This window comes from Convolutriloba macropyga, chromosome 9 (assembly GCF_964194025.1).
Source record: "Convolutriloba macropyga chromosome 9, txConMacr16.3, whole genome shotgun sequence".
In the NCBI taxonomy this organism is placed as follows: Eukaryota; Metazoa; Xenacoelomorpha; order Acoela; family Convolutidae; genus Convolutriloba; species Convolutriloba macropyga.
The window spans coordinates 2,713,383-2,857,561 of record NC_134476.1 but is presented as its reverse complement, the minus strand read 5'-3'; the positions used below and the strand labels follow the sequence as shown (position 1 = coordinate 2,857,561).

Genomic DNA, 144,179 nt, shown 5'->3' with positions numbered 1-144,179 from the left:
TTCAATATCCCTTGTTGTATTTTTCTCAGATTAGTTATTTAGCATATTTGGAATCATTTTAAAGTTTGGCATCGCACAGCGAATCCAATTTTGTATTTTCAAAAAAATGTTTGCTCCGCGTTGGCTGTTGCATGATTCTACTACCTCACGACACGGAGCAGCCAGCAATTCGCATTTCTGACAAATCACCACCCTTTGGAAAAAATTTTTTCGGGAAATAGTCAACAGTAGAACCAAGTGCGCGATAGGAGCAATAAAAAGTGCATTTGAAAATGTCAATTTTCGGTAAAGAGGGACTTCTGATTGACACCCTACTTGCAACACCACCTTTTGGAGTAACCTTATTTTATGAAGCAGCATACGAAGAAGATATTGAAAAAGTGAGAGCCCCACTTGAACAAGAACGTCAGCTTCGGAATGAGCATTTGGTTATGGCTTGGAAGAACAAGGGTCCACAGATTGAAGCGCAAAGCTTATTGTGTGACAATAAGCTATGGAAACTTGGCGACCTGCGACCCGAAAGATGCTTAATAATCCTTTTTCAGCAAAGGTCTGAAAGGGCGCGTCGTTTTCAAAACTAAGGAACTTCGAGGAAATGTTTACAAGGTGACACCAAAACAACTGTGCCATAAAATGGTCAAGGCTTTTACAGAAACTCGAAACATCGCATTTGACTACTACCAATTTATAACGAGAAAACAACTGAAAAGTACATCAATCGAAAATTTTTCCGATAGTTTTATAGAACTTGCAGATAATTGTGATCTTAGACACGAGGAAGGTTCTATTATTAGAAACAGTTTGATTGCTAAAAATATTGGGTCGAGAAATCCAGAGCCATTTAAATCATAAAATTGTGGAGTCGCCCAAAAGTTTTAGAACTGGTTACTACGAGATGAACTTGTGGCATCGAAATAGAAAGTCAACTAACCTCACAATAGCTTTTAACCACTCGCACGGACGAACTACCAAGTTCATTAACTGGACCCCCGTTGCAAATACACAAAATTTCAATATTATGAATATTGACAATCAGAAACCAACCGAAAAAACTTGTAATTTTTGTGAAAACTGGAATTTAAACCACATGAAAACATGATTAAACATGATTCGCGAAAGGAATAAAAAACTTTGCTATCTACTCAAATACACCGACTCAAACGGTTGACAAAGTACAATCTTGTGGCGGTGTCAACAATCAAGCATCGAATTGTGATTTCAGTTGGTCAATAACCACTTCTATAGATGTTTTCAGTAGACTGAGATTTTCAATACATCCAACTGCTCTATTTGTCATTAACGAACTAATTGTCGAGTGTTCATTGAAAAAGAAATTTCCTGTAGAACGCAATATTTGGTCTCGCAAACTGTAATTGTTAGTGCAGAAATTTTACATTTATACAAAACTTTACAAACACTTCAAGCCTGCTCATCCCAAAGGCTAAAGATTAGAAAATATTTTACTAACAAAACTTAATCTGTGTATTGAAAAAAAAATTAATCATTCAAGTTCACGCACAAAATTTGGAAAGCTGTCCAACTCAAAGTTTTATATCACCAATTGTTATTACAGTTAAACGTGATCACTATGTGAAGTTAGCTATGAACTCTAAAGTTCATATTGAATCTACACAAAAAAAACAAATATCAGCATCTACAAGTTTATGATTAAAAATAGGATTAAATATCTGAATCGACTATTCAGATTCATGTGCATTGTCTGCAGATAAAGAATGCTTTCCTGGAAGTGAGGAAACCTTCCAACATATGTTTTTTGTATGTCAATGTAGGAAAGATGATCAAGCATACGAACACACAAAGGCGAAAAGTGGACAGGACACTATGTTGGTTGCTGAAGCTCAAAAAACTAGAAAAGAAGTCAAGATGGCAATTAAGAATGATCGTTTTGTTTTTGATAGAATAGTCTTCAACAGCGAACAGTTTTCCTTGGACAAAAAATTTAAAAAGCGGCGCACGCGCACGCGACAGTAAGAAGTATGAAAAGTTCAACACATTAAATGCAATAGCCATCACGAAAATCACCAGTTTATGACAAAAACACAAAACAACACTGCCTAATCAAATTGAATACTCGTAGAATCTCCCGAAACGATGTCAGATCTGTCGTTATCGCCCTAGACGTAACACCTGTCAACCGACGTGATACAAACACACACCGCTGTGGAAGACCCAGCGGCTGTGGAGGAAATGCGTTGCCAGTTAAATCTTCGAAGGCTAAAACCTGACGTTGAACAATAATGACCAATCAGCATGCTGCGCAACATATCCAAACTTATGAAAGAGTTGTGTTCAACAAATTTACCATTTTCTTTTCAGGAAATTAAACGACTCACAATTTGGTCTCAGAATGAACGGATCGGCAGTACTACAGCTCCTCATTTTTGTTGAAGTACTCCATTACAACAATCAATCTCAAAAAATGACGATTGACATGTCCATCTTCTTGATTTCCAGAGGTTTTTCGACTTTGTTCTACATCAAAAAAATTGTCGGTAAATTATCTAAAGGAGGATTTTAACATTACTTACTCAACAAGATTTGTAGCTAATTGTTTTAAAGATTTCAAGGCGTGACATTTAGTGGCTCCCTACCCTCACATAATCATGTTACAAGAGGTCTTCCAGAAGTGTCTAATTATAATTATAAACTAATTATGTTGATCAAATGAGTGATTGGAGAAGATAAAATGGCATGAATCTCTTTTCAAAAAGTGTGATAGCCTGGTTCTCAGAGGTGGTTAGCCGGGGCCTCAGCCAAAAAACAACGCAATCGCGGTTCCTTATTGAATGAAAAACCTGACCTGGAGTATGAACTGTACTCAAACAAGACTGGCGAGATTTTTTGTTTTAGAATGCAACATCACAAAAATCGCAAAAAGCTGAAAAACCGAATTGATCGCCCACTCTGGCTGAGTTCCACCTAAAGCAGCCTACGCGTCTCAATTTGAGTACAGAGGCAAGGAATATATTAAAACACCAGAAAAGCCTTATAGAAAATTTACCATCTCAACTATGAATTACCCATCAATCAAAACGTACAAAGCAAACTAGACCGCCTTGATTTAGTGCTCTTGTAATTCTACTTCAAATTACATGATCTTCATTCGTTGCGGATTAATATTTGGAATGTTACCCGATAAACTGAAGCGCATGGATTCCCCGGACGGAAAGAACTTTGTAGAACTTTTTGGCATAACACATTGTTTTGAAAGGGACAGACTCAACATCGAAATAATAGATCGAAAGTAAAATTTGTTCAAGGCTTGAAAAATAAATGGATATTTCGTAATTCGAAATTTTGGCAATTTTGTAGGCTCAAAGTTAACAAAAAAAGTTTTCAGGGCAAAAACTTATGTTCAGGAAGATAGATTGAATTACTTGAAATACTCGAAGCATCCGAAATATAGGTTTTGTTATGGTGGGCGTCTCAATTGTCGACAAACATTGTTATAAACAAAAAACAAACTGTAAAGAAATTTAAAAAGATGATGTTACTTTATTCCAAATCCTGGATTTAGAGATATAAGTCCAAGACAATAGTAATTACATTGTATTATGTTTTATTTGATTGTGCAGGTTGACTTGACGAAGAGCACGAAATCGGAAACAGTATGTTTTTAGCAATCAAAAACTTTTTTAAGTGAAGTCTTCTAATCTTTTAATTGACATACTCGCAAAGTACCACCTGAATTTCTCCAAACGAAAACGGGGAATTGTAGCAAATACGAGAAGGGGCACCAACAATGAGTTTAAAGTCCAAAATCGAGGAGTAAAGAAGGCTGAATACTCTACAGCTTTGAACATTTTGCGTTGTACTCGACAATCCAATCCAGAAGAAAACCAAAAAAACTATCGCAAAAAAAGAAAATGACTCCTGCGCATGCCTCGTTTTATGACTCTGTGGAAACAGCAGCCCAATGTTGGAACTCAAAATTTCTTTGTTAAGACTTGTGCTAAATTTAAATGAGAATGGTGCAAAACCCGTAAAAATTTTGTACATTCTGGATTCTTTGATGCTTTGTACATTTAAGACATTGTTTTTAGGAGTACAAAACATCATGAAATCCAGAAAGATATCGATGCTGAAGCATTGCTTTCAATATACAGTTTGATACTTACAGCTAATGACCTACCTATCCTATCTAAATTTCTGCTTTCTGTTTTTAAGGTTGTCAAGAAAGAGCCAAGATTTTTTTCATTGGTATTAAAAACTAAAAGAAATGGGATAACTCTGATTCTTCAGAGCTGTGCACCGCATCAGCAAAAGAAAAGCGTGGTTAAAAACTTGGTTCAGAGGATTTTCAACGCAGCAACAAATTGACTGCTCTTCATTCGGATGCTTGAGAAGAACAAGGCACGCTTGAATAAAAATCAGTATCCAATTGAAGGGCCTTTCAATAATAATGAACAGGACTTTAGAGAAGATAAAAACTTGCAATAGAGATCAATTGGAAAAACATAAAAAAGCAATAAACAACTGGCCTAGATCCTATGAAAACCAAACTTTTTTTAGGTTACAGAGGCAAGCTTAAAAATAATTTCATGTCAAAATGAGAAAACTATGTGAATTACAAAATGTACTCACCATGCAAAAATTAAATTCATGATTCCGAACACTGGAATCATCTTGACAAAAACATGAAAACTCAGGTGGTATATGAAAAAAAAGCAATTGATTCTGATCCGTCATAGGATCATTTAACTACAAGGATATCAGAACATCTAAAGGCGAATAGAGGTGGGTTTACACCCTGCTGAATATTTTGACTCCATGAGTAGCATTGGATTGAAAGTTACGGATGCCTGTTGCAGAGTAGAAAAACTGATGAATAGCGAAACTATATACATCAGCGAGTTAAAGCCAGTGCTGGAAAGGACCAAACAACAAGGGCGGGAACTCATGCTAAAATAGTAGTTGAATTCATGTTTTACTAAAAAATTTAAAATAGGCTAAAAAATTTAAAATAGGCTAAAAAATTTAAAATAGGCTAAAAAATTTTGTGCATGGCAAAAGAAAATTTGCAAATCTTCCACATGAGGTATGCTTTATGGTTTGAGAAATGTTCAGAATTACGCTGGAGACATGGTTTAATGAGGACATCTTGTTGTCTGAAATACTGCTGTCAGACTAAAAAAAACTACAGATCTAATGAAAAGCTGGAAACGAATACAAAGGTCCACGGTGGAAGTTAGAGTATTGTGTGGGACATAATTATATGAACTTGAAGTGAAAATTATAGCCTTCTACAGCACACCGATGTGAAGCAGATTTAGATAGGAAGAAAGGGATTTGAATTTGATTGTCAACGAAGAGTCGGACATCAGTCCGATAATCTTATGCGGTCACCTTAAATTCCTAGATGCATTTTGTGACACTTATAGCAGTGGCAATGAAGAAACTTTAAAATTGGAGAAAGGATGACGTAACAGGCTATAGGTTTCCAATTTTACTCAAGCAACCTGTTGGATGTTGCTTTCTACTGAAATTTTAGTGTCCACGCTGAGACAAATGATATGTTTTCGAAATTTTATGGTTGCTCAGACTATGAAGCAATCAAGCTCCCCTGGGAGTGGAAAATGTCATTTTAGAAACTTTTTGCTGCTTTGGAAAAACTGATTCCGATAGCATGAACGAGACCATAGAAGAAAACCTTTCAAGCCTATTAACTATACGAATATCAACCAAAAGAAGGGTGATCTGTATCAACATATTGAAGTGATCACCGACGAAGGAAATCCATGTCGAACGCACCATCAACAAATTCTCCCACTCTGGATCAACCCCAGCACGTGTAACTTCCTGAAGAGACTAGAGCCGCAGAAGCAACTACTGAAAGAGAAACCAACCAAGGGTAGAAAAGAGAAGAAAGATTCAGTGGTTGAAAAACGTTGCAGACGAAGCATTTATGGCTTGGAAAGAATATGAAGAAGGGCTCGTGTCATTAAGATATATTGGTAGTAAATTCAAACACCTGAAGAACCTGACCAAGGAGAAAAATTTGCCGAAGATAATGACCATTGGCAATAGGATCAGTGAATTAGAAAGAGGCAAAGCAAACAAGTTGAGTGATTTAATTCTTTCAATTCTCCTCCACAAAGATAGTTTTCTATAAAGACTTCAAAGACGAACCCCCGACATTAGCGAACTTCAGTGTCTTAACAAGCAAACTTCCTGAGATCATGTTTTCGTTAGATTCCTTCAGTATCCCTCCAGTATTCCTTCAAAAACAGCGTGAATTACCAGTGGAACTCTACATAATTTGTTGAGCATCACCGGGAGACTGAGAAAAAATCCGAGCAGCTGAATTGTAGCTACAGTAATGTCGATCAAAAAGAAAAGAGATAGGGAACGAATGGAGAAATTTAGGCCTGTGTCTTTAATAATTATAGACATCAAAGACTTTTAGAGGTGTATATCCGAGCCTATGTAAGATCACTTTTCCGGAATCTAGCTGCATATTAGCAGCTTTCTGTACTCAAAAACTCGGTAAGCACAAACATGTTCAGAAACAAAAATGTATAAGGCGTTATACAAAAAATTATTACAGACGAGACTATGGCCTTTTAGTCAAGTTCCTCCAAAGCAGTTCATCGTGTGCCTCACTTGGAACCCAAGACGACAGTGAATCAAACTGTTGTTGGCGAACGCCTTCTTGTTGCTGACGCAATTGCGTGTAAGCGTAAATGAAAGAGCATATTACTTGTGCGTTCGCAGATTGTTGCAACTGGGATATAGCCAAATGGTTAGGACCTAGAGCCCTTAATCTAGAGGTTGCGGTTCGAACCCCGGTGGGACAAAATCTCTTTTTTTATATATATATATGTAATCAAGAGGTCAAATTAGTAGCATTTTTGACCTATTCCGACCTTGAAAAGAGCATCAATTACGTTTGGCCGACAACCTTGCTAGTTGTCTGATGTAAATCTTACATACGTTATGAGTGTTGAGTCTTATATAGTGTTGAGTCTTATACGTTTAGTCTTACACATTGATTCTTATACGTTGTGAAATACAAAATTTCTTGTGCCGAAACAAGATTTTGCTTGCTATATCGACTTTGTACCGATACATTGCTGATCTCAAGAAATTAATTCTTGAATTCTTATTAGTTTATTCTATAAAGACTTCGATTATTGATCCTTTTTGAAAGTTATCGCAACGAGAGCGGACATTTTGATCCACCGAGAGACAAAATCAGGGAGCATAACAACAACTGGACTTGTGAACACTTGTGAAGAGTCGACTTCCCAGCCCAAAAAGTGAGAGAGGTGGTTTCAGTCATCATTTTTACATGCAAATTGGGTGACTTGATTATCCTGACGTGGTTTTCAGGGCAGTGCAACCGAGCATCACAAAAAACTGTAAGACCGAGACAATTTGGGTTAGAAAAAGACGGATTTCACCAGAAAAGCGATTGTGACCGAAAATTGACGAAAAACACGAAAAAACTTAGAAAAAACTGGTTATATTCGAAAAAATTAAACTCACTCGTAACTGATAAATTGATATTGGTCGAACGTAATGAAGGTGTAAGAACTTGAAACAACCAGCTTTCAAAAAAATTCGATAAATTTATCGAATTTTTTTGCTATTTTTAGGTCGAAAATTTGAAAAATCAAAAATTTGGTCAAATTTTTGATAAACTGGTAAATTATTGTTCAGTGTAGTTGGGGTAACAGTATAATACAGGTATTCAACAAAAAATTTGAATTTTGACCAAATTTTTGAAAATTGTCAATTTTAACGATTTTTGAGAAAAAATCTAAAAAAAACATCAAAAAACAAGAAAGGTTCGTAGTTTTCGTCGCGATACGGTAAATACACGTTGATGTGAGCTTGTGGTATTCATTTTGGGTGCTAATTCGTTGTTCCAAGCCATCAATAGTCTACCAAAAAGCACCCGAAATTGGTATAAAAGCACTGTATTTTCACTTCCGGGATTAAGCTTGAATCCTTTTGCTGTGAACGAAAGAAAAACGGTACAATATCAGTTGGATAACGTCTTCCGGCACAAAACTGATGTCATAATCTGGCACGACGCTATAAACAATTCGTTGACTTATCACCGAACGAATAATTTTCGAGCACTAGCGTTTTCCGAACTTTCTAAAGTGCTAGAAATTTACCAAACTCGTTTGAAGGCTATAGTTTATTGCCCACGAAACGGAGCACCAAATATCTTTGGTTTTCTTAAGCAAACAGACGTTTTGACTATACATGTACTGATTGACCTGGTGTCAAAGCGGAAACATAGAGATCCAAAATTAGTAAAAGAGTACTATCAATTGCACCAGAAAGTTCATTTGGAACTTAAATCGTTAACATTAATTTTAACGCATCAGAAATCACTTCGCCGTTTGCTTAAGAAAACTCGTCGTAGCAAACTCAACAAACGACGCCGTAGAGTCAAAAAGAATAAGAAACTCGCCGCTGAAGTGGCGTTAACTTCGAGTCTCCACTGAGTCCTATTTCTTTCCGGCTCGGTGACCTCAGTTTAACTACAGGGGTTATAGAGCTTGTTAGTTGTAGGACTCAGTCGCTCCATCGTGTCCTGCTTTCGTTCCGTGGTTATTGTAGTGTCGTTTGATTGGCACCACTCACTTTGTCAAGGTTTTCAACTATCGCATCCGCCGCTCCACCGTTTTTCCCGTTTCGTCGCTCGCTCGCTGCGTGACCGGTTCCGGTCCTCATCTTGCGCGCGAATATTATATTCCTATTACGCTCTGGGGTTTTGCTCTATGAGTCTCAAAAGAATATGTGTTCTGTGTCCCCAGTTTAAACTACAGGGGTTATAGAAACTCTAGTAATTGAGACTCGGTCATTCTCCCCTCCCAATCTCCCATTCCTCGAGTTACGTCCCACCTTCTATTTCGCCTATCACGAGAATTGTCCAGTTATTGATCACTTTGTTCTATCTAATTTGTTCTATCTCCCAATTTGTTCTATCTCCTAAATTGTTGTCCTAAAATCCCAATTTTGCAGACCAAGTTAAATATTGTTTCATCTTTCCTTTCTGTTTGTACACCAAATCTGTAAGTTAATCTATTGTTGTATTCTTTCTCCCATTATGTCAAATCCCTTTACAAGCAAAATTTGATGGGTGTATGATGAGGTGTATGATGCAAGGGCCAAGATTGAGAAAGAGTTGTGCAATCTTTACGAAAGCATTGACGACGCTATCCACGAAAAAGCGAGGCGAGTGAGAGTAGAAAGTTTGGTTACCAAATGCAAAGACCTACTCGAAACTTGTATAGCAAAAAATGAAAACCTGATAGGCCTTGCAGCTAAGACTGAACAAGCAGAGAAACTGCAGTCAGAATTAGAAGAATGGCTGGCAGTTGTGAATAAAAGAAACGATGAGTATATGGAAAATGCCCGAGACTATATAGACTCCATTCAGGGCAACGAAAATTCAAAAAAGAGCTCTCAAAAATCCCACAAATCCTTATCTGCTAGTACGTCTTTGAAGGCTTCAACCGCTCGCAGGAAAGACTTTATATTAGGAAAAATTAGACGAGAAGAAGTGGAGGAAGAAAACAAAGCGGCTGCTCGAATAGCTGAAAGAGAGTATGAAATTGAGATGGCAGAGAGAGAACCTGAAATGGGTGAGAGAAGGCATGAGATAGAATTGTTTTCTAAGAAACGTCAAATAGACCTCGAGAAAATGCATGAGGAAAATCGAAAACGTCTCGTTGAAGCTAAAATGCAGGAAATCAACTTAATGGACGATGAATCTTTGCTTTTAGAGACCGCAACTAATAGTTCCTCAAAACATGGCAGTATCTACTCAACAAAGAGCGAAAATCGCGTCAAAGATTGGGTTGAGTCAGTTGGTAGCCAAAAAACAGTCATCTTGACGTGCAAACAGAAAAAATCCAGCGCTTGTTTTGATCAAGCTATTTCTTCCGCGGCAGCAGACGGACAAAATAGTAACTCTATTGCCCGAGAACAGGGTAATACTGTCGAGAATCATATTTTTGAGAACCATTGATCAGAAATGAACAATCAAAACCAACAGCATTTACCACAATTGATTTCTCAATCGTCAGATCTGATTTAATAAGATAATCTTATCCAGCAAATCAATCAGGGCAGCGAAGAGCCTGAACTCAATAATCCTATCTCCGAAGTAAACAATCAAAACGAATACCTGCCGAACAATACACTGCAGTTCTGGCAGTCTCTGGCTGATCAAGAGTCTGCTTACTACCTTGGTTTGTTTTTTTAAACAAATCAACCTAGCTCATCTCTGAAAGGCAATGCATACGTGAACCAGCCACAAAACACCGGAAATTTACAAACTTCATTTCCAGCTCATGATTTTTCGACAGCAGCGTACACCCCTCAACATAATCAAGATAATGCTTTCCCGGCCGACGCTCAACTCAACCACTTGGCAGCGCAATTAGAAGCAAAATTGCCTGCAGCTTCGGCAAGCCCACTCCACCACCATGCTTTATCGATACCACACAGTCACTACAGGCCTAACTTGAATACATGGACCCTCGCTAATGTTCCAATTAACACCAATCAAATTCTTTCCCGATCGCTCCGCAAAGGCCCACTGTTAATGTCACGGCAAGCGTACCTGTGTCAGTAAGCACCGTTGGTGGTACAACGCACTACCATAATCCAATTTCCAGTGCAATAGTAGATAACCAGGCGTTGCAAACAGCACCACTCCTACCGGGATATCCACCCGTTTCATCCTCGCTGCATTACACTCAAAATCCACTACCCATGCAACATCCTTGTTTGCCGCACTCTTCAGCATCTCAACAAGTAACAGTAAGAGATCTTGCCGAGTTACTTAGCTTCAGCAAGAGAGATCCCCTACCCGAGTGGAAACTTTCCCAATACAACAGCGACCCCCTTCAATGGCACGAATGGTAAGGCCAATTTAGTAGTGCGGTTGATTCGCAGACATTGAGTGATGACGTTAAGCTAACGTACCTAAAAACATTGGTAACAGGGAAAGCTGCAATTGCGGAATTTGGTTATTGTGGGTCAAAGTACAGAGATGCATTGAAAACGCTCGAGCGTAAGTTCGGACAGCCACCGGCAGTGGTAACTGCGCATCTTGATAAATTGTCAAGCTATCCACCGGTAAAAATTCACAACTCGGACAGTATAATCCGCTTTGCTACTGTAGTCTCAAATCTCGTTGGCGGATTCAGGTCATTGTCATATGACACAGATCTTCGTAGCTCGTCCCTCTTACACCAGGCAGTTCAAAAGCTTCCACCTAATTTAAAAGAATCTTGGTCAATGCACACCGTGAAGAAAGAGTGTTTGAGGCCAACCATATTAGATTTTAACGATTGGCCGAAAGAGAAAGCAGAAGCTCGAGAGCGAATGAAAGCAATCTCTTTCAAGGGAAAAAAAGAGGATAATGTTAACATAAGTGTAACAAAAACAAAAGTCTCCTCACAAGTCTTTACTGCTAATGCAAATGCAAAACAACATATCTCCAGTAAAGCTTCCCAGAGTGCAAAAAATGATCAATTGCCCTGCGCCTTTTGCAAATGTCAACATCCCATTTGGCGATGCCAATCTTTCAAGGAAAAGAACCCTATGCAGCGTGCAAAGATTGCTGCAGAAAACCAACTTTGTTTCTCGTGCTTGAACGGCAAGCAATCATTCCGAACATGTCCACGTCAACGAAAATGCACTATTGAGGGCTGTCGAAGCACTCATAACACATTACTTCACGGGGCAGAACGCGTTTTTCCCGTAAGCACTGAGAAAAAAAGCAACGTTGCCACGCTGACTAAAGTAAACTCCACAAAAACGTCAGCAAATACAGTTGAAAATGCAAAGTCTATGGGAACGGCTAGTTCCTCGGGACTCACTTCAATAACTGATGTAAAAGGGCTTCTTCAGGTTCTTGAAGTCGATCTTTTAAGTCCCTCAGATGTACGCACAAGAGCACTTGTTCTCTGTGACACAGCTTGAAGTCACTCTTGGATATCCAGTGAGCTCGCTGGTCGTCTTCAATTGAAGGGTACCCCAATAAAGCTGACCGTGAATGGCATAAATACTCAAGAAACTATAGCAACGGAATCTGTAAAGGTTACTGTCCAACCAATAGGCGAAAATACTTGCTCTCCGTTTGATCTACTCCCTTATGTAAAAACAAATTTACGAGTAGGTTCCGACATTATTGATAAAACTGCCATTCAGGAAAAATATCCTCACTTAAGCGTATTACTGAACAAGACGTATGACTACGCAAACGTCGAGATGATACTAGGCCAAGACGCTTACCACGCCATCCGCCCGATTGAGTATTTTGAAACCGAATCAAAATCCTCACCCGTTGCCGTTCCCTTACCGTTGGGATGGGTTTTAAGCGGTCTGTTGCCTTCTTCATCTGGTCTGATTTCTACTTGTTTCAATGCAGTAGCATAACAAGAATCCGAGTTAGCATCCGAAATCAAAACCTGGTATGACATGGAGTCATATGGGGCTGTCAAGCAGGTCGATCCCCGTTCAGCCTCTGACCATCGAGCAACTGAGATCCTCGAACAATCCACTGTACACAATGAGGGCCGATATCATGTAGGCATGCTTTGGTCTTCAGACGAAGTAAAACTCCCCAACAATTTTTTTTCAGCAATGGTGCAGATCAAATCCTTGGAAAAGAGATTAAGTAAGGATTCCGTTTTGTACAAGCGTTATGCACACACAATTCAAGACAATCCCGATAAGGGATATGTTATCAAAGTGGAAAGCCGAGACGACAAGCACTGCGCCGGAAGAGAATGGTACCTACCTCATCACCCGGTTGTAAACCCTAACAAGCCGGAAAAAGTTCGTAGTTTGTTGAATGGTCCTTCAAAGTTTCAGGGTGTATCTTTGAACAGTGTATTACTCACCGATCCAGATCTGATGCAGAGACTAATCCAAACTCTGATGCGCTTTCGTCAGCATCAATTCGCTGTTTCCGCTAATATTGAGGGTATGTTCTTGCAAGTAGGTGTTTTGCCAGCGGAACAGTCGGTTTTGCGTTTCCTTTGGCGGGAAGATCCCTCAAGGAACATTGAGGTATACCAGTACACAAGACAAATATTCGGCGCAAAAGATTCACCAACTTGCGCTAATTATGCGTTATTGCGTACCGCGAGAGACAATAATTCACATTTTCCCGAGGCGGCGCAAGCCGTTAGCCAGAAATTTTATATGGATGATTACCTTGACTCAACGGAGTCACCCAGCATAGTACAAAAAACATCGCGCGATTTGATCGAACTACTGAACAGGGGAGGTTTCAAGCTGACTAAGTTCATCAGCAATGTCCCTGGCCTCCTCGAGGAGCTGGAGGACAAATCAGTTGAACAGGCTCCAAAATAAATAGGCGCCTCAAAAGAGGAGTCATCATCCCACGTCCTAGGTTCGAAGTGGGATCATGTAAATGACACACTAGTTGTAAGCCGCGGAACAATATGTGATGCCTCGAAAGCTGTTACACAAAGGCTGGTATTGAGTCTTGTATCAAAAAATATTTGACCCAATTGGTCTTGTTTCCCCCTTTTTACTGTGAAAGCGCGGCTCTTCCTCAAAGATGTCTGGCGACTTCACGGTCAGAGCTGGGATGATGTACTCCCAAAGGAAATGATTGAGCGTTTCGGGTCCTGGAGCTCAGAATTACCAAAACTAGGGCTAATGAAAATACCTAGGAGCTACTTCTCCGGTTCGTTCGAGCAATTGGAATTACATGTCTTTGTTGACAGTTCACAGGAGGTGTTCAGCGCAGCTATTTTGCGTGCTCTCGTGAATTCTTCAGACCACGGAAAAAGAACAGAACTAGCCTTCGTCATTGGAAAGGCACGAGTAGCTCCGATGAAAGTGCTCACTGTTTCTAAACTCGAACTCCAAGCGGCTTTGCTGGCATCCCGCCTCAGAGAAGAGATATGCGAGGCGCTCACCATTCAGATTCAACGCACGTTTATGTGGACAGACAGTACCACAGTCCTACAATGGTTGAATTCCCTAGAGAAACAGCGTATATTTGTCGCGAATTGTGTCTCCGAGATTCTAGAGGGAACAACAGTCGATCAATGGCATCATGTGGCAACGCAGAACAACCCGGCCGACGCCGGCACGAGGGGTTGTCCTCGGAGGCGTTGCAGAACAGCGCTTGGTTACGTGGTCCTGATTTTCCTCGTACATCTGACTTTCCGTTTCGCCCGGGCACCGAAGTGGTGTCAAACATCAAGTTGAAACGTCAAGCAGCTGATCCCAACCCTTTGGACAACTGTTCAGCCCTACAGTCCAACTCTTTAAATTCTGATTTCAGCATTCATCTGCGCAAATACAGTTCGTATCCAAAACTTCTTTGAATCGTTGCGTATGTCCTACGTATTCTTCCACGGCACGCCACCTACCGATCTGTAGATGGAAACATAGTAGATCCTGAGGAGGTTACCGCAGCAGAAAAGAAACTGCAGCTTCTTGCACAAGCAGAGTCTTTCCCAACTGAGTTTATGCAACTCCACAGTTCAAATAAAATCAGTAAAAGAAGCCTTATTTCCGCTTATTTGCCGTTTGTCGGGCCCTGTGGCCTGCTCCGTTCCAGTGGCCGAACTAAGCGCTTCACCGACCTCGAGTTCAATTTGAAGCACCCCATAATCCTCGACGGTCGACACCCACTGTTGTACGTTTTCTTACGCCATATGCACCTCAAAAATCATCATGAAGGTAACGATTATCTTCGCGCACTTGTCCAACAGCAGTATGCTGTTCTGAAGCTTCGTTCTATCCTCCGTTCGATTCGTTTTAATTGTGTCCTTTGCAGAGAAGCACTAAGCCTGTTCAACCTATGATGGCTGATATTCCGTCCGAACGTCTTGCCTTCCAGTGTCCGCCCTTTACGAATGTCGGTCTTGACTACTTTGGTCCGTTTCACGTCACGATCCGTCGCTCCTCTGAGAAAAGGTGGGGTTTCCTGCTCACGTGTCTCACGACCAGAGCCATTCATGTTGAAATTGCACATTCGGTGGATACAAATTCGTGTGTTATGGGTATTGAACGCTTCATTGCTCGTCGTGGAATGCCGTTGGTCATTTGTTTCGACAACGGCACTAACTTTGTTGGTACAGAGAAAGAACTGTTGCTATGTTTCCTAAACTTGGACAAACAGAAAATTGCTTCGGAGCTGGCACAAGAGGGAGTCAAGTGGAAGTTTAATCCACCTGCTGCACCGCACCACGGAGGTGTGTGGGGAAAGGCTAGAGCGGAGTTTCAAGCGAACATTTTACGCAATCCTTGGCAATCGTCGGCTTACAGACAAAATACTCCTCACAGCTTTCTGTCTGGTGGAACAGCCACTAAACAACCGCCCATTGACTTCCGTAAGTTCCGATGCCAACGATTTAGTTGCATTAACGCCAAACCATTTTCTTTTGGGGAATCGCAGTACTTGCCTTCCTTCACTCACCCCTGTCGATGACTTCAATCACCGAAAGCCTTACGCCAGAGCGCAAGCGAAATGCCATTTGGAGACGATGGTTAAAAGAACACCTTCCCCCATTGAATCGTCGTTGCAAATGGAATACTCCGTCAGATGAAATCTTGAAAACCGGTGACCTAGTTTGGATAATCGATAGCGAAAGCCCAAGAGGCTATTATCCACTGGCTCGCATTTTAAGTCTACGTTATGGCAACGACGGCATCGCACGGTCCGCTCAAATTCAAACAAAATCAGGCTCATTGATTCGTCCTATTGTTAATTTGATACCAGTTTTCGAATCATCAGTTTTGGGGCCTGAAGATGTTGTTGACGCAATTGCGTGTAAGCGTAAATGAAAGAGCATATTACTTGTGCGTTCGCACAGATTGTTCCAACTGGGATTCAGCCAAATGGTTAGGACCTAGGGCCCTTAATCTAGAGATTGCGGTTCGAACCCCGGTGGGACCAAATCTCTTTTTTTGATATAGATGTAATCCAGAGGTCAAATTAATAGCGTTTTTGACCTATTCCGACCTTGAAAAGAGCATCAATTACGTTTGGCCGACAACCTTGCTAGTTGTCTGATTTAAATCTTACATACGTTATGAGTGTTGAGTCTTATATAGTGTTGAGTCTTATACGTTTAGTCTTACACATTGATTCTTATACGTTGTGAAATACAAAATTTCCTGTGCTGAAACAGGATTTTGCTTGCTGTATCGACTTTGTACCGATACATTGCTGATCTCAAGAAATTAAGTCTTGAATTCTTATTAGTTTTTTTTTAAAAAAAAGACTTCGATTATTGATGCTTTTTGAAAGTTATCGCAACGAGAGCGGACACTTCTAGAAGCACTAGTTGACTATTTGTAAAATTGGAGGCATTTTATGAGAGTGGATAACGTCAGGTCGGTGAAAAAGGAAATTGCAAGTAGTGTACCTCAGAAATTTTTCCTGGTTCCTATTGTGTTTTGCATGTTTAACAACGACTTTCAAGACGTGCTGCAGTCCTCGGAGCTCTTCAATTTTGGGGACGACACTGCAGTCTACAGAAATGCAAAAAAGAACCAAGCTCAACCGCAGTCAATGGAAAAGGGGTTCTAGTAGAAGAAAACAGACCTGGCGTTAGAAAAATGCTTAAAAACAGCATTCAGAGGTTTGAAAGAAGAATTTCAATAAAAGGTAAGATTTTTGATATTGGTAAAGAAGTCCGGGTTTTGGCGTCCACTTCAATGGAGACCGAAAATGCCAAAGTCACGTAAATCGCAGATTAGGAGAAGCGAATGAAGTTCTGTATATTTTGTTTGAAAGTGGTTTTCAAAATTAGCAGAGCAGTGATGCTCAGAATGTTTAAATATCTGTTTCTTTAAGGGCTTCTGTATGCATTGATGTGTCAAAATTACAAAAAGTGTCATCAAGAATTTTGATCCAATTTTAAAAGAGAAGCTTAAGTTGGGGAGAAGAATCCCAACTATGCCACGCAACTGAAAAGGCCAAACCTGCCGCCACGAACAATTTTGTACTCTGAACTGTACTCAGACAAAAAATCAAATGGTCTGCCAGAAGTTAAAGAGAGCAAAAGGATGATGTATTTACCTTGAAGAGGAGATCAGAAAAAACGAGGGTTTCATTTGTAAAAGGTACATGTGGGGTTCTGAAGAAAGTGGGTTATGAAATGATAATGAATGTTTTACGCCATTAGCTTGGTTTTTTGCTTATTTACTGCAGTAATTATTTGTAAAACATTCGTACAACCCGACTCACATGTCAGGCTAATACTTGGAGCCAGATCCAGCACGGTATTCGTCACGCGTGTAAATTTACGGTTTTCGGTGCCTTATGTGGAATGCCTCTATGGTGCTCAATTTTTTAGTGTCGCTGCACTGGTCGATGATACGCCAATTGACAGCCGTTGACTAACCACAGTAGTCGCTAACATGCAGCCCAACCGTTTAGTCAGGTATCTGGTGCTCTGTCATCCTCGTGGTATCATTACCGCCAGTTTGGGCTACATAGGTTGTTGTTCTTGTTGTTGATTGGGATTTACAGTCTGCGCTTAAGGAAATTGATCCCAGATTGTTAGCCACACATAGTGATTCCAGTTTTGGCGTCAGTTGCTGCAGTCGCATTGTAGTACCCATGTGCGCACCACTTTCAGTGGCAGAATCTGGCTTCAAACTCTTTGTTGTTGTTGTTGTTGTGAATTTACGACTGCTTGTCGAGGGGTCGTTCTGACACTTGAGTCTTGCTATTAGAGAATTGTCCGTAAGTTTCTCCATCGGTGACAATCGCGACACAGTTGCCACGTGCAGAAATTTTGAGGGTTGAACGATTTGATAACCAACTTCCATATCAAAATTACTATTCGGTTTTTCAGTCCTCGTGGTTCCATAAAATTTATTTCATTGTCGATTCGGTTTGCTAGTGTGCAATTTTTGAAAACGAATTCATTTCGCGTCTTTTTGAGCCTTACTTTTCTGAGCGTGTACAATTCTGTGGATCTTTCTTGAACTTTGTTTATTTCAGTTATTTCAATATCGTCTCTTCATTATTGAGTAAGCTTTGAGAGAGTGAGGAGATCGTTCATCTGCATGTATATTGGTAATGGCAAGATGTTCAAAAGCCACAGTTGATTCTCTTCGTCCTGTTATCCACCTCACTGCTTTCCGCTGTAGTTTTTCAAGAATGCCTAAATCAGATTTTGAGGGCGTGGTACAGTTGATTCCATATAGCAAGACTGGCAGAACCAGCGATTCGTATAATCCCAGTTTTATGAAGGTTTTACGGCATAGGTGACGTTCCTCCTAATCAAATAAAGGACTCTGTTTGCTTTAGTGAGTCTAGCTAGCATTTATATGAGCCAACCAAGTCAGTTTCTTACTGACGTTTCTACCAAGGTCCTTGACTGCTTGCAGAGAATTCAAATTTTGATTTAAGAGTTCAAAATCTTTTTCTGGCCCTCTTATGTTTAGCATTGCACACTTGTCGACTGCAAGTTCCATTTTGTTTGTCGCTACCCAGTTTTGTACCGCATTTATGTCCTCCTGGAATTCGGCGCTTTATGTTCTTAGAGACTAGGTATAAGACATCAGTCATTGGTTTTGCTGTTTTTGGTAGAAGATAGGGGGGTACCCGTTTGGGCCTCCAGTCTCAGTGATGTCCAGGTCCGATTGTATTCGATTAAATTTTGTTTTGATATACAGAAGTTTATTAAAGTAGGGTTCAAAGAATTGATGTCTTATATGCTAAAGGAATGTTTGGGAGTGTACACAGAATGAAAGAATTCGTTTAGTAGGTTTGCCTTCAATGTTGGATGCTGATCTTCGACCATTGATTAAAACTTTTGGGAGGTTTGGTGACTTATTAAGACTTTTTAGATGTTTGAAGATCACATTGGTGTCTCTGGTGCTCATTATTTTCTCTTGATAATTACACCGATCTGTTCTTGCGGCCTCTGTCACAACGTTTTGAAATTTCCTTACGATATCTTTGCGATATGACGTTGGTTTGTTCGCTACTAGTTTACGCTGAGTGTTCAACTTTTTCATCAAATTGGACGTACTTGGTGTAATCCAAGGTGGTAGAGATGGCCTATGCCTGGTCTTTTTGGGAATCGTTGCTTGTGCTACCTTGTCGAAAAAGTCGTGCATCTCTTCGCACATGTTGTTTATGTTTGTGTAACACACTGGTTAGAAGTCAGCAATTTTGATCATTTCGCTTACTTTTGAGTAATTGGCTCTTCCAAAACTTCGAAAAGTTCTCAAAGTTGTTTTGATTTCTGTATGAGGTCACTCAACTAGAAGACTGATTGCCTTGTGATCTGAGCAGTTAAATGTTTTTTTGTGAATTCTTCGTCAAGAGTGGAGTGCATGTAACAATTTCGATAGAAGGTTACGTCCAGTATGTTGTTTTCGCGGGTGTTAAAACCAACACTTTTAAGAAAACTTTTGTTTCAAAGAGTTCTAGTACTTCCTGTTCGTCAGTGTCCTCACTTGAGAAGTTGTGCCAGTTTGTGTTCGGAAAGTTAAGATCTCCACAGATTATTGCTGCGCTGTTTTTTGGTAGGGCTGACAGAAGTGTTCCAAAGTCCTCTTGTGTATATCTGTACCCACGTCCTTTCGGGGGGTTGTAGAACACAGAAATAAAAAAAGCTGAGCTTGTTAATTTCTAGTCTGCAGGGGAGTGAACAGTCGGGTTGGTCAGTAATAAGTTTTTCAGATGCTAGGCTGTTTTTGATGGCAATCATTGCCCCTCCGTGAGTGTTGTTTTCCGCATCTTGTTTTCTCTCTGATCTATATATATACATATATATATATATATATATATATATATATATATATATGTATATATATATAAATATATATATATATATATACATATATATATATATATATATATATATATATAAATATATATATATATATATAAATATATATATATATATATGGTGTAAATGTCTAAGAGTAGTTCAGATGATGAAACGTTGTCGTTTAACCATGTTTTGCAAGCACAAATAATGTTATAGTCATTGAGCATTACTGCATTAGCAAATTTCGATCTTCTTTCCAAGCTTGCTAGGCTTCTTGTATTGATTAGAAGAATATTGATGAAACCTAGTCACCATTCTTCATGGTTATCTCCTAAATATTCTTTCTTGCCATCATTGAACAACTCGAGGTTTCGAATTTTCAGTTTATCGCGGGGTAGGTCTCTTCTTTTTTTAAGACACAATATTATTTTAAGTTGCGTCTTCTTTTGACAAGGCTGGTAAAATGAACACACCTTTCTCAGTTAGAACGGTTTTTTTTCGTGGGTTTTCGCTAAAACTAATCTGGCATGATGTTTAGAGGGAAGCGTCAGAAGTAGTGTCCGTGGTTTTTTCCTGGTGTTGCTGAATTTACCCAGTCGTTTTAGCTCCGTTATTTGGGTTATGACTCCTATTCGATTTAACAAATCGTTCACTTCATTTGTAGTGGGGACAAAATTCTAGGCTTTGGATTTGTCGGGGTCTTCTGGAACCCCTTGTATTTGAATGGTTTTTCTGATATTGTGATGCAAGTCAGGCGGCTCTTTGGAGTGTGCTTTGGATCTAGCACCTACATTTCTTGGCTGGACGGCAACAGCCTCCGCATAGCTCTTATCTACTTTTTCGCATGTAATTTTAATGGCATTATCCACTCTTGTATCAACGACTGCTGTTATTCTCTCTTCCACTGTCTGCAATTTTTTGTTGATCTCCTGCGTTTCTGTTTCAATCTTTTCATTCACCTTGTCAATCGTTCGACATTTTAAGAAATTGTCTCTTTCATTAATATTCAGACATTTTACACAGAGAAGCATTGCCAGTTGACCCGCTTCTTTGAGACCATTAACTGCAACTTGCGTAAGTCCAGTACACCTTGGCTCGAAGTGCATGTGAACATTACAGGCGAGGCATATGTATCATGCCGATGTTTCATTAAACTTGGCGATGTTTCCACATAAAGCTCAAGAGACGGCGCTTCAGGCCCAATGGAGAGAAGAAGTCCACGTACGGGGCAAGCAAAATTGTGACGCGTGATGCAATAAACAGCAGAAACCGGCACGACTTTTCATCACGATTTTTTATCGCTTATTCTAGATTTGTTCTTTTCGCAAACTTCTATTTTGCAGTCGGTTACGTTGTTATTTCGTAGCATCTTTGACAAATACAGAAGATCGTTGAAATGTAGGAACAGGTTCAAAAGCAAGACCTGGAAAAACTTCAACAGCTTGGGATAAAAATTACTAAAGTCAGCAGCAGCCCATTTTAGAACTCTGTACTGGAGATTTTCTAGACTTTTATATAGGCTCTATTCGCTGACCAACATTGCGAATCAAACGAGAGAAATGGCAGAACTACTGACTTGTACATGTCAATCTTTACTGTTGATTTTACTCCAAAGGCCAGGTTTCTTTTGATGAAGAGAATTACTTGGTTTGCTTTAGAAATCCGGCATTTAAAGTGCAGAGAAAAGCTCATGTCACATTGAATAGTTAATCCCATGTCCTTCATTGAGTTAGTTCGTTGGATTTCTTCACTCAGACAGAAATTTTGGCCTTGACCACGAAAAAGCAATTGCTTACACTTGTCAGCAGCAAAAACTATTTTGTTCGTTTCGGCCCAATTCAAGACATTCTCCAGATTGTTTGAGATGTTGGTATGAGTATTGCCTACAGAGAGTATCGTCAGATCATCTGCGTACAGAAAAGTTGTGCTAAATGTCCACGTCAAGCAAGTCGTTAATGAAAATACGGAAAAGCAAGGGACCAGATGGAACCCTTGGTTACACCACTTGCTACTGGCTTCAATGAGGACCGATGGTGATCTGCTCTAACGTATTGTTTTCTGGTTTTGAGATAATTGATTAGGAAATCTAAAGGACAGCCACCTACTCCAATTTTTGCCAAATTTTTTATCAGTTCATAATAGGGTACGGTGCCAAAAGCTTTAGAAGTGTAAAAGACAAAAATTTTGAAACCTGGTGTTCTGTCAAAAGCTTTTTAAAATTTCTTCAGGAAGGACTTGACGTTAGCGACCACTCACTTGTTTTTCATGAAACAATGCTGCCGTTTTGAAATGCAATTAGACAAATATTCAGAGAATGCCAGAAAATACATCTTTCAAGGTTTTTGCTAATTATGTTTAGTAGCGTTATAGGTCTGTATTTTGAGACAAACTTTCAAGAGCCTTTTTTTAAAATACTGGAGAGACGGCACCTGTTTTCCAGGCAGCAGGAAATTTTTTAAATTGCTTAATATTACGGAAGAATTTGGATAATATTTTCGATTTTTGGCAAGTTTTCTGTATAGAACAGGTGGCAGACCATCTGTTCGTCGCGATTTACTAATATCCACATCAGAGAGAATCTTCTCGATAAAAGTTGCTGATAGTCAATTTCAGTAAAATTTGTGTCTATGTCTGCTACCGAGAATTCAATTTTCGGCGCAAATACAGAAAATAATTATTCAGTAACTCCACTCGTTCAGGGCCACTTTGAAACAATGCTTGAAAGCTGTAGTTCGCTCGTCAGACTATTTTGCTTTACCAGACTTTTGAAATCTTTGAATTTTACTTGAGTGTCTCGTGAGCTGAGGAGTTTTTCTTGATATTCGCAGCGATTTCCCTCCATTTTACTAATCACTTGATTTTCTAACTTGCGTACATTAGATAATCTTTGTTCAGTAGATTTAGGTTTTATCAGTTGCTCTTTCGTATGCAGTCGTTTCATCAAATTAGATGTCTCAGGAGTTATCCACGGTGGTAGACTTTGCCTATGAAAAGTCCGTTGGGGCACAAATTCAAGCAGCAATTTATCCACCTTTCGTAAAACTCGAGACAAATTTTATTAATATTGGAGAAACAAGTAAACTCTAGTGATTGGTTTAAAATTTTTTTACCGATACCGTCAAAGTCGGCTCTGGAAAAGCTAAAATAGTTTTCGATAGGGCGCTTGGTTTCGTATATGGTTAAATCAAAAGATATTGAGACAGCTTTGTGATCATTGACATCCATATGAGCAGTGCCTTGAACTTCTTTTTTTGTTTCAATGGGGCACAACTACGAAAATTTAATATTGTGGATTATCGGTAGGATCCATTTGCATAATGTTTTTTTCCTTGCTAACACATATTCATGTCAAGCTAAGCCAGCTCGCCGTTTGCATCTACATTTCTAATGTAAACTGAAGATTTTTATGCAGTGCGTTGACTAATTCTTCGGTAGTTGATTTCGTCAACATATCGCGCAAAAAACTTTCGCTCTAACTTTAGTTTTGTTTTGGGTGAATTGTTGCAGTTACAAACAGAGCCATATAGTCCCCATTATTTCGTATTCTTCATTCACTTCGCATGAAACCATTTTCCGCATCGTTCTCGTTTGACTACTTTACTATTCCAAGCGCATTTTCAAAACAGAAGTTTGAAAATGCGGAGTTCATTGAAGTCACCTTCTATTCCCACTCTCCATGTACATGGAAATGCACGATGTCCTCTATCTCCTCTCAATCCTAGAAGGTAATTACTACGTCCCCGAAGACAAACTGCCAAAGCGAAAAGAAAACGAAACAAGACAAAAGCAGGAATTTGAACTCCCCAAACACCGACTACATAAATCAGACGAAAACTTCTTCAGAGCCGCAAAGCTATACAACATCATCAGTAGAACAACGGAGAAGATAATGACGAAGAAACTTCTGACAGAGATGTACCAAAACTATTTCCACAGAAGCTACAACGAACTCGACAGCTGCACCTGGAGACTTCTATGCAACTGTGGAAACTGCAATCCAATGAAAAAACTCGTGCCAAATGAAAACTGAAGGGTTCTACACCCGAGGGCTCCGACCCTAAAGACTCTCCTACTACTACTACTACTACTACTACTACTACTACTACTACTATTGTCATTTAACTCGTGTGTGAGAAATTCTGACATCTTCCGGTGATTCAAGCTGATTTTATTTTAAAACTAGCGTGTTTGCTTTTTATGGTTCTCAGTCCGTCATGTTGATTTTGCTTCAGATTGTTACTTGATTTCCCCATAGTTTTTGCTTTTCGCAAAATTTATCTCAGTGAGAGAGTGAGCGATCAAGTTTTGCTTGGTTGTCTCTGGAAGCTTGAAATGGAAACGAAATCATGTGATACTTTTCTGGGGCCCGATCGCCTGTGTGTGAATGACCCAATTCAATTCTCCACATCAGCTGCTCAAAATTTGTTGAGGAACAAGCGAGTTGTTATAATGGGTTGCAGCGTACAGAGAGATTTGTATAAAGATCTTGTCTTACTGCTACAGGAGGAGAGATATCTGTCCAAATACGAGAATCGTGTTAAGGTATTGTTTGGATTTGATTTAAAAATATATCGACTATTATGTACCTAAGTCATTAATTTAAAACTATGCGTACTTTTTGACGGTTAATATAGCAATACAGGCTGGTAGCAAGTGAGGTACCTCAAAGATCTTTGTTGGGTCGACTTATGTTCATCATCATTGTTAACGATTTACCCATGCGAGGGTCGAAAAGTAAACCTTTTGGTTATACGGAACCTTTTTGTCATGATTCTATTAAAATTTTTTCTTATTCTTTTTAATTCATCTTAATACATAAAGAAAGGGCCGTGTACACCATCCGGCATCGATGGATGTAGGTCGAAAAATAGGGCATGATGAGTAGCACTTAGTAGCCGGATGCTGCACTCCAAGCTGTTCCCCTCCAGACAGTGTAAAGACGGCCCAGTCACAAAAATAACTAACAAGTGGAGAGGAAAGCACCTATATATATATATAGCACACATAGGGAACTGGAATGGATGGATTAAAATAAAGATGGAACATCAAGGAATAAGCAAAGGAATAAAGATGAGCAGACAAACACTCAGTGCAGCCTTCCCTCCTCCACGACGGCGCTAATCGAAGTCTCACTGAGAACACGAGGCTTGAGGGCACGACATCCCCTCAAGCAGATTCTATTAAAAAGACTATAAGCTTCAAAGGCGCTGAAACAACTGGCATCGAAGCTCTCTGCGCGAAAAGAGGGCACCTACGCTGACATAATGTCATATCTAAGGAAATAAATCAGCTTCGCTCTCCTAAGGAGCTAAAAGAAAACTGGCCCTCCATGCCAATGTTCCGCCTGAAAATGTTTATAATTTGTTCGCTTCATCGTTGTAGCATAAATTGACCTTCGTAGCTCGTACAACCCCTAAAATCGGAGACCTGTTAAAAGAGTGTGAGAAATTAATCAACGATGAGCTATTACCGAATCTAGCAAAGAATCCCGCCTCCAATAAAAAGGATTTTCTTTTCATATTTGATAAGGGAGGGTTGCCTAAACATCTTTTAACCTTTTAAAGAGCTTTTAAAGAGCTTTCTAAAGAATCCGAATGAGTCATTGACATCCTGTATTCATATCACTGCACGAAGCCGGACTAAAGCACCAGCAACTTGTATACGAAATCCAAAAGCACAACTAGCTTGATAGCAAATGGAAAGGACGACAATTAAGTGCGAATTGAATAAAAACAAGTTACTGTTGTCAAAAGTTCGCCCTTAAGTAGTAGCGAAGCCTACAAGTATCACAAATCTTCAAAAAAAAATCTGATATGAAGAAAGTATAGGAGATGTTTAGAAAGCAACGTTTTGTCGGCTTCCTTTGCATGCGTTCGTGGAGCTGACCCATCAGCTTCAAAAGCGGTAAAAAACGGCATTATTGCCCTCTGATCGAAAAAGGACAACTACGCTGACATCATGTCATATCTAAGGACCAAAATCAGCCTCTTTCTCCTAAGGAGTTCCATCTGCATTCGAGGTCCTAGGGACATAGCTGGTTAGAAATAATGATGCTTCAATATGAGCTGTTATTAAAGAAGAGGCTGTAATAACAGCTCATAATAATCAGTTCGAGTCATCTACTTTTGTCATCAGTTCTTCGTTTTGAGTTGCCTATCTTTTGTCTCGCAATTTTTCTCAATTGATGTTTGTGTCAAACTTTTATTTTATTGATATATTTGAAAAACGCAAAATGCTTTGAATATTTAGTTCTGGGAGTTCCGCAAACCATCCAATGTTCTTCCAGTGTTGGGCAGGGGCATTTCGTAATTTTTTGCGTTGTAACAAGCCTAAAAACTGAATTACGAAATGCCCCTGCCCAACCTAAACCAAATTGTGAATTGGTGCTTCAACAATAAAATAAAGCTAAGCTAATTTAGTTTCTGTCTATTCCCAATCAAAAGTGAGAAAATTTAAATTTGAACAACGAAGTTTTACAGCACCAGAGCGATCAGAAGGAGCTATGCATTACAATAGTACCCAATTCAAACCGGAAACCTAATGTGGAATAAAGATGCTCTCAGGCTTTAAAGGCGTCCTTTTTCTCGATGAGAGAAGCATCGGTGTCTAAAAAGTTAATTGATAAATTTACTGCGTACTCTGGATATATGGTACCAACTGTAACATATGCAACTAAAGTCTTGTTCCATAACAAAACAGAAACAAAGGAGATTGAGATACCCCTTGAAGCTACATCTTGGATTCTCAGTAACTGGGAATTGAGGTACAGGAAAAAGCTGGTTAATCTCAACTCGCTACCTCTCTCACTAAATAGAGAGATAATCGATTCACTGTTTCTGATTGCTGTTCGCACAGGAAAATATGATATCGGCTTCTCAATCAGTAAAAACCAAAAATGTGGTTACTAAACAATTACCAGACAATGTGAGCTAATATTTAAACCAAACGAGAACTATAACAGAAGGAGAGAATTTCTGGTGAATTTGCGGACAACTGTTGAATGTTATATTTAGATGTGCAAATACCACATTAGAAATTTTAAACCTGAAATGTTCACCTGAATCGTACTGAAATTACTTTCTTGGCCCTTTTCTGAAGCAAGCGCTTGTTGTTAGACCATTTTGTGGAACTGCAGCTGCATTTGGCAACGTTATAATTGGTTTTTCTTCACTTTAGATTTGCAAGAGATAACAATTGTTTTCTTTTAGCTTCGTTTGTTCAGGCACCAATTCTCATTGTGGTTTGTCGTGCTGCTTTTTTGTTGGTTTCAACAAGCTTTAGTTCGTCAACATAACCAAAGGGGTTCAACACTATCGAATGCTTTTTTTTGTAATCCAGTTATAGTACTAAGAGCTCGTCGTCATTACCAAATATCTTGTACAGATGATTTAAAACAACAGCATCTGCGTGTCTTCTCGAACCATGCTGTGCGATGTGTAGCGTCGCTTTTATTATACATACAGTTCATCAAAAAGAATTCAAAAAATTCTGATGCATCGCAGAGTAGCGCTAGGAGGAAACCGTACCCATTTTTTAATTGCGCCTGTTCCTCCCCCTTCCCCCGCAGCCCCACTTTAACCGCCAATCCCTACGCTCAACCCCTTTACATCTCCACTCCACGCATTCGCCTGACTCTGCCTCACACCAATCGCAACGCCTATCTAGCCCCTAATGCACCCCAACTTCAACCTCTCTCGTTAAGCTTAAGCCAGCCTCCATTAACTCAAGCTACCTTATACTGAAGTCAACTGCTCCTGAGTTGTTCGCGCCACGTTATAAATTTTAGGAATGCCTTTTTCGACGCTTTTTTGATATCGTGATTTTCGTTTAAGGGCTCAAGAACAGTTGTAAATGACAACCTACTTAAAGGAGGAATCTTAGAAGAGCTCAAAAACGACCCCTCCTATCGAGAAGTACGAGAATATCGCAAGGGAGAATTCCATATCAGATTTTATTTCATCACTCGAGCTTATAATCCAATTGTTCTGGGTTTTGTCAGAAATATTTACGCTGAATTTGATCCGGATATATTCATGTTCAACTCTGCTATCTGGGATGTTAACAGAAACGGGCCCCCGTTTGATCACGCTGCTTATGAACAAAACGTGCGATATATCTGCCAAGTTTTGGTTCTGCTATTTTCTCACAACTGTAAATTGATTTGGTTGCACCAACCACCCGTGACACCGAAGTGTGCGTCTGGCCGAATAGTTTTAGCTGTCAATCAAGATGTTTTGAAAATGAATGTGCTGAGATGGATGTACGAGGCCGTGTGTATTGCAGAGAATATCACTAAACAGTATGGATTCGAGACTATTGACTTGTACCATTTGATGAAACACAGATCTAGTTGGATTGGTGAGTCTTGTTTTAACGACTTAAATTTCTGATTGAAGCAAAAAAACAGTTTTGTTCAAACTACTTAATTTTTTTTTCACGCGTTTTATTTCCTGCATTAAATTTACACAGTTAAAATAGAATAAAAAGACACCTTAAAAAAGATATTTCGAGTCGTAAATGAAGAGAACTATTAAAATAAAACGGGGGTATTGTTTCGAGGTTTTTAACGGCGTGTTCAGGCGGCGTTTTACCCGAAAGTGAAAGTGAGTAAAATTGTTGTGTGAATTATCGCTGAACGAGGGAAACTTTTTGTAGTTGCGTTTTGTTTGCTTGAATGACTTTTTGACTTGACAAGGTTTTTGTCAGAATAGTGCAACTAGGTAACCGTTCTTAGCCGTTTTTTCGTCCATTTAGATCATTTTCTTGGTTGTAGATAGGTTCCTTGTGGAATGTTTTCGATCGTACCTGCTGTATTATGTCACCCCTTATAGACGACAGTTCAGTTTTTTTGAGGGCACAATAATGCCCAGATTTCTCAATTTTTAATTAATTTTTTAAAGTTACTTTTTTTTGCTATTTGAAGGGACATTTTTTCTAATCGATTTTAAATGGTAGCAAACTCTTTTTAAAGTACTTCCTTGCGTTATTTACTTTTTGACACGCAGTGTTATTTTTTACTAAAACTTTATTAATCAGATTTTGGTAATTTTTATTGCAATTTTTCCAAGTTTTGTTTCTTTGTATTTTGGCTTGGGTTTTTGTTGTGAGCTTTTTTATGAAACGGTCAGGATTTCAAGTCCAAATTTTTGGTTTTTAAATTTTTTCGGAAGTAGAAGTTCGAAGTTCAATGGAAAGTTGTTTCATAATTTCTGTTTTAACATCTTTTTTTATATTATTTTGCTAACATTTCAATGGTTTGAATCTGTAATTTTGTTTTTATGCGTTTTCGTTTGGCTGAGAGATCCATTTTTAGTGACCCGTGAAGTCCGAATAATGAAAGTGACAAATTTGCGTGTTCTATTATTCTCACAATTTTCAAAATTGAGGTTCAAATTTGTTTTTAATAGCCGCACAGCGATAGCTGGAGCTATTATTGGCCTTCTCTTGTTTTTTACAATTCAAAGAATTTGAATTGTATTGGTGCGCTGTGTTTTTTTAAGATGTGTTCACACATTTTTCAATGACTTTGATCGTTCAAAACGGGATAAACAGGTAAAGCCCAGCGGGAATTAAGTTTCATTAGAGGCCCAAAGTGGGCTTTAGTTGTCCTTCAACTGCTAATAGTGGTTGAGCTGCTGGGATGGCCTTATTTTAATGTTAAAAGGTCATTTTTAGGTTGAACTTTTTAAAAGTTCATTAAGGTCGTTTGCGACACAAAATTGCTTGTTATGACCATTTTATGAGCTATAAGTTTTGGTACTACAAACACAAACTCGCGAAAGGATACTAATTTTTTCAGGTTTTTGAAAATTTTCGTCATTTTGTCAGTTTTTCCAGCTTCAAGGACCAGGCAATCTCGTTTGAGGTTTGTTAATAGGGCACTTCATAGTTTCTAGTAACAATGGAATGGTTTTTAACATTTTAGCGTCTCGAAGTTTAGCATTTTTTTGATAAAATCTGCAATTTTTTTTAAGGTTTCAAGTTTTTCAGTTTTTGATATTCGTCCATTCTCAAGTGCGAGAAAACCTATTCCACGTTCTGATAAAAAAAAGTTACTGCATGGTTTTTAGTTTCAATGGATTTGTGTTCAACAATTTAACCTTTCGACTTCATGAAGTTTTTTGATAAAATTTGCTATTTTTTTCAAGTTTGTTCAAAATATTTGTATTTTTATTTTTTGTCTCAGTAGATAGGTAACCTCATCCAGTGTTTGATAGTATGTTATTAAATATATATTAAAGGTTAGGGGGCAATTGAATGGCTTTCAACATTTTAATAGAACCAATTTCTATTTTTTGAAGTTTGAAGCTTGGAATTGGGTTACTGGATAGCCTCTAGAGACATAGAAATGATTCTGAAGATATTTATATCACGATTTTCAGCAATATTTTCTGATAATTTGCAGTTGATTTCTTTTTTTTCTAAAATTTTTTTGGTCATTTTTGAGTTAATCATTGATCTTCAAGGGCCAATGAATATTATTCAGGTCTTGCAGATATAATACTGGACGGATTTCAGAAACAAAAATTGATTTTGAACATATTTTTGAAATAGGTATTTTTAAAGGAAAAAATTTTGCCTTAGGTTTGAAAGCTTCGAGTTTTAGCAATGAGTATATTTTGTTTAGTTTTGATTCATTTAGTTTCTCAATTTTTTGATGATTTTGTTTGTTCTGGCTGGAATTGTTCAATTGATCTGCTGGTCAGGTAGAGTACGTCTGAGTTTTTCTTTCAATTCTTTGAATTGTATTTCAGGACTTGTCCTGCTATGTTTTTTTTATTTCGTCGGCGCGATTTTAGTTAAGACCATATGACGTCACAACCACTTCAAATCTGCTTTTTGTTCATTCGTTCATGCAATTTCAACTGAAGTGCGTTCGTGACGTCATTGTTTGCTCTTAGTGGAGCGAGTTTTTTTGTTCATTCGCGTGATTAAATTCTTGGTCACTCGTGACTTACCTCTCTCTCAGAGAGAGCACCTAATAGAGGCAGCAATAACTTTGTCAGATTCTTAATCAAAATATAATATCTCAGCCTTCAATGAAAAGATATTTTTTGTTGTCTTTTTTTACTGTTTTTTGAGACTGCAGATCTACGAAGCTATTGTGGCTGTTTTCTGACAATCTGTCACTATATTTTTTTATTTTCTACATTGCATTTGTAGCCTTAACTTTCTGTTTTTGGCACGATTTTGTTCCTCCTAATTATATATTATAGTTGGTGACCTTAATGTATAGCCTTTTTGCCCTGCATTTATATATTCAAAATGTTTTCCAGAACTTTTTGGTTTTTGATTTTAAGTGTTAGTTTTTATGCTTTTAAATTGCCTTCTTCAGGATCTGCTAGAATTGCCATTACCAGTTGATTTAGATTTATTTTCTAAAATGTTCTTAAGAGCTAGGATTTGTTGTTGAAATATTTTATACTTTTTCAATCTGTCTCCAATATCTTCTGATAATTTAAGTTTTTGCAAGAAGACAGCAGATGCAACAAAGATTTCTCATCTCGATATATCTTGAAGTAAAGTTATTCAATCGTTTTAGCACCAAAATTGAACTTTTTTGTGTTCTCTATTATGCCATCTTTTGCAATTTGGCATCCAAAATTTTGTATCAATTATTTTAATGCAGTTCAACTAGGATTTTTGTGCCCTATGCTTGCTCTTAAACAAAGTTTTAGCAATTATATTAGTCCTGTAGTCGTTCCTATGCGATTTTTTTGCTTGACCGGTTTTTCCTCTGACCCATTTGTTTTTTCGTCCTCAAGAACGGTATAAGCAGGTAGCGCCTGGAGGGCATTAAGTTCTCTTAGATCCTTTCGGCTTGCTGGACTCTAAGTATGCGACACCCGCCCATCCCTCGGTCTAAGTTTTTTAAATATGTTCACACCTTTTCAAGATTCAGAGTTAAATTGGAGTTATGGTTTTTGTCATGCAAATGCTGGAAGTTAAGCGAGTAGTTTGTCTGCGTGAAATCGTTTCCTCTAATTTTAATTCGGAGTGAAAAAGGGAGTTTGAGCGAAAATTCATTTTCTCGAATGTGATTTTTTGCTCACGTGCGGAAATCTGAATTCTGTTTCTAATGTTTTTCGAGTTTTTCTATAAGTTTTTTGATGAAATCAAAAATTCATTCCAATTCATTCCTAGGTCTGTTTTTTGTTTAGTCAATGAAAATGCCTTGAATTGTAGTTCACAACTTGTCCTGCTATGTTTTTCGTCAAGATTTATGTTACGACCATTTTATGTCACGATCCTTCACGCCTGCTTTTTGTTTACTCGCAGCGAAACATAATTATATCACAGCAGCCTGTTCTCAGCTGCCCTTTTTACTATTATTCCCCACATTGCAGACTGTGGCCAGTTTTTTTGCTTCTGAAACTTTCGCGTGATGCCAGCATTGATGCGGCTGTGGTCAACCCGCAGCTACGGTTAAACAAGATCTCATCCTTAACATAGACAACTTCACGGAAACAGGGGATTGAACTCTCATTTGCATGTGAACCACAAATCTTGCCTCTATCACGCCACAAGTTTATCCTGAAAAGATTTTCAAATCGATCTTTGCATACTTTGATTTAAGTTGTTAAGGTCAACTGAGGATATCTCACTCTAACTGAAGATTATTTAAAGGCAGCTATTAGAAACAACACATAAGTAATATAGATTTTCATTTTTTTTTCATTCTTGTCGAGACTGCAGTTTAGGAAGCTATCCCGGCTATTTTTTGGCAGTTTGCCAGCTGTGTTTGTATAGTTTACTTTAAATAGTTTTTAATTTAAAGTTTAAAATTTAATTGTTTTCAGCCAAAGACGGTGTGCACTGGGCCTCGGAGGGCTACAGATGTATGTCTCTGTTGATAATGCACAAGTTGAGTGTGTTGTATGGTGTACCAGTTCCATCCCAGGGAGTCGAGTACTCGTACCCTTCTGAGCTGAGTCAGGAGGAACTCAACAAAGTTTTCGACGAGGATGACAACGATGTTCGGTTAGAAATATTCTAACGTAAGAAATATTCGTAAGAAATATTTTCTTTAAATCAATATAAACCTTTCCACCTTTTTTCTGCAGACTCTCTGTAATAAAACACCCGTTAAAGTAGCTCGCCACTACTTATAAAATCATTTTCCGTTGTGATTCTCGGCAAGGAACTATCGAATCCTAATCCTCTGTGATTACTCAATTTTTTTTACTTCTTGCATCTCTTAATTATGCGCCTAAGCTTTACATCAGGCATCTATCAAACCAACATCGTCTCTATAGGATTTCACTGAAACGATAGTCAAAATGCTTTGCGAAACATGTGGACGGATGGCCATCTCTTCAAGCAGCGAAATCAGAAAGCAGATACGAGCATAAAACGCCGGATATCATCAAGCGACAATAACTTCGAAATTGGGAGCATTAATAGATGCCATCAGTCTCTCAATGGCTTTTTTCGTTTGAGTTTGAATTGTATTGGGGCGCTGTCTCTTTTAAGATCTGTTCACACATTTTCATGGTTTTTGAAGTTAAATTGGAGAACTGATTTTGGGCTAGCCGAAAAAGACAATGGAGAGAAAAAGCTAGTAGTCAAAGGCGCGAAACTATTTCACCCTGAAGTAAAGAAGAGTGAGAAAACGGTGTTTGAACAACAATTCTCTTTCTTGATTGTGGTTTTTTTTGTGAGGTAATTTGACATTGACTTTTACTTTTTTTTCAAAGTTTTTGATCGTTTTTTTAATAGCCGCGTCAGCAATTTCAGGCGGGAACTTATGGACTTTATGGAACTTTAAGTTTTATGAACATTTGAGTCTTGAGTTTTAATATCGAATATTAATTTTGAAAAATCTCCAATAGGGCTTTCTCCTTGCAGAGCAAATGTGTCTCATAACAATGACGATCCGAATCTAACCCAAAAATTTTACTGATCTATCAAAAATAATCTGTTGGTCGATCTGTCAATCTGATTTCTTTAGTCGTTTCAATTCAGGGTAGGCCACAAGCGTCTATCGCGGCTATTTTCCGGCAATATACCGGCTATGTTATTTCTGTATTTTTCTAAATCCACTCCATTAAATTTCTTGAACTGTTTAATGGCCGCCGTCAGCCTCTCAAACAGCTATTATTTAGGCGCTCTCCTTCTAAATTCGCTTTACCTTTTGATCACGTTTTTCGTTCTATATAAGTCACGACTTTCACGTTTGACTTCTGACGTACCTCACTTATTGTTTCAACTAAATTGTTTTTAAATCCTTTCACTCAGTCAAGGTGTGAATACAGTCAAGGTCAAAACAGCAAAATCAAAAGAGACGGGATAAACCGATAATGCCCGATCATTAAGTCATTGCGAATTAGGTTATCAAAGTTCATTAGTGTTTGATAGCTGATATGAGTATTAAGCTTATTAGCGTTCAGTTTAGAAGCTGAATTAAGTATGGTTTTAGAATCTAACTGAAGCTGCACGCCAAATTATAAACTTTTTTGACAATAAAAAAAACGAAAAAAAAAAATTCGTTCAATTTATCTCTTCTTTTTTCTTCTTTCTGTTTCAATCCCGATGTACATCAACCGATGTTGCATCAAGCTGAAAGCTACTAAATGAATTATTATCTCCATTGTTGTATGTACATAAGCATATAAGGATCTATGAGACCTATTTAGTAGGAAATATTGTTTAAAGTTTCTATATAACAGTACCGGTGATCATATTAGCGGGCGACAATACTAATAAATACGCGCTAGTAAGTACGCTATATTCTAATAGTACCATAGAATTCTTCAAGTACTTATACAACGGAAAGAACATATTTTGGTGAACTATTATTCAAATAAATAAATACAATGGTGCCCGAAAAATTAAATTCCATCTAAATTAGGTTAAAATGGTATCAACGGTACCATCATAATGGTTTGATATGGTTGCACTTAACATTTTTTCTGGTACCATCACTACTGCTTCCTGAATCATCACTTTTCACTATTATTCTCCCCATACTGCCGCGGCCAATACGATTTCCAATGGTACCAATTTTCTGTAGCTCTAGTTTTAATAAGATCAGATTATATTTTACTGCTTTAGTGAGTGGTAGAATGATAGTGAAAGGATAGTGAAAAGGCTTTGCAACATTTGGACGGATGCACATCTCTTCAAGCAGCGAAATCAGAAAGCAGATACGAGCATAAAACGCCGGATATCATCAAGCGACAATAGCTTCGAAATTGGGAGCATTAATAGATGCCATCAGTCTCTCAATGGCTTTTTTCGTTTGAGTTTGAATTGTATTGGGGCGCTGTCTCTTTTAAGATCTGTTCACACATTTTCATGGTTTTTGAAGTTAAATTGGAGAACTGATTTTGGGCACGCCGAAAACGACAATGGAGAGAAAAAACTAGTAGTCACATGGCGCTAAACTATTCCACCCTGAAGTAAAGAAGAGTGAGAAAACTGTGTTTGAACAACAATTCTCTTTCTCGATTGTGGTCTTTTGTTTGTGAGGTAATTTGGCATTGACTTTTACTGTTTTTTTGATCGTTTTTTTTTTCAGTAGCCGCGTCAGCAATTTCAGGCGGGAACTTATGGACTTTATGGAACTTTAAGTTTTATGAGCATTTGCTAATTAAAGGTCAATAGTGTCCATCTAAGTAGTGCCAGAATTATATGCCCTAATTCCTGAGTGATAGAGTCTTGAGTTTTAATATCGAACATTAATTTTGAAAATCTCCAATAGGGCTTTCTCCTTGTACAGCAAATGTGTCTCTTAAAAATGACGATCCGAATCTAACCAAAAAAGTCTAGTGGTCTATCAAAAATCTGTTGGTCGATCTGTCAATCTGATTTCTCTAGTGGTTTCAATTCAGGGTAGGCCACAAGCGTTTATCGCGGCTATTTTCGGGCAATATACCGGCTATGTTATTTCTGTATTTTTCTAAATCCACTCCATTAAATTTCTTGAACTGTTTAATGGCCGCCGTCAGCCTCTCAAACAGCTATTATTTAGGCGCTCTCCTTTTTTCTAAATTCGCTTTACCTTTTGATCACGTTTTTCGTTCTATATAAGTCACGACTTTCACGTTTGACTTCTGACGTACCTCACTTATTGTTTCAACTAAATTGTTTTTAAATCCTTTCACTCAGTCAAGGTGTGAATACAGTCAAGGTCAAAACAGCAAAATCAAAAGAGACGGGATAAACCGATAATGCCCGATCATTAAGTCATTGCGAATTAGGTTATCAAAGTTCATTAGTGTTCGATAGCTGATATGAGTATTAAGCTTATTAGCGTTCAGTTTAGAAGCTGAATTAAGTATGGTTTTAGAATCTAACTGAAGCTGCACGCCAAATTAGAACCTTTTTTGACAAAAAAAACGAAAAAAAAATTCGTTCAATTTATCTCTTCTTTTTTCTTCTTTCTGTTTCAATCCCGATGTACATCAACCGATGTTGCATCAAGCTGAAAGCTACTAAATGAATTATTATCTCCATTGTTGTATGTACATAAGCATATAAGGATCTAAGAGACCTATTTAGTAGGAAATATTGTTTAAAGTTTCTATATAACAGTACCGGTGATCATATTAGCGGGCGACAATACTAATAAATACGCGCTAGTAAGTACGCTATATTCTAATAGCACCATAGAATTCTTCAAGTACTTATACAACTGAAAGAACCATTTTTGTGAACTATTACTCAAATAAATAAATACAAGGGTGCCCGAAAAATTAATAAAATCCATCTAAATTGGTTTAAAATGGAGTCAATGGTACCATCATAATGCTTTGATATGGTAGCACTTCTAATATTTCTCTTGGTACCATCACGTCTACTTCCTGAGTCATCACTTTTCACTATTATTCTCCCCGATTTATACTGCCGTGACAGATACAATTTCCAGTGGTGCCAATTTTCTGTAGCTCTAGATATATATATATAATAAGATCTGATTATATTGTACTGCTTTAATGGTTAGCAGAATGATGTTTAAGCTATCTGTATGCCTCGAAAGTGGAATCATTAACTGTGTTCGGGGACTCTACTAAGGGCGGGGAAGAGAGTGATGGCGCGAAACCACTGCCTCAACTTCTTGACCAGCACAATTTCAAACGAGTGATCGAGAGGAACAATCTGAGCGAGACTGTTGTTAATGAGGAGGAAATCGATGGATCTTTCAGAACAGCTGACGAAGTGAGTTTTAGTCTTTAAAAAATAGTAATCGACCTGAAGATGGAAATTAACCTTTATGTCTTGCAAAGCGGTAAGTATTAAAAAGCTGTAAGTATTGCAAAGCTGGTGCATTGATAAGATTTCATTCCCGTCTGTAACGGTTATGCCTGAGTGTGACTTTAACAATGGATTGCATGATTAATTTTTTATTAATAGCCGCGAAGCGATAGCGGCAGTAGTAGTGAAAATGCCTGGTTTGTAACGGGGGGGGACCTGTCCCCCCCCCCCCCCCCCCCCCCCGTTACAATACAGGCATGGTCTTTTTTAGGTATCCTCTTAGAATTTCTCTGACTTAGAGTGGAATAAAACTTAGGTGTTTCATTTAGTTCTTCGAACAGTTTCATGCTTTGACTTGAAATTTGTTTTCCCCTTTCTAACCGGGAAAGTTGGTTGGTGTTTGTATAAACAATTTCTACTTTCTTGTCTCAGCAAAAATTTAGAGAAATCAAATTTAAGATAAAATTTTTTGATATAAATTTATAATGTAACTAACCTGGTACATCCGGAACATTGAAGACGGGGTCGAGAAAGTAATCGATAATAAAATGTAGAAATAAGGTAATAACTATGAAACAAATGAGCTTCCTCTTATGAATTAACATTACTCGTTCAATAAAAAAAACGAAAACTGGCAAAACTAGAAACATTGAAGTTAAAAACCAATACAAGGTACCAAAAAAGAAACAAAAACAAACCTACATCAAACAGTTTCAAACTCTAAACAGTTTTTGAGTTTCTCATTTTCTAATCAGTTGACTCCAATTTTTTTGTTAAATGCATTTTAACCACCCAACTGTTGCTAGCAAAGATTTACCCATTATTCACAAAAACTATTTAACAGTAGCGCAAAAATTCCCACAAAACTCAATTCGCCTAAATTACTTTTTATCAGCATGTGAGTTCTTTAACGATCAAGAAAATTTTGATCACGATATTGCGCTTAAACTTAGACCGTACGGTGGTCTTATTGGAATTGACAACTCGTCTTTAGATCATCAACTTAAAAGTTTTAAAGTCCTTCGGTTGCATGCAGTTTTGCACGACGCTGGGGGTTTTATATACGAAAGATACAAACAAGGACCTGGTTACTCTTATATGCTTCCGTGGAAAAGCAGCAACTGTTTTAGTGGTCATTTGTCGGGAATATTCTTTTGCCTATATATAAAGATTTTTCATCCGTCAATTTTTCATTTATTGGAATGCTGAGCAGCAAAACAGTTGTGTTAGACATTGAAGGGTTCCGTCACAGAAAAGAAAAATTTATTGTTAAAGAACTTGGTGTTTGCACCGAGGACTATCTCGACTGCGTGTCATTTTTACCTCCAACAAGTTATAGTGAGTTAACAACTCAACAAAAGCAATCTTTCAGTTGGTTGACTAGAAATTTGCACGGCATTGAGTGGGAAACAGGAAACTATCCCTATATTTATCTCACACAAATAATTCAAAGCGTTCGTTTGAGGAATCCGGGTTCAATATTCTACGCTAAGGGAGGGGAAAAAGTAAAATTTTTGTCAGATTTGCTTGAGTGCTCTATTATTGATCTGAATTCACTCGCGTGTCCTTCAATATCTGTGAACTATTTTACCCAAAACTGTCAAAATCATTCGAAGGGCAAAAACAATTTCAACAAACATTGTGCAAAAGAAAAAGCCATTTTCTATTTCAACTGGTTAACAAATGAGAGAGGAATTGACGAAAGTGGAAGCACCCTTGTCACCGAGTTCAACAATTTGCGCCTTGATTACGGGGGACGGGAATCTGAGTCTTTCAATTTCCAAAGACGAAACCATAAAAACCGGAAACCAGTTTTTACAGAGAAAAGTTAAATTGTTGCTGACTGAGGACGAAATTCGCTCATTTACTCATTTAGTTTATTATATTGAACCTTTTCTTCAGTGGAGATAGCAAAATGTCAAAAACTCAACCCAGAGTCTGTCCTCCGAGACTCTTACTGATGTCGAAACACCCGGTTGGTGAAGAAGTAGACAAGAACGATCCTTCACTGCCGAAGGAGATTCAACACTTGGTGAGGGAAGAAAGAGTACACAAAATTGTTCATTATGACAAAACTGAGAGACTCCCGGAGTGCTTTATGGTTCATATGAAAGACTTTCTAACTGAGTTCAATTGCTATGAATTGTTTTATGTAGAGTGACTTTTTCTCAATACATTTTTTTAAAAAAATTATTTTTGTCTCGAGATGGAGGGGGTAACAGTTGATCAAGTTGACGCTGTTGTTGAAGAAAGTTTCTTTGAAAAAGAAAGTAGCAGCAAATCTTCATGGAAATTTTGTAATCAAACAACGTTGCCACGGTCAGAAGTTGTATTTTTTGTTCAAATGTTTGTTATTTTACTGCTGATATCACTTTGTATTGTTAAATTAACCATTTTAAAACCAAATTGTGAAGAAACTTCAGTTTGGATATCAATATTGTCAAGTTTAGTTGGATACATTTTACCAAATCCGAGACTATGAATAAAATTATATCTACGCAAGATAGGGTCTTCATGGCCGTTGTAGGGCCTTCAGGTTGTGGCAAAACAGAGTTAATTTTCAAAATGTTGATTGGAAACACATTTTACCCAAAATTTAACAACATTATTTTTTTATACCGAGAAATGCAACAAATATGCATCAAAATGGAGAAAACACTTGGTGTTACGTTTAAAAAGTACGCCAATTTAGAATTTTTGAATAGTCTTGCAAACTGTCTTCTGATAATAGACGACTCGTGCGAAGAAATTTACAATGACAAAGAATTTGTTAAATTGGCCACTGCAGGGCGTCACAAAAACATTAATGTTATTTATATCAAGCACAACCTTTACCAACAGAGCAAGTGGTCTCGTACAATAGACTTGAACACGACACACATCATTTTGTTCAAATCAGCCCGTGATATACAACAAGTCGAATTTTTAGGTAAACAATTGAACCTCGTTAAATTTTTAAAATACTGCTATCAATTGGCAACGAAAGAACCGTTTGGGCATTTGCTTATCGATCTTGATCCAAAAACTTCTGATTGTTTACGATACTGTTCAAATATTACTGAGCCAGGTCCATCAATTTTCTATCTTCCATCTGATAAAGCAGAAACAACTCCACTAAACAATGAAAGAGAAAAAATTATCTATACTGAAACAAATGGTGCTTTTGCAGCCAAAACAGTTAAGGAAATATTTGCGTAGTTGTGATAGTGATGCTATACTGGTTTTGTGTGAATGTCTTCACAATGTTTTACTGGGCCATGTTAGAGTGAAAGTAAGAGACTTAGAAAATTACAGACACATATTTGAAGGTGTTCTCAAGAAAAAGTCATCAATGGATAAACGGCGAGCACTATTACTAACAAAAGCCGGTTTCGAACTCATTCAACTCATTATTAAATTTTGTTTCATCCATTTGAGTTAAGCAATGTCAACTGCTGAAGAGTTTATTTTGATTCCCAAAAATCAGTTTATGAAGGAGCAACCATATTCCTCACAAATTCTAAATGATCCCAGAGTTCAGCATAGAGGTGCTCAATTTTCGTTTTTGAACCGCATGCGACCAGATGAAAACAGTGACAAAGAGAACCAAGAAATTTTGGATACAAGGGAAACAACTGATCCTACTGAGTTGTCAAAAGTACATGCAGACAAATTTCTTCAAAATCTCAACATGCTAGCGCCAGCAAAACTTACCAGGACGGAAAAAATAGTTAACCTCATTAAAGAATCAAAAAAAGTTGTTATAGACGAAAAAGAAAATTTCATTGTTGACGGAGCCGAGACAGGAATAAATGTCCCTATTTTTCTCTATGATTTGCAGCAACCAACTAAAAAAATAAATAATCCAGATTATTTCAAGATTTTAGAGGCTTTAAACATAAAAGAAGACTTGGTGATCAACAGTAATGCTAAAATTGCGATCCGGAAAAGAACTCATAGAGTTACCAAACAAAAAGAGAAAAAGAAAACTTTTGCGCCAAAAAGAATCAAGCACAAAGAAACCAGCCAATTACTTACAGAGGAATCCTCAGAAGCCGGAAGTGGTTTCGAAACCTCAAAGGAAGACAGAACTCAGCAAGAGGAGAAGGACTGGGAGTCTTTCGACGAATGAGAAAAAATTGCTTGAGCTAAAATATACGAAAGGCCCCACAGCATACGGAAGCATAAAAAATCTACAAAAAAGCACAAAGTTGAAACCAAGTAAAGTGAAATTGTTTCTAGAGGGTAAAAATGCCCACACAAAGCATAAGAAATATAGAAAAAGATTTCCAACACTGAAAGTTATTGCTTATGACATAAACGAGATTTGGTCGCTAGACTTGGCTTATGTGGATAAATTAGCAAAAGAGAACAAAGATGTAAAATATTTGTTGGTTGCGGTGGACTGTCTCTCACGTTATCTACGAGTTGAACCCTTAAAATCGAAGTACGCCACAACTACAGCAGATGCGTTTAAAAAAATGATAAAGAACAAGCAACCTAAAAAAGTGTGGGTAGATGCTGGTACAGAATTTAAGGGCTCATTCAGCACTCTTTGTCAGAAAAATGATATTGAAGTTTATAAAACTTTCAGCGAGAAAAAATCAGCATTTGCGGAAAGAAATATACGTTCGCTCAAGAATTTGATATACAAGTATTTAGAAGACAAATGGACATACTCGTATATTAATCAATTGCAGAGCTTTGTACAAACCATTAACTCTAGAGTCAACAGAGTAACGAAATTGGCGCCGAATAAAGTAACAAAAAAAGACGTTCCTTACTTGATATCATTAATTTTTAATGATTCATCAAAACTAGTTCGCCGACCAAAGTTTTACGTTGGGGACTTTGTGCGAATATCAAAAGCGGATCTTCCTTTTAGAAAAGGATACAAGCAAACATTTACCAACGAAGTTTTTGAGATTTACGATATACCTACAACAAATCCCCCTACTTATAGTCTCATTGACGCATCCCAGGAGCCAGTAAAAGGAAAATTTTATGAATTAGAGTTGGTCAAAGTTAGAGACAACAGTAGTGAAATAACAAAACATGAATGAATTCACCGTTCACTTAGTTTCATCAGCCTCTATGAATATTTTTCCTCAAAACACCTTGTCTTCTTTCAAAAACTATTTCAATGAAGAAATTAATTTGGAAGGGGATTGGCGAGTTGCTCTAAGTGAAATTATCTTCCCAGCAAAAATAAATCAAGTGAACAAGAGTGATTTAAAGATTTTTTCCTCTGAAGGCCTCAAGTTTTATGAGAAAAGTATTCCATTTGATGCTGTCTCCAGACCATACGGAGGAGAACGAGCTATCATTGGAACTGGTTCCTATAAAAACCGTGATCATCTTTTGAGATCCTTAAAAACAGCTACCGGATAGCCTCATTTTGACTTTCAATTTAACAAAATCAATGGAGTTTTGTTTCTCTTTTTTGGTAAAAACGAAGGAATTACTTTTCCGGATAACGAAATTCCAAGCATCCTAGGTTTCAACGGTATTCATGATGGGTCTGGTTATCATATTGGATACAAGATGTTGGACACTTTTGAAAATCTGACCATGACAGAAGACGAAGAAAAAACGTTTGTTGGTGATTATCCTTTTGATTTGTCTGCAGGGAAGCAACTGATTTTTATTTATGTTAACATAATTGAGTATCAATACGTAGGTGATACTAAAGCTCCTCTTATTCGAGTCATTGATTCAAAACAACGCCTGAAAAACGGTAGCCCCTGTGAAATAGAGCCAACACACAGAATTGTCTTCAGCAACTTGGAATACAAAAAGTTATTATCAAAAAATTTTCAGTCAATTGAAATTCAATTGCGGACAGAAACCGGACAATTAGTTCCATTCGCTGGAACGGGAAAAGTTATTTTGACATTAAATTTTAAAAAATTCGATTAAATGGAAGCCTACTATCATCAACAATCGGTATCACCATACTTTTCAGGACACTATCGCCAACCAGGAAGTGGTTTTGGGGCTTTAGCAGCAGGTATTGGCAGAGCCGCATTACCGATTGCAAGAAAGTTTCTTTGGCCTGTAGCCAAAAAGATTGGACGTGAATTAATTGTTCAAGCAGCTCCTGAGTTGGTAGAGGTTGTTACAAAGAAAAAGTCTCCAAAACAAGCAATAAAATCGACTGTGCAAAAGACTGTAAGAAAACAAGTTGGAGGATCATTGGTCAAAAAGAAGAACATCAAGAAAAAACAGACAAAAAGCCGTTCAAAGACCATTCACAGAAAACAACCCCTGTCGAGAAGTCGGTCTCAATTCTTCTCTAAAGTTCAAAATGTTTACTAATTTACTGCCCGCAGAGGCAACACACCACACTTGATTTATTTGAAAAACAACCTCTGCTAGTTACTTTTGATAATGCTTTTACTCAAAAAGTTGGACCTTCCTATTCCCTGGATGGTCCAATGCTTGAGTTTGAAGTTATGGGAGACAGGAACAATTTCATAGATTTGCAAAAACTTCTCCTTGAAATTAAATGCAAAATCTCCCGAAACAATGACGGTGATTTAAGGACAGGAACTGATGCTACAAATACAGACTCGCCATACTTAAGCAACAACGCACTGCATTCTTTATTTTCGGAATGCACTGTATCTGCTAACGGTGTTACAATTTCCAACACAAACGGAAATTATGCACACAAAGCATTCATTGAAACAGAATTTTCGTCAGGAAAAACTGCAAAAAACACATGGCTAGTTTGTCAAGGATATTATTACGAGGATGAGCCAGCTAAAATTGATGGCACCGACGGTCGCGCCGAGGATGTTACAGCAAGAAAAGCCCTCGTAGCCAACTCCAGTGAAAACTATTTTATTGGAAAACCATCAAGTGACATTCTAACGTGTGATAAACACCTGCTTAGTGGTATTACTCTAAGAATTTCATTCAGAAGATCAACAAATGATTTTGCTGTTATTTCCGAGTCAAACAAACATTACAAAGTAAAAATAATAGAAGCAAATCTGTATGTTAGAAAAATGACAGTATCGGATCATGTTTTGACGGCAATTGAGAAGACTCTACTAAAAACACCTGCAGTGTATCGCTATACAGAGGTTTTACCAAGAACATTTTTAGCTACAACTGGTGTTCAAAGCTGGAGACAAGAAGATGTCTTCTCAAAGGAACCAATTCGAAGAATGATTATCGCAATGACAACAAACCGCGCGTACCTTGGAACAAATCGAACAACACCTTTTCATTATCAGAAGTTTGATTTGAGTCAAATTGTTATTTATCGTAACGGACTTCCAATAGTTGGTACGCCCATTTCAACCGCCTCTAATCAAAGGCTTTATTTTAATACGCTTGAGGCTTTGGATTTTCTTGATAAGGGTGGTCCTGGTATATCTCTATCAGATTATCCCAACCATTTTATTATGGCCTTTGACTTAACTTCAACACAGGAAGCATCACATGATTTTATTTACCCTGAATTGACAAACTGTTCAATTTCAGTTGAGCTAACGTTTTCGAGAGCACTGACAGATAACATTGAAATTTTGTTTTTGGGAGAACGAAGTTCAACATTTTACGTGTCATCTGAGAGAAAAGTCACAAAAAACACTCTTATTACATACCCAGTGACTAATGGATAATATTGATAATGTTAAAATTGCCAAATTGATCAACAAATGTGTTCATTTAAAATTTCTGTTTTGCGGAGTATTCCCAGCTGATAGTTTTCCTAAGCTATTTGCAGACTCTTTTATTGTAGTCAATGCATCGAAAGCTGGAACTATAGGAACTCATGGGCTACTCATCTGTAAAAAAAACGACAAAATTTATTTTGCTGATCCATTGGGAAATTCGCTGGAATTCTACTTTGCAGTTTACAGACGGCTAAACAGTTTCTATGGAGAAGTAATTCAACTGTGTACATTGATGCCAATTCAAAAAACTAACTCAAAACTATGTGGTCTGTTTTGTATTTATATTGCTCATGTTATTTTTAGCAATAAATACCCTTACACAATGTACATGAATGATGATGATCTACTACGATTTGCAAAGCATATGCTATAATTCATTTTTTTTACTCCTCTGTTTTCAGTTAAAAAAAACGATCTCAAAGAAAATTTAATTTTTGTATTTTTGTTCAAATTTTACAAACAACGTTTCACTGTCAACATTAAGCGAACCATAGCCACTAAGTATAATATCAATAATTTTTGAAAATTCAGCGTAGTGTTCATTGTAATATATCTCCACAAAGCGTTGATTAGTCAAAAGTGGTACAAAGTCAGTTTGAGTTTGAACATTTTGCTTTACAGCATGGCAAATGCTGGGTAGTTTCTTCATGGAAAAGAAGTTTCTGTGCAGATTCTGTTGTTGTAGACAGTAGTCAACTGCGTCAATAAGTTTTTCCAAAATTGGCCCGTGAACAACGAACCCGTCCAAATCATAAATGAGACATTTAAAGCAGGTAAATAAACAAGGTATTGCATAAGTTTTTGAGCTGTCGGTTCCTTCTAAGCTTGATAGATTTTCAGATGAAATTAGAACATGGTAATGAACAGAAGAGTTGTGACAAAATGAACTTTTTTGGTGGTATGCAAACGCAAAATTAGCAATTTTATCTTTGTCCAAGTTTGGTTTACAAAAGAAAAGAAGAAAGCGAAATGATTTTTGAAATTGTCGAAAATAATCTGGAGAACGTTCGTACATTGCTTCAGCCATTGTATTTTTCTATCTTGTAGGCTAAGTTCTTTTTGTGTGCTAGATTTTTCTTGACTTTCGATAGGGGTTGACTCTCGTCTTCCGAATTCGTATCGTTGGTTGAACGAATATGTTGTGAAAATTTATCGTTCTCGCCTTCTTTTCTTTTAATTGCCTTCGATGTAACTTTTGGAGGCTCAGTTTGTACTGTTAAAGGAACCTCTGTGTCCTTTGAATCGATCAGATCTCTGATTCTGTGGATATGTTCCACTAGTCTATCAAATTCTGAAAGAGAAAGGTTTACTCTTTGGGAGAATTTGTAATCATCATCACTTTGGTTGTTCCTTCTGAACAGCTTTATTGCAACATAGGTACCAGAAGTTTCATAGGTTTTAGTTGAGACCCTTACAATTCTTTTTGCAGTTTCTGAGATATCAATAAACTGATCGCAGAATTCTATGTCTTTCTTGAGGGTTTCAGATTTTTCCATTTTAATGCACTCAGGTGATATACTGTTTATTATAAGAGAATAAAGTCAAATGAATGGTTGGAAAAGGAAATAAAATTGAAGTACTACAAAACACATACTCACAGAGCTGCTAGACTTTGAGCACTATAAAAATGTGATTGGTCGATAATAATTCCTCAAAACTTAAATCATATTAATATAAAAGCATTATTGCAAAGAAACTCTAGCGTCTTTTAACTATAGCCTACAGTACATAGCTTTCAAGACACCCAATTACAATAAAATAAAAGCAAATGTTAGAAATTGAACTTTGATCCAGGAGTGATAATACCAAGACCAAATACCATAAAAACCTTATGCATTTTATCCAACATATTGAACAGAATACACCTTATCTCTGGGGTCCATGTCAAAACTTTAAGATAATAAAATACACTATGTTAAGTTGTTTGCCAAAAGCAAACGCTTATCAGTCTGGGTTTACGCCTGTTCTGAATTTCACTTAGTGCAAAACTTTGTATAAACAAATAAAACTTTACGACATATAGTTCTCAACCACAATACGCAAGTGTTGAAAAGTGAACATATTCCTTATTTATATTCCTTGAGCACTTTGTCGTTTTCAACAGTTAAATTTTCGTTGCAGTTCTTGAAATAAGAAACAAAATGTCTCCAGTAGTTATTATTCTGAAAAGCGAGAAAAGCTTAGAGAAAAGAACAATAGCTTACGAAACATACAGGAAAGAAACAATCGTTATTATTGAACAAGGATGGACAAACGATACCTGGGTTACATCAAATCACATGTCTCTTCCGGTAGTTATGTTAGATTTCATCCAGTCATTTCGTTTCGAAAAAGCATTACTAAAAGGCTCCCAGTACACATTGGATTTTGTAACAAATTACACCAGAGAGTTTATATTTGACACCTCTGTTCTTGAAGCAAATGTTCGGAAGATCTTCTACGACTACGACTTGAAAGAAATACCTTTATACGAAAATCAAGAAGGATATTGGAGAGATCTCGAAAGAATCGAGGCTCTCTGGAAAATTCCCAATATTGATAGCCCTGACTGTGAATTTAATGACAGTGAAAACTATCTGAATTTCCCACCAGAGACACCTACTACACCAGTGTTTTGATCAGTAGATGATCTCAACCGCTCGGACAGTCAAGTGACTCCACCCGCATGCCGATGTCTTGCACCCAAAAAACGAAAACTTGTCAGTAATTCTAACAAAGATTGAAGAAATCGGATCCAGAGAAAAACTTGATAAACAGAATGAAACTATACTGAAGGGAAAAAACTGCTATAATGTTCAATTTATTCAATCTTACTAACTCTCTAACCTAATATAAAAACGAATGAAATTGTACATTCTTTTGAATTTTTTTTGCAGCTTACTCTTGAGAATAAACACTACAATAAATGTTTTGGAAAGCAACAGGGTGATACTACTGGGACTAGCACTTGGTAAATTTTTATGGGAAACATTAAAAAAGAGAAAGATCAAAGAAATCGAACAAATTTAACATTTATCACAAAACCATAGTAGGTGCTCAGTTGAGAAAATGACAAAATCTTTGCAAAATTCAGAAAAAATTTAACAGAAAATCTTCTCTTGTTTGAGCGGGTGTCTGTAAAACATACTGCATATACTGTTGCTCTATTGTTGAAATACATTCAACATTTCTTTAAACAAAATGTGAACAAATTTTATAAAATGAAAAAAATTTCGATAATTTTGCACAGTAAACAAATCAAAATTTCCGAAGTTATTTTCCTTTTTGAGGAAAAATTTGTTCCCCAGGTTGTTCCACAGACGCAGTGCAACAATTAACGTCTGAATAATGACCCAGTGGAATCAATGTTTTTCATTTTATTTTGAAAAAACATCAGTTCAACAGAAAACAACTTTTAAAAAAATCAGAAAATTTTTTAAAATTTTTCAAAAATGAAAAAATTCCATCAAAAGACAACTCTATATCTGCAACCTATCCACCCTACGGGGTTACGAGCCAGAAAATGAACACTCAAAACTAAATTTTTGACAATTTCAAAAAAACGCATAAGTGTTGATACAAACCCGAAACCTTAAGAAATAGGTGAAGCCGAGGTCCTACAGAGCTGAAAACACGATTTTTGGAATCAGCGACCTCGAAAACAAGGCGTAGCCGCCGTTTTCGACCCGTTTTTAACGTATTTTGTTAATGTTTTTTGGACCCCCAAATTCTCTATAGGCTACCGCATTGTACTCCTCTGAAAGAAAAAGAAAAACAAAAAAGAAAGCTTAAAAAGGGAGTTTTCCCCTCTTTCAATGAGGTCCTAAATCTTGAGCACCATATATCTCTAGTATATATTCTAATCAGAGTGTAAGAGAAAGCTCACATTTTTTTCGAAGTTAAAAAAGCGAAGCATTTTTAATGAAGAATAAAAAAAAACTAAACTAAAATAAGGGGAGGGGATTGAACTTAGCGAGTACCGAAGAAGTACTCGCGGTGGATTGGTGCTGACACAAGATGGAATAGTTTTTCCAGTCTTGTGTCCCTCTTTTCTTCAGGGGTAACGAATATTTGGTACTTTATAAGATCAACCAGGCGGAAGTGCTCATTTCCACCAATGTCGAGCAACATTACCAGCCCCTCAATATTTTTCAGAAGAATTCCTGTATAATTTTTTTTGTGGAGGGTGGATTCATTGAATATGACCGTTATTTCTTTAATGATATGTTTTCTGTAGGGGAAGATATAGGGGCACGAGAAAGACTTTTGTTCAGAATCCATTTTTAACTTAGAATTTGGAATTGCGATTAGAATTTTAAAGAGAGTTAATAGACTAAAGAGACTGAAAAGTGTGACTTAAATGCGAAATTTGGAAAATGAGGGTAGGTGGTCTTCCGGTTGTCAGCTACTAATAAACATTTACTACCAATATTTAACACATATAACCAAACCCCAAACAAAAATAAAATTTCCTAGCGAAAAGGGTTCCAACCAGACTCGATACAGAAAACCAGTTGTTACCGCTGGCTTTGATCCTGTGGAACATCAATCGAGCGGTAGGCCGCACCTTGGCACCCCAGAGCTTGATCTCGTAAAACATAAACTGGCGGTACTTCTGATCAAAAGATTGTTTAACAATTGAATTAGGAATAAGGAGTGGTGACCATTCAACTCAAATTGATTTTAAGTAGGTTGTGTCTGAGCTCCATTCCCTTTGGGTACCGAATCAATCGTAAAAACTTCGAGTGAGGTCCTAGAGGTTTCCGAAAACTAAAGGAACACAGATTATAGCCAAATGTTAAGGTTAAATTTAAAGAACTGATAAGAACAAAATGTTTATGGAAAAGAGGGTGTGACTGAAGTCTACGTAAGTTCTTCTCAAGCTAGAACACCGTTAGGATTGGGCGTAGTGGTTTTATTCAATCATTCTTTTGGATACGAAACACTCATTTTCAAAATTTGGTTGCTATCAGAAAGTTGATCAAACTCAAACTTTGCCTACTGTTTGCTTAAAGCTATTTGCGGAAATGAGCTGCCAGTGTGATATCTGCCAGAAAACTTTTTCAAGTTTGCGCAGCTTAAGGAGACATCGAAAGGCAATACACAACATCAAAACCCAGAACAAGCCACTTCAGTGCAATGAGTGCAACTTCGAATCACCATCGCTAGTCGGAATGATCCACCACACAAAGCAGCTGCATGGATCCGAAACCATTCATCATTGTGTTTATTGCAGCAAAACTTTCTTACTGAAATCAGTGTTCGAAGATCATATGAAACTAAATCACGGAATGCCCCAGTGGAGAAACAATAGATACAGTGGTGACCTACCCGTGATGTCATCAATAAGTGGAAACTTACGGTCGATTCAATTGCACACGTCAGGCAACGAAAACGACATGCTTGAATATCTCATGAATCAAAAACATGAGATTCAACAGATCGTCAGAAGTGAGACTGAAGCGGGACCGAAAAAAATTCAATTTGCAGCAAAAATAAAAATGTTGAAAGACGTATCTGAACAAGAAGAACCAGAACACTTCGATTTTTTCATAAACTCAGAAATGACCATCGTCTACCCAGGGGAGAATCTGACAGATGAAATGTTCTGGAATAAAGTTGAACAAATAATAAACAGTATCTCGACAATAACAACAAATGGAAGCGGATGGCGCTTCGAAAAGCTTCTGTCATTCGAGATAAAATTGTCAAGGTTCTCCCCAATTCGTGCTGGCTCCTACATTGCTTTGCCAGTGAAGTACCAATCAGAGCAATCGCTACTGAACATCAGGAACTACGAAGATCCAAACTGCTTTCTGTATTGCTACACGGCTGCTTTCCACTTATTTTATGGACCCCCACTGGTGAACGAAGACACCACTTGGAGAACAAAGCGAAGTCCTTCTCTGTACGGACCAAAAAACCCAAGGGCTCATCAACCGTATGGTAATCACCAGATGCCAATGCCTGTGGACGAAATTGGTATATTCGAGAACGAAAACGATGTCCAAATAAACGTTTTTCGGTAAGTCAATCTTTCTTAAATTTATTTTATGATTTAGCAACCTCTGTACCAATGTCAACTCATTCTTCTACGATCCAGAAATCATTTTTTTTCTTTGTTTCAGACTTAACGAGAAGGATGAACTCTTACCGTATCGAGTTTCCAAGAGGTGGGATCAGGAATTTGTGGTGGATCTTCTGCTACTAAGCGACGGTAAAATTTTCCACTACGTCCTCATCACCGAGTTGGTAAATTTAGTACAGAAAATTCGTGGTAGAAAACATCATTCACGTTCTCAAATTTGCCGAAATTGTTTTCATGTAAATTCGAACATTGAAGTAATGGAAAGACACAAAAAACTTTGTAGCAGCTATGAAGCGGTTCACATCAAAATGCCGAAAGAGAATGCGTGCATTCTAAAATTCAAAAAGTTTCAAGCCAGGTTCTTTGCACCGATTGTGTTATATTTCGATCTAGAGTCTCTTCTACTACCTGTGCACACAGCATTCAATAACCCAAAAATAAGTTCAAGTAACAACATTGAAAAACATGTTCCGTCGGGCTTTTGTATAACTGCAATTGAACAGTCCACACAAAAACAGCTAATGTTCAAATTGGTACGCTCACCAAACTGTATGTCCGACTTTATCAAAACAATAGAAAGTCTAGCATATGATATTCACAACAGAAAACAACAACATAAAATCTTCACTGGTCAGCTCGATCAAACCAAAAGTGAAGTTAAAGACTGCTGGATCTGTGGTTTGGACTTCAATGCACAAGATATCAAAGTGTTAGATCATTGCCACTACTCGGGTGAGTTCCTCGGTTTGGCGCACAACACATGCAACTTGAAGCGTAGAAGTCTAAATTTCACCCCTGTGGTTGCCCACAACCTATCAAACTATGACCTGCATCATATATGTCAAGCCATTCAATATTGCAGCTCTAATAGTAAACTACAAGTTATCCCTCAAACAGACGAAAAATATGTATGTCTGATAATCAGAGTAAAGGTTGGCGAGTACAAAAACAAAAAAGGAGAAGTGATTGAACTTTTCGAAAATATGCGCTTTCTCGACTCTTTCCGTTTCATGGGAATGTCACTTGAAAAATTGGTGTCTTTTTTGCCCACAGATGGATTTAAAATTATTGATAACCATTTCGAAGAGAAATTTGCGAAAAAGCAAATAAAATTGTTGCATCAAAAAAGTTGCATCATCTACCCATACAGTTACTTTGACAATTTTGAAAGATTCAGTGAAAAACGTTTGCCTCCCCTAAACAAGTGGAAAAACACGTTAGCTGGTGGTGAAGTTTCTATAACACTCGAAAACCTGGCGCATGCTAACCAAGTTTTTCGAACATTTAAGTGCAAAACATTAGGCGATTACCACGATTTGTATCTGACAACTGACACCCTACTGCTGGCTTGTGTGTTTGAAAAATTTCGCAAAGTGTGCTATGAAACTTATGGCCTTGATTGCGCTCAGTATTTCTCTGCAGCAAACTTAGCGGGTGATGCATACCTCAAAACATGTAACATTAACGTTAGGCTGCTTGAAGAGAGAGAACATCTTGATATGGCAGAAAATCTTATGCGCGGTGGCATGTCCTCAGTTTACTCGAGTAGACTTTTCAAAGCTAACAACAAATATTTGCAGGATTTTGATAAAACAGTTGAGAGTTCCTTCGGTTTCACAATCGACGCAAATAATCTCTATGGGGGCATAATGCAAACCTGTTGTCTACCAATTGGTGATTTTGAACTCGTTGAGATGCCACTGAGTGAGCTGTTGCAAACCCCAGAAGACTCACCATACGGCTTCATCGTGGAGGTGGACCTGGAATATCCCCCGGAATTGCACGACATTCAGAGTGACTATCCACTTGCTCCAACCAGAGAGTCTGTCGAAGTTATCTGGTTGAGTCAATATCAGGAGAATCTGAGAGAGAAAATGAATGTAAGGGTTAGTACGAAGAGCAAAAAACTGCTTCAAACTATGTTTGCCAAGCCCCACTATACCTTACACTATTTGACTTTACAGCTGTATTCGGAGCTCGGTCTGAAAGTGACTAAAGTTCACCGAGTGCTCAGATTCTTGCAAGGATTTTGGTTAGCTCCCTATATAGAGTTAAATAGCAGAAAGAGAGAGCAGGCTACAAACAAATTTGACGAGAATTTCTTCAAATTAATGATAAATAGTGTGTACGGGAAAATGTGTGAAAATCCGAGAAAACGTACCAACGTCATGCTAGTAAGATCTGAGAAAGAGCTGCTGGAACAAAGTTCAAAGTTTAACTTTAAATCGTTCAAAATCTTTAACCCGAACCTGGCTGCAGTAACTCTTCGTCGCACTGAGTTCACTTGGTCAAAGCCGTTGATCATTGGAGCCACAATACTGGATCTCTCCAAAATGTTTATGTTCAGGTTTCATTATAAAATAATGAAAGAAAACTTTGCTTGCAAACTTTTGTACAGTGATACAGACTCCCTGACGTATGCAATTATGACAGAAGACCTCTACGCTGACCTAAAAAACAATCCCACTCTCTCTAAAGAATTCGATTTTTCGAACTACCCAAAGGAATCAAGCCTCTACAACCCGACCAATAAAAAGAAAGTCCTCAAATTCAAAGATGAACTGGCAGGATCAGTAATGACAGAATTTGTTGGAATCAAATCCAAGATGTACTCCATAATCACAGCAGGTATGTTTTTCCAGTTGTTTTACTTATCCAAAAAAAACTTTGCAATTATGTTCTTTAAAATTCTGAGACTTCTAGATATGTTTAATCCAAGCAAACAACTCAAAATTCTTTAATATAAAACCAAAGGGCATAGAAAATTCCAGTAAAAAACGGCAAAAATGTTTGTTTTTCTCATTTAGATACCCAGAAAAAGAGCATGAAGGGCATATCCCTCTCCACACAACGCTTATTCAATCACCAGTCTTTCAAAAAAGTCCTTGAGCAACAATCAACTGAACGTGCACCGAACTACCGCATAGCGTCAGAAAAACATGACATTTTTACAGTACGCACGATCAAAATTTGTTTGTCCGCCTACGATGATAAACGCTTTATTTTTGACGACGGTTTAACAAGCTTACCTTTTGGCCACTACAAAATTGTAGACGACATTTTTATGCGTGAAATTCTGGATAACTGGGACGTAAATATGGACAACACCAACAACTCTGAAGGGGCAGAAACTACTCTTGGTAACGGCGACGAACGCCCGGAAATACAAAGTTTGAATTCAAGCACGCTGGGTGATAGGTCAGACAACAGTTTCAAGGAGACAGATTGGGGTTTCCTTCAACGCACGTACAATGAAAGTGAGTTGGAAGTAAATAGCTGTGAAGTGAGCGAGGAACAACGCACACCCAGTCATAACGAATTCATTTTATTTGAAGCTGAAGAGAGCGAGGAGGAAACCCCAGTTGTTCCTCACAAGCGTGCACGGCGTGCAATTTTATATGAATCTAGTACTGACTCCAATTAAAAGCAATCAAAAACTTGCTTTAAACTTTTTGCATGTTGGTAATTTAGTGAACAGAACTGGTAAAATTTATGGAATAAAAGTTTTGTATGTGTGCTGATAATATGCCGGGCAAAATTAGCCCGTATTTCCTTTATTCCTAACGGTTATTGATTAGAAGCTAAAGTTTGGACTAACGCCTTGAAGCTAATTAAATTCACTTGTACTTTTATCTTTGATAAGCTGAGACAAGAAAGCAGAAATTGTTTATACAAACACCAACCAACTTTCCCGGTTAGAAAGGGGAAAACAAATTTCAAGTCAAAGCATGAAACTGTTCGAAGAACTAAATGAAACAGCTAAGTTTTATTCCACTCTAAGTCAGAGAAATTCTAAGAGGATACCTAAAAAAGACCATGCCTGTATTGTAACGGGGGGGGGGGGGGGGGACAGGTCCCCCCCGTTACAAACCAGGCATTTTCACTACTACTAGCGGCCATTATTGGGGACATGTGGTTTTTTTTACAATCCAAAGAATTTGGATTGTATTGGTGCGATGTGTTTTTTAAGATGTTTTTCAAGATTTTAATTTCACGAATTTAAGCAATTTTTTTTTAAAATGTTTACAATTTTGTCAAGTTTTAATATTTTTGAATTTTTTAATTGCTCTCAAACGAAGTTTGTAGCAATTATATTAGTCCTGTCGGTCTTTTTTATGTGATTTTTCGCTTGACTGAATTTTTGTCTGACGCTTTTGACTTTTGTCTTCAAAAATGGAATAAACAGGTAGCGCCCAGCGGGCATTAAGTGTTCTTAGAGCCTTTCAGCTCAAACTGTTTTGGAGACTTATACTTATACATATGGTGTGAAGAGATTGAGACCCCCCCCGTGGCTAGCTACTGACGAAGCCAACTGCTTGCCGGTCGTTTGAGAGCAATTCGCCCGACGTTCGTCGGTTATGTTTTAAGATCTGTTCACACATTTTCGTGATTTTGGAAGTCAAATTGTAGTGATTTTGGTCAGGCCGAAACAGGAAGTGGAGCAAAAAAGCGATTGGTTTTGCTCTAATTTTAAAGCAGAGTGAGAATACGATATTTGAACAAAAATTCGCTTTTTTGGTAGTGGTTCTTTGTTCACATGCGGCAATTTAACTTTGATTTTTACTGTTTTTTCGATTGTTGGATCCGCTTTTTTCTAAATAGGTTTTCCAATCCATTCTTAGTTCATTCTAGGCCTATTTTTTTGTTTGAACCAAATTTCCATTTCTCATTAGTGGTTTTTTTCACGTGCCGCATTTTGGCATTGATTTTGTTTTTTTTTTTTAATTTTTCATCTATTTTTTTAATCGTTTTCACAATTTTATCGTAGTCCGTTCTAGTTCTATTTTTTTATTTAATTGCTCTCAAACGAAGTTTGTAGCAATTATATTAGTCCTGTCGGTCTTTTTTATGCGATTTTTCGCTTGACCGATTTTTCGTCTGACGCTTTTGACTTTTCGTCCTCAAAAACGGGATAAACAGGTAGCGCCCAGCGGGCATTAAGTGCCCTTAGAGTCTTTCAGCTCTGTTTCAGCTCAAACTGTTTTCGAGACTTATACTTATACTTATGGTGTCAAGGGCGGTGCTTAGAGGTTGACCCCCCTGTTGACTCCCCACCCCCACCGCGCTGTTGCCCCCCCCCAACCCAGTGTCCCCCCATCAGCCCCCGGTGCACACCCCCCCGTGGCTAGCTACTGACGAAGCCAACCGCTCGCCGGTCGTTTGAGAGCAATTCGCCCAATGTTAGTTGGTTATGTTTTGTCATAAAGTTTTTTTGAATTGTACGTCAGGACTTGTCCTGCTATGTTTTTTTTAACTTCGAGGAATAAAAGTTTTTCGCTTTACCTTAGTTCACAGCTTGTTCAATTTCTGCGTGAAATCTCTAGGTTAGTTTCACTCTTCTCTCCTTCTGCTTAAAGTGATTTTAGACAGCAATTGCCCAGCAAAGCAATTCAAAATGGACAACGTCAGTATCAAAAAACGAAATCAGAAATAGAAACGGGATAAACCCATAGAGCCCAGTTTTAGATGCCCGGTTCTCGAATTTGGTTCTTATTAGTCTTAGTTACCATATCTAATGCTAATTGGTATTGATACTAGCTCCTGTATCGTCTCACTATGAAACAGGAATGACATCAAAGTAGTTTGCACTTCAAAATTGTTTTTCTACAAAAATTATCATTTTTTCATTATTTTTTTCTTTCAATCCCTATCGTGGTTATGGGAATCAACGGCGGCTATTTTCCGGCAATCTGCCATATATGTTTAAAAATCAATTAATGTCTTTAGCGAGACAAAAGTTTTCTAAATTTTTGAAATTTTTTGAAGACATGTTTTCTCAATTGTTTTGGCCCAGTAGCTAGTTAACCTCCTCCAGTGTTTGATAGTACGTTATTACACTGTTGCTTAGAGCAATGAATTGGGTTTAACATTTAAATAGAACGAAATTCTCATTTTGTGATAAAATTTGAATTTTTGTTCTAAAAGTTTTTGTCTTTTACCAAGTTTATCGATCTTTATGAGTGAATGATTTTTTAAGGCTCGAATTTGGGTTACTGAATATCCTCTAGAGACACAGAAACGGATCTGAAGATATTAATATCATGATTTTCCGCAGCATTTCATTAAAATTTGCTATTGATCCCATTTTTCTGGAATTTTTCCCTTCTTTTCTGAGTTAATCGATCTTCAAGGGCCATTCTATTTTTTCAGGTTTTGCAGATATAATACTGGACGGATTTCACAGACAAAAATTGATTTTGAACATATTTTTGAAATAGATGTATTTTAGGGGATCAAAATTTGCGAGATAAAAGCTTCAAGAGTTTTAGCAATGAGCATATTTTTGTTTAGTTTGTTTGATTGTTTGTTTCTCAATTTTTTGAGATGATTTTTTTTGTGTTTTGGCCATTGTTTAATTGATCATTGTTCAATTGACCATTGTTCAATTGATCTGCTGGTCAGGTAGAGTACTTCTAAGTTTTTCATTCAATTCTTTGGATTGTATTTCAGGATTTGTCCTATTTTTTTAATAGCCGCACAGCGATAGCTTGGGCTATTATTGGCCTTCTCTTGGTTTTTTTAAATTTTGTCATGATTTTTGCTACGACCATATGACTTCACAGCCATTTTTTGTTCATTCGTTCATGCAATTTCAACTGAATTGCATGTGTGACGTCATTTTTTGCTCTTAGTGGAGCGAGGTTTTTTGTTGGTGCGCGTGATTAAATTTTTGGTCACACTTGACTTACCTCACTCTCAAAAATGACTTCCTCAATTTGAAATTGACTTTTATTTACTTCAATTCAAAGAGATGAGGTCAAATGGGTGTGTGTCACTCTAAATGAAGGTTATTTGAGATCAGCTAATAGAGGCAGCAATAACTTATACAGATTTTTAATCAAAATATAACAGATCAGCCTTCAATGAAAAGACGATTTTTTTGGTCTGTCTTTTTTACTGTTTTTTTAGACTGCCGATCTACGAATCTATTGCGGCTATTTTCTGGAAATCTGCCAGCTATGTTTTAATTCGTCGTCTCCATCGATGATTCTTACGACCTGACTTCTTGAAATTGACTTTTTCATGGACTTCAGTGACATCTGATGCTTTGCAGTTAAAATTTGTGTTCGTGGCGTTATTTCGGCTTTTAGGTCAATTGTGTGACTTACTTCGCTCAAAAAATGACTTCTGAACTCATTTATGGAAATTAAAATTTTATGTACATTTACTAGCCAAAGGTTAGCAGTGTGAATCTAAGTAGTGCCTAACATATATGCCCTATTTTTTAGTATTAGTCTTGATTTTTTTGATTGCGAGTATCCATTTTGAAAAGGCTCTTTTATGGCTTTTTCTTTATAGACCGTATTTGTCATAAAATTGACAGTCCGAATCTAACCCAAAAGGTTGAGTGGTTTATTAAAGGACCCTGTGGTTGATCTGTCTATCTTATTTCTTTAGTTGTTTCAATTCATGGAAGGCCACAAGCGTCTATCGCGGCTATTATCCGGCAATCTGCCGGCTATGTTATATAAATAGATGAACAAGCGTGAATTTTTTGCTCTAAGTTTACGTTATTTGAGCAATCACTCTATATGATCTGAACATCGATAAGGGTCATCAATTTCGTTGAGACTGCTACTATTGACGCTTATGGGTTGAATTTTTGAAAGAAGTTATCTTTTTCGGGTAATAAGTTGTAAGCAGTGTAGAGATCTCTACGGCTGTTTTGTTTTTTTTTTCAATGCAAAGAGGAGTATTGTGATCGCTTGGATAACTAGAGGAGAATTGGCTTTCTGCAGGTTTTTTAAAACCGGGAGTACTAGTTGTCAATGTTGTGAGCTAAAGCGAGAACTGCAGGAAAAAATTACATTGCTAGAGAAAATCAATGAGATATATTATTTTTTTTGCGGAAATATCTCAAATTGTTTTGTTTGGACTTTCTTTTTTAAATGTTTGTGTTTTGAATCTTTGAACGGAATTTTTGTTATCATATCTAATAAGAAAGAATGCTTGCATGAATTTTTTCGTGGCATATTCCAATTTTCATTTCAATAATTTTAAATAGATTGTGCATTTAGTAAAAACAAATTTTGCCTGCTTCATCCACCTTCTGTTCTCTGAACTGATATTATGGACTTTACTGTTTTTGTTTGTCTTGCTGCTTAGTCTCAATAATGACAGACGTCATAGACTTTGTAAATGAGACAAAACAAAACACAATATTTCTTTGGGTTGGTTTTGAAAAATTTCTTCGTCTTTGTAGTGTAAATTTTTACTTAACATCTCCTAAATGATTTCAATGACTCAATCAACAGTTTTTCTAAAAAATGTTCCCAAAAAATGTTTTAGATTTTTTTGTTTTGACCCCTTGTGATTAGAGCAACTATATGCTCAACTGTTTTTTTTTGTTCAGTCAATTTTGGCCGATCTATATATTTTTGAGAGTGGTGAGTGTTAGCACTAGAAAGCGCGTCCAGCGTAGAGTGTGAAACTGAAAAGCTCTTCCAAATATTCGTCTTTTTTTGAGGAGTTACCGAGGATTACAGTTTTTGCAAACATTTCACTTTTCACAATAATTCTGTTCATATGCTTGGTCGATTTTATTTCAACTTTCGTTATTGTTATTTTGACAATTTTGTTTGCATTAATTTTCAATATTCACGGTTATTAGTAATCCTCAATCAATATGGAATCTATTTTGGACTTCTTTGACTTCGTTACCTAAAGTATTCACTGAAATTTTAACCTTTTTTTGATCCCCATATTGTATTGAGTTACTGAGTCCCAAAAGCGACGGGTCACACTAGATTTTGCACCAGATCTAACTGAACCGATATTTTGTTCATAGCTTATGTTTTGGGGCCTTGAATTCTTTCAAACTATTTGGTTAGTAAGATTTTGTTTTTATTAAAATTTTGTCCATTTTCTGTTATTATGTTTTTCTACCAAATCATTATACAGAGCTCTCTTTGAGCTTCTAATGAGGTCAGATAATGCTAGAGAAAGTCTCTCGGCTTTTGTAGTTAATGTTTTTGATTACTTTTAAACTACTTGTTTTAAAAGTTTTGTAACTTTTCGCAATTTGACTTCGTTTCCTTTTTCTGTAAGTTCTAGCGCCTGGGTAAAGATATAATTCAACAATTTTAGTAGTGAGAATTATGGTAGTCCATTTCAATTGATTGCTAATCATTGATATATAATTAATAGCCGCGCCCGCAATTCTAGGCGGCTATTATAGCGCTCCTAATTTTTTACAATTCAAAGAATTTGAATTGTATTGGGGCTCTGTCTTTTTTTAAGATCTGTTCACACATTTTCATGATTTCTGAAGTCAAATTGGAGTAGTGATTTTGGTCACGCCGAAACAGGAAGTGGAGCGAAAAAGCGAGTGGTTTTGCGGCGTGAAATTTTTTCGCTCTGAATTTAAAGTAGAGTGAGAAAACGGTGTTTGAACAAAAATTCGCTTTATCGGTAGTGGTTTTTTGTTCACATGCGGCAATTTCTTTTTGATTTTTACTGTTTTTTCAATTTTTTGGATCGGTTTTTTTCTAAATGGTTTTTTCCAATCCATTCATAGTCCGTTCTAGGTCTAGTTTTTTGTTTAGTCAATGAAATTTCTTTGAATTGTACGTCAGGACTTGTCCTGCTATGTTTTCTTACTTTGTCTAACAGATTTTTGTTTCGTCTTACCCTGTGTTGCGGCTGCTCAAGAATCTCAGCGGAACCGATATATCACAGCCTGGTTCTCGAGTTTTACGCCGGCCTGGTTCTTCACTGGGTTCGATTGACCAACGATCTCGCAGAAATAATTTGTCGCTCGGACGTATTAAAGGACTGTAACTTTAATTTTGTTGATTGAAGTTAAGAAAGTCCTAAGTGATAATCTATGTTCAATCTCGTGCTGAAGTTTGTAATGCTTCAGCCAGTAGCTATTATTGTTGCAAACTCCTCGTCAAGTAAGCTCAACTAACTTAGAACTCGCAAGATCTCAAGATCTAGCAAAAAGACTAAAGTTGTTAAAGAATCAAATTTTAGTCTATCTGAGAGCCACCTGCTCTTGGTAACAGTTTCTAATGGTTCTGAATACAATACGGTTTCACTAATCAAACAATTGGGTTAAAATAAATAATCAAATATTTATCATTTATAACCTAATCGCTACTTGTTTCTGATTGGTTAATCAAGAAAATGATTTAGGTCATTGTTTACATAGTAATTATCAAATTACTGCAATATTTACTTTTGTTGACATAATCACGGATGGTTATTACGTGGCTCTAAATGCCTCGAATGTATGGTATTTCACCTTTAATGATCATCTAGAGAGTCATAAAATAAACAACTTAAGAAATTTAACAATAAATAACAAAATATCGAAAAATGCCAATTTTGCACCATTTAAGTGCTAATAGCCACACTTGTGGGTCTGATGCAATTACGTTCGTTGGGTCCATGAGTAGCTTAGAGGTAACCCTTACCGTCTGCCATAACCTCGGGTTGCTCGGGTTTTGCCTTCCCAAAATCGGGGGGGGGTGTACAGATTTTCGGTCCCAACTTGTAAAATTTTTCAGTTTTGACCATTTTTGAGATTTGACAAATTCTAAGTTTTTTCAGTTTCAAAAGTTTTTTCAGTTATTTCTTGCTGTCTGATGGCTTTTGTAGCTCATTTGAATTGGCGCCAACATCGTCGGCCCTGTTTTCGATCTCGGAAACACCATCGTAGAATACTGGCGCTAACTTCACGACTGGCCGGTTTAGCTCTCCATGTGCCATTTTGACTCTCGCTGATCTCAAAACACCGTCGTTGCCAATGAAGATCTCAATGATTCGTCCAAGTTTGTACTCACAGCGTTTCACAGAGTCATCTACTAGCCATACTAACTCGCCTTCTTTCAGGTTTCGCACATGTCCTTTTGACCACTTCGATCTCTGGTTCCATTGTGGAAGATATTCGCGAGTCAATCTTTTCCAGATCATGTCGGCATATGCTTGAGCCGTTTAAATGATTTTCTCAGGTCATGGTAGCGTTCACTGGATGGCATGAAAGTTGCACTCGCGTTCTATTGTCCTAGCAAGAAATGATTAGGTGTGAGTGCTGTCAAATCTTCAGGGTCGTCACTTACTGCTGTCAGGGGTCTTTCGTTGAGAGTCTGCTCTACAAGACACATTGTTGTGCTGAGTACCTCGTCGGTGAGGCTTCGGTTGTCCAAGATTGCAATCATGATCTTCTTGCAACTGTGAACCAGTCTTTCCCAGATTCCACCAAAGTGAGGAGCTCCGGGAGGATTGAATTTCCAAACAATCTTTTTCTGTGCTAAGTTACTCTCAATCTTTGCTTTGTCCCACTCGTTCATGAATGATTTCAGCTCATTGGCTGCTCCAACAAAGTTTGTTCCGTTGTCTTTGATGATGGTGTTCGGGTAGCCACGTCTTGCAATGAATCTTGTCACTGCAGCTAGACATGACTCGGTGTCCAACGATTGTGCGACTTCGATGTGTACTGCTCTCGTTGTCAGGCAAGTGAAGAGACAGAAACATCCCTTCAAGGTACGTCGTAGGAACTTGACTTCGAAGGGTCCGAACTAGTCGACTCCGGTATGGGTGAATGGGAACACATGTTCATCAAGTCGTTCTCGGGGTAGATCCGCCATCGGTGGTTGAATTGGGTTGGCGTTCCTGTGTCTGCATTTGATGCATCTCGACTTGATTTTCCTTAAAGCATTTCTCAGCCCGATGATCCAGTATTCTTGTTGAAGCATGTTTCTTACGTATTCTGTGCCCTCATGTAGTTTTTCTCGATGTGCTTTCTCCAACAGAAGTTAAACAACTGGATGTTTTGCTGTTAACAATATTGGATGCTTTGCATTGTAGCCAAGGTTTGAATGCTTCAGTCGGCCTTTCACTCTAATTGTTCCATCTTCCTCTATGAAGGGTGACAATTTGGCAATGTTTAACGTTTTGGAAATTTCTTTGCTGTTTGCTATAGACTTCGAAACATTCGGGAAACTTTCGTTTTGAACAAATCGAAACAGTATTTGCTCTGCTTGATGAATTTCTACTGCTTTGAGGGTACCCTTCTGCTTTGTCTTGAACCTCATGCAGTAGGCAATGAAGTTTCTAATTCGGTTGAAGGTACTGTATCGTCTCCAGTCAAATAGTTGTTCTAGTTTTGTTTCTGTTGCTACAGTACTCGTAACTTGCTCGGGTTCGAGTTCGTTCTCTTGGCACCACAGCTTTGGCCACTTTTCTTCATCTGCCTGGAGCCATGCCGGCCCGTTTAGCCATACGGACTCCTTGAGGCCTTCGATGGACATTCCTCGGGTTCCAATGTCGGCAGGGTTTTCGACACCTTTGACGTGTCTCCATTGATCCATCGATGAATTTTCCAGTATTTCCGCTGCTCTGTTCGCAACGAACACTTGTTGTTTCTTGTGCGCTGCCTGTAGCCACTGTAGCACTGTTGATGAGTCGGTCCAATGAAAGATTTTGTCAATTCTGACATCATGCTCGTTTAGAATCTGCTTTCTGAGACGAACTCCGTAGACTGCGGCTTGAAGTTCTAACTTCGGTATCGTCATGTGTCTGATGGGTGCCACACGGCATTTCCCTATTACATATGTCAATTTTAGCGTTGCTTCATCTTGCAGATATGCCACAATGCACATTGCTTCCTCTGATGCATCTGTGAAGATTTGAAGTCTCAGGTTTGTGCATCCGTTTTCAAAATAAAGTCGATTTATTGACATCGTTCTTATTTCTCTCAACTCAGAGCACCAATCACTGAACAGTTTTGATTGTTCTGCTGAACTCTTTGTCCCATGCTTGTCCCATTGATGCCCAAATGCTTTTGAGTAGGAACCGCATTCTTATCGTGAAAGGTGAACATATCCCAAGTGGGTCGAACACTGCTGAGACAAAGGATAGGACAATTCTCTGAGTTATTTTTGCTTGAACTTCTTGCTCATTTCCACGACAGACTATGAGACTGTCTGTGTCCACATTCCAGTTGAGTCCTAGGATTGAAGATGATTGGGGTTCTGCTTCGAACGTTTTCACAACTTTCGTTGACCTGTCTGTCTCTGGGATCTGTGACTTGACTTCATCGTCACTTGTTATCCATTTCGTCAAATTGAATCCACCTTTGATGAGGATGTCTCTGACTTTCTGGTAGATTTCGATTGCTTCTTGAGGGGTTCTGACTGACTTTAGGAAGTCGTCCATGTAGAAGTTTCGCTGAACCGCTTTGACAAGATTTTCGTCTTCTTTCGCGTTATCTTTCGCCACTTGGTGCAAAGCGTAACTTGCACAAGTCGGCGAGCTCTTTCGCCCCAAAAACGTGTCTTGTGTACTCATAGACTTCAATTCTCTGTTCTGGATCTTCTCGTTAGAGAAATCGTAAAAATCGGCTGTCATCGCTCGGGACAGCAACTTGAAGAAACATTGCTTCTATGTCGGCTGATAAAGCTATTTTGTGTTCTCGGAAGCGAAATATGATTCCGATCAAACTCTGCAGCAGGTCTGGTCCAGATAGAAGTTTTTTGTTCAGGGCTACACCTTGATACTTTGCTGCTGCGTTGCATACTCTTCTGACTTTTTCGGGTTTATGCGGGTTTATGACAGGATGATGTGGTAAATATCATTGCAGTTTGTCTTTGGTTTCATTCAGTTCAGCTTGATCTACTTTCCGAACGTATCCAGCGTTGACATCTGTGTCGATCGTTTCTTGGTAGCGCTTCTTTAGCGCCTCGTCTTTCTTTAGGCGTCGTTCTAAGGACTTGAGTTGCCCCATTGCAGAGTAGAAGTTGTTTGGTAACTTCACTTCGTCCTCTGGCCACAGAAGTCCAACTTCGTATCTTCCACCGTTGAATCGGTCGTTTGTTCCAACGTCTTGATTGCTCGTTGTTCTTCCTTTGAATGTCCGGTGACATCGCAGTTTGAAGCGTAGGACTCGATATCCCACCACTTGCTCAACTGGTTTGCTAGTTTATCATCTGCAATTGATGTTGCTGTTGTGACAAGAGTTGCTGCCTGCTTCGCTAGTAGCGGACCACTTAAGGCCCAGCCAATTTTTGATTTCACTGCCCATGGTGCAGCTTTGTCTTCTGACTTCTTGAATTCAAAAGGGTGATGAATGTCGTAACAATCTTGTCCAAGAATCACTTGAACATCGTTTAGATTGTAGCTCTGATCTGGCAAGTTCCTCAGATGTGGGTAGCGGTCTTTCAACTCTTGCAGCTCCACAATCTGCTCACCCAATTTCAGTTTTTCGTGTACGTAGAATTGCACTGTTGTCAATGGTCGAGACTTCTCATGCGCTGAAACAGCTATCGGCACTATTTCCGTCTTGACATCTTGTGAGCCATGGATCCCTGCTACTGATAATGACGCTTTTCGGCCTTGAAGTTGAAGTTTTGACACCACTGATTTGTCCACAAATGAGATCGAGGATCCTGAATCACACATTGCTAGTACATTTAGGCTTAAGTCTGTTTGTCAGCTTGATTCGTACCACTGGAAGTCCTGCTTCGGTGATGTTAGTTGCTACTGCCGTTGTAGCATCTGAGACATTATTTGTAGTTTCCCTCTTCGGTAAGTCGCTGTGCAAAAGTCTGTTGTGTCGCCTTCCACAGCTGGGTACACTGCAGGTCCTGCTTCTGCAGTCCTTCGACATGTGACCTGGTTTCAAACGATTGAAACACAGTCGACACTTCTGGACATGTTCTCGTCGTTCATTTACTTTCATTGATTTGAATTTTTCACATGTCCAAATGGGGTGTTGTCCGTCTTTGAAGGGACATTCGAAATTCTTGGGTTTGCTTGACTCTTCAGCGTTTGAAGCAAAGGTACTCGTCTTCGGTTTATCACGGCTTTGAATTTTGTTTCTGTCAAACGACGAGTTCTGTGTTAACAAGTTCTCATGAATTACAGCTTTGGAGGCAAGCCACTCTTTGAAAACAATCAGGTTGCCTCTCTGTAGTCGACGATCTTGAATGTACTGCAACCACTGTTCTCTCAGTTGCGGAGAAAGTTTTCTCGTTGTTGAACTTAGCCCTGCTTCTGCTTCTAGATCTGATGTGTATCCAAGTTGAGTCAAGGTGTTCACCACATTTGTAACCAAATTTGCGAACTTGACGATGCTCGTGGAATCGTCGTGCCGAATTGGAGGATGAGTATGTATTTTCTTGAATTGAGCATTGACTATGGCATCTGATCTGCCATACTTCTCACCGAGTATATCCCAAGCATGATAGTATGGTTGCGAGCTGAATCCCGTTCGCGATTTTGCTGCTTTTGCTTGACCCGTGAGACTGGTCTTGAGGTATTGCATCTTTTCTGTATCGCTGATTGGCTTTTGATGCACAACAACATCAAAAAGACCTGACCACTCTGGCCACTCCAGTGGGTCTCCTGAAAACTCAGTCAGTTTTAGTTTTGGCAAGCCACTGGCACCACTGCTTGGTACTGGTTGGTAAATGACTCGGGGAGTGGTGTGATTCATTGTGCTCCTGTTTCTGCTCTCGGCAGACCTGTTTTGAGAGTTGTTGATGGGACTCTGACTCCTGTTTCTAGTTTGAACTGCTGACGTTCCCTGCTGCTGAAACGTCGTCCTTGTCAACGGCGGTGCTGGTGGGTCCGTTACTCTAATTGGTTTACGGACTTCAGGTTTCTTGAGAATGCTCGGTTCTGTCAGTTGCGTTGAGAAAAGTCCTTCACCCGGTTGGAACAGCGGGGTAGTTTTCGGGCAAGTGCTAAAACGTTTGTCAGCTCTCTCCTGTGTGACATTCGATGGTGGGTCGATAACAACATTTGGAGATAGTGGCCGTCTATGGACAGACTGTTGAGCCACTGATTCTGCCCACCCTGCTGTTCTTTCGTGATTTCGTTTTGATCCAAAACTTTCTATCTCATCTGCCACTGATCCAGATGCTCTTGAGCTTCCTTTGGTAAGCTCAAGTTTCAGACGTCTTTGTTCTTCGTCTTCCTCTGCTTTCCTTCTTTCGTTTTCAAGGGCTCGCTCATGCTGTCGAAAACGCAGTTCGTCTTCTTGCTGTTGTATCTTTAGACGTAACTCCTGTTCTTGTTGTTGCTGTTGTAAGCGTTACTCTTGTTCTCGTTGATGTTGTTGTTGTTGTTGTTGTTGTTGTTGCTGTTGTTAACATAACTCTTCTTGCTGGCGACGAAATTCTATTTCTTCACGCTCCTGCTCTAACTTCAACTGGCGCTCTCGCAGTCGTTGCTGTTTCTTTCTTTGCTCTTAGGTTTTCGAGCTCCATTTCCTCGATCTGTCGCCTCACGATGATCGCGAGTTGGCGATACTGGGTTGTTTTCTGCTTCCATGTGTAGCAGAATGCTTGGAAGAGACCTCGGGGTTCTCAGCGTTTTCTATTGCTCCATTTCCTGTATCAATTACAGTTTCATCGTTTGGGTCTTTGTCACCAGTCGATGTAGTTGTCACTAACGATGTTTGGTTTCCACAATCCTTGCTGTGCCTGTACTGTTTGATCAAGTCTTGATAGTGACTCCTAGCATTACTGAAATTCGGAAATTCGTAAACCCATGGTGACAAGCTTCTGTCTTCGCTATTCGAAGAGCTTCTGCACAAATTTCATCTAGCTTTTCTAATAACCGTTCCGCCTGATCACACAGTATCTGTTTTTCGGATTCGCTTAAATTTTCTGCTTTCAATTTCTCTTCGAGTTCTAACAATTCGTTCGCGATTGGAACATAATCTCCCAATAATTTGTACTCTCTCAGTGTATCTTTCTTGTAGTCAACGACTATTGCGCGACAATCTTCAATGCCTCGGAGATCTGGTACTTTGTCAACTACCCATCGCAAGACCTTCTTCTTTTCTTCTAACATACGCTTGGTGTCATTGTCAAAGCTTTCAAAATACTTTGGTTTTAACAGTAACTTCTGCTGTTGTCGGTTGTCTTCCAAGTTGTCGTACGTCTCGAAGAAACATCGATAAGCACCTTCGGCCGTCATTGTTTTATTTTGTGTCAGGAAGCCTTCTAGCTCGTTGAGGTGTCTGGAGAAGGGCTTGAGTAGATCAACTTGCTCTTTCTCTAACGTCTTGAGTTGACCACTCGCCTTCCAATCAGCTGTCTTCCAGTGTCTGTTGGGACTTCTGCCGGCCATCGTTGCTAGTTGTGTTTTGGTCCACCAGGTTGAATGGAAGATTCGTTGCTGTTCGTGTTACTGCTGTTGTTGTTGTTCGGGTCGGCGGACCAAATGATGCGGCTGCTCAAGAATCTCAGCGGAACCGATATATCACAGCCTGGTTCTCGAGTTTTACGCCGGCCTGGTTCTTCACTGGGTTCGATTGACCAACGATCTCGCAGAAATAATTTGTCGCTCGGACGTATTAAAGGACTGTAACTTTAATTTTGTTGATTGAAGTTAAGAAAGTCCTAAGTGATAATCTATGTTCAATCTCGTGCTGAAGTTTGTAATGCTTCAGCCAGTAGCTAGTATTGTTGCAAACTCCTCGTCAAGTAAGCTCAACTAACTTAGAACTCGCAAGATCTCAAGATCTAGCAAAACTTAGCAAAAAGACTAAAGTTGTTAAAGAATCAAATTTTAGTCTATCTGAGAGCCAACTGCTCTTGGTAACAGTTTCTAATGGTTCTGAATACAATACGGTTTCACTAATCAAACAATTGGGTTAAAATAAATAATCAAATATTTATCATTTATAACCTAATCGCTACTTGTTTCTGATTGGTTAATCAAGAAAATGATTTAGGTCATTGTTTACATAGTAATTATCAAATTACTGCAATATTTACTTTTGTTGACATAATCACGGATGGTTATTACGTGGCTCTAAATGCCTCGAATGTATGGTATTTCACCTTTAATGATCATCTAGAGAGTCATAAAATAAACAACTTAAGAAATTTAACAATAAATAACAAAATATCGAAAAATGCCAATTTTGCACCATTTAAGTGCTAATAGCCACACTTGTGGGTCTGATGCAATAACGTTCGTTGGGTCCATGAGTAGCTTAGAGGTAACCCTTACCGTCTGCCATAACCTCGGGTTGCTCGGGTTTTGCCTTCCCAAAATCGGGGGAGGGGTGTACAGATTTTCGGTCCCAACTTGTAAAATTTTTCAGTTTTGACCATTTTTGAGATTTGACAAATTCTAAGTTTTTTCAGTTTCAAAAGTTATTTCTTGCTGTCTGATGGCTTCTCTAGCTCATTTGAAGTGGCGCCAACACCCTGACTTCTTGGAATTGACTTTTTCAATGACTTGCGTCACTCAAAAAAATGACTTCTGAACTCACTTATGGATGGAACTTAAAGTTTTATGAGCATTTACTTATTGAAGGTCAATAGTGTGCATCTAAGTAGTTCCCAACACATATGCCCTAATTCTTGATTATTAGAGTCTTTGATTTCGAATACAATTTTTGGGATCTTCTCCGTTTGTGCCCCCCCCCCCCCCCCCCCCCCAGTACGTTATGCGCTTATGCGCCCCCCAGTTACAGAGCACGTGCCATTACATAGTAAGTCATTATGCAAAAAGATTGCACGTGCATCTGAGGGGTGCAAATAATATGCGCCCACTATGCTCAATGGGCACAAACGTCAAAAGATCCTAATTTTGAAAAGCCCTATTAGGGATTTCTCCTTATAGAGCTTATGTGTCTCATAAAACCGACAGTCCAAAGCTAACCCAAAAAGTCTAGTGGTCTATTAAAGGACTGGTGGTCGATCTGTCTATCTAATCTCTTTAGTTGTTTCAATTCATGGAAGGCCCCAAGCGTCTATCGCGGCTATTTTCCGACAATCTGCCGTCTATGTTTGAAGGCTTCCAATGTCGTAAAATTTTGACGAGTGCGGTCTATAATTGGTTTTTCAATCATTTGTCTCTGGTAAAATTTTGTTGTTCATAATTGAACTAATCAATTATTCTGACTAACAAGAGCAATTGTCGGTCTAGGAAGTGTACCTTTAATTGATTTTGAAAAAAAATGCCCTTCATTATGGTCGACTTATAGGATATTCTCATTAACAATAAGTTCTAGCCTCTTCAAACTCAAACGTGTGCATGTTTAGTGGTTTTTGTTTGCAATTCTTCTGAGTTTGTCTTTGGCTTTCAAATTTTTGCATTTAAATTTTTGTAAATTTGTGTTTGTTTTGGCATTTAAGCGTTTTTATGATTTTCATAAAATATTTGGTTAAGACGAGCTCTTGGCAATTTCAATGCGCAAGCGTTGAATGCCTCACCCACGACGTAGCATCTGATTATCTAGCTTTGGTGATCTTTATTTGATTGTGATTTCTCAATTTATAAGAGTGCAGAGGTCTTTTTTTACTGCGGCTATCAGGTATAAATCTAAATTGAGCTCGAGCAATCTGATTAATAATGAATTGGGAGAATTTAGAGTTTGAAACTTAATTTGAAAACGGGATAGATGTGGATTCCTGGATCTTCAGTTGTTTGACAAAATTAGTCGTTTAACTGATAAAATGGTCTTATGTAATGTGAAATTGCATTAGAAATGATTTAATGTTCTGCTCTTTTAAATTAAATAATGAAAATTGGCCTCAATGGGTTTTACACCTTTTTTTGTTTACCGGTCTTTCTTATAAGAATATCTAAGTTTAAATTACAAAGTATAAACTGCTTAGTCTGCCAAAAGCAATGTTCTTGTCCTTATGGTGCTTTAATACTGTTGTTTGAATTGGTCTGCGGGCTACTTGCTATTTTGTTGACTTTGACACTAAGTGTTTTCATTAAAATTTTGTCCATTTTATGTCTTTTACTAAATCCGATACTGAAAGGTCTCGTATTCTAACGAGATCTAATCAGCCTAAATAAGGGCAGTATAATTTTTGGAATTGATAGATTTTAAATTTTTTGAAACTAGTTCAGTAAAAAAGTTTGAAAGTTTTGGAGTTTTGACTTCAGATGTTCTTTTTTCTGTAGGTTTGTGTTGTGGCAAAAAGCTTTATGAATGAATAATAGAATTATTGTAACCTGAGACATAAAAAAAAATAAAAGTAGAAGTGAATTTGGAGTGCTGACTTTTTTGGTTTTTTTTTTGCCTTCATATTCAAAGTTCAAAATTAATAACAGATATTAGAATAAATTTTGAGCTTCAATATTGCTCTAACAATTCGTAAAGTAATCTCTTCAACAAAATATTTTAGCTGCTTCAAATTCAACCTTATGTGCTTTCGTTTCGTGGTTTTTGTTTTCAGAATGACCGTGAGGTTGAGTTTGACGAGTGTCAAAAACTTTTCCCGGAAACTGAAGTTTTGGTTCAGGACCTTGTCTGTTTTTTGAAGCCTCATGTTTGTTTGAATTGATAACGAATTTGCTGAAGCAATCATTTGATAATATCCAAGAAAAATTTGACTCACTTCAATCGTGACATAATTCGTGATTATAAAAATTTTGTTTGACCGAAAGACTTCATAGCTTGGGTAACCTCTATTCGAATTGCAATTAATTTTTCATTTTCAATTAAGATTTGCAAGAAAGTTCGGATGTCGTTTGTTGTACTTCTGCGTTATTTTATCAATCTAATTTGGGATTTTAAAAAGAACTCCGAAATAAGTATAGGCCACTTGTTTCCTAAAAGAAGTTTTGGTTTAAAATTTGGTTTGAAAACGGGCTAGAGAATGATGAATTGCTCTTGAACGCAGTTCATAGCAATTATTGTAAACGTGTGTGTCTTTTTTTATGCAAATTTTTCGCTTGACAATTATGCGCTTTTCTTCTAGAACATTCTTTGACTTCTCAAGTGACTGTTACACGCTTTCGTTCATCATTTTTGAGAGATCTCTATTGCTCCCAAGTTGCTAATATAAAATTGTTTGCAGCATAGGAAAAGTAAGGGACTTTTAGAGCAGTGGTTAGTGCGGTTGGTCATGGATCGGGAGTTAAGTGGTTCGAATCTCTGTGTGGTCAAAGATTTTTGCACCCATAAGAAAAATTGGTCTAGACTAATAAAGACGATGAATTAAATTGCCTCGCTTGTCGTTCAAGAGCAATTCTTCCGACATTTGTCGGTTTATGTTTATTTTTGGATATCATTTTTTTTGGTAAAATTAGTCGTTCACTGGATATTTTTTCTGCTTTAGTAATTGCGTCTTCTTGTCAACTCTTTTGTTCGACACTGTTCATTAAAGTCGAATAAAGAAATTTGATCTCACTGATATGATCCCATTTTTGGCATAGACGTCTGTCCTTTTTTAAGAATCTATCAAAATTTAAATATATTTTGAACTATTTCTTTAGAGGCAGTCTATCTGTGCTTCAATTGGTAGACAATTGAAAGAAGATTGTGAATGAGAGAGGTCGGAGCATCATGTACCCACGCACATTAGGGGGACTCCTTGTTTTAATTGCTCTCATGCGAAGTTTTTTTCAATTATATTAGTCCTGCGGTCTTTATGCGATTTTGTGCTTGACCGATTTTTTTTGCCGGACTATTTTTACTTTTCGTCATCGAAAACGGGATAAACAGATCACGCCCGGTGGGCTTTAAGTTCTCCTAAAGCTTTCCTGGTTATTAGACTCCAATTATGGGATTCACCATCAACTGTTTCGGAGCCATAATTTCATGTGAAAAGCGTTCGCAGTTTAACCCCCCCCCCCTCACCGCACCCCTGCACATTGTTCCCCTAGCACAGCGCGCTCGACCCCCCCCCCCCCCCACGTGCGCTCAGCTTGTTGACAGTTCACTGCTTGCTCAACACTTTGAGTGAAATGTGAAATCGGGAATGTTATTGATGATGCTGTTCTAAACTCCTCATGAGCTTTTTTCGGTCAGGTTTAATTATTGGCAAGGTTAATTCCATCGTTAAGGTCTCGATTGTTGACGTAATTAGAGTTCATTAAGGACTTGAACTCTCATATTAAGGCTAAGGAAACGCTTTTCAACTATGATAACTAGTTTTTGAATAAGATTTTCGGAGCTACTCTGTTAAATTTTATATTTAGGGCTTCTTTCTATTTCAGGTTGAGGAGTTTGAAAAGCGAGAGCAGGACAGAAAACTCAACATTCCCAACCCAATGCAGGAACGTCTGCGCAATTTTTTCAGCACGAACTTATCAACCCACACAAAGGTCACAGTTGCCCCTAAGGCACATTTGAACGCCTTCTTCCAGAAATCATCCGAATGTGGAGGCCAGACTTTGGGCAGTCCGGGTGTGAATCCGGTCAAGACGTCCTCAAATTTCATGCCGTCTGGGGTTGCATTTGTAGCTGCGGGAACCCAGCTAGAGCCCAAACAGAAATCACGTCCATCTTTCATCCAGAGTCCGGAAGAGGTGGAAGAGAGACGCAAGATGGAAGAGCTGAAGGTGCTGGAGAAGTCACAAGTTTTAGATGAAGATCTGCAAGAAGAGAAACGGGCGACATTCCTGCAGAACTTTAACACTTCATGGCAGTCGAGTCAGAGTAAGAATTGGATTTTTCTCAAAAATGTTGGTCGAAATAAGGCAAATTAAAGGGAACTCTGTTAATTATGTTAGTGTACTTTTAGTGTAAGGTAAAATTGACTGGTATAATTAAGTTAAATTCTCTTTTTCGTAAATGAGTTTTAATAATTGCCCTCAAACATGGTTTGTATCAATTATATTATTCATGTGGTCTTTATGCGATTTTTTGTTTGACCGGTTGTTCGTCTGATCCTTTTAATTGCTCTTGAACGAAGTTCATAGCAATTATTTTAAACGTGTCTTTTTTAGGCAAAATTTTCGCTTGACAATTTGACTTTTCGAGTGAATTTTACGCCCTTGACTTTTTGCGTTTTGCGTGATCTAAAATTCTCTCAATCACAATTTCAAGCAGCTGAACTCAATTGGCGGCAATTTAATACTAAAAGTCAAATGAAAAGTGCGCCGAAACTGGTGCCATTTTTTACTTTAAATCTTAATAGTGGTATATGTTAACCACTAATGGGGTTATTTGAAGCCCAGTATTGAACTTTTTAGTCCCGTTTAAGCTCCCCCCTCCCCCCGACTGAAGCAGGCTGCAATTCACTAGAGCTCCCAACCCAATAGTCGTTCGAGGGCAATTCTTCCAACGTTTAGTCGGTTATGTTTACTTTTCGTCCTCAAAACGGGATAAACAGGTAACGCCCAGAGGGTATTAAGTTCTCGAGGAGCTTTTCGGCTGACGAGACTCCAAGTATGCGATTCACCGAAACTGTTGTGGAGAAATCTCATGGTGTGAAGGGCGGTTCTTAAGGTTTAAGCCCCCTCTCACTTGCCCCCCCCCCAACTGCACCCCACCACTTCCCCATCAGCCCCCCTTTTCACCCGCACCTATTTCACATCGTTCCACCTGTAAACCAGCGCTCTCGAGCACCCTCATGCGCTCCCCACATAACCCCCCAAACCCACATGAACCCCCACAGGGCACCCCAAGTCTTGCTCATCGTTCCACTTCACCCGTAAACCAGCGCGCTCCACCCCCCACTTGCGCTCCCCCGTAAACACTAGCCAGCTACTAACAAAGCTATCTACTCGCCAGTCGTTTGAGAGAAATTCGCGCGACGTGAGTCGGTTATGTTCGAAACATAGTTGATATAGGGTGCGTGGGATATTAGGTAAAGAGAAATTTTGTGAGCAGGTAGAAATTTTCAGTCTAGATTTGTGTAAATTAGGCGAACACTAATTGAAGGACTAATTCCACTAATTTATTATAATTACTGAATTGTTCATTGAATTTCGGAGATCCTTGAATTTCGGTTATATATACATCCTATAGCATAGAAGGAGCTTGTGTTCAACATTATTTGAGGGACCAAATTCTGAGGCAGAAATTTGATCAAGTTTTAATTCACACGTGACTTACCTCACTCTCAAAGATGACTTCCTCAATCTCAAATTGACTTTTTTTTACGAAGTTAGTAGCAGTTGTATTAGTCCTGTTGGTCTTTTTTATGCAATTTTTCGCTTGACAGATTTTTCGTCTGACCCACTTGAATTTGTCCTTAAAAACGGGATAAACAGGTAACGCCCAGAGGACATTAAGTTCTCGTGGAGCTTTTCGGCTTACGAGACTCCAAGTATGCGATTCACCGAAACTGTTGTGGAGAAATCTCATGGTGTGAAGGGCGGTTCTTAAGGTTTAAGCCCGCTCTCACTTGCCACCCCCCCCCCAACTGCACCCCACCCCATCCCCCACATCAGCCCCCCTTTTCACCCGCACCTATTTCACATCGTTCCACCCGTAAACCAGCGCTCTCGATCACCCTCATGCGCTCCCCACATAACCCCCCAAACCCACATGAACCCCCACAGGGCACCCCAAGTCTTGTTCATCGTTCCACCTCACTCGTAAACCAGCGCGCTCAACCCCCCAATTGCGCTCCCCAGTAAACACTAGCCAGCTACTAACAAAGCTAACTACTCGCCAGTCGTTTGAGAGAAATTCGCGCGACGTGAGTCGGTTATGTTCGAAACATAGTTGATATAGGGTGCGTGGGATATTAGGTAAAGAGAAATTTTCAGCCTAGATTTGTGTAAATTAGGCGAACACTAATTAAAGGACTAATTCAACTAATTAATTATATATACTGAATTGTTCATTGAATTTCGGATATCCTTGAATTTCGGTTTTATATACATCCTATAGCATAGAAGGAGCTTGTGCTAAACATTATTTGAGGGACCAAATTCTGACGCAGAAATTTGATCAAGTTTTTATTCACAGGTGACTTACCTCACTCTCAAAGATGACTTTCTCAATCTCAAATTGACTTTTTTTACGAAGTTTGTAGCAATTATATTAGTCCTGTTGGTCTTTTTTATGCAATTTTTCGCTTGACAGATTTTTCGTCTGACCCACTTGACTTTGTCTTTAAAAACGGGATAAACAGGTAGCAGCAAGCGAGCATTAAGTTTAATTAGAGGCCCTTAGCCGCGTATAGTAGTCATTCAAATGCTTAGTGTGGTCGAGCTACTGGGAAGGCCGTAGTTGAACGTTAAAAGGTTATTTTTTCTGGAGTTTTGAGCCCAAAATATTGCAATTTTTCTTGTTTTTTTCTTCATTTTCAAATTTTTTTGAACCAGTCTAAAATTGAGGCTAGTTTGACTTGAGAAAGGCTTTGGCAAGTCTTAATTACTTTTTTAAACTATTTTAGGAGCTATATGTTTGGGTTCTCCAAACAAAAACATGCAAATTTGTGCTAATTTTTACGTTTTTTTTTTCGGCCTTAGATGTAAAGGAACTTCCCCTAGGTTACTGCATAGTTTTTAGTAGTAATGGAATTGTTTTCCACATTTTAACATAAGTAAAACAGGTTAACATTAGTTTTTTCAAAATTTTTGTTATATTTTGGTTTTCCAGTCTTAAAAGCCAAGAAACCTCCAGTGTTTGATAATAGCTTGCTAAATTTAATGAAATATTTTTCAAGATTTTAACTTTTAAGAGTTTTAGCTTTTTTGACAAAACTTGCAGTTTTTTTTTCATTTTTGACATGTCATTATTTCAGATTTTTTCAGCCCCAGGGGTCAGAAAACCTCCTTAAGGTTTTGATAAGAAAAATTTTTGTTGACCCTGGAATAGCTTTCAAGCTTTTAATATCATAAATTTAGCCTTTCTTGGTAGAACTTTCAATTTTGAAGTTGAATTTTTTTCATTTTTCGAATTCTCGAGCCGCAAGAGCCAAGAAATCTCCTCAAGGGTTTGATAATAGCTTTCTAAATAGTTTTTTGGCGTTAAGGAATGTTGTTCGTGATTTTAATATCACGAATTTAAGCAATTTTAATAAAAAGTGTGCAATTTTGTCATGTTTTTGAATGTTATTGAATTTTTCAATTTCTCTCAAACGAAGTCTGCATCAATTATATTAGTCCTGTTGGTCTTTTTTGTGCAATTGTTTGGTTGACAGATTTTTCGTCTGATCCAATTGACTTTTAGTCCTTAAATACGGGTTAAACAGGTAGCGGCGAGCGAGTATTAAGTTTAATTAGAGGCCCTTAGCCGCGTATAGTAGTCCATCAAGTGCCTAGTGTGTTGGAGCTACTGGGAAGGCCGTAGTTGAACGTTAAAAGGTCATTTTTAGGAGTTTTTGAGCCCAAATGTGCAATTTCTTGTTCTTTTTCGTCATTTTTCGAAATTTTTTGGACCAGACTAAAGTTGAGGCTGGTTTGAGTTGAGAAAGGTTTTTGCAAGACATAATTTCTTTTTTTCGCTATTTTAAGAGCTGTATGTTTTGGTACTTCAAACAAAAACATGCAAATTTATACGTATTTTTACATTTTTTTCAAGTTTATTGAAAATGTTAGCCTTTTTTGAGTTTTTTCGGCCCTAGGTGCCAAGGAACCTCCCCTAAGTTACTGCATAGTTTTCAGTACTAGTGGAATGGTTTTCAACATTTTAACATAAGTAAAGCAGTTTAACATTGTTAAAACTTGCAATTTTAAAATTTTTTGAAAATTGTCATTTTTGGTTTTCCAGCCTTAAGAGCCAAGAAACCTCCCCTAGGGTCTGATCATAGGTTACTGCATAGTTTCTAAATGTAATGAAATATTTTTGGAGATTTTAACAATACGAATTATGGCTTTTTGACAAAACTTGCAGTTTTTTCATTTTTGACATTTGTCATTATTTCAGATTTTTTTCAGCCTCAGGGATCAGAAAACCCCCTAAAGAGCTTGATAATAAGTTACCGAAAACTTTTTGTTGACCGTCGAATAGCTTTCAAGCCTTTGATATCACAAATTTATCCATGTTTGGTAAACCTTGCAATTTTGAAGTTTTTTTAATTTTTTTTGTAATTTTTTGAATTCTCTAGCCTCAAGAGCCAAGAAACCTCCTATAGGGTTTGATAATAGATTAGTTAATGGTTTTTATAGCATGATATACATCCTATAGCATAGAAAGAGATTGTGTTTAACATTATTTGAGGGACCAAATTCTGACGCAGAAATTTGATCAAGTTTTTATTCACACGTGACTTACCTCACTCTCAAAGATGACTTTCTCAATCTCAAATTGACTTTTTTTTTACGAAGTTTGTAGCAATTATATTAGTCCTGTTGGTCTTTTTTATGCAATTTTTCGCTTGACAGATTTTTCGTCTGACCCACTTGACTCTGTCCTTAAAAACGGGATAAACAGGTAGCGGCAAGCGAGCATTAAGTTTAATCAGAGGCCCTTAGCCGCGTATAGTAGTCATTCAAGTGCTTAGTGTGGTTGAGCTACTGGGAAGGCCGTAGTTGAACGTTAAAAGGTCATTTTTCTGGAGTTTTGAGCCCAAAATATTGCAATTTTGTTTTTTTCGTCATTTTCAAATTTTTTGAACCAGTCTAAAATTGAGGCTAGTTTGACTTGAGAAAGATTTTTGCAAGACTTAATTACTTTTTTAAACTATTTTAGGAGCTATATATTTGGTTTCTCCAAACAAAAACATGCAAATTTGTACTATTGTTTACCTTTTTTTCGGCCTTAGATGTAAAGGAACCTCCCCTAGGTTACTGCATAGTTTTTAGTAGTAATGGAATTGTTTACCACATTTTAACATAAGTAAAACAGGTTAACATTATAAGTTTTTTCAAAATTTTTGTTATATTTTGGTTTTCCAGTCTTAAAAGCCAAGAAACCTCCAGTGTTTGATAATAGCTTGCTAAATTTAATGAAATATTTTTCAAGATTTTAACATTAAGAGTTTTAGCTTTTTTGAGAAAACTTGCAGTTTTTTTCTCATTTTTGACATGTCATTATTTCAGATTTTTTCAGCCCCAGGGGTCAGAAAACCTCCTTAAGGTTTTGATAAGAAAAATTTTTGTTGACCCTGGAATAGCTTTCAAGCTTTTAATATCATAAATTTAGCCTTTCTTGGTAGAACTTTCAATTTTGAAGTTGAATTTTTTTCATTTTTTGAATTCTCGAGCCGCAAGAGCCAAGAAATCTCCTCAAGGGTTTGATAATAGCTTTCTAAATAGTTTTTTGGCGTTAAGGAATGTTGTTCAAGATTTTAATATCACGAATTTAAGCAATTTTAATAAAAAGTGTGCAATTTTGTCATGTTTTTGAATGTTATTAAATTTTTCAATTTCTCTCAAACGAAGTCTGCATCAATTATATTAGTCCTGTTGGTCTTTTTTGTGCAATTGTTTGGTTGACAGATTTTTCGTCTGATCCAATTGACTTTTAGTCCTTAAATACGGGTTAAACAGGTAGCGGCGAGCGAGCATCAAGTTTAATTAGAGGCCCTTAGCCGCGTATAGTAGTCCATCAAGTGCCTAGTGTGATGGAGCTACGGGGAAGGCCGTAGTTGAACGTTAAAAGATCATTTTTCAGGAGTTTTCGAGCCCAAAATATTGCAATTTTTGTTTTTCGTCATTTTCATTTTTTTGGACTAGTCTAAAATTGAGGCTAGTTTGAGTTGAGAAAGGCTCTTGCAAGACTTAAGTATTTTTTTAAACTATTTTAGGAGCTATATGTTTGGGTTCTCCAAACAAAAACATGCAAATTTATACTAATTTTTACATTTTTTTCGGCCTTAGATGTAAAGGAATCTCCCCTAGGTTACTGCATAGTTTTTAGTAGTAATGGAATTGTTTTCCACATTTTAACATAAGTAAAACAGTTTAACATTATAAGTTTTTGTAAATTTTTCGTTATTTTTTGGTTTTCCAGCCTTAAAAGCCAAGAAACCTCTAGTGTTTGATAATAGCTTGCTAAATTTAATGAAATATTTTTCAAGATTTTAACATTTAGAGTTTTAGCTTTTTTGACAAAACTTGCAGTTTTTTATCATTTTTGACATGTTATTATTTCCGATTTTTTCAGCCCCAGGGATCAGAAAACCTCCTTAAGGATTTGATAAGAAAAATTTTTTTTGACCGTGGAATAGCTTTCAAGCTTTTAATATCATAAATTTAGCCTTTTTTGGTAAAACTTTCAATTTTGAAGTTAAAGTTTTGAACTTTGAACAGTTTTCACTGCGAAATCCTGCGGCTTCTTTCCTTTTGTTCACGTTTTCTCTCTCACACTCATCTCAAACGAAATTTTTAACAATCTTTTTAATCCTGTGGTTTTTTATGCGTTTTTTTGCTTGATTGATTTTTAGTGGGACCCATTTCACTTTTTGTCCTCAGAAACGGGATAAGAGATAGCGCCCAGTGGGTATTAAGTTCTCTTAGAGCATTTCAGCTCACTAGTCTCCAAGTATGCGATTCACAGAAACTGTTTTGGAGACTCATAATTATGGTGTGGAAGGCGGTTCTTAGAAATTGTACAACCACCACCACCCCACCCCGCCCACCACATTACCCCGCCCCCCCCCCATTTCACCCTGCACATCGTTCAGGCCGTAAGGGCCCCGTGCAACCAAAGATCCCCATCCCACCATTGCACCCACATAAGCGTGGGGTGATTTTCAAGATTGCTAAAACCACGTACATTTATCACCTCCTGATGCTCGAGCAGAAATATTGAAAATAGTACACAAAATTGAAAATTCATTTTTACAAAAATTCTTGGATTTGTGTATTAAGATTGGGTATCTTTATTGCTTACATTTCATGTCAGTTTCACCCTTCAAATGTATACACTGGCTCTGCGGAGTATATTGTTTAGCAAATATACTCCGCAGAGCCCTCGTTCGGGTGGACGAGGGCTCTGCGGAGGAGGACCTAGAAACATAATATATGGTGATTTTAAATGGACCGTCCTCCCTCGTTCGGGTGGACGGTCCATTTAAAATCACCATATATTATGTTTCTAGGCAGTAGTGGACTACAATCGCCAATGGTCGCAGAGGGTTTTAGTGGTGGTCTGAATGTGAAAAGAGCATCAGCCACTCTTCTGTCTGAACAACAATTGGAAGACGTGATCGAAGCAACTGCCACTAAAGTGTGTAAAGTGAACAGATTACAGGAGATGTTCGGATGAGCAGCCATCACTTCTCAGCTGATCAAGAACAGTCTTTGTCGAGATTTAGTCAGATCGGATTTTGATATCAGCTGACGGCATTGCTGACGATTTATTGAGAAAAGGAGAAAGTTAACTAGTCTTTTCCCCGTCTACGAAAGTTAGCGATTGCAAAAAATGAGTATACCTCTATAATCCTGTACCTGTTCAATGTTGCGCTTCTTCAGAGAACTCTGCTTTTTTTCATGTCTCCAAACATCAAAATGACTCTTTTTCTATCGGAAGCTTGAATTGTTCTGAAACCAAATGTTATATAACCATCCAGTTCTGAGCCGTAATACATGCTATCGTATGCAGTCGTCTAAACTGTTCGGAAAACGAATGTTTATATATTGAATGGCTCAGAAAGAAAATCAATGTTCAACATAGACACAGCTTCTGAAGCTGTGATCCAAATAGTGACTGCATCGATTGGGGAAGCTTTACCAGCAGAAATGAACACGACAGGCGATCAAGCAGCAGCTTATATCTCTACAAAACAAACATGTAATCATGACAACAAATTTACCTTTGATATAATGTTTCGTTCTACATCCGATTATTTTAATTGAAAATTCTCTTGCTTTCCAGTTTTTGAGAGCATGTTAGATTTTGATGGCGTAGTTGGAGTTAAGGAAAAACAGTTTACGCTGAAGAATAAACATCTTTTTGTTTCCGCAGCTATTTGGTTCTTATCGCCTCTAGTCAGATCTTGGTGTGTATTTTGTTCTCTGAACCCAGCAAGTATCTTAATTAGGCTGAGCAAGAGCCGAATAGATAGTACAACCCTTTAGGAATTTATCCCATTTGTGTACGTTGAGATTTGAATGTTGCTGCTGTCGATATGTCGGCTTTAGGCCTTTAAATGTTGGAGAATTGAAAACAATATCACCAATTAAGAGAAAAAATGACAATTAGTTTGACCGCAAAATTTAGGTCTTAGATAGAGGTGCTCGTGATATGGAACATTGATGAAGTTTAATTGCCCCGAAACAAAGTTTGTAGAAAATTGTAGGGGTTCTGTCATTTTTTTAGCAGTGCAGTTTTTCGGTGAATTAGACTTTTCGTCCATGAAAACCTAATGAGCAGGTGAAGACCGTAGGGCATTAATTGCTGAGCCGTTCTCTTGAAGCTTTAATGATCTCTCAGTACATTTCACTGGAGCTGTTTAAAAATTTGAAGGGCAGTTTTTGAGCAGTCTAGACCCAAACTAGTCAGCCTCCCTTACCGCAAGCTAGCTACTACAAAATCCAAAGGGCTGTTTCATTTGACAGCAACTCACCCGACTTTAGTAATGTTTTGTTCTTGCCATTTTTAATTGCTCTTGAACGAAGTTCATAGCAATTATTGTAAATGTAATGGTCTTTTTTAATGCAATTTTTTTACTTGACCATTTTGCGCTTTTCTTCTAGAGCATTCTTTGATTTCTCAAGTGACTTTTTCGCGCTTTCGTGCTTCATTTTTCAGTGATCTCTATTGCTCTCACTCCGAAGTAGACTTTTTGGTAAAATGAAATTGATTGCAGCATAGCAAGAAGAAGGGACTGATAGTCGAGTGGGCAGTGCTTCTCGTCCGGGAGCGGGAGGTTAATGGCTCGAATCGCGGCGTAGGCAACTATTGCACCCTTAAAGAAAATTTTATCTAGGCTATAGCCCCTGAATTAATTTTCCCTGACTGTCGTTTTAAAGCAATTCTTCCGACATTAGTCGGTTTATGTATTTTGTTTATTCGTAGTTTTTCATTTCGTTAGTTTTAATTTACATTTTAGTAGAAGAAAATAGGCTAAATTTGATCAATTTTTTTGCTTGATTTCTCTATCTTTCGTTTTTTCCTAATTTTTTCTGCTTTCAAAAAGTTTTGGTAACATTAAATTGTTTAACTAGAGTTGACACTAGGGTTATTATTACTTAGTGAAAACAAGTAAAGGCTGGGTAGCGCAGTTTTTCAAAAAAATAAATAATTCAGTTCTGTAGTTTTTTTCAAAGTTTTAGTTCTCATGTTTTAATGTTTTTAGTGCGCTCTAGTGTCGCGAGGGTGTCTAATGAATAAGTAAGGATTGTTTGTTGAGGGGGTGTTGAGAACTGTTACTTAGACTCTACAACTTTCAGAGAACTATTAAAAAATTACATAGGTTTTAGTTTTCGTCCTTTAATTCTTTTATGTTTGACCGATTTTTCTCCTTTTTCGAGATGTATCGTTGATTTCAATTTCCCATCAATTGATTTTGATTAGTTTAACACAATTTAATCATAACAGACAATATAGTATAAACAATGCTTTTGAAGTCGCAACTCATGAAAAGTTGGCAAAAAATTGTTCTTAATTTTGTTTTTCCTGGATATTTTGTTGTTCCCCAGTTTGTTGTTTCAATTTGAATGGCTTAGTGAGGTTAATACATTGGTCATTTAGTGTTAGCTGAATTTAAGTAATATGAACTTTGATTCTATTCCGGAGTCTTCAGATCATTTGTTTTTTGAGATCGGTTCACATTTCGGAAGTCAAATTGAAGCGACGATTTTGGTCAACCGAAATAGGATGTTGAGCGATAATTCTAGTGATTCTGTGGCGTGAATTGTTTCCATTCTAAATTTTAAACAGAATGAGAAAACGGTGATTGATTATAGAGTTGCTTTCTCGCAAGGTGTTTTTTGTTCATATGCGGTAATTTGACAATGATTCTCACTGATTTTTGATCGGAAGTTTTTTGTTTTTATTTCGCTGATATTTTGGTAACATTTTTAGTTTTACCTAAGTCACGAATTTCACGTTTCAATCGGACTTACTGTTTCAGCTGAATGGATTTAAATTTCTTGCGCGAGTTTGATTACGAAATGTAGTGAATACAGTCAGGGTCAGAAGAGTAAAGACGAAAGAAACGGAAGAAACATATAAATGCCGGTCATTAAGTCTTTGTGCATTAGGTTATCAAAGATCATTAAAGAGACTGCTAGCTAACATTGGTATTAAGTCTAAAAGCGTTCTGTTTAAAAGTTGAATTGAGTATTGTTTTAGAATGTAAATGACATTTACACCCCCTTAGAACAATTTTTAGAACTTAGGAAAAGTTTTTGACAGTATCTACCTCTTCTTTTTCTGTTGCAATACCGATAAGCGTCAAGCGCGTCAACGGCGCCTATTTTTCGGCAATTTGCTGGTTATGATATTGCTGCCGATTAATTTTATGGTATGCACCAGATTTCTAACGGGCAAAAGAAGCAACGCAAAACGAGGTCCTGAACCATAATTGGAATAGAATATACCTCCAAAAGTATTGAAATACCTCCGAGAAAGTGCTTCCAAAAGGAGTTTACCCATAAGAAAAAATATTTTGAAACATTGTGACTCGTCTATTCTAATCTCTTATGGATTTTGAAAGATAAAAACTTTCCTCTAATTTTTTAAAAAATCCTTTTCATATCCTGAGCTCTTTTTTGCTGAAATTCTTGCTGCTTTAACATTGAAAAATGTTTCCATGCAATCAACAACTTTAAGAACACAAAAGTCTAAAGCGAGAAAATAGGCAAAGATGTTATTTTTTTTCGAATAAGGTTCGTTAACATCTGTTTTCTCTCGTAGTTCACACGTGATCTCTATATTCAATGAAACTGTCACTAATGGAAGTAAATTTTGAAATGTGGCGAAAGTTATATGATTGAATTATGAATCCAGAAAAACAAATATACTACATTTGGAAAAATGTCAAATGATTGGGTTTTGTTTCCTTCATTGTTTTTTTGCTCACAATAGTTTTGTATTTAGATAGCACACCGAAACTTTGGTAAACTAGAAATATCTGCATCATGTTGGATTAAAAATACAAAAAAGCAATGAGGATCATTTTTCATTTCTTTTCAGAATACTGAATAAAAGATTGAAAAACCATTCTCTCACATACATTTAGCATTTTTTCTTCCGTATTTCCTTGACAAATTCCAATGTTTCATCTTCTCAGATATTTGAATTATTTATAAGGTCTTATATGATTCAAAACTAAATATTTGAAACGACAAAATGACGTTTCTGACCTTTCTCCTAAATTTGTAAGCAAAAATAAACAATGTATATAGATGAAATATTTCTTCTACGATTTTTCCAAAATGTTGTAACAAAAATCACTATTTTATGACGAAAAGTTTATATAATTCCAAAACCTGTATCTTCGAGTTTTCCGGGTTTTTCATTTGTATGTTGTTCAAAATCTTTGGAACACTTTTACATTTTAGTAATAGGTTTTTTGGTCAATTGTATAAATTTTTCTCCGGAACGTTACTTTCGATAGTCAAAGATTGGTCTTTTCGTTATTATCTTTCTCTGCAAATCACAAAGAAAATCATTAAAGTTAAAAACGCAGATAGCATGTAGAATGGCACAATATTTCAATTTGTGTAAACCAAAGCCGAAATGAGAATTACTCTGAGAATTTGCACCATCCGTAGCAAAGAAACTACTTAGAAACCAGCACGCTAAAGTTGACTCCAGATCAAAAGCTGCAGTCGTTCCTGAGTCCTTTTTAGCGGATAGAATGGCTGTCACGTGCCTAGAGAAAAATGCAGAACACAAAAGCAGAGAACAGCAGTATTTAGATAGCACACCCAAAACTTTGGTAAACTAGAAACATCTGCATCATGTTGGATTAAAATACAAAAAAGCAAAGACGATTTCATTTTTCATTTCTTTTCAGAATACTGAATAAAAGTTTGAAAACCATTCTCTCACATACAGTTAGCATTTTTTCTTCCATATTTGCTTGACAAATTACAATGTTTCGTCTCAGATATTTGAATTATTTATAAGGTTTTATATGTCAGTTAAAAAACGGAAGTGGAAGCGCTAGAAGAGCTTTTTCCATGCTTTTTATAGTTTGAGGGATTTTGCACAAACTATAAATTTTGTACAAAAGGTTTCTTGTAAACATAATGGCCGGCAATGAGAAACTTGGGGTTAAAAACTGTTTACTTTGTTTTTTTCTGCTTTCAGCCCACGTTTTCACTTTACACGAGAAATCGTGTGAAAAATTAACACACGAGTTAATTTTTCTCGTGTAAAAACACGCGACTTGCGACTATCACACGAAAAATGGTGTAATTCAATGCTCACAGGAGAAAAAATCGTGTGATCTCACACGAGAAAATTTTAGAGTGCAGCACGTTGAAGCGGTAGCTGTTTTTATTAAAGCAAAAACTACACATTTACTGTCCATCAGATAAAAATGATATCATATTCAGATCTGAAAGATCAGATTTTGATCACAACAACTTCATTTTTTTGACAACTGAAGTATTTGATGTTTTAATTGAAAGATTTGAATAGTTGATTTTTTTACGTAGTAAAAAATTTACTGATTAAGCGATGAAAATTTATCTGATTGACCAATTTTTTTTACAAGAACAAAAGGTATGGACGCCACTTCTGATACTCTCTGGAAGATTTTTGTATGCTTATGATAACATTGCGCAATAACCGCATCCTATCCTGTCCTGTCCAATTCAAGAAATTTTTCGATTAAAAGTCAAAATATGACAAACATGTAGCTGCCCATCGTCTGCTGGTTGGTTTTGTATCAAAAGCCCAATTTGACCGAAAAATCTATCTTTTATTTCCGAAAAAAACAAGCAGCAGTGTGTTTTTCAAAAAAATACACCCTATTTTCATTATTTTGCGCGCTATTTTAAGGTGGTTATGAAAATTAAAATCAAAACAAACATCAGAAAGCATATCACTTTTTTTGCGTTGAAATTTTGTTTGTGAAATTGATCTAGTATCATTATTTGAACTGATAGCAAATGGGTACCAGTCATTGTTTCCATCATCAAAACCGTTTATCCATGCTGGTTTTTAGCGTTTTTTGTTTGATATGTTTCATCAGTTACAATTGTTGAACTGACTGTAGTCAAAATATTGGTTGTGGTTATGTCAATCTTTTTTTTAGAGCTTTGGTTCAAACGAAACAGGTTTCACGGACCAGCGAAATGCAAGCCCATCTTTTTTCCTTTTAACTCTATATAATTTTTTAGTGAATCTACAATTAGCCGTTAGTAGTTCGTTTTGAAAAATTTCAAAATTACACTGAGTGAATCTGATGTTTGGTGAGAGCGGAAAACCAAATAAATTTTTTTTCTAAAAGAAGTCGCCACTCGTTAATCGGCGTGAAATTTGTTTTGGGTATCACTTTATCAATTCATGGGACCTTCGAAAACTTTGTATATTTCGGCTATTTACTGCATGAAAACAATAGAAGTTTTTAAAAGCTTACTTGACAAAGAAAAATATTTGGCAAATGCTTAGGCAAATTGTAAGTCTTTGAACTTATTTCTCATTACCCAGAAACAATCTACTGTCCAAATTTTATTGCGTCGCAAAGACTGTTAAAAAAGTACTAGCAGTAAGCGTTGTTTTCCTCGGGAAAATTTTTTAATGACTTTTTGCTGCCTAAAAACGGATGTCCAATTTTGCTATGCTTTGATCTAATGTGAATGATCCTCTTTCATAAAATCCGCCGAAATTTTGTATGCCGCTACGAGTTCTCTTTTGTATTGTTTCATTAAGTAAATCTATATCTGTTCTCAATCTAATGCACAAAAAATCGTTCCCACCAGCTAAATAGTCGAAAAGTTTTCATTTGTCACATAAAAATTCAAATATGATAGTATAAGTCATTCTTTGGAAACTGGATTTCAATTGTTTGGGTAATTTGTTAGTTCATATCTCCTCTCACTGTCTCTATCTTTTCCTGTTTTTCTCCCCTGCAATTTCAGCTAAACAGTTTTGCATAGTAACAAAAACTACAACATAGAATTTTTTTGATTTCTGACATATTTGAGAGGTTGTCTGTGATCAACAGTGTTTAGTGCTTGTGATTGTTTGCCGTACTTAAAGGAAGGGTGATTGTTGTTTTGGGGAAAATTATAGTCGTCTATTGATGTCAAGTGGGACCCAAGAATGTTGATTGTAACCATTTGAAAAAGTTGGTTTGATAAATGGTTTGGTCCATATTTGAGGAAACTGGAGGACCAGTATTTAAAGAAAGGGGATTCAAGATTAGGAGTAAATGAAAATGAGTTTGTTAGGATCTTTTTTAAACTCTAAAGAAAAATAAGTGTCTCATGACAATTGAGATTTAATCAAAAAAATAGTTTTTTGATAAATAAAAGTATATGATAAAAATTATCATTTTGAAAATCAAATTTTATCAAAATTTATGACAATTATCATTTTTTTGAGGAAATTTATGTCAAGCTACAGCAAAAATTCTTTTTTTAAGATTCTAGGTACACAGGGGATACTCCATACCGAGTTTGGTTTGATTTGGACAACTCCCTGACTCGATGAAAAAGACCTATTTTAAAAATTCAATAATCGCAATTTATTCGAAATAATCGCAAATTTCCGTATGAAATATTAGTTTTTTCCTAGGCAAGCTATACCAAAAATTCTTTCTGTTTATACACTCTAGGTACCCATGGGATACTCTATACCGAGTTGGGGACGATTTGGACAAGTCCTTGACCCGATGAAAAAGACCTGTTTTTAAAATTCAATAATCGCAATTTAATCGAAATAGTCGCAAATTTCCGTATGAAACACTAACTTTTTTCCTAGGCAAGCTATACCAAAAATGTTTTCTGTTTTACACCCTAGGTACACATGGAATACTCCATACCGATTTGGGTTTGATTTGAATAACTTCTTGACACGATCAAAATACTATATTTAAAAACTAATTATTCGAAATAATCGCAAATTTCCGTATGCAATAGTAACTTTTTTCCTATGCAAGCTATAGTAAAAATTCCTTCTGTTTTACCCTCTAGTTACACCTGGAATACTTCACATCGAGTTCGGTTCGATTTGAATATTTTCTTGACCCGATCAAAAATACTATTTTCAAAAATAAAATATTCGAAATAATCGCAAATTTCCGTATGAAACACTAACTTTTTTCCTAGGCAAGCTATACCAAAAATGTTTTCTGTTTTACACCCTAGGTACACATGGAATACTCCATACCGATTTGGGTTTGATTTGAATAACTTCTTGACACGATCAAAATACTATATTTAAAAACTAATTATTCGAAATAATCGCAAATTTCCGTATGCAATAGTAACTTTTTTCCTATGCAAGCTATAGTAAAAATTCCTTCTGTTTTACCCTCTAGTTACACCTGGAATACTTCACATCGAGTTCGGTTCGATTTGAATAACTTCTTGACCCGATCAAAAATACTATATTTAAAAATTAAATGTTCGAAATAATCGCAAATTTCCGTATGAAATACTAACTTTTTTCCTAGAACAGCTATAGAAAAAATTTTTTTGGCTTTACAGTTTAGGTACCCATAGTATACTCCATACCCAGTTTGGTTCGATTTGAATAACCTCTCGACCCGATGAAAAAGACCTATTTTTAAAATTCGTTATGCGCGAAATTCGCAAATTTCCGTATGAAAAATTAACCTTTTTTCATACCTAACCTTATCAAACCTAAGAGAAGCTATAGCAGAAAACTTTTTGTTTTACACTTTAGGTGTCCACGGTATACTCCATACCCAGTTTGCTTCGATTTGAATAGCTTCTTGCAAAGTTGCAAAGTAGAAACGTGAAACGCACCGGTCACAAGGTAGGCGAAACGACCTTAAGTTTCGGGCCCAAACTCTCGAAACCCCCTCAAATAAAAATAACGCCAATTACAGGAATTAAAGTACGGCTCAAGTCAAGTACAATTCAATAAACAGATCCAAAATCGGTTTACTTTTCGAGTTACTATCAAAACAAAGTACTGTACCAAAGTCCAAAATTGACCCAAAGCGACTGACGTTTCGCTAAAGTACACACTAATTTCTCAATAACGCCTGAACGAAACTACACAAAATTTATAGGGATTCAAGCGCAGCTCAAGTCGAGTTCAAACCAAGAAACGGATCCAAAATTTTTCACTCTACGAGGAGACATTTTAAAATTAAGGTACCGTACCATTGTCCATATGGGACCGGTCGGACTGTTGTTTCGCTAAATACACCATAAAAATTTGTAAGTATTATACAATAATCATACATGGACAAACTCCCTACTAACACAGGAATCTGACACAATCAAATTAATCGTCCAATGAACAGAAATCAAGGTTTAATATAGTACTCAAGGCAGTGTTTCTCTCCTCAGGAGGTCAAACTGGTGTCATTTTTCCGGGCCGATTTCTCAAAAACGGCTGAACAAAAACAAACGCCCTTAGTAGCAAGTGTAGCACTGCTTGCGACACGCATCATATTAAAAATGAACCCAATTGGTGCCTTCAAGGCGTTATAGCAAAAATAACGTACCGTATCAAATGAACCCAGAGGAAAGATACACCACATTCAGAGCTAAAATTGAACACCTAAACATCGGAAAACGCTATATAAAGTATACATATTCGGAATCTACATAACACGTACAATTCCAAACACTAATTTTTATACCCGATGTGATAAAATTCAAAGCTTCAAGAAGTGACCGGATGCTGTCAACCGCTTCTAGAGGTAAAATCGAGGGCAACTTTGATGGCCAATTTCTCTAAAACGGCGAGACAAAAATAAAATCCCTTAGTTTGTAGCACTGCCTAAGATACGCATCATATCAAAAAATGACCCCAATAGGTACCTTCTTCAAGGAGTTATAGCAATAAGAAGGTACCGTACCAAATGCCCAAAAAAGCGAGGTGACCGCTATTCTGAGCCAAAATTTACTATCTCAACTAAAAAACTATATGAAATATATATGGGGATACAACCCACTAACTGAGGATTATAAAACACTAAAATTTGTTGGATAAATCAAGTGTTTTGTTGTACCGAAATTTGGGTGCTCCCGAATAGCCCGAGAATTCGAATAGCCTTTTTTCTAATTTAAACATTAATAACTTATTGATTAGACCGATTTGAGAAACCAAACACTGCAGGATAGAAGTGTTCAGTGCTAACAAAATGTCGAGCCACCATGCCCTTCCAATTTGGCACAGCAGTTTCGGAGAAATCATCAATGACATCAACCGCACCCCGATTTTTGGGCTATTGCGAGACCCCGATTTCTCGCAAAATCGCGCAAATCGACTCAAAACGCCGTCACGTAGAGAACTCTGAACGCAATTCAAGTTCATTCAGTAGTTACAGAACACTCAAAACCTCTAGTTCGAAGTGGGAAGAAGATCTCACCTCGCCATAAAGGCCAGGGTGTTATGTGAGTTCTGACAAAAAAGTAACTCGAACAAGATTTTCATGTTTTTGCAAAAAATGAAAAATTAAAGAATTCCCAAAAACTAAAGATTCGCAAACCATCCAGGACCCAAACAAAGCCTAAATAAAACTATTTGCAAACAGCAATAACCCATTTAGAAGATAAACTACATCAGAACTGAAAAACATTTAAAACATCATTAGATTTTAAATTTCTGAAATTTAAGGCTTAATAACGATCTGAGCAGGCCAATTTAGACACCAATTGAAGACTGCAGAACTTACAATCAACAAAACGCTACTATGCCCTGTCAAATTTGTAAGGGAGTTCAGGAAAAGTCGTCAAAAACAATAAGCCTGCACCAAAAAATGTAATTTTTAAAAACTTTTTTCAATTTTTTCAAATTGAAACCTTAATAACTTTTGGATTGGGCCGATTTGAGAAACCAACTAAACATTGTAAGCAACGGGGGTTTACATTCAACAAAACGCGACAATGCGTGCTCCCAAAAAACTAATTTTTACTTCAAAGTCTACAAATTTAAACATTAATAACTTGTTTATTAGGGCGTTTTGGGAAACAGTACAAGCAAAGGGCGATTTAGTGAAAATAAAACAAGACAATGCCCGTCCAATTTGATACAGTAGTTTTGGGGAAATCATCAAACACATGAAGCGTAACCTGATTTTTGGGCTATTGAGAGACACCAATTTTTGGCAAAATTTTGGAAAACGACCAAAAATGGTGCCACGCGGACATTTCTAATCGCAATTCCAGTTCACTCAGCAGTTACTAAAAACCCAAGACCCCACTGCGGAGTGGGAGAAAATTCACAACTTGCCCTAAAGGCCATTGTGTTTTGTGTGTTTTGATAGAATAAGAACTCAAACAAGAATTTCATGATTAGAAAAAAAATGAAAAAATGATTAACTTTCAAAATTCAAGGATTCGAAACACTTCATGAACCCAAACAAAGCCTAAATAACACAATCTGCAGGCAACAACCACCCAATTTAAAAGAAAAACTACATCAGTACTGAAAAAAGCTTAAATCCACCTTATTTTTTAAATTTTCAAAAGCTACAGATTAATACCCTTCTGAGCAGGACAATTTAGACAAAATTAAAATTTGCAAACCTTGAACTTACAATTAAGAAAGCAAAGCCTAAATAACACAATTTGCAGGCAACAACCACCCAATTTGAAAGAAGAACTACATCAGCACTGAAAAAAGCATAAAACCACCTTATTTTTTGAAATATTAAAAGCTACAGCTTAGTACCCTTCTGAGCAGGACATTTTAGACACAATTAAAAATTGCAGATCTTAATGAACTTACAATTGAGAAAAAGCGACTATGCCCGAACAAATTGGCAGAGTATTTCAGAAAAAATCATCAGAAACAGTAAGCGTGCTCCCAAAAAACTAAATTTTACTTCAAATTTCAAATTCAAACTTTAATAACTTGTTTGTTAGGCCGTTTTGAGAAACACTGCAAGCAAAGGGTGGTTTAGTGAAAAAAGAAACAAGACAATTGTCGTCCTATTTGGTACAGTAGTTTTGGATAAATCATCTAACACATGAATCGTACTCCGATTTTCGGGCGTATAATTCTTGTTGGAGTTCCTTTTTTGTCAAATCACACAAAACACCCCGGCCTCTAGGGTGAGGTGGGATTTATTTCCGCTTCGAAGTGGAGGTCTTGGGTGTCCAGTATTTACTGAGTGAATTTTAATTGCGTTCAGAATTGTCCGCGTGGCACCGTTTCTAGTCGTTTTGTTTACTTTGGCCAAGAGAAGTTGTCACCCAAGGGCGGTTGAAGCAAAGCGTGGTTTAGTGAAAAAAGAAACAAGACAATTCTCGTCCTATTTGGTACAGTAGTTTTGGATAAATCATCTAACACATGAATCGTACTCCGATTTTCGGGCGTATAATTCTTGTTGGAGTTCCTTTTTTGTCAAATCACACAAATCACCCCGGCCTCTAGGGTGAGGTGGGATTTATTTCCGCTTCGAAGTGGAGGTCTTGGGTGTCCAGTATTTACTGAGTGAATTTTAATTGCGTTCAGAACTGTCCGCGTGGCACCGTTTCTAGTCGTTTTGTTTACATTGGCCAAGAAATGTTGTTTCCCAAAACGCCCTAATAAACAAGTTATTAATGTTTAAATTTGTAGAGTTTGAAGTAAAAATTAGTTTTTTGGGAGCACGCATTGTCGTGTTTTGTTGAATGTAAACCCCCGTTGCTTGAAATGTTTAGTTGGTTTCTCAAATCAAAAAGTTATTAAGGTTTCAATTTGAAAAAATTGAAAAAAGTTTTTAAAAATTACATTTTTTGGTGCAGGCTTATTGTTTTTGACGACTTTTCCTGAACTCCCTTACAAATTTGACAGGGCATAGTAGCGTTTTGTTGATTGTAAGTTTTCTGAAGTTCTGCAGTCTTCAATTGGTGTCTAAATTGGCCTGCTCAGATCGTTATTAAGCCTTAAATTTCAGAAATTTAAAATCTAATGATGTTTTAAATGTTTTTCAGTTCTTATGTAGTTTATCTTCTAAATGGGTTATTGCTGTTTGCAAATAGTTTTATTTAGGCTTTGTTTGGGTCCTGGATGGTTTTCGAATATTTAGTTTTTGGGAATTCTTTATTTTAGTTTTTGGGAATTCTTTAATTCTTTAGTTTTTGGGAGATCTTCTTCCCACTTCGCACTAGAGGTTTTGAGTGTTCTGTAACTACGGAGTGAACTTGAATTGCATTCAGAGTTCTCTACGTGACGCCGTTTTGAGTCGTTTTGCGCGATTTTGCGAGAAATCGGGGTCTCGCACTAGCCCAAAAATCGGGGTGCGGTTCATGTCATTGATGATTTCTCCGAAACTGCTGTGCCAAATTGGAAGGGCATGGTGGCTCGTCATTTTGTTGGCACTGAACACTTCTATCCTGCAGTGTTTGGTTTCTCAAATCGGCCTAATCAATAAGTTATTAATGTTTAAATTAGAAAAAGGCTATTCGAATTCTCGGGCTATTCGGGATCACCCAAATTTCGTTACAACAAAACCATGGATTTATCCAGCAAATTTTAGTGTTTAATAATCCTCAATTAGTGGGTTGTATCCCCATATTAATTTCATATAGTTTTTTAGTTAGTTGAGATAGTAAATTTTGGCTCAGAATAGCGGTCACCTCGCTTTTTTGGGCATTTGGTACGGTACCTTTTTATTGCTATAACTCCTTGAAGAAGGTACCCATTGGGGTCATTTTTTGATATGATGCGTATCTTAGGCAGTGCTACAAACTAAGGGATTTTATTTTTGTCTCGCCGTTTTAGAGAAATTGGCCAGCAAAGTTGCCCTCGATTTTACCTCTAGAAGCGGTTGACAGCATCCGGTCACTTCTTGAAGCTTTGAATTTTATCACTTAGGGTATAAAAATTAGTGTTTTGAATTGTACGTGTTATGTAGATTCCGAATATGTATACTTTATATAGCGTTTTCCGATGTTTAGGTGTTCAATTTTAGCTCTGAATGTGGTGTATCTTTCCTCTGGGGTCATTTGATACGGTACGTTATTTTTGCTAACGCCTTGAAGGCACCAATTGGGTTCATTTTTAATATGATGCGTGTCGCAAGCAGTGCTACACTTGCTACTAAGGGCGTTTGTTTTTGTTCAGCCGTTTTTGAGAAATCGGCCAGGAATATTGACACCAGTTTGACCTCCTGAGGAGAGAAACACTGCCTTGAGTACTATATTAAACCTTGATTTCTGTTCATTGGACGATTATTTTTATTGTGTTAGAATCCTGTGTTAGTAGGGATTTTGTCCATGAATAGTTATTGTAGAATACTTACAAATTTTTATGGTGTATTTAGCGAAACAACAGTCCGACCGGTCCCATATGGACAATGGTACTGTACCTTAATTTTAAAATATCTCCTCGTAGAGTGAAAGATTTTTGATCCGTTTCTTGGTTTGAACTCGCCTTGAGCTGTGCTTGAATCCCTATAAATTTTGTGTAGTTTCGTTCAGGCGTTATTGAGAAATTAGTGTGCATTTTAGGGAAACGTCAGTCGCTTTGGGTCAATTTTGGACTTTGGTACCGTACTTTGTTTTGATAATAACTCGTCGAAAAGTAAACCGATTTTGGATCTGTTTATTGAATTGTACTTGGCTTGAGCCGTACTTTAATTCCTGTAAATGGCGTTATTTTTCTTCCAGGGGGTTCCGAGAGTGTGGGCCCGAAACATAAGGTCGTTTCGCCTACCTTGTGACCGGTGCGTTTCACGTTTCTACTTTGCAAGAAGCTATTCAAATCGAAGCAAACTGGGTATGGAGTATACCGTGGACACCTAAAGTGTAAAACAATAAGTTTTCTGCTATAGCTTGTCTTAGGTTTGAAAAGGTCAGGTATGAAAAAAAGGTTAGGTTTTCATACGGAAATTTGCGAATTTCTCGAATAACGAATTTTAAAAATAGGTCTTTTTCATCGGGTCAAGAGGTTATTCAAATCGAACCAAACTGGGCATGGAGTATACTCTGGGTACCTTAAGTGTAAAACCAAAAGAATTTTTGCTATAGCTCGCCTAGGAAAAAGTTAGTATTTCATACGGAAATTTGCGATTATTTCGAATATTTAATTTTCAAATATAGTATTTTTCATCGGGTCAAGAAAATATTCAAATCGAACCGAACTCGATTTGGAGTATTCCAGGTGTAACTAGAGGGTAAAACAGAAAGAATTTTTACTATAGCTTGCATAGGAAAAAAATTTAGTTTTTCATACGGAAATTTGCGACTATTTCGATTAAATTGCGATTATTGAATTTTAAAAACAGGTCTCTTTCATCGGGTCAAGGATTTGTCCAAATCGTCCCCAACTCGGTATAGAGTATCCCATGGGTACCTAGAGTGTATAAACAGAAAGAATTTTTGGTATAGCTTGCCTAGGAAAAAACTAATATTTCATACGGAAATTTGCGATTATTTCGAATAAATTGCGATTCTTGAATTTTTAAAATAGGTCTTTTTCATCGAGTCAGGGAGTTGTCCAAATCAAACCAAACTCGGTATGGAGTATCCCCTGTGTACCTAGAATCTTAAAAAAAGAATTTTTGCTGTAGCTTGACATAAATTTCCTCAAAAAAATGATATTTGTCATAAATTTTGATAAAATTTGATTTTCAAAATGATAATTTTTATCATATACTTTTATTTATCAAAGCACTATTTTTTTTATTAAACCTCAATTGTCATGAGACACTCATTTTTCTTTAGATTTTGAAAAAGATCCTAACAAACTCATTTTCATTTACTCCTAATCTTGAATCCCCTTTCTTTAAATACTGGTCCTCCAGTTTCCTCAACTATGGACCAAACCCTTAACCAAACCAACTTTTTCAAATGGTTACAATCAACATTCTTGGGTTCCACTTGACAACAATAGACGCCTATAATTTTCCCCAAAACAACAATCACCCTTCCTCTAAGTACGGCAAACAATCACAAGCACTAAACACTGTTGATCACAGACAACCTCTCAAATATGTCAGAAATCAAAAAAAAAATTCTATGTTGTAGTTTTTGTTACCATGCAAAACTGTTTAGCTGAAACTGGAGGGGAGAAAAACAGGAAAAGATAGAGACAGTGAGAGGAGATATGAACTAAGAAGTTACCCAAACAATTGAAATCCAGTTTCCAAAGAATGGCTTATACTATCATATTTGAATTTTTATGTGACAAATGAAAACTTTTCAACTATCTAGCTCGTGGGAACGATTTTTTGTGCATTACATTGAGAACAGAAATAGATTTACTTAATGAAACAACACAAGAGAGAACTCGTATTGGCATACAAAATTTCGGCGGATTTTATGAAAGAGGATCATTCACATTAGATCAAAGCATAGCAAAATTGGACATCCGTTTTTAGGCAGCAAAAAGTCATTAAAAAATTTTCCCGAGGAAAACAACGCTTACTGCTAGTACTTTTTTAACAGTCTTTGCGACGCAATAAAATTTGGACAGTAGATTGTTTCTGGGTAATGAGAAATAAGTTCAAAGACTTACAATTTGCCTAAGCATTTGCCAAATATTTTTCTTTGTCAAGTAAGCTTTTAAAAACTTCTATTGTTTTCATGCAGTAAATAGCCGAAATATACAAAGTTTTCGAAGGTCCCATGAATTGATAAAGTGATACCCAAAACAAATTTCACGCCGATTAACGAGTGGCGACTTCTTTTAGAAAAAAAATTTATTTGGTTTTCCGCTCTCACCAAACATCAGATTCACTCAGTGTAATTTTGAAATTTTTCAAAACGAACTACTAACGGCTAATTGTAGATTCACTAAAAAATTATATAGAGTTAAAAGGAAAAAAGATGGGCTTGCATTTCGTTGGTCCGTGAAACCTGTTTCGTTTGAACCAAAGCTCTTAAAAAAGATTGACATAACCACAACCAATATTGTGACTACAGTCAGTTCGACAATTGTAACCGATGAAACATATAAAACAAAAAAGGCTAAAAACCAGCTTGAATAAACGGTTTTGATGATAGAAACAATGACTGGTAACCATTTGCTATCAGTTCAAATAATGATACTAGATCAATTTCACAAACAAAATTCCAACGCAAAAAATAGTGATATGCTTTCTGATGTTTGTTTTGATTTTAATTTTCATAACCACTTTCAAATAGCGCGCAAAATAATGAAAATAGGCTATAGTTTTTTTGAAAAACACACTGCTGCTTGTTTTTTTTTCGGAAATAAAAGATAGTTTTTTCGGTCAAATTGGGCTTTGAATACAAAACCAACCAGCAGACGATGGGCAGCTACATGTTTGTCATATTTTGACTTTTAATCAAAAAATTTCTTGAATTGGACAGGACAGGATAGGATGCGGTTATTGCGCAATGTTATCATAAGCATACAAAAATCTTCCAGAGAGTATCAGAAGTGGCGTCCATACCTTTTGTTCTTGTAAAAAAAATTGCTCAATCAAATAAATTTTCATCGCTTAATCAGTAAATTTTTTACTACGTAAAAAAATCAACTATTAAAATCTTTCAATTAAAACATCAAATACTTCAGTTGTCAAAAAAATGAAGCTGTTGTGATCAAAATCTGATCTTTGAGATCTGAATATGATATCATTTTTATCTGATGGACAGTAAATGTGTAGTTTTTGCTTTAATAAAAACAGCTACCGCTTCAACGTGCTGCACTCTAAAATTTTCTCGTGTGAGATCACACGATTTTTTCTCCTGTGAGCATTGAATTGCACGATTTTTCGTGTGATAGTCGCAAGTCGCGTGTTTTTACACGAGAAAAATTAACTCGTGTGTTAATTTTTCACACGAATTTTCCTGTAAAGTGAAAACGTGGGCTGAAAGCCGAAAAAAAAATTCAACAGTTTTTAACCCCAAGTTTCTCATTGCCGGCCATTATGTTTACAAGAAACCTTTTGTAGAAAATTTATAGTTTTGTGCAAAATCCCTCAAACTATAAAAAGCATGGAAAAAGCTCTTCTAGCGCTTCCACTTCCGTTTTTTAACTGACAGCACGCAAAAGTACAGATGAATTGAGCAAGATGTGTTTTTACCGAGTTTTTGTTAGAGTTTTTTACGGAGAACCTACTAGAACATATTAACAACAATCCAGATTGAAACGCCAAAAAAGCCACCTCAGCAATTGGTGCTCTAAGATGACTTAAAACAACTAACTCTTTAGCTATGATCCATATCCAGTTGCCAATGTTGATTTGGTCATCTTTTAACTGTTTTTCAGGTCAAAGATGTAGAGAAAACACAATAAAATGAAAAAGTTGGGTAAAGTGGGCCACCTAAACGATCCTCTCACAAAACTGTTTTTATGCTTATGTGTTGGCTGTAGGTTCGTGGCCTCTAATTTAATGAAACAATTTTTTTTTGAAATTTATGGTGGCAAAAGTGTTCTCAATTGTTGTGCCATAAAATTGACAAACTTGAACTCTTTTCGTGTCTTCTCTTCTTTTTCTTGCTATTAGCTCGTGGCCTCCAATTTTCTGAAACAAGTTTTTTAGAAGTTGTGTTGGCAAAAGTGTCCCATTGTTGGGCCATAAATTTGACCAACCTGTACTCTTTTCGTTTCTTATCTTCTATTTCTTGCTATTAACTCGTAGCCTCATTTTTTTTTAAACAATTTTTTTAAATGTTATTGTGGCAGAAGCGTTCTCAATTGTTCGGCTATAAAAATGACCAACTTGAACACTTCTTTTCTCTTCTATTTCTTACCATTAGCTTCTTGGCCTCCTAAGGTGGCAAAAGTGTGGAAAGTTATGGTGGCAAGTTATTGTGGCAAAAGTTTTTTCAATTGTTGGGCCATAAAATTGGCCAACTTGAACTCTTTTCGTGGGGTCTCTTCTATTTCTTGCTCATAGCTCGTAGCCTTCAACTTTTTGAAACAAATTTTCAGATGTTGTATTTTTAGTAGGTCGTTAGGGACGGAAATGAATAAAATTTCTCCTAACACAACTAACAACAAGTGCTTTTTGGGGCGACCGTACATTTTTGAATAAGTTTTAAAAAAAGTGCTGTACTTGAATTATCGTGTGAGATTACATAGAAAATCATGTGCGAACACGCGATTTTTCAGTTAAAAATTGACACACGAGAAAATTGCCATTTACGTTATTTTTTGTGCGCAATCACACGAATCTCTCGAGTTGGCCCTCATGAGCTTTCATGTGATTCACAAGAGTTTTCATCTAATTTCTCATGTAAAATCACACGATTTTTAGTGTGGGCCCACATAATTTTTCGGCAATTTTTACGCGAAAAAATCGTGTAAGATTTCATGTAAAAATACACATGTAAAAATCCCCAAAAAAATCACGTGGGCTCACAAGAAAAAGCTTGTTATTTTACATGAGAATTTTACGTGAAAACTCGTGTGAACCACGTGAAAACTCGTGAAGGCCAACCCGAGAGATTCGTGTGATTTCTCACGAAAAATCATGTAACTTGAAATTTTCTCCTGTGTCACTTTTTAACTGAAAAATCGTGTGTTGGCACATGATTTTGTATGTGATCTCACCCGATAAAAATTTAGAGCAGGGTTGGATGAAATAGCTCTTCAAACTATTTCTTTTCCAACAAGCTTGATGGCCTATTTTAAGTAGATTTATCATTGAAACTACGGGTTTTCGGATTTAGAGAAAATACTCAATTTTTCTATTTGTTTATACATCAGTGCTACAAAACAAACTAGTCAATACTAGGTCAACTATCCGATAACGCCAGCTATTGTGTAAGTTTTCAAACAAAAAAAGCTGTACAGTGTTTAGTATTCAGTTAACGTAATCAAATCATGCAAAACGCGACAATTTTATAACAGTTTGTTGTAGAATATCTACTTAACGTCAAAAACAGGTCAACGCTCCCTAGGTTAACCCAAAAAGAGTTTCTTAGAGTAATTATACTCCAAAGTTAAAATCTAATTTTCACAAATTTTTTTAACTGAGCACCACTTGCATCACTGTTTTTACTAATAAAGTAAATTGCAAAAAAATTACCACAAACTCCATTACAAGGACGACGGTTTCTACAAAATGTTCATTAGATAAATTGCCATGAAATCAACTTTTTTCTTCTTTTCTCTCTGATTTCAAACGCGAATGCAATCTTGGTCGTAGTTGAACAAAGAGGAAAACTTGAGAAGTCGTTGTTTTGCTTTATAACCTGGATGAATTCTTCACAATTTTCATTGGTTTATCTGACAAGCAACTAATGCAATTTGTCTGAAATGCAAAGCAGTTGAAGCAACTAATGCAGCGAATCAATAGCGTTCGAAATGTTATTTTTTTTAATTTTAATTTTTTCATTATATTTTTTTAACATTTTTTATTGCAACCAAATTTTATACTGCTTGGTATAAAAAGGGGCCAATAACTTAGTTTTGATGTTCTGGGAAGTTGGTTCTGGGAAGCCTTTTGCAATTACATCTCACAGCCGGAGGTACTTCCGCCAAAGGTTGAGCTGGAATTGCTGAATAGTTCACAGATCTTCTTTGCTATCTTTTTTTTCGACCCAATTTTAGTTGCTTTAAATATCTAAATAAGTTCATTCGTTGTTATTTTTTGATACACGCAAAAAACAAAGACTTGCCACGTTCTTTTTCACTCGAATGTGAAATGGAATTCAAAATCACCAAAAAATGTTAAATTATCTGCACAAGTATACACATGCTTAAAAAATGCAAGCACGTTACTAAAAAACTGCATGCATCCATGTGGGTTTAAAAATTATAACCCTACTAAAACTGGGGGAGGGGGATTAAACAGGATAGAACCCTTATGCATTACGCTGAAATCTAAGATCTATAATTCGGAGAAAATCATGGAAAAGCAACAAAATATGACCTAGAGCTCTCCATCGTTACATGGACGTTTCAGTGAGTGTCCTATGATGTCCACCATAGATGGTAATTGAGCAACTCGTGGTTCATCAGTGCCTTTGAGTTGAATTATCATAATCCATCAATAGAATTCTACCGCGCTGGAAAAATCTGGCAATGAACTCTTAGTTTTTCTGGCCAAAAACTACCAATTTTTTTAAATCACTTTGAGTCGAGAAACCTGTTCAAAAGGTCCTTTTTACATTACTAGATGTTTTACAATAGTTTAACAATAGTATCTCGGAAGTATCATTGAGTATTGAGGTTCACGAAACAACATTACTTATGAAACAGTTGTTTGGCAATTTTAAATGGACTCTCAGTTTTCACTATTTGCGATTTTTAACGCAGAAATGGAAAAACTTAATTAGTAAATAGCTACATGCGAAAATCCCACGATAAATAATTTCTGGTTTCAATAATCTCTGGTTTCTGATTATCAGTTAGTCATATCTTTGCTCGTGATAAATTTTTGGCATTTTAATATTTCTCAAAATTATTTAATAGTGAATTTCGTAAAGACAAGTTTTCAGCCTCATAAAACTTTTTTATGCGGAAGACAGTGACGTAGTATAGATTTTTTAAAACGAAAATCAAAATTTTAGTGTGTAATGCAACCCAGATGCATGTAAGATTCATGTTCCAACTCCCTTGGAAAAATTATCCGGCGCTGTTTAAAATCAGTTTTTCGGCTGCATCTTTTATAATTGGTGAGGCGTTTCGGGGGTGGGGGGGGGGGGGGGGGATCAAAAGGACGATGTTTCAATTGGACGCCACCGACTAAATTTTATTACAACTGGCCGACAAATGCATGCTTTCATGGTTAATATTTGCAAAACATTGGAATGCTGACCATTTTAGCCATAATTTAGTCACACGCATCCATAATTACAAATTTAAACGAGAAAGAAGCAAGTTAAAATTATATATGCATCGAATTGTGCCTCAGCGGACAGTTGGACTTGATATGAATCTATCACGACCGAACGCCCAAATTCTTCAAAACTGTCCCGTCAACTAAGAGCAAATCATCAGAGCAAACCTTGATTTTGCAGTAATAATTTTTTCACTTGATAACAAAATTTCGGTTTCGGCCATTTGAAACGCCCCCGTGTGTTTCGTAGGTATGTTTGCTTTGTTTGTGGGTTTCTAAGCAGTTTTTAGACGCATATTGACAATGAGAGTTGCGTCTGTCAAATTTATCAGCCGCACGCAAAAATGTGCCCAACTTTTAAATTACTCAGAGTTTAAATTGAGCTCTTAGCTGCTTTGTCAATTTCAATACTTCTTCACATGGGCGGTTCTTCTTTCTCCTAATCTAACAGTGATATATCCTCGAGAACACAGGGTAATTTTATATTATATAATAATAATAAAAATAAATTGTTTCCATCAGTCAATAAGTAGCTTTTCACAATTACCTGTACAAATACAATCACATATTTGACTGTGGGAGAGCACTATTGGGCCGATGGCCCGTTCTCAAGTGTCTCGTTCAGTTTATCTGGATGAAAGTGATTCAAAATGTAGAAAGAAAAAACAAGGAAGCACTATTTTTCAAGGTACCATTAAACCTAGTGAAAAACATTATTCTGGTTATGGACCGCCTTTGAGTTGTGATATTAAAACTCATACAACAGTCTGACTATGTCCTCATTACCCAAAATATAATTATCTAGAAATTGATGACAGAAATTTTTTGTTTCGGCAGTAGACATGCTTTCAATCTTTTCTATTATTTCATCATCGTAACCTAGAAGCATTCTTAAGACCCGCCTTATCCTAACTATTATTGAAAAACTGTGAAATAGATTTTTACCTTGAGTTTTTTTGTTTTTAATCAACCGCTTGCTTTTTTTAAGGCAATTTTGCATTGAGAAACCCTTTGAAATTGGTGAAATATTACATTGTCCCCTTATGTTTTTTAGTGTTTGCTTAAGTACCTCATAGGCATGTAACTCTGAGGCTAAATAGATCCTATGTTTTACTCTTTCTTCGTAAGTGCTTTCAAACTTTTTGCGGTGAAAAATTAGCCGCACGATACGTTTGACAACTTTGTCTATTTCCCTAATAGTTGTGATTGTTGTTGACCCGTATATCAGGACTCCGTATTGTACTATTAGCTGTATGTATGTTCTAAACGATTTTATCGTCTGTGATTCTCTCAAAACTTTTCTAGTTTATAAAAGATAGAACAATTCGACAAAAAATTTGTGCCCCTGTTGCTTTGATTGCTTTGAGAAACGTAGATCATTATCTATCGTGATGCCCAGGTATTTGAAACTTTGTTTTTCTTCATTTTTAGTGTTTTTTATTAATGTTCTTGACACAACATTTTTTTTTGTTTTTTTCTTTACAAAAAGCATGCTTTTTGTTTTTTCCTTGTTCAGTGTTAGTTTATTTTTTATGAGCCAATCATTGACCTTATCTAGTGCTCTGTCGTGATCATCGTCAATTTTCGATGCAGAACTTCTGCTTTTCACGACAGTGTCATCGGCGTATAAAATAACATTTGATTTTTTCTGGGACAAACTTAAGTCATTCATCTAGATAATAAACAAAAGAGGGCCAAGAATTGATCCTTGTGGCACGCCTAGTTCTATAAGAATCAGTTTGCTTTTTGTATCTCCAATTTAACTATATTGCATTCGTTTGGACAAATATGATTATAAAATGTTGTATATTGGACCACGCAAACCATATCGATAACAATTTTGCAGTAGAATGTTGTGATCGACAGTATCAAAAGCTTTCTGTAAGTCTAGAAAAGTGCATTTAGTTTTTTCACTGTTGTTGCGGAGATTTGATCTTATTTCCTCTATTAAGGTTGCAATGGCATCAACTGTGCTCTTCCCGTGCCTAGAGCCAAATTGTGAATCTGAGAGAATTTCGAAAACGTTTAGGTAGTTTTGAATTCGATCAAATATAATCCGCTCAAAGACTTTCCCTATAATTGGTAGCAACGAGATGGGCCTGAAATTTGATGGGTCATCTTCAATTCCATTTTTAAAGAACGTATAACTTTTGCTATTTTCAAACTCTCTGGGTATTGTCCAAGTTCTATGCATCTGTTAAACAAGAGTTGTAAAGGAGCTGCTAAACACTCAGAAACTTTTTTAATGAAAAAATAGTTCAAGTTATAGCAATCAAGGCTAAATTTGTTTTTACAGTTGTTGATAGCGTACATTACGTCATTTTCAGATATCGATTTTAGATACATACTTTGACTCTTGTTTTCTATCGTAACGGCACTTCTTGTTAAAAGTTCTGCATTCAATTTTTTCCCAATGTTTGAGAAGAACTCGTTAAATTCTTCTACTTTATTTTGCGAACAGAAAACTTTAGAGGACTCAAAAGTCTATAAAGCTCAAAAAAAGATTTTTTGTTTTTTTACCAAATCGGTTTTAAGTAGATTTTGATAAAAAGTTTGTTTTTTAGATCTGATGAGAGTTTTAAGGTTTTTACAAGTTTTTTGAAATTTTTCGTGAATTTGTGGACTTCCAGTTGTATGTGCCAGTTTCTTAAGACTACGTTTTTTTGTCGCTAAGTTTTAACCTCATTATCAATCCAATTTTTGTTCTTTTTTTGTGTACGGTATATTTCAGGAAGGTGACTGTTTAATGGTTCAGTGAGAAATTCGTGAAATTTTTTGAAGGCTTTGTCAAATGGTAAGAGTTCTAAACTACTTCTGTGGACTTCAAATTGATACCTGAGATCCTTTTAGAGTCTTTCTCTTGTATTTGGATTATCTAGGTTATGCCAATTGCGGCTTTTTAGAGCTTTAAAATAATTTTCTGGACTGCCACCGAGGTCAAAGGTCCCTTCTACCGTGTAAGGATCTGTTATACTGGTTGATTTAACTTTTGTTTCTATAAAAAAGTCAGAAAATGTTGCGTCAATGAGCGTACCTCTGCCATTTGATACCATCGTTGGGTCGTTATTGCTTGATATACTGAGACCGTTTCCGGCTAAACGGCTTTTCAAGCTTTCGGCTTTTTTGCTGTTTATTAAAAAATTAACATTAAAATCCCCACAAAGTACGTGTTTTGTTTCTGGGTCAACCATTAGGCTGTCGAGATATCTTTCAACCGTCAAGAAATTGGCTTCATTAGTGCAATTTGGTGGCATGTAAATACATGAGAACCAGATTTCTTTTTTTATGGTTTTGATGGCGACTGTTAGTAGTTGAACGGAATTCGTTTCTAATTTTTTAACTATCTGACAATTTATGTTATTTTTCAAGAAGGATGCAACACCTCCAATCTCTTTTTTTCCGATTGCTGGCTATAATTGTTTGATAACCATTCAAAGAAAAACAGTTATTGTTGTAGCTAGGATTTAACCAAGTCTCAGTAAGGCAAACTACTTCAGGTTTCTGAGACATGCTATTAATGTAAACTTCAAACTCGTCTAGGTTCTTAGACACGGATCGAATGTTTTTAAGAACAAATTGGAACTGCACAGGATTACAGGTTCTTTTAATTGTCATTGTTGACGTAGAGACACTTTTCGTTATCAATTCCCTGCCATTGCAGTCGGTTTTTTTTCTTGTATAAAACTACCAACTATTTTGATATAACAGTGCTTAATTGTTTTTTTTTATTTGTTGCTTGCGGAAATCACCAGCAACAAATCAAAACATTCTGTTTCATATCTTCAATTCAACAACAATCCTGATTACTTATTTAAAATATGATTGATTTTTAATATGAAACTTATTTACAAATAATGGTTTAGTTCCTCAAAATAAAGTTAATTTTTATAGAAAGTTGTCTTGCAGTTGAATTACTGCACTGGCACCAAGATGCATTCATTGTTTATGCAATATTCCACGTCGCTGCAGTCCCACAAACTTGAGCAAGATGCGCCAAGCTCTCTCCTTTCAAATCGCTCCGGCATCACGTTTCGCTCTGGGTACCCTGCTCGTCGCCCCGGTTGAAGAAATCCCTGTGCTTGACGGCGGTCAAAGAATCCTGCTTGTACAATTCCGACCACTAGCAGAGTTAGAAAGACTTGTCGAATCATCTCGATCGAAATTAGAAGATCTAAAAAGTTTGAAAGCTATCCCTAGTACTTGCAATAGTAGTTGTAAATTTTTAGAGCAGTAGAATTAAAAAAAACTTCAATTTACAACAAAAATTTCAGTTGAAAAAGGATTAAAAAGATGAAACATTAATATACACATTGGATCTTTTCAACAATTCCCCCCCCCTTTTGCAAAAGGGGGGGCTATTCTTGAATAGATTTTAAGCGAGCGATTTATTAACCAATCAGAGACGACTAATGTTTTGCACAAAAAGTTATATATTTCTGTGTTGAAGCAACTTACTTCAATTTGTTGAGCTGAGGTGGTTGTCAATTTTATAAAAGAATGATAAAATTCGTTTGAATCTTGTATTTATGCGTCGTAGTGCTCTGTTTATTGTTTGCTGCTCGATGCGATTGGTCAAATTCAGTTCAAACTTACAATTTACAAGCTTACTTTAGCTCAATCTACTTCTTTCACTTTCATTGGGATGGTTTCAGTTTTTATAGTGAGTGGGATTTTATCAAACTTTTGTAAGATAAAATAATGCATATCATTGGACTATGTTATTTTTTATTTTGCCAACATGCTTTTTCAAGAGTTTAATGAGATTTGTGTTTAATAACTATTATAGTGCGTTTTATTAAATTTACTTCTCTGACCGAATACAGGTGTGTGTTAATTATTTGTATGGGCTACCACAAAAGTACAGCACGTAGATGTGCGTTGTGTTTCTTCGTTAGTTTTTATTAAGCTTCTGCGATCTAAGCTGCAAATGTAACGATTTAAACCAAATATAAAGACAGTATAACTTTGTTCGCAAAGAGTCCACAGATTTCGACTAACCACTCTCAACTTTTCTCATCACAATTAAAATACCAAATCAACTTAATGAGCAGAAAACGCATCACTTCTTCAAAGCTTTCGTTTGTTAATAAAATGAAAGTGCGTTTGATATTAGTTTTTCAATTCACATAGCATGAATTCAAAAATCAGAACTGATTTTTTAAATAATTCGTTTGCTGGTTAAGATCAGCTTGACTTGAGTGAAAGGAAAAATCTAGCACGCTGGAAATATTTTTGCACGGTCGAAGTCCCAGTTGAAGTCTGCATAAAAACTTTCCATAAGTCGGGCTAAAATTTTTTTATGAAAAAATTGGGGCTCAATTTGTCAACAGTTGATTTCTATGCTGCTGTTGAATACCGAATGTTTTTCAAAGTGTACGAAAACAAGAGAATGATAGTTTTTTTTGTGAAACTTAAACTCTAGAAACAAATATGGTTTTAGGTATAGAGGACCTAAAGGATTTTGGGTTTATATCATTGGTCTAGAAGTTGTTTCTTGAGATTAAAAGAATTCGATGATATCTGGGTGAAGTTAAATTCTCTGCTTTCTTATCATTGGAAAAAACAAACGCGACTCTCTGGATAAAGAACGAAAATGGATGATACCTACGGCTATGTAAATAAACAAATCTTCAAATAGTCGATGCTATCATATAATTTATTTTAATTGAAAAATTACGCCAAATTTATATTTAATTTGGCGAAACTGTTGTTTTTTTCCTAATAACATATTGTTGGAATGCACCCAGATTGCATTTGAGGAGAGGAACGCGATTGCAATCTAGTTAAAAAAATATTAAGTTTATGATAGTTTAAAACGTTTTGCACGAGAATTTTATTGTCAAGAATGAACGCAATGTATGTCAGGAAAGTAATACAAAATTTCTAAAGTCGTGGATTTTTTTTACTTAAGCACAGAGCAAAGAGCTTCAGTGAAATCGTTCCCCGAGAAACTAAAGACCAGAAATAAACAACTCAAATTCGAATAATTTCCCGCGCCTAACTCTCAACCGGATTCAGTACTGAGTCAGAGTCTAATTCAGGTCAAATTTTGCACTGAATTTGTCAGAGCTAATTTAGTGATTCATTCTCAATTATCTTCTGATTCAGAAAAATACAGAATACATCCTGTGAATTTTGCTCTGATTCAGAGAAGTTCAGAAATCACTTCACAGTTTGTTCTGAAATCTTTCTGAATCCGTACTAAAACATAAAGCTTCTCTGAAAATTTTCTGAATCAGTACTGATTTTCACTGAAATTTAGGTACGAGTTATGTTTTATTTACTCTTGTTGTACTCCGTAAACAAACATACAAAGCTTAGATAAATCATCCGCAGAAAACTTGAAAGTCTACTAGAAATTTTGTGTGGAAAGATTGCAATTGAAGAGATAAACACGCTTGCAAATTAGTTTCAATAACTGATTCAATACTCTTTTTCGCATCATAATGACTGAAGAGAGTGCAGCCCTTTGTTCCGTTTATGCAAATATTGACATAATTATCTTAGTTTTTGCCACAACTTGGGTTTGTGTTTATACATCGCATAGTTTAAACTGTTTTGCCTTAATATTTTATTGTTATGAATCTGTGCTAGACGACGACATAAATTGTTGATAGTTCAGATGGGGGTAATTTTTCCGGTGCGAGAAGATCTCCAACTCTGTCGTATGTCATACAAAAGAAACAGAGCCTTTTCAGTGACATTAGAAGGCTGGATTAGTCATTTTTCTCTAATAGAGATGCGAAAAAACTGCAGTGAAAAAATAAGTTCGCTGAAAAGATATTTTGAAATGCATTTGACATATTTTTTCACGAATTCAATATCTTGTCAGATAAATTGAATGGAAAACAGTTGTCATATTTTTGACTTGGATTCGATTGATTTTTTGATAGAAAAATCTATAAACTGGATTCGTTATATTGAAACAAAAAGGTTGTCTCATCATCATTTTAAGAAAAACTAAAATTGTTCACATTTTGACACCTAAAACACCCGTTTTACACTCTTATGATTACAATATTAATACTTATGTTTTCACTCTTTTGGTTACACCATTAAAACATATTGTTGAACTCATTTGATTTCACCATAAAACTTTTTCTACACTCTTCTTTTACAATTTTTTCCTATCATATGCACCAGTAAATTACAATTTAAAATGGATCTCCACTCTTATTAAGCGGGGCAGAAACGGTGTAGAAAAATTCTTTTGACACTTTTTTCACCATTAGTTTTGAAGAATAGAGGTGTACTGAAGGACGGGCTCTGATTGAAGAAAAATATATGTCAAAAAAGTCTCTGGTTGATTTTTTAATCAACTTTTAGAGATCTTTCCAGTAAGTTATGGTTATGTTACCCTCCTTCTTTTTCATTCCGGACTTGAGACGGGCAGTGGTGGAGTTACGAAAAAGTTAAAGGAGGAGTGAGCAGAGCAATATAGGTAAAAGACATGGCTTAAAACCCTCTCTCCAGAATAAAGCTAACATATTGTCGGAATAGTCTCGAAGTCAATTTAAAAAACGACATTTTGAGATTTTCCAGTAATATATGTTCTTTTTTTCACCTCCTTTTTCATTCCGGGCTTGGGAGCGGCAGTGGCGGAGTAACATAAAATAATTATAGGAGAATTGAGCAGAGCACCAGGTAAAAAAAACGGGCTCAAAACTATCACTCCGAAATATAGCTGACGTATTGTCTGAAAAGTCTCAAAGTCAAGTTAAAAAACTTCTTTTTGAGATTTTCCATTACGCCATGTTTTTTCACACTCGTCCTTTCACATTCCGGTCTTGGATATACATAAAAAAATAGGAGAAATGAGCAAAGCACTAGGTAAGAAATCCTGGCTCTAAACGCTCTCTCCAATACAGAACAAATTAATACAAGACAAAGAACTCTGAAATACTGAATTTCAAAATTAATTAAAAATTGAAACTAACCAATAGAACACTATTTTTTTTCCTACCTATAGCAAAAAATGATTTTGACCTACACTCTATCTTTGCAGGGGATACTCCATACCCAGTTTGGTTCGATTTGAACAACTCTATGGCCCAATCAAAAATACTATTTGTCAAAATTAACTTTTCGAAATAATTGGAAAATAACCAAGGAGAACTTAACTTTTTTCCTAGGAAAGCTATAGCAAAAGTTCTTTTTTTCCTACGATCGTTCTGCAAAGGGGATACTCTACGCCTAGTTTGGTTAAATTTGGACGAATCTATGACCCAACCAACGTTACTGTACTTCAAAATTAACTATTGGCAATAATGGGAAATAAATAAGAGTGAACCTAATTTCTTTACTAGGCAGCTATAGCAAAAATTCCCTTCGTCATACACTTGAACTACTCAGGGGATATTCCAGACTCTGTTTGGTTCCATTTGGACGACACTATGAACCAATCGAATGTCCTATATTTTAAAATTAACTTTTCGAAACCATAGGAACTAACCAAAGAGAACCTAACTTTATCCTAGACAAACTATAGCAAAAGTTCTTTTTGTCCTACACTCTAGCTAAACAGGGGATACTCCGTTCAGAGTGGAGTCAATTTGAGCAACTTTTTGACTTGACAAAAAAACTTGTTTTGAAAAACTCGTTATTCGCAAAATTTGCAAATTTCCGTAGGAAAAACTAACTTTTTTCCTGGGCTAGCTATAGCAAAAATTCCTTTTGTCCAACACTTTAACTGTTGGCAATAATCGGAAATAAACAGAAGAGAACCTAACTTCTTTACTAGGCAGCTATAGCAAAAATTCTTTTCGTCTTACGCTTGACCTACACAGGGGATATTCCATACCCAGTTTGGTTTCATTTGGCCGACACTATGACCCAATCGAATGTACTAAATTTCAAATTTAACCATTCGAATTGATCGCCACTAAACCTCTGGGAACATAATTTTTTTTCTGGGCAAGCTATAGCTAATTTTCTTTGCCCTACACTAAAAGCAAAACTACATATTGAGTTTATTTCAATTTGAACAATTTTTTGATTCGACGAAAAGGGCCTGTTTTAAAAAACTCGTTTGTCGCAAAATTTCTGTAGAAAACCTATTTTTTCCAAGAAAGGTATAGCTTTTTTTGTCTTTCACTCTGCTTACAAAGGCGATACTCCATACCGAGTTTGATTTTATCTGGTCAACGCTAAGGCCCCCCCCCCAAAATACTATATTTCAAAATTTATTATTGGAAATCATCAGAAACTCTTATGAAAACTTAACTTTTTTCCTAGGCAAGCTACAGCAAAATTTATCTTTGTCCAGTAATCAACCTACACAGGAGATACTACACGCCGAGTTTAGTTTAATTTGGACAACTCTATAACCCAATCAAAATTACCAAATTTCAAAATTAACTATTCGAAATAATCGGAGAAAAACCAAACAGGCTAACTAGAGAAAAACTCGATTTTGTCCTACACAGGGGATAGTCCATAACCCGATTGGTTCAATTTGGACAGTTCTATGACCAAATCATAAAAACTATTCTTCAAAATCAACTATTCGAATTAATTGGAAATTAATTTATGAGAACGTAACTTCTTTCCTAGACAGCTGTAGCAAAAATTCTGTTCGTCCTACACCTCACCTACACAGGGGATACTTCATAACGCGTTTGTTAAATTTGGACAGCTCTATAACCAAATCATAAGTACTATTTTTCAAAATTAACTATTCGAATAAATGGGAAATTAATTTATGAGTTCGATTTGATTCGGATAATTCTTTGACCCTATCAAAAATAACATATTTCAAAATTAACAATTCGAAATAATCGGAAATTAAACCCCTGAAAACCTAACCTTTTCCCATGCAAGTTATAGCAAAAATTCCTTTTGCGCTACAATCTATCTACAGAAGGAATACTGCATAGCAAGTTTGGTTCAATTTGAACATTTTTTTTTGACCCGATCAAAGAAACATGTTTTGAAAAATTTGGCACTCGCAAAAATTCTGTATGAAAACCTATTTTTTTCCGATGCAAGTTATATCACCTTTATTGTACTTCACTCTACATAAAAAACTATACTCAATACCGAGTTTGATTTGATTTAGACAACTCTATGACCCCAACAAAAAAACTATATTTCAAAATTAACTATTCGAAATAATCGGAAGTTAACCGAAGAGAACCTAACTTTTTTCCTGGGCAATCTACATAAAATTTTTGTTTTGCTGGGCAAGCTAAAGCTAATTTTCTTTGCCCTACACTAAATCTACAAAAGGAATACTACATATCGAGTTTATTTCAATTTGAACAACATTTTGATTCGACGAAAAGGGCCTGTTTTAAAAAATTCGGTTTTCGCAAAATTTCCGTAGAAAACCTATTTTTTCTAAGAAAGGTATAGTATATTTTTGTCATTCACTCTGCATACAAAAGCGATACTCCATAACGAGTTTGATTTTAATTGGTCAACGCTAAGGCCCCCCAAAAATACTATATTGCAAAATTTATTATTGGAGATCATCAGGAACTCTTATGAAAACTTAACTTTTTCCTAGGCAAGCTACAGCAAAAGTTATCTTTGTCCAGCAATCAACCTACTCAGGGGATACTACACGCCGAGTTTAGTTTAATTCGGACAACTCTATGACTTAATCAAAAATACCAAATTTCAAAATTAACTATTCGAAATAATCGGAGAAAAACCAAACAGGCTAACAAGAGAAAAACTCGATTTTGTCCTACACAGGGGATACTCCCTAACCCGTTTGGTTCAATTTGGACAATTCTATGACCAAATCATAAATACTATTTTTCAAAATCAACTATTCGAAGTAATGGGAAATTAATTTATGAGAACGTAACTTCTTTCCTAGACAGCTGTAGCAAAATTTCTGTTCGTCCTACACTTGACCTACACAGGGGATACTTCATAACGCGTTTGGTTAAATTTGGACAGCTCTATGACCAAATCATAAATACTATTTTTCAAAATTAACTATTCGAATAAATGGGAAATTAATGTATGAGTTCGATTTGATTCGGATAATTCTTTGACCCTATCAAAAATAACATATTTCAAAATTAACATTTCGAAATAATCGGAAATTAAACCCCTGAAAACCTAACCTTTTCCCATGCAAGTTATAGCAAAAATTCTTTTTGCCCTACAATCTATCTACAGAAGGAATACTGGTTCAATAGCAAGTTTGGTTAAATTTGAACATTTTTTTTTGACCCGATCAAAGAAACCTGTTTTGGAAAATTCGGCATTCAAAAAAATTCTGTATGAAAACATATTTTTTTCCGATGCAAGGTATATCACCTTTATTTTACTTCACTCTACATAAAAAACGATACTCAATACCGAGTTTGATTTGATTTAGACAACTCTATGACCCAAACAAAAATACTATAATTCAAAATTAACTATTCGAAATAATCGGAAGTTAACCGAAGAGAACCTAACTTTTTTCCTAGGCATTCTATAGTAAAAATTCGTTTTGTCCAACACTTTACCTACACATGGGATACTCCACGCTGAATCTGGTTCGATTTGGATAACTCTATGATCCAATCGAAGTTACTATATTTCAAACTTAACTATTCTCTTTAATCGGAAATTAACTAAAGAGAACCTAAATTCTTTCCGAGGCCATTATAACAAAATTTCCGTTCGTTCTACACTTCACCTGCACAGGGGATACTACATAACCAGTTTGATTCAATTTGGACAACTCTCTGAACCAATCAAAAACACTATATTTCAAAATTAACTAGTCGAATTAATCGGAAATTAATCAATGGAAAAGCAACCTTTTTTCCTGGTCAAGCTATAGCAAAAATTATCTTTGTCTTAACAATCTACCTACACAGATGATACTCCACGCCAAATTTGGTTCGATTTGCACATAACTATGACCCAATAAAAGTTACTATATTTAAAAATTAACAATTCGAAGTAATCGGAAATAATTCTATGAGAAACGAACTTTTTTTCCTGGTCAAGCTCTATCAAAAATTATCTTTGTACAACAATCTACCTACACAGCGGATGCTCCACGCCGAGTTTGGATCGATTTGGACATCTTTATGACCCAAACAAAAACACTATATTTCAAAGTTTTTTTATTCGAAATAATCGGAAATTAACCAAAGGGATCTTAATTTTTTCCTAGGCAATCTATAGCAAAAATTCACTTTGTCCTACACTCTATCTACACATGGAAAACTCCACGCTGAGTTTGGTTTGATTTGGACAACTCTATGAGCCACTCGAAATTACTATATTTCAAACTTAACAATTCTCATTAATCGGAAGTTAACTAAAGAGAACCTAAATTCTTCCCGAGGCCGCTATAGCAAAAACTCCGTTCATCCTACATTTGAGCTACACAGGGGATACTCCATGACCAGTTTGGTTCAACTTGTACCCAATCAAAAACAGTATCTTTCAAAATTAACTGGTCGATTTAACCGGAAAATAATCTATGAGAAAATAACTTTTTTTCCAGGTCAAGCTACAGCAAAAATTACCTTTGTCCAACAATCTACCTATACAGCGGATGCTCCACGGCGAGTTTGGATTGATTTGGACATCTTTATGACTCAAACCAAAATACTATATTTCAAAATTAATTATTCGAAATAATCAGAAATTAACCGAAGGGAACTTAATTTTTTTTCCTAGGCAATCCATAGCAAAAACTTTTTTGTCCTACACTCTATCTACACATGGGATACTCCACGCTGAGTTTGGTTCCATTTGGACAACTCTATGAGCTAATCGATCTCCGAAGTTACTATATTTCAAACTTAACAATTCTCATTAATCGGAAGTTAACTAAAGAGAACCTCAATTCTTCCCGAGGCCGCTGTAGCAAAAACTTTGTTCGTCCTACATTTGACCTTCACAGGGGATACTCAATGACCTTTTTGGTTCAATTTGGACCCAATCAAAAATAGTATCTTTCAAAATTAACTATTCGAACGAACCGGAAAATAATCTATGAGAAACTAACTTTTTTTCCTGGTCAAGCTATAGCAAAAATTATCTTTGTCCAACAGCCTACCTACACAGCGGATACTCCACGTCAAGTTTGGATCGATTTGGACATCTTTATGAACCAAACAATATTACTATATTTCAAAATTATTTATTCGAAATAACCGGAACTTAACCGAAAGAACCTAATTTTTTTCCCAGGCAACCAATAGTAAAAATTCTTTTTGTCCAACACTTTAACTACACATGGGATACTCCACGCTGAATCTGGTTCGATTTGGATAACTCTATGATACAATCGAAGTTACTATATTTCAAACTTAACTATTCTCTTTAATCGGAAATTAATTAAAGAGAACCTAAATTCTTTCCGAGGCCACTATAGCAAAATTTCCGTTCGTCCTACACTTCACCTGCACAGGGGATACTCCATAACCAGTTTGGTTTAATTTGGACAACTCTCTGAACCAATGAAAAACACTATATTTCAAAATTAACTAGTCGAATTAATCGGAAATTAATCTATGGGAAACCAACCTTTTTTCCTGGTCAAGCTATAGAAAAAATTATCTTTGTCTTAACAATCTACCTACACAGATGATACTCCACGCCAAGTTTGGTTCGATTTGCACATAACTATGACCCAATAAAAGTTACTATATTTAAAAATTAACAATTCGAATTAATCGGAAATAAGACTATGAGAAACGAACTTTTTTTCCTGGTCAAGCTATAGAAAAAATTATCTTTGTACAACAATCTACCTACACAGAGGACACTCCACGCCGAGTTTGGATCGATTTGGACATGTTTATGACCCAAACAAAAACACTATATTTCAAAATTATTTATTCGAAATAACCGGAAAATAACCAAAGGGATCTTAATTTTTTCCTAGGCAATCTATAGCAAAAATTCACTTTGTCCTACACTCTATCACATGGGATACTCCACGGTGAGTTTGGTTCGATTTGGACAACTCTATGAGCCACTCGAAATTACTATTTTTCAAACTTAACAATTCTCATTAATCGGAAGTTAACTAAAGAGAAGCTAAATTCTTCCCGAGGCCGCTATAGCAAAAACTCCGTTCGTCCTTAATTTTGTCTACACAGGGGATACTCCATGACCAGTTTGGTTCAATTTGTACCCAATCAAAAACAATATTTTTCAAAATTAACTAGTGGATTTAACCGGAAAATAATCTATGAGAAACTAACTCTTTTTCCAGGTCAAGCTACAGCAAAAATTACCTTTGTCCAACAGTCTTCCTATACAGCGGATGCTCCACGGCGAGTTTGGATTGATTTGGACATCTTTATGACTCAAACCAAAATACTATATTTCAAAATTAATTATTCGAAATAATCGGAAATTAACCGAAGGGAACTTAATTTTTTTCCTAGGCAATCTATAGCAAATACTTTTTTTTGTCCTACGCTCTATCTACACATGGGATACTCCACGCTGAGTTTGGTTCCATTTGGACAACTCGATGAGCCAATCGAAGTTCGAAGTTACTATATTTCAAACTTAACAACTCTCATTAATCGGAAGTTAACTAAAGAGAACCTCAATTTTTCCCGAGGCCGCTATAGCAAAAACTCCGTTCGTCCTACATTTGACCTTCACAGGGGATACTCCATGACCAGTTTGGTTCAATTTGGACCCAATCAAAAATAGTATCTTTCAAAAATAACTATTCGAATTAACCGGAAATTAATCTAGGAGAGACTAACTTTTTTGCTGGTCAGGCTATAGCAAAAAATATCTTTGTCCAACAATCCACCTACACAGAGGATACTCCACGTCGAGTTTGGTTCGATTTGGACATATCAATGACACAATCAAAGTTAATATATTTCAAAATTAACTAGTCGATTTAACCGGAAAATAATCTATGAGAAACTAACTTTTTTTCCTGGTCAAGCTATAGCAAAAATTATCTTTGTCCAACAGCCTACCTACACAGAGGATACTCCACGCCGAGTTTGGTTCGATTTGGACATATCAACGACACAATCAAAGTTAATATATTTCAAAATTAACTAGTCGATTTAACCGGAAAATAATCTATGAGAAACTAACTTTTTTTCCTGGTCAAGCTATAGCAAAAATTATCTTTGTCCAACAGCCTACCTACACAGCGGATACTCCACGTCGAGTTTGGATCGATTTGGACATCTTTATGACCCAAACAAAAATACTATATTTCAAAATTATTTATTCGTAATAACCGGAACTTAACCGAAAGAACCCAATTTTTTTCCCAGGCAATCAATAGTAAAAATTCTTTTTGTCCTACACTCTATCTACACGTGGGATACTCCACGCTGAGTTTGGTTTGATTTGGACAACTCTATGAGCCAATCGAAGTTACTATAATTCAAACTGAACAATTCTCATTAATCGGAAGTTAACTAAAGGGAACCTAAATTCTTCACGAGGCCTCTATAGCAAAAACTCCGTTCGTACTACATTTGTCCTACACAGGAGATACTCCATGACCAGTTTGGTGCAATTTGAACCCAATCAAAAAAAGTATCTTTCAAAATTAACTATTCGAATTAACTTAACCGGAAATTAATCTAGGAGAAACCAACTTTTTGCTGGTCAAACTATATCAAAAAATAGTCCTGCTTTTTATTCATTCGTTCATGCAATTGCAACTGAATTGCATCTGTGGCGTCACTTTTCGCACTTAGTTTTTTTGTTCATTCGCGTGATTAAATTTTTGGTCACACTTGACTTACCTCTCTCAAAAATGACTTCCTCACTTTGAAGTTGACTTTCATTTACTTTAATTCAAAGAGATAAGGTCAAATGGGTGTGTGTCACTCTGAATAAAAGTTATTTGAGAGCAATTAATAGAGGCAGCAAAATCTCATGCAGATTTTAATTAAAATATAACATATCAGCCTTCAATGAAATGACGAATTTTTTTGGTCTGTCTTTTTTACTGTTTTTGTGACTGCAGAGCTACGAAGCTATTGTGGCTATTTTATGGCAATCTGCCAGCTATAATTACTGTTTTTTTGAGACTGCATATCTACGAAGCTATTCCGGCTATTTTCTGGCAATCTGCCAGCTATGTTTCTGAAGAATTGAGAATAGGTATTTTTTGCAGACAACTTTAACTTTGCCTCCAACACCAAGATGGATTTGAAATTCTGCTTTAATCTCAAGATATTAAGGCTTCATCTGATTTTGGTACTTGTCCTCTTTTTCTCAGATTCGGACCGAATCTTTTGCAGATTCACAAGCTTTTTGCTTGCTGCAACTGATGTAATGATAGAGACAAACTAAAATGTTTACTAATTTCTAATTTCACCATCACATCGGGAATAAGCTTTTCGAGAGAAGACCTTTTAAAACTAATAACAACTTTTATCACATTTCACTTTCCGCTGTAATTTTGACTTAAGTCAAGGCGCATTCATAATGATGCAATCTAGAGATTTTCAAAAAGTAACGAGAAAATTAAAATATTCCATTTGAATTGCATCTCGAGAAAAGACGTTCGTGAGGGCTTTACTAATGGCAACTTTTTTGCGTTGTTTTGATTCAGGTGGAATTTTATAAGTCAATTTGCGCATAGTTGGTACAACTTAGTTAAGTTGTATCGATGATTTATTAGTAAGAAGTTGTAAAGAAACCATTTTTTTCAATTGACAAAGGCAACTTTTTGAGTTTCAGAGACATGGTTGTTTGAACTTAGTTTGCGACTTCTCTTCTAAATCTAACTTTCCGACCCGATCTCATTTCTGATATACAGTTAACTTGTCTGGCACGAATAATTAATTAGCTGACAAGAAACCTATAAGAAGCTATAAGTTGACAAGAAATCGTTCATTCATACATTTTTGACTTTCACAGCTCGAGAAAAAAAGTGGAAAGGTTTATTTCTAACATATAAGAAAATTTCACAACCAATCAACTCTGAGAGCAGAAAATTTTTGTTTTGTAAGGATTTTTGCCAGCTCTAATTAGAATGAGCGCTGGAGATTTAGCTTTTGCTATGCGCCCATTCCAAAGATGTTCACAGAAAACAAATGTTTTTGGTCTTTTGTTTTCTAACGTCGAAATCGATTGCTTTCGAAATGATGAACCAAGAATCCTGCGTTGTTGTTGTCTTGTTGTTGCGGAGAAACTTATACTCATTTCAATTTAGGAAATGTTTTGTTCACAACTTTTCGGTTTCACCCATGTTTATAAAGTTGGAACACTTGAATCCAATTTTCATTGCAGTTGGTCTGGCAAACAAATTTATGGGCGTCTTGGACCCCCAATTGTATGTCAGCGGTTTTTTTTTGCTTGGAAAAGCCAGTGTCATTAAGTATCCTTTTTAATAGCCGCATAGCGATAGCTGGGGCTATTATTGGCCCTTTCTTTGTTTTTTTTTTAATTTCCGTTGTCGCGATTTTTGTTACGACCATATGACGTCTTAACCACTTGAAATCTGCTTTTTATTCATTCGTTCATGCAATTGCAACTGAATTGCATGTGTGACGTCACTTTTCGCTCTTAGTTTATTTGTTCATTCGCGTGATTAAATTTTTGGTCACACTTGACTTACCTCTCTCAAAAATGAGTTGGTGAAACATAGGGAAATGCAAAATGGCATAAACACTTAAATGCTCAATTTCACTTGAACCACGAGAAGAAAAATAATTTTGAGACAATTACTTTTATAAATGGAAACTTTAATTGCATACAATTTTGTACAACCTAGTTCTATGGTACGAATGATTTATTAGCAAAAAGGGGAAAATAGGCGTTTATTTTGAGTAACAACTACAACATTTTTGAATTTCATAGCAAGAGAAATTCATGCTGCAATATTTTTGTCCTAATTTGTGGAGAAATGGGCACTCGTTCCGATTTGGGAAAAGTTTTGTGCAAAATTTTTCCCCCATTTTTGAATACTTGAAGACAATTTTCATTGCAATTGGTTTCGCAAATAAATTTATGGGTGTCTTGGACTTCCTTCTGCATGTCAGCGCTCTCCTTGCTCGGACAACATGACAGTGAAAATGCAAGTTCCCATTGTGAACACCTGAAAATAATGTTTTTTCCGCTGACAAATTTAACTTTTTTGTGAATTTTAAACTTTCTGGGAATTTCGACTCCAACACAAGAATTTGATTTTTTTCTGTTTTGTTTTCAAAATCATGCTCTCGCGAATTGCATCAAACAAATTTGAATTCGTCACCTGAGAAAGTCAGTTTTGAATATCATAAGATACGGAAGCTTCATCTCATTTTGCAACTTATCCTGAAAATCTCACATTCTGAACAAAACTCTTGCAGGTTCACTTTTTTATTGCTGGCAGCAACTGATATAATAATGGAAATTAAATCATTATTTTATATCTAAATTCACTATCACCTCGAGAAGGGGAAGATTTTCGAGAAAAGGTTTCTTTTTAAACTAGGAAGAACCTGTATCGCAATTTTCCTATTCCTCTAAAGTTTTGATTCAACTCACATTGCTTGAAGTTGGTGCAATCTGGGGAGCTGCTTAGTGACGAAAAAATTATTTTCCATTTCAGTTACATATCGAGAAAAAGGCTTTCAATGGAAGTCTTTTTTACTAATGAAAACTTTTTTCTTCAGTGTTTTGATTCAGGTGGAGTTTTATCAATCAAACTGCAAATTGGTACAATCTGGTTAATTGGTACGAATAATTTATTAGGAAAAGTTTGGCAAGAAACCATCATTTCATATATCAACTCAACAATCACGTTTGAGTTTCACAGCTCGAGAAAAAATTTAAAAAGTTCCTTTCTATTATAGTTGCTTCTCAAATCTTCAGAAAAATCAACGTTTTGCAAGGGTTTTGGGCCATCGCTAATGAGAATAAGCGTTTTCGAATCGCTTGAAGAGTTGTAGAGTTGGCGTTTTCGAATCGGCCATTCAGAAAATGTTCACCGAAGTTAAAGGTTTTTGCCCTGTTTTTCGTCTTTGACTGCATCAAATCGATTGCTGTCGAAAAGATGAGCCAAGCATTCTGCATTATTGTCTTGTTGTTGCGTAGGAACTGACACTCTTTCCAATTTTTTTTAGTATTTCCATTTTAACTAATTTTTACAACTGGACGACAATTTTCATTGCATTTGGTCTCGCATACAAATTTGTGCGTGTCTTGGACTTTCTTCTGCTTGTCAGCTCTTTATCAAACTACATATAGTTGATTCAATCTGGATAAGTTGTACGAATGATTTTTTAGGAAGAAGTAGACAGGAAACCATTGTTTCATAGAACTAAAACTACCATGTTTGAGCTTCGCAGCCCGAGAAAAAATTTAGAAGGTTCTTTTCTATCCTATTGAAAAAAATTTAATAGGTTTTTTCTAACCTTATGAAAATTTGAAAAGCAATTGAGTACACGGGCGGAAAAATTAAAGTTTTGCTTAGAATTTTAACCGTCTCTAATGAGAATAAGAGCTTGAGAGTTGGTGTTTTCAAATCATCCATCAGAAGATGTTCGCAGAGAATAAAGGTTTTCTCTCTATTTTTCGGTTAGTCATCGATTGCTGTTGAAAAGATGAACCCAACATCCTGCGTTGTTGTTGCCCTGTTATTGCGGAGAAACTGACACTTGTTCGATTTTGGGAAAAGTTTGCATTTTTCCCCCATGTTGACAAAGTTTGACCGCTGGGAGACAATTTTCCTTGCATTTGGTCTCACATACAACTTTATGAGTATTTTGGACTGCCTTTTGTTTTCCTGCGTTCTCTTTGCTCGACGACGTACGAGAGACAGTGGAAGTTTCCTTTTTGTGAACAGCAGAAAATAGGTTTTTCACAGACAGCTTAAATTTCTTCGGAATTTTGAAATTTCTGGGAACTTCGACTCCAAAGCCAGAATGGATTTTATTTATGCTTTAATCTCCAGCCTAATTTGCTTGCAAATAGCATTATTCAAATCCATCACCTGCGAAAATCAATTTGAGTTTCATAGAGTTATGAAGCTTCACCTGATTTTGCAACTTCAGAAATATGAGAAATATAGAAGTCCTAGAAATGTCACTTACTGACCAAAACTTTCGAAGATTCACAATTTTATGCTTCCTGCAACTGGTGTAATAATAGAAACTAAAATAATAAGTAATCTAAATTACAATCACCTCGAGAAAGAAGACTTTTGAAAAAAGACTTTCTCAAAAGTCTTCACCTGATTTTGCAACTTGTCCTCTAAATGTCACTTACTGACCAAATCTTTCGAAGATTCACAATTTTATGCTTCCTGCAACTGGTGTAATAATAGAAACTAAAATAAAAAGTAATCTAAATTACAATCACCTCGAGAAAGAAGACTTTTGAAAAAAGACTTTCTCAAAAGTCTTCACCTGATTTTGCAACTTGTCCTCTAAATGTCACTTACTGACCAAATCTTTCGAAGATTCACAATTTTGTGCTTCCTGCAACTGGTGTAATAATAGAAGCTACAATAATAACTTATCTAAATTACAATCACGTCGAGAAAGAAGACTTCTGAAAAAAGACTTTCTTTTTAACTAGTAGCTGTTTTTATCGCCGTTTTCCGATTCCTCTGAACTTTTGACTTAAATTAAACTGCACTCAGTTGGTGCAACCTGGGGAACTGCAAAATGGCATGAAAACTAAAATGCTCATTTTCACTTGCACCGCGAGAAGAAAAATAATTTTGAGACAATTATTTTTATAAATGGAAACGTCAATTGCATACAATTTGGTACAACCTAGTTATATGGTACGAATAATTTATTAGCAAGAAGGGGACAATAGGCGTTTATTTTGAGTAACAACTACAACATTTTTGAATTTCATAGCGAGAGAGATAGGGTAGTTTAAAGAAGAATGATTGCTTAGGAAGAAGTTGACATGAAACCAATATTCTAAACAAAAGTTAGGAAATCACTTGAACTTCACAGCTCGATAAAAAAACTTTAAAAGGTTCGTTTCTAACCTAATGATGGAAATTGTTTAAGCCAATGAACTCTATGGTCAGAAAAATCATCGTTTTTTGTCAAGATTTTTAACCATATTTAATGAGATTAAGCCCAGTAGAGTTGGCGTTTTCGAATCACCCATTCAAAAGACGCTCACAGAAAACAAAAAGGTCTTATTTGTTTTGTTTGCATCAAATTGAGTAATTGCGAAAAGAATAACCAAGCATGCTGCATTATTTTGGTCCTAATTTGTGGAGAAATGGGCACTCGTTCCGATTTGGGAAAAGTTTTGTGCACAATTTTTTCCCCATGTTTGAATACTTGAAGACAATTTTCATTGCAATTGGTTTCGCAAATAAATTTATGGGTGTCTTGGACTTCCTTCTGCATGTCAGCGCTGTCCTTGCTCGGACAACATGACAGTGACAATGCAAGTTCCCATTGTGAACACCTGAAAATAATGTTTTTTTCCGCTGAAAAATTTAACTTTTTTGTGAATTTTAAACTTTCTGGGAATTTCGACTCCAACACCAGAATTTGATTTTTTTCTGTTTTGTTTTCAAAATCATGCTCTCGCGAATTGCATCAAACAAATTCGAATTCGTCACCTGAGAAAGTCAGTTTTGAACATCATAAGATATGGAAGCTTCATCTCATTTTGCAACTTGTCCTGAACATCTCACATTCTGAACAAAACTCTTGCAGATTCACATTTTATTGCTGGCTGCAACTGATATAATAATGGAAACTAAATCATTGTTTTATATCTAAATTCACCATCACCTCGAGAAGGGGAAGACTTTCGAGAAAAGGTTTCTTTTTAAACTAAGAAGAAACTGTATCGCAATTTTCCGATTCCTCTAACGTTTTGATTCAAGTCACATTGCTTGAAGTTGGTGCAATCTGGGGAGCTGCTTAGTGAGGAAAAAACTATTTTCCATTTCAGTTACATATCGAGAAAAAGGCTTTCAAGGGAAGTCTTTTCTACTAATGACAACTTTTTTCTACAGTGTTTTGATTCAGATGGAAATTTATCAAACGACAGATTGGTACAATCTGGTTAAGTGGTACGAATAAATTATTAGGAGGAGTTTGACAAGAAACCATCATTTCATTCATCCACTTAGCAATCACGTTTGAGTTCCGTGTGGAGAAACGTGTGGAGAAATCGACAATCGTTCCGGTTTGGGGGAAGTTTTGTGCAAACTTTTCGCCTCATATTGACAAAGTTCGACCACTGGAAGACAATTTTCATTTCATTATAAAACTATGGTATCTTGGAATTTCTTTTGTTTGTCAGCGTTCTCTTTGCTGGGACAACATGCCAGAGACAGTGGAAGTTTCCTTTGGTGAACACCTGAAAATACTGTTTTTCCACTGACAAATACAACATTTTTCTGAATTTTTTAAGTATCTGGGACTTTCGACTCCAACACCAGAATTGGTCTTTTTTCCGTTTTTTTTCAAATATCATGCTCTCGCGAATTGCATCAACTGAATTCGAATGCGTCACCTCAGAAAGTCGGTTTCGAATTTCATAAGATATGGAAGCTTCATCTCATTTTGCAATTTGTCCTGAAAATCTCACATTCTGACCAAAACTCTGCAGATTCACTTTTTTATTGCTTGCTGCAACTGATATAGTAATGGGAACTAAAACACTAATTCATATCTAAATTCACCATCACCTCGAGAAGTGGAAAACTTTAGAGAAAAGATTTTTTCAAAACTAAGAAGAACTTGTATCGCAATTTTCCGATTCCTCCAAAGTTTTGATTCAAATCACATTGCTTGCATTTGGTGCAATCTGGGGAGCTGCTAAGTGACAAAAAAACTTTTTCCCATTTCAGTTACATATCGAGAAAAAGGTTTTTGAGTGAAGTCTCTGTTACTAAAGACAACTTTTTTCTGCAGTGTTTTGATTCAGGTGGAATTTTATCAATCAAACTGCAGGTTGGTACAAACTGGTTAAGTGGTACGAATGAAATAATAGGAAGCGTTTGACAAGAAACCATCATTTCATACATCAACTCATCAATCAAGTTTTAGTTTGACAGCTCGAGAAAAAAATTTAAAGGTTCCTTTCTAACATGGTAGCTTCTCAAATCTTCTAATATGTTAGAAAGGAACTTTTTAATTTTCCCTAAGGGCAGGAAAATCATTGTTTTGCAAGGATTTTGTGCCATCGCTAATGAGAATTAGCGTTTTCAAATTGCTTGAAGAGTTGGAGAGTTGGCGTTTTCGAATCTGTCATTCAGAAAATGTTCGCAGAAATTAAAGGTTTTTGCCCTGTTTTTCGTCTTTGACTGCGTCAAATCGATTGCTTTCGAAAAGATGAGCCAAGCATTCTGCATTGTCGTCTTGTTGTTGCGTAGGAACTGACACTCTTTCCTATTTTTTTAGTATTTCCATTTTAACTAATTTTTACAATTGGACGACAATTTTCATTGCATTTGGTCTCGCATACAAATTTGTGCGTGTCTTGGACTTTCTTCTGCTTGTCAGCTTTTTATCAAGCTACATATAGTTGATTCAATCTGGATAAGTGGTACGAATGATTTTTTAGGAAGAGGTAGACAGGAAACCATTGTTTCATACAACTACTACAACTATCATGTTTGAGCTTCACAGCCCGAGAAAAAATATAAAAGGTTCTTTTCTATCCTATTGAAAAAAATTTAATAGGTTTTTTCTAACCTTATGAAACTATGAAAAGCAATTAAGTATAGGGGCTGAAAAGTCAACGTTTTGCTTGGAATTTCGGCCATTTCTAATGAGAATAAGCGCTTGAGATTTGGTGTTTTCGAATCATCCATTCAGAAGATGTTCATAAAAAAAGTTTCCGTTTTTCTTTCGTTTTGTCAGCATCAAATCGATTGCTGTCGAAAACATCAATCAATCATACTGTGTTATTTGTCCTTCTGTTGCGGAGAAATAGAAATCGACAGTCGTTCCGGTTTTGGGAAGTTTTGTGCAGAACTTCCCCCCCCCCCCCCCCATGTTGACAAGGTTCGACCACTGGAAGACATTTTTCATTTCATTGTAAATTAATGGTATCTTGGACTTCCTTTTGTTTGTCAGCTTTCTCTTTGCTGGGACAACATGGCAGAGACAGTGGAAGTTTCCTTTAGTGAACAGCTGAAATTTTTTTGGTCCGTAAACAACTTTAGTTTTCAGAAATTTTGAATTTTTCGGGATTTTCGACTTCAAAACCAGAATAGAATTTTAATTCTGCTTTAATCTCAAGCCTAATGCGCTCGCAAATAGCGTCATCCAAATCCATCGCCAATTTTCTTGCTTGCTGCAAATGATGTTTTTGAAGAAACTAAAATAATAACTATGATGCAAGTTCACTGTCACCTCGAGATATAGATGACTTTCTTTATCTGGTAGAATTTTTTTTTGCCATTTTTCGCTTCCGCTGAAATTTTTATTCAAATAACACTGCTCGCAGTTGTTGCAACCTGGGGAACTGCAAAAGTGGCTTAAAAATTAAAATATTCCATTATACATGAATCTCGAAGATTATTTTATAAATGGCAACTTTGATTGCAGTGTTGACTCAGATAGAATTTTATAAATGAACCTGCTAATATTTGGTGCAATCTAGTTAAGTGGTACAAATGATTTATCTCAGCTCGAGAAAAAAAAGTTGAAAGGTTAATTTCTAACCTACTGGTCGAAATGCTGGAGGCCAATGAACGAGTGCAGTAAAGTCATCGTTTTCTGAGGTTTTCAGACAAGATTTAATATATAAAGCGCTGTAGAGTTGGCGTTTTTGATTCACCAATTCAAAAGATGTTCACTGAAAACAGAAGTGTTTGGTTGTTTTTGTTTTGGCGCCAAATCAATTGGTTTCGGAAAGATCAACCAAGCATGCTGCGTTATTTTTGTGCTTTTGTTGCGGAGAAATCGACTGCTTTTGTTCTGGTTTTGGGGAAAGTTTTGTGCAGAATTTTAATTTCCATCATGTTGACAAAGTTTGGCCATTGGAATACAGCTTTCATTGCAGTTATCCTCGCATAAAAGTTTTTTAGGTGTTTTGGACTTTTTCGACAATGTAATTTGTTTTGAAGACTTGAAAATAGGCTGTCTTTTTTGCAGACAACTGTTATTTTCTCCGTTTTATTTAAACTTTTGAGAATTTCGCCAACAGCTTGATGGATTTTTAGTTCATATTCATAAGCATCATACAATTAATCCAAATCAAGCAATTCCATCACCTGAAAAAATCAATTCTGGATTTCATAGAGATATGGATGCTTCATCTCAGTATGCAACTTCTCTTCGAAGTCTTTTTCTATCAATCTTTCGCAGATTCACATTTTTTGTTCGCTGCAACTGATTTTTTAGTAGCAACTAAAAGATAATATGAAATGTCTGTTAATATCTAATTCCACCTTCACCTCGAGAAATGGGAGACTTTTGAGAAAAGACTTTTTTTAACTATTAGCAAATTTTATAGCAATTTTCCGATTCCGCTGAAATTTGGATAAAACTCACACTGCTTACAGTTGTTATGACCTGGAGGACTGCAAAAACTGGCAAGAAAACTAAAATATATTTTCCGAAGCATCTTCAAACTGAGGACTTTCGAGAGAATGTTTTTTACTAATTGCAATTTTTATCTCAATGTTTTGTTTCAGGTAAAATCATGCCATTTGAAAATCAAATGGCATGTTGTTGGTACAACGTATCTAAATAGTAGAAATGATTTTATAGCAAGACGTTGACAAGAAACCATCATTTCAAATAACTTCAAAATTTTGGGTTTCTTCGAGACATATAGCTGGTCAATATGCAACTTCTCCTAATTTTCATATTGTGACCGAGTCTCATTGCAGATATATATTCCACTTAGCTGACAAGAATCCTAAAAAATGCTTTAAGTTCAAAGGATACCGTTTTGTTTTAAAACAACCTCAACAGCCACTTTTGCTTTTCACGGCTCTAGAAAAAATTTAAAAGGTTTATTTTTTAATAGAACATTTCAAATTCAAATAACTCTTAAGGGCCTGAAAATGATTGTTTTGTAAGGATTTTTGGCCATGTCTAATGAGAATAAGCTCTAGATAGTTTGCGTTTTCGATTCACCTATTGTAATAATGTTCTCAGAAAACAAAGGTATTTTTTGTTTTGTCGGCGTCAAAGCGATTGCTTTCAAAAAGTTGAACCAAGAATCCTGCATTGTTGTGGTCATATCGCTGCAGCGAAACTGGCACTCGTCCCAATATGGGAGAAGCTTTGTGCAAAACTTCGATTTCCCCATTTTGTCCTTGTTTGGCCACGGGAACACAACATCAACGCAATATTCTCTTATACAAATTTACGGGTGTCTTGGACTTTCTTTTGTTTGCCAGCATTCTCCTTGCTCGGACAACATGCCAGCGACAATGCGAGTTTCCTTTTTGTTTTGACTTTAAAAAAGGTTTTTCTGCAGGCAACTTTAAATATCTGCGATACTTTGAAGACTCATCTGCTCGCGAATGGCATCAACCAAATCCATCACCTGAGAAAATCAACTTTTCATAGAATTTCATTGAGATATTGAGGCTTCATCTAACTTCTTTTCTAAATCTCCCATTCTGACCAAATCTCTTGCAGGTTTAAAAATTTCTTGCTTGTTTCATTTGATTTATCAACAGCAAAAAAATCTTAACTAAAATATCTAATTTCAAGATCAAATCGAGAAATAGAAGACTTTCGACAGAAAAACCATTTTTTAGCTAATAGCAATTTTTTTTACAATTTCTGATTTCCGTGATTTAAATCACACTGTATATAATTGGTACAACCTTTGGAGCCATAAAAAGTGGCGACCTCATTTTAAAAGCATATGGATAAAAAGAAGACTTTCAAGAGAACGCTTTTTGTTTCAGCTAAATGCTATTGTAATCGCAAGTTTTTGATTCCGCTGTATTTTTGATAAAAAATTGTCATATGATTCGTTTAACCTGGTGTAATGCAAAAGGTAGAGAAAAGACTAAAGTTGTTACAACCTGGGGAACAGCAAAAAGTTGCGAGAAAACTAAAATATCCCTTTTCACAAGCTTCACAAAGACATTCTAGAAAAGTACTTTTTCAACTAATCGCAACTTTTCTTCATTCTTCCGATTAATTAGTGTTTTCTCCCAGATGAAATCTTGTCAGCGTTCTCTTTGCTGGAACAACATGCCAGAGAGAGTGGAAGTTTCCTTTTGTGAACAATTGATTTTATGTTTTTTCCGAAGACAACTTTATTTTCTTGAATTTTTGGAATTTTTGAAATTTTTGGGGAATTTAAATTTAAAACCAGATTGGATTTTTAATTCTGCTTTGATATCAAGCCTAATGCGCTCGCGAATAACGCCATTCAAATCGATCACCTGTGAAAATCATATTTGAATTTCTTAGAGATATGGAGGCTTCACTTGATTTTGCAACTTGTCCTCTAAATCTCGCATTCTGACCAAATAAATTGCAGATTCACAATTTTATTGCTTGCAGAAAATGATGTTTTTGAAGAAACTAAAATAATAACTATGACGTAAGTTCACTGTCACTACGAGAAATAGACTTTTTGTAACTGATAGAAAATTTTTTCACCATTTTTGGGGTCCGCTGAAGTTCTGATTCTAATAAAACTGCACGCAGTTGTTGCAACCTGGGGAACGGCAAAAGTGGCACGAAAACTAAATTATTCCATTTCACATGAATCTCGAAGAAATTTAATTTCGAGAAAATTATTTTATAAATGGCAACTTTGATTGCAGTGTTTTGAGACTCTAGAATTTTATAAATGAAACTGCTGATATTTGGCACAACCTAGTTAAGTTGTACGAATGATTTATTGGCAAGAAGTTGACAATAAACGTCTATTTCTAATGACAATTACAACAGATTTAAATTTCGTAGAGAGATAAGGTAGTTTATACTAGGTAGAAAGTTTGCAACTTTTCTTCTAATTATAACGTTTTGACCTAATCTCCTGCAGATTCAGACTTGTTTCCGAAGAAACAGCAAAAGTGGCATGAAAACTAAATTATTCCCTTTCACATGAATCTCGAACAAATTTAATTTCGAGAGAATTGTTTTATAAATAGTAATTTTGATTGCAGTGTTTTCTTATTTCTTATTATTATTTGATTTCTTATTATTTCAACCAAAAATTACAAAAATCACTTTTGAACTTCACAGCTCGAGAAAAAAGTTGAAAGGTTAATTTCTAACCTACTGGTAGAAATGCTGGAGGCCTATGAACGAGTGCAGAAAAATCATCGTTTTCTGAGGTTTTCAGACTCTATTCAAGATACAAAGCGCTGTAGATTTGGCGTTTTTGAGTCACCCATTCAAAAGATGTTCACTGAAAACAGAGGTTATCGGTTGTTTTTGTTTTTGCGCCAAATCAATTGCTTTCGAAAAGATTAACCTAGCATGCTTCGTTATTTTTGTGTTTTTGTTGCGGAGAAATCGACACTCGTTCAGGTTTTGGGGAAAGTTTTGTGCAGAACTTTAATTTCCACCATGTTGACAAAGTTTGGCCAATTGAATACAGCTCTCAATGCAATTAGTCTCGCATAAAAGTATTGCCGGTGTTTTGGACTTTTTTGTCAATGTAATTTGTTTTGAATACTTCAAAATAGGCTGTCTTTTTTGCAGACAACTGTAATTTTCTCCGTTTTATTTAAGTTTTTGTGAATTTCGCCGTCAGCAGCTTGGGGGATTTTTAGTTCTTATTCTTAAGCATCATACAATTAATCCAAAGCAAGCAATTCCATCACCTGAAAAAATCAATTTTGGATTTCATAGAGATCTGCAAGCTTCATCTCAATTTGCTAATTCGCAGATTCACATTTTTTGTTCGCTGCAACTGATTCTTATAGAAACTAAAATATAATGTGAAATGTCTATTAATATCTAATTTCACCTTCACCTTGAGAAATGGGAGACATTTGACAGAAGACATTTTTCAACTATTAGCAAATTTTATTGCAATTTTTTGATTCCGCTGAAATTTTGATAAAACTCACCCTGCTAACAGTTGGTGTGACCTGGAGAACTGCAAAAACTGGCAAAACTAAAATATCATTTCTGAAGCATCATGAATATTTCTATTTCGAATAACTCTAAAGGGCCGGAAAATCTTTGTTTTGTAAGAATTTTTGTCCATCCCTAAAAAGAGTAAGGACCAGAGAGTTTGCGATTCACCTATTGAAATGATGTCCAAAGAAAGCAAAGGTGTCTTTTGTTTTGTCGGCGTCAAAGCGATTGCTTTCAAAAAGTTGAACCAAGCATCCTGCATTGTTGTGGTCATATCGCTGCAGCGAAACTGGCACTCGTCCCAATATGGGAGAAGCTTTGTGCAAAACTTCGATTTCCCCATTTTGTCCTTGTTTGGCCACGGGAACACAACATCATCGCAATAGTCTCTTATACAAATTTACGGGTTTCTCGGACTTTCTTTTGTTTGCCAGCATTCTCCTTGCTCGGACAACATGCCAGCGACAATGCAAGTTTCCTTTTTGTGTTGACTTTGAAATAGGTTTTTCTGCAGGCAACTTTAAATATCTGCGATACTTTGAAGACTCATCTGCTCGCGAATGGCATCAACCAAATCCATCGCCTGAGAAAATCAACTTTTCATAGAATTACATTGAGATATTGAGGCTTCATCTAACTTCTTTTCTAAATCTCCCATTCTGACCAAATCTCTTGCAGGTTCAAAAGTTTTGCCTGTTACAACTGATTTATCAACAGAAACAAAATTTTAACTAAAATATCTAAATCTCTACCTCCAGAAATAGGAGGCTTTTGACAGAAGACCTTTTTTGAGCTTAGAGCAATTTTTTTAAAACAAATTCTCATTTCCGTTTAAATCACACTGTATATAGTTGGTACAACCTTTGCAGCCGCAAAAAGTGGCAAAAAACTAAGTTACCTCTTTTCACAAGCATCGCGAGAAAAAGAAGATTTTCGAGAGAACACTTTTTGTTTCAACTAATTGCTATTGCTATCGCAAGTTTTTGATTCCGCTGTTTTTTTGATAAAAGTCATAGTCATATGATACGTTTAATCTGGTTCAATGCAAGAGGTAGAGAAAAAACTAAAATCTCTCATCTCACCTTCACCTCGCGAAATAAAACTTTCGAAGGAGGCTGTTGTTAACTAATTGCAACTTTTCTTCTTTCTTCTGATTCCGCTTGAATTTTCATAAAAATCACTCTGTATGAAGTTGGTACAACCTGGGGACAAGTGCAAAAAGTTGCGGGAAAATTATAATATCCCATTTCACAAGCATCACGAAGACTTTCTAGAGAAGTACTTTTTTAACTAATCGCAACTTTTCTTCATTCTTCCGATTAAGCTTGAATTTTGAATTAAATCACATTGCATATAGTTGGTACAACTCGGGGAACTTTTCAAAATTCCAATTGTTAATAGTACGGAAATAGCATGGTTAAAAGGACCAAATTCCAAGGACTACTCTTAACTGTGTGTCTATTTGGTAATTGATTAGTTGATGATATTCTCAATCATTTGATTCGAAGTTATATTACGACTCGGTGTTAATTCATGGTCGGCTTCCGATATCAAAGTAGCAGCAACAAGAAAAGTCTTCGAACCCTCGATCAGGTGTTCATGAGCTCTACTATCATACTCTTATTGGTTCTCTCAGAGAAGTGTATTGGTGCCAAAACTGGCTGTTGTAAAATAGTCAATCATGTATCATATTCGTGGCACTCAAACTCGCAATTTGTTGTTTTTTTTGCGTCTGGTTTCACGAACATAATATTACTTTTTCATATGAGCGTCTAATTTTTTACGTGTGTGCAAACGGACGCACAAAACAAAGGTTTGTGGACCAGGAAAATGATGAAATTGATAATTACGCATCCTAAATTGTATCCCTGAAGTAAGCGCTGTGTGATTTAAAACTGCTAAAACCAAAACCCAAAAAAATAAGCTACATTTGCAATTTGTGTTTTCTCCCAGATGCTGCGACGGTGTGACTATTACAAATAATTGAGAGCCTTTTTTGAAATTCGGTACCGACTCCGCGGAGTAAATTGTAGAGCAAATAATTTCAGGTGTAGAGCCAAACTAAAATGAACCATATTCTGTGTTTCTAGGCAGTAGTGGACTACAATCGCCAATGGTCGCAGAGGGTTTTAGTGGCGGTGGTCTGAATGTGAAAAGAGCATCAGCCACTCTTCTGTCTGAACAACAATTGGAAGACGTGATCGAAGCAACTGCCACTAAAGTGTGTAAAGTGAACAGATTACAGGAGATGTTCGGATGAGCAGCCATCACTTCTCAACTGAACGAGAACTCATTTGAGTCAAAATTTAGTCTGATCCGATTTTAAAAGCAGAAGGCTCTCATTGCGGACAATATATTGAGAAATGAGCGAGTTTTTTCCCTTATCTCTGTCTGGGATGCAAGCTTACGATTGCTCCTAGAAACAGTATACCTCTAATCCTGTAACTGTGCAATAATACGCATCAAGAACTGTTCTTTTTCTTCTCTCCGAATAGCAAAACTACTATGTGGCTATTGGATCCTTCAATTGTTAACTAACCAAGCGTTACATGCCATCGAGTTCTGAAGCTTAATGCCTCCTATCGTATGCAGTCGTAAACGGTTCGGAAAACGTGTGTTTACTTATTAAACGGCTCAGAAAGAAAATCCATGTGCGATATCGACACAGCTTCAAAAGGTGTGTTCTTAATAGTGTTTGCATCCATTGTAGAAGATTGACCAACATAATTGAAAATGAAAGTTGATTAATCAGCAGCCTATATCTTTACAAAACAAACATAATCTTGGCATCTTTACATTTGATGTAATATTTCCCTTTGGAACCGATTATTTTAATTGAACATTCTCTTGTTCTCCTGTTTTTTGTAAGGATGTTAGAGTACTGTGGCGCGGGTTTTTTACGAATCCAAGAAGCGCTATCGTTTTGTATTGGCGGATCGGCTTTTTTAATGATAATTTTTGTTGGGTTTTATTTGAAAGAGGAAGTGAAAAAGAGAGAAAACAAAGTGTTTATCAAACTGCAGAAGAAATTGAAGAGCAGAGAGAAGCAAGAGTGGTTTTATTCATGCAAGCTTTTGCAGAAAAAAATCAAGAAAAGTTTTGAAAAAATTATTGCGAATCCAGAATTTTTTTGTTCACGTGCGGAAAAATTAGTTTTTATTGTGAGTTTTTTCGACCTAAGTGGTTTTTCTCACCTATATTAAAAAGTAATTGTACGGTTGGAAGCATTCTTGAGCGTTAAGAAGCAAGTAACAGACTTGAATGCAGTTTTGAAAAATCTTGTCATTTTACCTCATTTGAAGCTTTTTTAGCAGGCTTTGCCCTTCTTAATTGCCCTCGAACAAAGTTTCTGCAATTATATTATGAGGATATTTAACCGGTTTTTCGCTTCACAGATTTTCCGTCTGATCCATTTGACTTCAGTCTTCGAAAGCAGGATAAACAAGTAACTCTCGGAGGACATTAACTTTTCTTAGGTTGCAAGTCTCTAAGTATGCGATTCACCGAAACAGTTTTGGAGACCTAAGCAGTTTTAGAGACCTCCCCCAGGCTAGCTGAAGTAACTAGCTAAAGCGCAGCTAGTTAAATACACAGACAGCTGCGCACCGGTCGTTTGAGAGCAATTTACGCGACGTTAGTCGGTCATGTTCATATTTTCATTAGTATTCATGGAAATTAGTTTTTCCAATGGGTTTGATTACCGTTTTATTCGACTGATTAATTTCTCTCAAAACAAAGCTTAAAGTAATTATGTCAGTACTGTGTTCTTTTTGTATGCCATTTTATGCTTGATCGATTCTTTTTCTGACACTTTGAACTTTAGTTCCCAATCAGTCAGTCACGCTCGCGTCCAGTCAGTCCTCCCAGCCCTACCTTCATCTCCTTACACCCTTGCCCCCTATGTTTGTCCCCGCCATCTAATGCTAACATCCCTTAGCTCCACCTTGATGCTACCGGAGCCAACAGCTCGATTGTCGTATGAGAGCAATTCGTTCAAGGTTATTAGGTTATGTTGTTAATTTCTGTTTGTTTTTCGGAGAGAACAATGATTTTTGTTTGCGCAAAGTTTTAAGCAATTATATTAGTCCTGCAGTCTTCTTACGACTCGAGAGGGAGTTTTTGGTGTTTAATTGCTCTCAAACGAAATTTGTAGCACTTATATTAGTCCTGTCGGTCTTTTTTATGCGATTTTTCGCTTGACCGATTTTTCGTCTGACGCTTTTGACTTTTCGTCCTCAAAAACGGGATAAACAGGTAGCGCCCAGCGGGCATTAAGTGCTCTTAGAGCCTTTCAGCTCTGTTTCAGCTCAGCTGTTTCGGAGACTTATACTTATGGTGTGAAGGGCGGTTCTTGGAGGTTGAGACCCCCCCCACGTTGACCCCCACCCCCACTATTGCCGCCATCCCGACCGCGCTGTTTGAGAGCAATTCGCCCGACGTTAGTCGGTTATGCTTATTATAGCTGCGAAGCTGTAAGCTGAGCGAAGCTATATTGCGGTGCTCTTGGTTTTTACGACTCGAAAAGGAGTATTGATATTCTACAGGTTTTTTTTAGCAGAAAGCAAGTTTGTTCATGACTTGAATTTTGACTTCTTTCTATTCGAGCTTTTACCTCCGTTTTTGATTGTTGACTTCTGTTTTCGAACATTGGATTTTAACAATAGCTTAGTTTGTAATGTATAGCAATTGGTAACAGTCTGTAATTCAAGGTGAAGAGGTCAATTTGAGAAAATTTGATCCCATTTAACTACCTACCCCCCCCCCCCCCCCACGTAACTAACCCCCCCCCACCCCACCCCAACTTACCTACCCCCTCCCCCGTACCTACCTGCCCCCCCGTACCTACCTACCTACCTCCTCCCCCCCCCCCTACGTACCTACCTACACCCCCCCGCAACGTACCTACCCCCACCCCACCTAACTACACCCCCACCACCACTTACCTGCCCCCACCAACCAACCACCCCCCCACCAGCACCTACCCACACCCCTGAACTGAAAAAATTTTAAACGCTTTCTATGTTACAGTGGTCTACTATTTTCGTTATTTCTAGTGTTTTCTTCGATATTCTGATTTTATCCAAGTTAGGGTAGAGATTATTTTGCACGACGACTCGAGCCGTTTCCGGTATTCTACCGGCTTTGTTTTTTGTTTCGTCGTCTGACGCCCTTTTTTCGTTTCACATTTGTTCACACAGCAAAGCTGAAAAAATCAAATTTTCTGAATGACTTCTTCCTCTCACTAACGGCATTTGCGCGCGTGACGTCATTTCTCACTCGCTTTAGCACAAGTTTTTAGGTTATTTGCATGATTAGATTTTGATCATACATAACTTACCTCACTCAATAAAATGACTTTTGCACTTTAAAACTTAAGTTTAATTTGAATTTGTTTAAGGCCAAAGTAACTCATATGTGCAGTAAAGGTCCCCAATAAGAGTCTTCTGTGGAATGAATTTTAACAAGCGTTTTTAATTCATCGCTGAATGTTTTTTACCTAGTTTTTGAGCGACGTCGATTTTTTTTTCAATTTAGATCTGTATCTGTTTCTATCTCTATTATATGGCGCGCAGGTCTATTCTTTCGCAGCTATTCCGGCAATCTGTCGGCTATGTTTTTTTTATCTGATGCAATTTCGTTCAAACTTAAGTTTTGAGTTTTTTTCAAAATATTTACCTCTTTTTTTCTCAGTTGACTCTGATTTTTCGAGAGGTGGACTTCAAAGTAGCTTAGTATGTGTTGTATAGTATTTAGGAGCTGGTAATGTTCAAGGTGGTAATATTCATTGTAAAAATTTTTGATCCCATTTAGCCCTAGACCTATAGAACCCCTATACCTAACTTCCACCGGACCCCCCCCCCCCCCCAACACACCCACTAACTAAAGGTTGTTGCTTCTATTTATACGTTGGTTGGTTTTGTTTTTCAATATTTCTGAAACAGGTATAGTTTTTCTGATATATCTGAAATAACTAGTTGATAATAGTTTTTATTACATAACTCTTTGAGTCGTTTCCGATATTCTACCGGCTATGTTTCGTGAGAGCTTTAACCCGACGGAGTGTTTGGTCTAACCCGTTTGACTCTTTGTCCTCAAAAGCTGGATAAACAGGTAACACACAGAGGGCATTAATTTCTTCGACAAGCTTTCGTTTTGCAAGGTTCTCAGTATGCGATTCACCCAAATTGTTTTGGAAATACAAATACAAGATGCGAAGGGCGGTCTTGAACCAACCCACTCCTCACTCCCTCCGTACATCAGCCCCCTATTCACCGCAACTCAATCCCATCACGTGCTTACTGTTCTACCCATTACGTTGCCTGCGCGCAAACCAACCACCACCCTTAAGCTCCCTTTTAATTGGGTTAATCCAATATTGCCAATTTTTGTCGGTTTTTGTCTGTATTTGCCCAATTGTACAGTTTTTTTTGTTCAATCTTGTATGATAAAAATATTAGGATCTATTCTGTTTCGCCCCCAGCTTAGTGAGCATAAGTTTTTTACGGCCCCAGGCGCACGTGCTATTTTACATAGTAACGTGCTATATAACAACATAAAATTCGTAACTGGAGGTCATGCAAAACACTGGGGGGGGGGCAAAACATAATAGATCCAAATATTGCATGGGTTTTGTTACTAATAGGAAGTACTGAAAAGTAAACAATGAATATTTGCTGAAATAAATAAAACTTTCCATTTTTTTGGTTTGCGCTTTTGTCCCTTTCACTTATCTATTGTTTGCTGAGAAGCGAGTTTCCTGTTGTTTGGTTAGGTCGAAAGTTAAGCTTTAGCGCTTCAATTGTTGGCGGGAGTTAGGAACGACATCACCAATGTTGGCAAGGATAAATGTAAATTCGTTTGACTGCAAAACTTTGTTCTTTGAGATAACTTTACGCCACAAAGTTTGCAAGGAATCTGTGATGATCAAGACTTCCCCCCGAGTTCGCACCAAATGTCTGTGGGTTTTTTACTGAAATGTTTTGCTTGAACGGTTTGGTGTCTGACAATTTGACTCTATCCTTAAAAATAAAATTATTTGACGATTGCAGAGCTTTAGTAGCTTACTGTAAAGACAAATTCACTCTCTGAGGGGAGTTTTATTTTACCTAGAAGCTCAATACACCCGGGAAAATCATAATACCCGTAAAACTCATTATACTGTTGTTCAAAAATTTGATTAGAACAATGATAACGCTGTTAAGTTATCTATACTTGGAAATAAATTGTTGAACAATCATGTGTACTATAGAGCGGAACTATTGAAAGATTATGAGAAGAACGGGCTATGGGCACATCACTCCTTTCAAAATAGAAGACTTAAATGGAACAAGAGTGAGAAGCAACTTTTTTCTGTATTTTAAGTAAGATTTTTGGTGTCCTAGATAATTCGATTGATGCTCCAATTAAATCTGTTTTTGGGGTTACACATTCTTAAATTGCACTAGAACGACGTTTGAAGAAATCAATGTTGCTGTTTGTCTTTTCATCAAACAAATTTTTGCTTGATCTTTTTTTGGCGGGAACATTGGAAGCCCAAAAACTGACTTTTAGTTCGCCATGGATTTTTACAATTGTCTTTTTTTAAGATCTGTTCACACATTTTCATGATTTTTGAAGTCAAATTGGAGTAGTGATTTTGGTCACGCCGAAACAGGAAGTGGAGCGAAAAAGCGAGTGGTTTTGGGGCGTGAAATTTTTTTCGCTCTAAATTTAAAGTAGATTGAGAAAACGGTGTTTGAACAAAAATTCGCTTTCTCGCTAGTGGTTGTTTGTTCACATGCGGCAATTTCACTTTGATTTTTACCGTTTTTTCGATTTTTTGGATCGGATTTTTTTCTAAATGGTTTTCCCAATCCATTCATAGTCCGTTCTAGGTTTAGCATTCTATTTAGTCAATGAAAATTCTTTGAATTGTACTTTTCAAACTTGGTATTTGAAAACATTTCACTCAACGGTTGCTGCTTTATTAATGTTTTCAATGCAAAATTTTTGTTCCATAAGTATAAGTTGTTAGTTGGTTTTTTCATAGCTTATGACTCGTATAAAATTTTCTGTTATTAATTGATAATTCTCAAAAGATGTTGGAAGCATTTGTTGCAGTTTTGTTTTTGTGCTAGAATATTCGTTCATCCGTGTGGTATGGTTGTACCCTTAATCTGTAACTTTGTACTTAATTTATCTAAGTTGTCCTTGTCTTAGTTAAAAGTCACTCTTAATTATATTTCACATCAGCAAATTTTACCGCCGACTATAAATCAGCTTTTCAGTTTTGATCATACTTTCACGGTTGTTAATATTCATTCGTTTAATTTAATTCTTAAGTTTCTGTTGTTCTCAATCTACTAAATTTTACCGTCAGAATATTTCTAACTGGAATCGAATTAAAATTCCACGCCATCGTAATAGAGCTGAATTTGTAGCACTATTGCAGAATAGAAATACAGGCGTATTGCGACGATTATTAAATACAGTAGATTCGCACCTCGAATCCAACTTTAATAATCTATAACGTGCCCGTGACTCAATTGCTACCTCCGAAATAAGAGGTATCACATGGCGCAGTCAGCAGTCAAAGAACGTGCCCTTCTTGGAATCAAACTCTTTTAGGAAAAACCGACTTTAAAACAAACATTGAGATGGGAACGTTGGCAAATAATGTTGAAGCTGGCCATTCTTGCTAAAGAGCGCATTTCGATTGATACTCTCCGAGAAGATCCACCATAGCTTTGGTATGGAAGGACGTCGAATATTTGGTTCTCATGAACCAACTATTCAAATTGATCGGATATCTACAAAGGATCTTTGGGAGAGTTTAGATCAGGTATTCGCGAAACAGCGAAATATAAATTTCGACCGCTGTACATTCCTAAACCAAAAACATTGGAAAGGAGAACCGGTCGAAAAGCTCTTCAGTTGTCCTAGATAATTCAATTGATGCTTCAATTAAATCTGTTTTTTGGGTTACAAATTCTTAAATTGCACTAGAACGACGTTTGAAGAAATCAATGTTGCCGTTTGCCTTTTCATCAAACAAATTTTTGCTTGATCTTTTTTTGGCGGGAACATTGGAAGCCCAAAAATTATCTTTTAGTTCGCCATTTATTTTTTTTACTTCGCTTGCCAAAAGTTCTGAAAAATTCTATCTCTGATGTCAAATTATAATTTTTTTCGATACCTTTTAATCAGTCGAGACCTTTTAACCAGGTTAATGCCCGAAAATGTTTTTCGAACTTGGTATTTGAAAACAGTTTACTCAACGGTTGCTGCTTTATTAATGTTTTCAATCCAAAATTTTTGTTCCATAAGTATAAGTTGTTAGTTGGGTTTTTCATAGCTTATGACTCGTATAAAGTTTTCTGTTATTAATTGATAATTCTCCAAAGATGTTGGAAGCAGTTGTTGCTAGAAAATTCGTTCATCCGTGTGGTAAGGTTGTACCATAATCTGTAAATTTGTACTTCATTCATTTAAGTTGTCCTTGTTTTAGTTAAAAGTCACTCTTAATTATATTTCACATCAGTAAATTTTACCGCCGACTCTAAAGTCAGGTTTTCAGTTTTGATCATACTTTCACATTTGTTAATATTCATTCGCTTAACTTAGTTCTCAAAATTCGGTGCTTCGCAATCTACTAAATTTTACAGTCAGAATATTTCTAACTGGAATCGAATTAAAATTCCACGCCATCGTAATAGAGCTGAATTTGTAGCACTATTGCAGAATAGAAATACAGGCGTATTGCGACGATTATTAAATACAGTAGATTCGCACCTCGAATCCAACTTTAATAATCTATAACGTGCCCGTGACTCAATTGCTACCTCCGAAATAAGAGGTATCACATGGCGCAGTCAGCAGTCAAAGAACGTGCCCTTCTTGGAATCGAACCCTTTTGGGAAAAACCAACTTTAGAACCACCATTGAGATGGGAACGTTGGCAGATAATGTTGAAGCTTGCCATTCTTGCTAAAGAGGGCATTTCGATTGATAATCTCCGGGAAGATCCACCGGACAAAGTTACCCTTCCTCCCGAACCCATCTACGAAGCAAATGTAGAAAATAGCACGGCTCACATTGAAAGAGATCGCTCGGAATGATCAACTCAAGAATACATGGCTCAATAGGTGTCAGAAAATTGAGCTAGCAGGAAAATTGTGCGGTGATGAACCTTGGAAGTTTTGTGACAGCAAAGCCGTCTCGCTGACCTAGCTTAGCTTCGGTATGGAAGGACGTCGAATATTTGGTTCTCATGAACCAACTATTCAAATTGATCGGATATCTACAAAGGATCTTTGGGAGAGTTTAAATAGGGTATTCACGAAACAGCGGAATATAAATTTCGACCGCTATACATTCCTAACCCGAAAACAATTGAAAAGTGAACCGGTCGAAAAAGTTCTACGGTTGTCTCCGTGAGCTGTCAGTGAACTGCGATCGGGGCAGTCACGAGGAATCCATTATTCGGGACGTTTTTATAGCAAATATGCACGACGGTGATATGCAGGTTCAGAGAGAATTATTCAAAGAAACGAGATCAGCTAAAATGGCTTTGGAAGAGGCAATGAATATTGAAATGGGCATTCAAAATCAATTGAAGATGTCAGGAACTGCTATTCACCAGAATACAAACGATATCACGACTACATCTATCAACAACGTACAAAGCTCTTGGAATCGATCTCGACCTGTGACAAACAATTTCATCAAACCTAAAATCTGTCCCACTTTGGCTATGGTTGGTCAGCAGCTCATCGACAAAATTTTCCTGCTCGTGGGAAAAACTGCAGAATTGCAAACCATTTTGCAAAAGTATGTAGAAAGCCTAAACAACATCTAACGCCAAAGCCTAGAGTAAACAACGTTGATGATACTATCTCCGAGGCAGCGACGGTGGGAACTTTGGGATCTGTTGGAGAGCAGGTCAACCATATCGATAGATTGCTTCAAAAACACAGTATTTACGATGCAAACTACAATTCTGATTATTGTGACTTTGATGACAATTGTGTTGCAACAATCTTCACTAATGACAACATAGAGAAGTACAGCCAGTGAATGTAAACATTTGCATCGGGAATACCAGTACAAAAGCTTTAGTGGATTCTGGGGCGTTTGCACTATCATTAACAAAAGTCTTGCGAATGCAGTAGTGTCGGATTGTAAAGAGAGCTTTTGGGTACAATCACCAGAGATGCACGAACTCAAAACTCTCTCAACTGACTGAATCAAAACTCTCGGAGTAATCAAGACTTCAGTCAAATGTAACGATTGGGTAGCTACAGATTTTATTGTGACAGTTGTGGAAGATGGCCATAGACCAATACTTGGACAATATCTCTTTTAAAAACTTGGTATCTCACTCACTCAAACCAAACAAGTCTCAAATGTTGATCAAAATCAATGCTTGATCAAGAAACAGATACCATTTGATTTTCCAGGTCTAATCTCGAGAATTGGTAAATCGTTAAAACTTTAAGTTAAATCTATGATCAATAAAGACTTTACAACTACACACCAAAAAGGACGTACGGTCCCAATTAATCTTCGACCTTTAGTTAATGAAGAACTTAAAAAACTACTCGCGGAAAAACACATCATAAAGTTAAATAGTTGTTCTGATAAAAATTTCATAACACCAATAGTTGTCAGGGTAAAAAGAGATAAAACAGTCAAATTGACCCTAGAATCAAAAATTTTGAATAAATCTATTCATAAAAATAAAAATCAGATGCCAAATATGGACAATTTAGTTGACACGATACAACAAAATCTAAATACAAACGTATCACACGAAACAGCATACTTTTCAACACTGCACTTGAATTACGCATACAGTCAACTTAATTTAGACCCGGAAACGGCTAGGCATTGCAACTTTAATATCCGTAGTGGCGAGGTTACTGGTACATACCGCGGCGTTACAGGATTTTATGGGTTAACTGACATGCCAGCAGCATTTCAAAAAGTAAAAGATTATACAATAGTCGGAGTAGATTATACCCATTGTTTTCTAGATGATATAATTGTCAGCTGCGGCTCTAAAGAAGATCATCTAAAGTTAGTTTTTAGTGTCTGAAAGAATTAGACAACGATTATGTGAGAATAAATTTTACCTAAATGCCACTTTGCTAAAACCGAAATAGAATGGTTAGGCCATAAATTTACTCAATCTGGAATCGCACCACTTGAAACTAAAACAGCAGCAATTTCAAATTTAACAGCACCTAAAATTTTAAAACAATTACGATCATTCGTAGGTTCTGTTCATTGTCTCAGTAAGTTCATCCCTAAAATTTCTCAATTATGTCATCCCCTAAGACCGTTTCGTTAAAAGAGTACAAAATTTGTTTGAAATGATGAACTTGAATCCCATTTCCAATCGATTAAAAATAAAGTCGCAAATGCGACAGAAAACACACATTATAATCCACACATGGAAACCCGGATCAAAAGCGATGCATCTAGAGCTGGATTATGAGCAGCATTGGAACAGCGTTCACCGACAGGTTGGTATACAGTAGCATTCGCAACTTGTTTCCTGAATTCAAATGAGGAACGTAACGGTATCAATGAATTAAAACTATTAGAGGTTGTGGGTTCTGTAGAATATTTTAAATATTATTTATTCGGAAAATCATTCAAAATTATTACATGTCATCGAGCACTACTATCAATAATGAAAGAACACTGGTCCAAAAAATCCTATAGTAGTCGTTTAATCCATTGGGTGCATCGACTCTTACCCTTTGATTTTGAACATTGAACACATACCAGACGCAAATGGGGCTGGTAGATTATATTTCGCACCAACCAAATCAACAAGCAAAAGTTACAAAAAAATTTTCTGAGGATTTGGCGGTAGCAACCTTTACCCGCATTCGTGACGCGATTTCATCAGTTTAAGTAAATACAACACCACAAAACAGCCAATCACAGCACTTTAACAGCGTCAATTACACACATTCCACACGTGCCTGAAATCCTTTTTCAACAAATCATTCCACATTGCTTTCTGCCTTAAATCGCCATACAACTCAGTTGCTTTTTGATAATACTGCAAACGCAATAAAATTCCACTTGAATAACAATTCCTACATGAGTAGCCCAAAAACAAATCCTCAAACCCCACCAACACTTGCACACAGCAGAGTAACTTTCAAATCAACGCCGAATTCGGCAGTCAATTCCACCCGCTTCTCCAATGACGGACAAACCTCTCCGAA

The 144,179-nt window shown here is 36.6% G+C and overlaps 3 protein-coding genes and 1 long non-coding RNA gene across 5 annotated transcripts; 3 read left to right on the top strand and 1 right to left on the bottom strand.

Annotated features, from left to right (window-relative positions):
- The first annotated feature begins 12,639 nt into the window (after nucleotides 1–12,639).
- LOC142345936 (uncharacterized) lies at nucleotides 12,640–13,374 on the top strand. Its single transcript, XM_075398402.1, has one exon. The coding sequence runs from the start codon at nucleotides 12,640–12,642 to the stop codon at nucleotides 13,372–13,374; it is 735 nt and encodes a 244-aa protein (XP_075254517.1).
- A 1,471-nt stretch (nucleotides 13,375–14,845) lies between these two features.
- On the top strand, nucleotides 14,846–15,472 carry LOC142345935 (uncharacterized). Its single transcript, XM_075398401.1, has one exon. It carries the CDS (start codon nucleotides 14,846–14,848, stop codon nucleotides 15,470–15,472), a length of 627 nt encoding a protein of 208 aa, XP_075254516.1.
- An 8,506-nt stretch (nucleotides 15,473–23,978) lies between these two features.
- On the top strand, nucleotides 23,979–133,808 carry LOC142345559 (uncharacterized). 2 transcript variants are annotated; one of them, XM_075397655.1, is made up of 6 exons: nucleotides 23,979–24,323; nucleotides 27,614–28,139; nucleotides 32,582–32,762; nucleotides 36,743–36,941; nucleotides 72,636–73,077; nucleotides 133,047–133,808. In XM_075397655.1, the coding sequence occupies exons 1-6, from the start codon at nucleotides 24,114–24,116 to the stop codon at nucleotides 133,214–133,216; spliced, it is 1,728 nt and encodes a 575-aa protein (XP_075253770.1). In that variant the 5' UTR covers nucleotides 23,979–24,113; the 3' UTR covers nucleotides 133,217–133,808. The 2 variants fall into 2 exon arrangements, with proteins under 2 accessions (XP_075253770.1, XP_075253771.1); XM_075397656.1 differs by lacking the exon at nucleotides 133,047–133,808 and adding an exon at nucleotides 80,363–81,131.
- LOC142345560 (uncharacterized) lies at nucleotides 105,820–107,091 on the bottom strand. Its single transcript, XR_012759344.1, has 2 exons — nucleotides 106,508–107,091; nucleotides 105,820–106,223 (listed from the first exon to the last, which is right to left on the bottom strand). It is a non-coding gene; the product is annotated as an uncharacterized LOC142345560 (long non-coding RNA).
- Nucleotides 133,809–144,179: the final 10,371 nt, after the last annotated feature.

Coding starts and splice junctions, on each gene's coding strand:
- LOC142345935 (XM_075398401.1), top strand. CDS start 14,846: ATGGCTGATATTCCGTCCGAACGTCTTGCCTTCCAGTGTCCGCCCTTT.
- LOC142345936 (XM_075398402.1), top strand. CDS start 12,640: ATGGTGCAGATCAAATCCTTGGAAAAGAGATTAAGTAAGGATTCCGTT.
- LOC142345559 (XM_075397655.1), top strand. CDS start 24,114: ATGGAAACGAAATCATGTGATACTTTTCTGGGGCCCGATCGCCTGTGT. Junction 36,942..72,635: donor CTTTCAGAACAGCTGACGAA/GTGAGTTTTAGT, acceptor TTTCTATTTCAG/GTTGAGGAGTTTGAAAAGCG. Junction 73,078..133,046: donor TTCATGGCAGTCGAGTCAGA/GTAAGAATTGGA, acceptor CTGTGTTTCTAG/GCAGTAGTGGACTACAATCG.